Source organism: Brassica napus, chromosome A9, assembly GCF_020379485.1.
Source record: "Brassica napus cultivar Da-Ae chromosome A9, Da-Ae, whole genome shotgun sequence".
Classification (NCBI taxonomy): domain Eukaryota; kingdom Viridiplantae; phylum Streptophyta; class Magnoliopsida; order Brassicales; family Brassicaceae; genus Brassica; species Brassica napus.
The window spans coordinates 42,331,801-42,462,083 of NC_063442.1; the positions used below are offsets into that span (position 1 = coordinate 42,331,801).

Sequence of the window (130,283 nt, forward strand, 5' to 3'; positions counted from 1 at the left end):
CGTTTATCTCCTTCGCAATTTGCACAATTTAATACTACTATAATTGTTTAACCATATGATGGTTTTATATATAAGTAGTCTAATGATTAAGTATATTAGCGATAATAATTAGTCAATATGAATTCAAGCAAAGTATTTCTTTCAAAAATTTCTGTAGCCTAAGGATTTAACATTGAAATCCAAACTACTGGTGGTAAAATCGATAACGCAGCCTTGATAATACATTGAAATCCAAACTACTAGGTGATGCCTAAAACTTCAGAACATATTTTCTGTTTGTAGAGAAGATAATGACAGCGAAAGATGTCATGATTTTTGATTTGAGTATATGAAAACATGCAGAATAATGAAAGAAACATGAAGAATAAGAAGTATTGTTATTATTATGAACTAGTTCAACTAGAACTACTTATATTACATATCCAGTTTAACCAAAGTTATGACTGAATGAATTCTGGAGCTGATGATGAGAACAAACTACATTTATATACGAACTACTACATGATTAATGAATGACAATGTTGACTTACGACATTAATGAATGACAATGTTTGACTTACGACATTTTTCTTAAATGTATAATCTTTTCCATGGATTTACACTTGCTTACTTGCTTAGTTTTTGATATGTTGATGTAGTATGAGACCGATGGTCGTGACGCAAGTGGAAATGTTGGGTGTATTAGGTCCATATGCGACGTTCATATGCAAGTTCTTTCGTTTTCTCCTTATCGCGCATAACCAAAAGTGAAAGTAGAGTAGGTAGGAGAATATACATGCTTGTTATTAAATCTGATTTATCCGTTTGTGCTTTAACGGGTGATAGGGATGTTAAGAGAGGCAAACGAACATCAATGTGGAAAGCTATATATCTCTTATGTCAAGAGTTTGGTGCCAGTAACAGAGACGAGAGGAAAGCTGAAGCTAAATATTAGTATCTAACTTCAGCTTTCCTGTCAACACCTTCTTGTTGTTTTTAGACGAACTTGCTATCTTGGGCATTTAAAAAAAAATGATCAGAAAGTAAACTATGAGATAGCAAAACGAACGATTTAGGGTAATTTACACAATCAAATTTAACAAGACAATAGTAAAAGATATCGAAGTCAACCTTATGAGTCGCTTTACATCTTCAGACGACAAACAATAAGGGTAAACTTACAGTCATGATCTCAAAATCTGATTGATTTTTTTTTATCCCTTTTACATGTCTTTAACTTGGTTACAAATTAGAATAGGAGATCAAAGAACAAATACCAGGATTTGTTTGACTTGAGATCTTGATTCTCATATCTGGAGATCGTCTATGGATAGCTCATTTGCAGACAGGAGCTTCAGTTTCTGTGGGACACAAGAAGATAAATTACTTCAACTGAGAGGTTTATTCATAGTTTAACCAAATCTCCGAATGTGAAGTATGTGTGTAATGCTTACCGTTATGAACTGTGGAGGATCATCGAGGCTTGTGGACCCGAGGATTACTTCTCTTTTGAGTTTCGTGGTTAGTTTGTGACATACTTTTAACTGAAAAAACAAACAAATAGCTCAGTAAGAAGAGAGATCATCATGCATCTTGATTATATGGTTTGCTTATAGTTCCCAACAGTAAGATTGTTTTTTTCTTTAGCCTCTTACCTCTGATCTTGTCGCTCCACCAACAATAAACACAAATATTCGCTGTCCCATCTTTCTGAAATCGCTAGACGCATGTCTCAACACCGAATCACTGCAAGAAGGAAAAATAGTTTAAGATTAGAAGTTTGCTTTTCGCTTTCTGAAATAAGGTGGCAAGAAGTGGATTCTTCAAATGAACAATGAGGGGCGTGTTTTAACTCAAACTCCTGCAAAAAAGCTAAGAAGTTCAGTTTACCTTGAGTATCCATCATCTGAGCCACGAGGTTTAGCCCAAGTTGGTGTGCGTCTTGATCTCATGGACTGAGCAGCTTGACCTTGATTACTACTTGCTGATGAAGAAAGCGAGGTTGATCCGTGGAAACTCGGGCTCGGGTCGTTCATACATGGGTAATCCTCTTTCGGCAATTCTCCTTTGCCAAGCTTCTCTATGAGTTCCTGCAAAATTCCAACAAATGGAACTTTTGTGATGCTAAAAAATCTTTGAGTAATGCTCCATGCGAAGTTCAAGGGCGGTGACGAAGTGCACCTCAACCATGGGGTAAAAACGAGATAGCTGCCATGCTGCTTCCTCTTGGCGCTCTTTCCTGACAGCTCGTTTCTTCTGCAGCCCCATTAACAAAGAATGTTTAGGAAGATTCACACACATTATGGAACATTCAGAGATAAGATGTTACCTTGTGGAGATCAAACTTCAAAGTGAAACCTCCCGGAGTGTTCTTTTTAGCATCGACGGCTGAACCAAGCAATCTCATATTATTCACAGCGCTCATGTCGTCAGAAGGGAGTTTTGCCAGCTAGAAACAAAAGGAATAAAGCCTTAGATGGGGTGGATAGAACCAAACAAAGATCCAAGAAACGTTAATCCCACCAAGTTACCTTCATTAGATTTTGACCTTTTTCCCCTTCGAATTTTTCAGGGTAAATTGTTGCGAGGATCATCAGCAGGCGTAACTTACCTTCACGACTTGCCTCCTGTACAGAAGTTCGAAAATACATATAGGTCAACAGCTCAATATCTCATGGAATATTACAGTACACCAACAACTATTAACTAGATGCAAACCTCTTGAGTACTCAAATATTTTATCACATCTTTCATCCCAGCATCACCAAAGACAAGGTCTTGTTCAAGTTGTCCAAGCTCCCGAAGTCCCTGCTCTCTGATAAGGTTGTTGATTTTTCTAGCAATCTGCAACGATAACAAAAGTTACATGAATTCGACGCTCAGACAAAAAAAAAAAAAAAATAATGAAAAGCCAAAAAAAACGACAAATTTGGATAGCTCTTTAGATACAATATCTGGGTAATGTCAATTACATGATGCACATGTATAGAGTAATTGTGTCTTGTGTCTTGCACCCCTAAAGTTGAACTTTCTAAGAGTTACAGAATACAAACTAGAGGCATATAACATTTGAACTGGAGGTGGATGCAACAAGAAAAGACAAGGGGGCGTTGCTCATAACTAAGGAACTACCTCCACATGGAGAGACAGCTTGTCAATTTGTTCACTGTATTGTGGCAATGCTTGAACCATCTTCTGCAAATCCCTCGTGGAAAATTCACTTCCCTCTCTAAAAATAAGAAACGAAGAAAATTACTAAATAGCAGAGAACAAAGAGAGTACTTCTCCAATCAAATAAAGTATTCACCCTAGATTAACGCTGAGTTATGTCAGAGTATGATCAAACTGAAAAACAAGCAGACATACAGTAAAATCTGGTTCTATCAGTTCAGGGGAAGTGCAATATACGCTGCCAAAGTAAAAGTAATACCCACCTCTTACCATGCTGAAGCTGAGCGGCTTTGTTTTTCGATAAGAAATTGGTCATCTTGTCATGCAATCTTTCACTAGCCTGATGGAAAACGCAGGTCAAAAGGATTCACTTTTTTCCATTATCAACGAGAAATATACCTAGGTATAACACTCACATCTGCTATATGTGCATGTCGAAGCTCTAGCCAAATAGGATCGTGTTCCTCCAAGAGCACATCTTTCTTCTCTGGTTGTCCACCTGACTTGCTTGGAATCTAAAAGCTAAAGGAAATCAAATGGAGTATCCAGGACGAGAGAGCCACCAAAAATACACAATAACTTATACAGCAAAGAGTTGAACTTACCACGTGTACATATTTGTTTCCGTCCATATTCAGTAAATCATGGCACATAGCATCATAAGTCCACTCATGTATAATAGGGGCAATCTAGACATTCAAAACAAGTAAATGCTGCTAATCATATACCAATGTAGAGGAGGAAGCACGAACACCATAAGTAGATGAATGCAATCTTGATTAATAAAATTAACAAATGAAAGACCCATCAAATGCAAAAACAGTACTAAACCTGATCTATGGATCTGTCGAGGATGAGTAGCTCACACGTTTCAGTCTGTGGGAAATTTTCAATCGACTGTTTGTGTTTTGCTAGACAGTTCCAGATTCCAGCTGCTAGCTTCGTGGGAATTAAATCGCGCATAGTTGTCATTGTCGATGCGTCAAGTGACTTTGCAGCGCGGTATCGTACTGTTGGAAATTCCTGTAAAATCCAAAATGATTCAGAAGAGTCATATCCTGAATCCCTGATAATAGTCGTTAATCGTGAGAATAATGTTTAGTACCCGCAGTGAAGCAAAGACTGTGGCAATTCGAGAAGCCATCACATTTAAGCACGCATCGCCCTTTCGAGAAGTTTCCTCATCACCGAAAAGATCCTCTAGAGCTCTCTCATGATCGGTGATGAAACCCTGAATTAATTATTGTTTTTGTCATCTGCGACTCTCTTTCACATTATGAAACATACAACGACAACATGATACCACAGGTTATACCTGGCTATCGATAGCAAAGAACTCCAAGTTCATCTGCAAAAATGAAAATCAATAGTACGTTATCTATATGGATACTATCATAGCTATTTAACGCATACACTAAAGTAATTAAATTGAATAGAAACAATCAGAATACACTAGAAAGTGTGATTTTTCTGCAATATACACCTCTCTCAATGCTCCAATCCGAGGTAATACACTCGAATCTTTTTTTATGTGACCAACCAGCTCCTTGGAAACCGGGGAACTGAAGAAAACAAATGCCCTTCACAGAGAGGAATAAAGAAAAAAAAAATCAGTGTTACAAAGAAACTGTCTTCAGGATATATCTGATAACTAAGAGGGAATCATCTCCTTACTTCTTGTACAATGGTGATTTCCCAGACATGTCTGACAAGAACATGATGACGCTGATGATACACAATCAAAGAGTTATATAAGATGAAATAGCGAATGACACAATTTTGAGCGCAGCTAAGGAACAACAAAAGATAAATTACTTCTCTTTAGTTGGCTGGATGAAGTAAATGGCATCCATTGAAGGTAGAGGTTGTCTTCGTCTAAAAATGTCTTCAACCACTACATAGAAATGATACATCACACTCAATTAAGTTATTCCCCGATAAAGCATCATAACCAAAATTTTCACACAATAAAGCACTTAATTCTCACATGAAACTCCTTCTTGTGTGATATCAGCCATTTTGCAGGCGTAGGACATTATCTTGACAGTAAGTTTGTCCATGATTAGTACCTAAATGCAACAATAAAGGAAAAAAAAAAGAAACTTAGCAGAAAAATAGGTATCAACCTTAAACCCAATAACATTATCTGGCCAGCCCACGGGGAAGGAAGCACACGTAAACATACCTTCCAGGTGGATTTTGAGCTCCCTGTCTTCGCAGATCTAAGCATCTCATACAAGAGTCCTGGGAAATAACGAAGCGCAAAAGATCAGATAAAACCTCACAAAAGCATAGAAGAAAACTATAGCGCCTTAAGAGGAAACAAGCAATGATAACAGCCAAAGCCTGAAGAAAATATAGAGCCAAGGATGCATAACATGTAATAGTAATACACTACCGATAACTCTACAATGTGACTACAATTAAACGAACTCAAAGCCTAGGAATACACCATAACATAATCAATCCTTTCATCGTCTTTATCACAGACATACAAAAGTTTCCTCCTTGAAGTGTCCATAAACATGATTTGGTAAACTACATCAGCATTTTTTTTAGCTCTAGCCACTAGCCTCGTCAAACAACCATGCGGGTCAACAAATCTAAGTAGATCCACAATTTGCTACAACTCGCAGATCCACCACCAGCATAATACCGATTCATAAACCTCGTCTTAATCTAAAATTCTAAGATTTGAGCACAAATCATCATTATAACAAGCAACAGCTTTCCCAATGTTTCAATTCCGCTACAAGTCTTAGCCATTGAACTCGCGTATTCTCTTCGGACAAACCAATTAAAAAAACCTCAAAAAAAAAAAATCTAAACTTTATCGTTCTCATGAAGCGTAGAAACCAGAATCAAAACGAAACGATACGACTAAAATGGATACTCCACATAACCCGGAACCAAAAATAAATCACGTGAATCCAGAAATTAAATCGACAAGTCAATTCGAATCAACGAGAGTCAATACAGATTCAATCCAACAAAAATCAAAATAGAGAGAAAGAGAACTCACGTTCGCGTGTAATCTGCCGGAAATTCTTGTAGTCGGCGGCCTGAGACGACGAATCGGAATCGGAGTACGACATGGCTGCGATCTACAAGCTTCTGACTCCGGTCAATATCTCCGATCGACGAATCGAACAAAAAGGTCGACCAGAGACAAAGAGAGAGAGATTGAAGATCGCGAACGACAAATGACGAGGCGAAGACCGATGAAGAGAAAGCTACCTTTTTTTTATTTTTATAATAACTAAATTAAAATTATTTTTAACTAAATTCTCTGTTTCGAAAACCGCGGTGGCTGGTGAAGATAAAGTTTAGACCGTGTTGACCCGAACCGGCGGTTTGAATCGGTAAATCGAACTTTCGATTTGGACCGGGTCTTTTTGACCAACGTGCCCCTACAATCGCTGCTGCTGTGTTTGACGTGATGAGACCGTTAACCAACGTTTAAATGTTTGTGGACCTCCTAATTACTTCTGTAAATGTTACTTATACGTCAATTGATTTAATTCATTTTCGTGCGAAACTCTATAAAATTTTAATTAAATAATTACGTCAATATTTATTATTTTTGGTAGTTTCACTCTTTTTCAAACACAAGCGTCACCTGTGGCTTCTTTCAGTTTCAGTTTTAGGTAGTTGGGCTAGATTTTAATCATTCCAGGCTCCAATATTTGATTAGTTAACTTTGAGTTTAGGCGTTCAGGTCCAACGAAAAGCATAAGTTATCTATTCCACTCTAATGGGCTCACGCGGTCCCCAAGAACTGTTTATGAGCCCAATGTGTGGATTATCTTAATGATGTACATGAGTCAATAAATGTCTCCAATGGTCGTTTTTTAATAAATGCACTTTGTGACCCAATGGATCACTTTTTGACAAGTTTCAAGCTCATTCACATGAAAACGCACTATTGGAATTATCTATCCACTCTCCTTGTATTATATCTGATCCTTCCGTCTTTAGTTTACTTCATCACATGATACCTTATCTCTAACACAAGAAGACCATTGTGAAAGAAAGAGAAACCAAGCTAATGCCCTTTCACCTTGTAAGCAACATGGTTCTTTCTTTCAGACAGGAAGATGGGCCAGTAAAAGACATGAAAATTGAAAGTAATCAACCATTTGTTTTCTCCAAAAAAAAGTAATAAACCATTTGCCTCTAGTTCTTTTTTTTTTAAAATTATACAGAGGTATCGTGATCCTACAGAAATGATCCAGACTACTCACATATTGTCACGTGTCGGTCCTCTGTCAGTGGCGATACCGAAATGTTAATTCCCCAATTCGAACCCAGGTGGCGATACTCACAGCTGTAAGCCCTTTACCACTAGAGCTAGAAGTTTCGGTTCATTTGCCTCTAGTTCAGCATTGTTTTATGTAAAAAAGTAACACCCAAGGAGATGTTGGAACCAAATTTTATAGAACTTTATGGCTGAGTAAAATGTTGATTTCTGTAATGATTTTTTAAACATTGTCTACCTTATATTATCGTTTCCATCACGCTTGTGTTCCGTTTTTTCAATCAAGATTTTGATAGTCTTACAAGAGAGAGTGAAACTGATAAGATACAAACAAAGATTTTACAGTCTTGCTCAATCTTTCAACCAATGTAACGTTTTTTATATATCATTGGTTGTTGCTGAGATCTAAAACAAGTATGATACAACAGCATCTATGGAGTCTTATGTACAAAGTGATATACAAGAATCCAAATAACACACTTCTCACAACTCATAAAAGTTTACTCTCTAGATACTAAATACATGTTCTTCTCCTGACCTCTGATCAATATGTGTGATCCATCTCCTCTTACTCTTCTCAATCTTCCCCGAGTTCCTAGCCGCCACATGAGCAATCTCAATACCTCCGGTGACCGGAAGAGTCACCGTTCTAACAACTTCCCTCTCTCTCAAAGCCCTTCTCCAGCTAAAACCCGAAGAGCTTCTCGAATACCCGTTTCTACAAACCACAACCGCTCCTCTGCTTCCAAACGCAGCGTTCCTCAACGCACCCGCTGCAAACTCCTTGTTCCGCCAGTCCACGACCAAGAAATCTATCCCTTGTATCTCCTTCATCGCCATCTCGGGCTCTTCGGCGATGATCGTCTTCGGTAAGTTCAAGGGAGATGAAGATTCTTGGATGGCTTGGAGATAAGCTGATTCCGATCTTGCGTTTTGTACGATGCATACGTGTTTCGCGTTTGCGTGTTGGCTCGCGACGTTTAAGCCGATACTCGAGGCTATTGCGTCTCCGTATGACCATGTCTCGACGATTAGCTTCGCGTTCCATCCGGCCGCCATCGCTGATATTAGCTCCGCCGCGTCAGGTGTTTCAAGATTCTCGCACTGGAGATTAGAAAAAAAAACAAAACATAAACGTAAGAGATCGTTAAAAGAGCGAATCAAGAATTCAAGAATGATATATAAGACATAGAACGTACCGATTTAACGGTGTCTAAGTAAGCCTTAGATGCAGTCTCCGGAGACCAAACCAACTTCATTTCTTCTTCTTCTTTGTCTTCTTTCTCTCGTTTCTTGGGATCTTCGTGTTGTTTGTGTTTAGCCTAATGAATGTTACTTTTTATAGAAGACTTTGACGACAAGGAAAGTCTCGTTTCGTCTTTTTATTGGGTGGAGACTTGGCTATGGCCCATGTATTTTAGCTCTAATTTTGAATTTAGCCCCAATATTATTGAATTAATCAAGTACATCCAAAATTAACTGTTTACTTATCCTTAATTGGAATATAAATAACAATAAAATTTCAAAATGAGCCTAGATAATGCATATATGAATAGCTAACTGAGACAGATAGTGTAGTTTTATTCAAAAAAAATCTTTTTAAGGGTGAGATTTAGAAACTGTGTAATATGTGGGGCTGATAGATAATTTTAAAAAGATGATTTGTTTTGTTATTCCCCCTTCTAAAGATAGGGTTGTGTTGTTGACACGATTCCAGGGGAAGATGTATATAGGCTTTAGAGTTGGATTATAACGAGATCTAAACTAACTAGTCTATATTTAGTCCAAAGCGGTTTATCTACTGCTTTTTGTTTGTTAAGTAACTTTCGAATATTTCATTTGGCTTCTATAATATTCTCCAATACTAAATGATATTATGCTAAGTACCATTCTTAGTGAATTGACTTGCTATTGTAAGATTACCTAACTAAAACCATAATCACTTGGCACTTGGTTAGTTTAACAAAATTGGAATGTTCTCCCTTTTAGTATATTGTTTGTGATTGGGTTATTGTGCAGTTGAATGATTCTTTAAGATAATGTCTGTTCTTTGTTAAATATAATAGATAATGTCTCATTGATCGTTGATAAGTAGTGCTGGATACTTTTCATCGAGTGATAATGGAGATTGTCAAAGATAATGCATAACAAGTGAATCACATTTCAAAGTACACTAAAGAAAGATAAAGCATAGAACTCAAACATGTGAGTTTTATTCAAGTGGGAGGAAGGTGCCTTTTAAATCACATGATGATATCATATGCTATATACATTGATGGTGACCAATGCATTTAATCTATTGTCTTTGAGCCCCATGGATCCATTGATGGTGACCAATGCGTTTAACATATTGTCTTTGTGCCCCATAGATCCAAATATGTGGGACAAATATAAGCTTTTTATGATTCCTATGTCACTTTGAAAACGACTCTACAGGCTGTGGTTTAAAGAAATATTAGGTCATGTTTATTCCTTTTTTACACCACTTTCTCAAACTTAATCATTTGTTGTATGGTGGAATTAAATATTTTAAGCAATTGGTTTTCCAATTTAACATTTATTTTCCGTCATCTGATAACATAAAACTAATAAAGGGAAACTTATAAAAACAAAATAGAATACAAACGGCTGTCGTGAAGTATCGACACTAGAGTCAAACGGCTAAACACACGAGATACAATCCAAACAAGGGAAACTTACACAAACACACGAGATACAATCCAAACAAGGGAAACTTACACAAAACTAGACGTTTTATACCGAACAAGTTTTGACGAAACTGCAAAATTGAAGTTGACAACAATGACCACCAAGAAGTAGACACGACACTACTAAGCTCAAAAGATGAACCATACAAGCATACACCCAAGGAAGAAGAAAATATAATGCCAGAGAAATTTGCGGCGAATAACGAGATAAAAATAACGATTAACAACCATTTAAAGAACACCAAACGAGGATGAAAATAACGAGGGAGAAGAAAACCTTATGCTAGAGGAATTAGCCGCGATAAAAAGAACGAACATAACGATTAACAACAATAAAAGAACACCAAACGAGGATCTATCGGGGTAGGCAAAATATTTATAATTTTTTTTATCTGATTCATTATTCATTTCGATATAAACAGAAAAGTCTGAATATCCATAATTTTATGAATCAAACCAAATAGCTAATTACTAATATGCAATATCTGTAAAAAACGAAAAAAGTCACAAATACTAAAAATTTAAATTATCTGATACAGTCCATTATATACATATTATATATATATCCATATATTTAAAAAATATTATATATATAACTGTTTAAATATTATATTTTATATAAGTTTTACAATATATTTATTCAATTAATTTTTATATCAGTTATTATAATTTTTAAAAATAACTAATTCTCATTTTGTAATAAAATATTATTATTTTATATTATTTTGAATTTTTATTTATTTACATGGATCGAAATCGAATCGGATATCCAGAACATTTATGTTGGATGATTAATGATTCGAGAGACTAAAGATATAATTGGGCCAGGCTTACATAAATTAAACGGGCCTTAAATCTTGTAATGCCGTATGGCCCATATCGATGCTTCTTTCGTCTAAAAGCTGAAAACGCCACCACATACACTCCAATCTCAAAGTCGCTGTACAGAAGAAAAAGCAAAGAGCTCATTTTATACACACAGAGAGAACTCCAGACCCGGAATCTAACCCGAAAACCCGGAAAATCGAGAAAAATGGGCAAGGACGGCCTGAGCGACGACCAGGTGTCATCGATGAAGGAGGCCTTCACGCTCTTCGACACCAACGGCGACGGCAAAATCGCGCCGACCGAGCTCGGGATCCTCATGCGATCGCTCGGCGGGAACCCGACCCAAGCCCAGCTGAAATCAATCACCGCCTCCGAAAACCTAACCGCTCCGTTCGATTTCGACCGGTTTTTGGATCTCATGGCGAAGCACCTGAAGACGGAGCCTTTCGATCGCCAGCTCCGCGACGCCTTCAAGGTGCTCGACAAGGAAGGCACTGGGTTCGTGGCAGTGGCGGATCTGAGGCATATCTTGACAAGTATCGGGGAGAAGCTGGAGCCTAACGAGTTTGATGAGTGGATCAAGGAGGTGGATGTGGGGTCCGATGGGAAGATCAAGTATGAGGATTTCATTGCCAGGATGGTTGCTAAGTGAGATCTAATTTGCTTTAAAGTTTGAATTTTTTTTTGAAGTTTGGGTTTGTTGACTTGGGATTAGTACTAACTTTACTTTGTTGTTCCCTTTCTAAAGGAAATGTTGTGTGGTGTTGATTCCTACTTTTTTTTTTTTTTTTTAATTCTAAGAATGTTTAATCTCTCGAAAAGTTTCACTCTTGTGCCTTTTTGTTCACTTTTAGCTCTTTTAATGTCAAAATGTGCCTGGTCTGGATTCATGTGTTGGTCTCTTGCTCCGCATCATATAGAACTTCGAATTTGTTTATAAGATATTGTGTTTCTCTTAAGCTTTTTGGTATCCTTCACATGGTGTGGAAGGCTAACCATGTTGTGCTGTTGGATTTTGCTCTTTAGTAAAATGGATAGCATGGAAGTTCCTTACGCCCTGACATTGTAGTTCTTGTCTTGGCCTTGGTTTTTGACTAGGAGATGCTTGGATTCTTGTTATGGTACTTCTTTTATATAGATGGTAAAACTAAACATTACTTTTAGTCTGGTGCTATCATGCAAGTTTCATAATTTGATTAGATGGATTGCATACTCTGTAAATTCTTGTGAATTTTCACTATTTGAACTGTTCGATTTAAATCTCTGATAATAATGATAATAAACACCACTTGACACATAAGCAACAATGATAGCAACATTAGCATCGTAAACTGCGAAGTGACAATACTTGGATCGCCAGATCAAAACAAATCGGTACTCTGACCGTTGAAAGGAAACGTCCCGCCAAAAAGAGATTTGAAAAAAGGAAACAAGAGGAGAATGAAAATCAGTTTACCTGATGAACTGTGATGGTCTTTGTTCTGTTAATATGCTTTCTTGGTTCGGTTTTGGTTTGTAAGTCTAGATCATTGACTTCGAGTTGGCTAGAGTTGGGGTAAGTTAGGGGGACTGAGTGCAAATTACTTGTCTGATGGGTTGTCTCTATGCAGAATTTTTGGATCGTCTTTCATTTAAGAGTGTAGATTTTTCTTGTGATATAAGTCAGTACCTGAGATCAAGATGACTGCATTTTCTAAGGTTCATGCTCAGCAGTCAATTTTTGATTATTATTACTCTCTCGAAGTTGCTTGCAAAGGCTAATGATAAACTGCAGATTGACTTATGACGGCTACAGACAGCTAGTGTGTATTCAAGATCTCTTAGCTTCAAGGGATATAAAATCAACGGTACAATATCTCTATAAACCCATTAAACACTTTCATGTTTGTTGAAATGATCCGTTCATTGTTGTGCTCTTGACTCTTGTTGTAGATGGTGGGGGAAAACGAAATGAACATGAGCAAACCAACTTCCCCATTTGAACCAGACCAGAGCCATATGGAAAAACATGTATGTTTGGGCAGCTCTTTCGTCAGTTTCACGTTGAGCTATCCACGTTTAGTGCATTTTGGACGTCTTATCAGTGAAGTTGCGTGGGTATATTATGTCATTTATGTGAAACATGGAATAATAGGAAAGAATATGGGATTGCTTCCAGAAACATGTAATAAAATAAGGATCATTTCAGATGGAGGAGACTTGGATACTTTGGTTTCTATGGTGGATAAATAAGGATCTCTGAACTCATTCGCTCATGCAAACATCTTATTCATATCTTTTCTTCCTTTCAAATATTTTTCTGCTTAACTTCTTGTTTTGTTCTGTGAATCTCTCTCGTCTGTGCAGCGATGGGAGGTTGTTTCTCTGTCTCATTGCCATGTGATCAAGTGGTGAATCAAGTCTCCCAATGGTTATGCCTCAAAGAGAGTTACGTTCACAACCTCGCCGAGAATCTAGCGTCACTGGAGAAAGCCATGGGAACTCTCAAGGCTAAGAGAGATGATGTTCAAGGGAGGGTAGACAGAGAAGAGTTTACTGGACATCATCGAAGGCTTGCTCAAGTCCAGGTATGGCTTACGAGTATCCTCACAATGGAAAACCAATATAGTGAGCTTCTTAATACTAGGGACGTTGAGCTTCAAAGGTTGTGTCTCTGTCGATTTTGCTCTAAAAATGTGAAAAAGAGTTATCTTTATGGGAAAAGGGTTATGGTAATGTTGAGGGAGGTAGAGAGTCTTATCCGTCAACAACGAGAATTTGATGCGGTGACTGATGAAACTCCTATAGCGAAGGGTGAAGAGTTGCCTATCCAATCGACAGTGGTAGGTCAGGAAACAATGATTGAAATGGTATGGAACCGCCTGATGGAAGATAGAGTTGGACTTGTTGGTCTGCATGGAATGGGTGGCGTTGGCAAAACCACCCTTCTCATGCAGATCAACAATAGGTTTTCTGAAAGAGGGGGTGGGTTTGATGTTGTGATATGGGTTGTGGTGTCTCAAAATGCAACAGTCCATAAGATTCAAGGGAGCATCGGTGAAAAGCTAGGCCTTGGGGGTAAAGAGTGGGGGGAGAAAAGCGACATGGAGAGAGCCCATGACATCCACAACGTTCTCAGGAGGAAGAAGTTTGTGTTGTTTCTGGATGATATATGGGAGAAAGTGAATTTAAGTACGATTGGAGTCCCATATCCGAGCAAGGTAAATGGAAGCAAAGTAGTATTTACCACTCGCTCTCGAGATGTGTGTGGGCGCATGGGAGTTGATGACCCGATCGAAGTCTGTTGTCTGGACACGGACAAAGCCTGGGATTTGTTCAAAAAGAAAGTCGGAGAACACACACTGGGAAGGCACCCAGACATTCCCGAACTAGCAAAAAAAGTCGCTGGTAAATGCCGTGGCCTACCATTGGCACTTAATGTCATTGGTGAAACCATGGCGAGCAAAAGATCAGTACAAGAGTGGCGTCGAGCAGTTGATGTGTTGACTTCATCTGCGACAGAGTTTTCAGGCGTGGAAGATGAGATTCTTCCGATATTGAAGTATAGCTACGATAGTTTGGATGGCGAGGTGACCAAGTCATGTTTTCTGTATTGCTCTCTGTTTCCTGAAGATTACCTGATTGATAAAGAGAGATTGATAGAGTACTGGATAGGTGAGGGGTTCATTGATGAGAAGGAAGGTAGAGAGATGGCATTGAACCAAGGTTATGATATACTCGGGACCCTTGTCCGTGCATGTTTGTTGTTGGAAGATGACGAGGATGAAAGAGAAGTGAAAATGCATGATGTGGTGCGGGACATGGCCATGTGGATAGCTTCGGATCTAGGAAAGCATAAAGAAAGATGTATCGTACAAGCTCGTGCTGGGTTATGCGAAATACCCAAAGTGAAGAACTGGAAAGATGTAAGAAGAATTTCGTTGATGGGAAATAATATTCAAATCATATCTGAGAGCCCTGACTGTCCTGAACTTACAACCCTCCTCCTTCAAAGAAACCACTCTCTGGAAGAGATATCAGATGGATTCTTTCAGTCTATGCCAAAGCTACTGGTTTTGGATTTATCATATAATGTTCTCAGAGGATTAGGAATGGATATGTGCAATTTGGTTTCCTTGAGATATCTTAACTTGTCATGGACAAAGATATCAGAATTACATTTTGGTTTATACCAGTTGAAAATGCTAACACATCTGAATTTGGAGGAGACGAGGTACCTTGAGCGTTTAGAAGGGATATCAGAATTGTCAAGCTTGAGGACATTGAAACTACGAGATTCCAAAGTGCGGCTAGATACGAGCCTAATGAAGGAGCTGCAGCTCTTACAACATATAGAGTATATAACCGTAAATATCTCGTCAAGTACTTTGGTTGGGGAGACATTGTTCGATGACCCCAGAATGGGAAGATGCATCAAAAAAGTTTGGATTCGCGAGAAAGAGCCAGTAAAAGTAATAGTTTTGCCAGATTTGGATGGTCTCTGTTACATCTCCATAAGGAGTTGTAAAATGTTGGAGGAAATAAAGATAGAGAAGACACCATGGAACAATAGCCTGACAAGTCCATGCTTCTCAAACCTCACTCGAGCAGATATACTATTTTGTAAGGGTCTAAAGGATTTGACGTGGCTGTTGTTCGCTCCAAACCTTACTGTTCTTCAAGTGAATAAAGCAATACAACTAGAGGAGATAATAAGCAAAGAGAAAGCTGAGAGTGTTTTAGAGAATAATATTATTCCTTTCCAGAAACTAGAATTTCTTTACTTGACCGATTTGCCTGAGCTTAAGAGCATCTACTGGAATGCTCTGCCATTTCAACGTCTGAGAGAACTTGACATAGACGGTTGTCCAAAGCTGAGAAAGCTTCCTCTGAATTCGAAAAGCGTCGTCAACGTTGAAGAATTTGTCATATACTGCTGCCATGACAAAGAATGGTTAGAAAGAGTTGAATGGGAGGATGAAGCCACAAGACTCCGTTTCTTACCTTCATGTAACACTCCGGGATTCCAATGATCTGTTGTTCTGTTTCTCTTTTTTTTCTTCTGTAATTGCATACTCTGTTTCACGTAAGCTGTTAATTATGTGGATGTCTTGGATAATTTACTCATTCTCTGTTTCAAACTGTTAATAGTTTTAGTTTGTCCTAAAAAAATCATCATCTATTCCCTTTAACAAAAACAAATATAAGTTACCCCAAGCAAGTTAAGTGTTTTTCTTTTCTTTGCCATATCCGAATCGCCCGATCAAACACATCAGAACCGTTGAAAAGTAACGGTCATAAATTCCCGCACAGAAAAGAAAAACAGATACAAATAAACAGAACAAGAGAGTTCGTCCTATATATTTTTTTCAAAAACAAGAGTTTTTGGATCGGTTTGTCACTGTAGAAAAAAAAAAAAAGATAACTTCCATGGATCCGATTGCTTAGGAGATTGAGTTCGAGATCACTATAGATTGGAGTAAGTTAATGGAACCAAGTGCAGACCATGTGTTTGATTAATTGTCGCTGTGAAAATGTTTTTGAAGCACCTGTGGTCGAGATGACTACTTTTTTCTAAGGTTCATGCTCTTAAATCTTAAGCCAACCATTGTTTAGTCTCGTTATATTGCTTGCAAAGGCTATGAAACATTGCAGACTGACCTTATGAAGGCTACACATAGCGTATTCAAGCTTGGTAACTTAAAAGGGATATAAAATCAACTTACACCTACTCTTATATTTTCAGACTGACCTTATGGAGGGATATAAAATCAACTTAACACTTTTCTTTTCTTACCTAATGAAGGCAGACTCTTATATTTGCTCCGTTTCGTTGAATTGATGTACTTTAGGATCAGGTTCAGGTGATCCACACATGAACTCTGAATTGGTATATTTATCTCCCTTTTATCACTGTCTATTGTGTTTTCTCATACGTAGGGTCAAAGGTTTTCGGGTGAAAAGAGCTTCATGGAGTGAAGGAGCAACACCAACAATATTACTGAGCAATGTTTATTAGGACATATCTCGGGTGATTCTTCTGGTTCATGCTAACCTTAGTCCTTTTTTTCAATCTGTGAGAGAACCCTTTATCTCAATGGAGCAAATATAAGAGTCACTCTCAGATCTCTAAATATACACATCTCTGTTTCAATAATATAAAAACTTGTATATGTTTGTTCCGCTCTGACTTCGTATTATGGAAAAAATGGTTCTGAACTTGAATCATGTATTATAGCCGATAAGATGCTTAACATAATTTTTTTTTGACTAAACGTGAAACTTTTTTCATGAAGAAGATCTGTGCTTTGTTCCTCAGTTATTAATCTTCCAGTGGTTCTGACATTTATAAATGTTTTTGTGCTAAGTACTATATAAGTTGGTTGTTTCCATATTATGTAAGAAACTGGCTAACACTTCTAAAGGAGTAGGCTTAGCTTAATAATCTTGATATCTTTGATGGATACAGTAGCACCTTTGGACTTCTGCAATAATTCTCTTTGCTTTCCCGGAGACAGTATTGATTATTCAACAAACTTATCTTTTTTGCTTGGTCTTAAAGTGTTAAGACAGCAACAACCACAAAACCTTATCTTCTATTTCCTTCCCTTCTAATAATTGTTTAGCTTATGTTTCCTTCTCTATCTCTCTTTGTGTTGTGCATCAATGGGAGGCTGTTTCTCTGTCTCAGTGTCATGTGATCAAGTGGTGAATCAAGTCTTCCAATGTCTATGCCTCAAAGGAAGTTATATCCACAACCTCCCCCAGAATCTACTGACTCTCCAGAAAGCCATGGGAGCTCTCAAGGCGAAGAGAGATGATGTTCAAAGGAAGGTAGAGAGAGAAGAGTTTACTGGACAGCGCCGAAGGCTTGATCAAGTCCAGGTATGGCTTACGAGTATCCTCACAATGCAAAACCAATATAATGAGCTTCTTAATACTAGTGAGCTCGAGCTTGAAAGGTTGTGTCTTTGTCGATTATACTCTAAAAATGTGAAAAAGAGTTATCTTTATGGGAAAAGAGTTACGGGTATGCTGGAGGAAGTTAAGAGTCTTAGTTCTCAGGGAGTATTTATTGAGGTGACTGATGAAACTCCTATAGCGGAGGGTGAAGAGTTGCCTATCCAACCAACCATAGTTGGTCAGCAAACAATGCTCGAAATGGTATGGAACCGTCTGATGGAAGATAGAGTTGGAATTGTTGGTCTGTATGGTATGGGTGGGGTTGGCAAAACCACCCTTCTCACGCAGATCAACAATAGGTTTTCTGAAAGAGGGCATGGGTTCGATGTTGTGATATGGGTTGTGGTGTCTCAAAATGCAACAGTCCATAGGATTCAAGGGAGCATCGGTGAAAAGCTAGGCCTTGGGGGGAAAGAGTGGGACGAGAAAAGTGAGATGAAGAGAGCTCAAGACATCCACAACGTTCTTAGGAAGAAGAAGTTTGTGTTGTTTCTGGATGATATGTGGGAGAAAGTGAATTTAAGTACGATTGGAGTCCCATATCCGAGCAAGGTAAATGGAAGCAAAGTAGCATTTACCACACGCTCTCGAGATGTGTGTGGAGGCATGGAGGTTGATGACCCGATCGAAGTCCGTTGTCTGGACACGGACAAAGCCTGGGATTTGTTCAAAAAGAAAGTCGGGGAAAACACGTTGGGAAGCCACCAAGACATTCCCGAGCTCGCAAGGAAAGTCGCTGGTAAATGTCGTGGCCTACCATTGGCACTTAATGTTATTGGTGGAAGAGTGGCGTCGAGCAGTTGATGTGTTGACTTCATCTGCGACAGAGTTTTCAGGCATGGAAGATAAGATTCTTCCGATATTGAAGTTTAGCTTCGATAGTTTGGATGGTGAGATGACCAAGTCATGTTTTCTGTATTGCTCTCTATTTCCTGAAGATGGCCTTATTGATAAAGAGAGATTGATAGAGTACTGGATAGGTGAGGGGTTTATAGATGAGAAGAAAGGTAGAGAGAGGGCAATGGACCAAGGTTATGGGATACTCGGGACCCTTGTCCGTGCATGTTTGTTGTTGGTTGAGGAAATAAGATACGCAGCCGAAGAATATGTAAAAATGCATGATGTGGTGCGGGAGATGGCCATGTGGATAGCTTCGGATCTAGGAAAGAATAAAGAAAGATGTATCGTACAAGCTCGTGCCGGGATACGTGAAATACCCAAAGTGAAGAACTGGAAAGATGTGAGAAGAATTTCGTTGATGGCAAATGATATTCAAATCATATCTGAGAGCCCTGACTGTCCTCAACTTACAACCCTCATCCTTCGAGAAAACCGCTCTCTGGAAGAGATATCAGATGGATTCTTTCAGTCTATGCCAAAGCTTCTGGTTTTGGATTTATCAGATTGTATTCTCAGTGGATTTCGAATGGATATGTGCAATCTGGTTTCCTTGAGATACCTTAACTTGTCACATACAAGTATATCAGAATTACCTTTTGGTTTAGAACAGTTGGAAATGCTAATACATCTGAATTTGGAGAGTACAAAGTGCCTTGAGAGTTTAGAAGGGATATCAGGATTGTCAAGCTTGAGGACACTGAAGCTACTAGGTTGCGGAGTGCGGCTAGATATGAGCCTCATGAAGGAGCTTCAGCTCTTACAACATATAGAGTATGTAAGCGTAAATATCTCGTCAAGTACTTTGGTTGGGGCGACATTGTTCGATGACCCCAGAATGGGAAGATGCATCCAACGAGTTTGGATTGACGAGAAAGAGCCAGTAAAAGTATTAGTTTTGCCATCTTTGGATGGTCTCTGTGAACTCTTCATATTCAGTTGTGAAATGTTGGAGGAGATAAAGATGGAGAAGACACCATGGAACAAAACCGTGACAAGTCCATGCTTCTCAAACCTCACTCAAGTAATAATAGCGTATTGTCATGGTCTAAAGGATTTGACGTGGCTACTGTTCGCTCCGAACCTTGCTCATCTTCGTGTGACTGACTCAGTGCAACTAGAGGATATAATAAGCAAAGAGAAAGCTGAGAGTGTTTTAGAGAATAATATTATTCCTTTCCAGAAACTAGAAAAGCTTGTCTTGTACGAATTGCCTGAGCTTAAGAGCATCTACTGGAATGCTCTACCTTTTCAACGTCTGAGACATCTCATCATAAGAGGCAACCGTTGTCCGAAGCTGAGAAAGCTTCCTCTGAATTCTGAAAGTGTCTTTGACGTTGAAAAATTGGTCATACGGTGCTTCGATAGAGAGTGGATGGAAAGAGTTGAATGGGAGGACGAAGCCACCAGACTCCGTTTCTTACCTTTATGTACGACCCACATGATGTTTTAAACTATTGTTCTCTTTTTCTTCTTCTTCTTCTTCTTCTTCTTCTTCTGAAATTGCATTTGCCTACTCTGTTTCTTCTACCTCTGTTTCGCTTAAGCTGATGATTATGTCTTTTTTTTTACATTTGATGGTCTCTTCTCGTTTGTCCTAAAATAAAATCATCATTTATTCCCAGCTCTGTCAAAAAGTTGTCCCAAGCAATAATACTATTATTACGTACGATGGTGTTTATGTCTCCGATACTATGGTTTCTGGATTCGTGTTTGGTTTGTGAGTCAATTGTAATAGATACTTCCGTTATGGATCTTTTTGCTTGCAAAGTCTAATGAGAACTCGTGGAACCAAGTGCATACCCACTTGTTTGATGAATTGTCTCTGTGAACAACTTTAGGAGGACCGTCTTTCATTTTCTTTTAGGAAAGTCTACATGTTTCTTCTTCTAAGGCTGGTGCTGTTAAGCCAATCCTTAAAACGAAATAATCAGAGATTTATAGAAAAACTGCAGACTGAGCTTGCTGTGGCTACGGGAATGTGTTGTGATGGTCCGTAGCAAAGTACGGTTGAGTAGAACGAAACAACAAGCAGGTATACATATATATGTTGGCACATCTAGGATATAACATATTAAAGAGAACCCAGGTTAGCCTGATCAAGATATTTAAGCAAAGAGACTTGTCATTTTTCTCTGATGTTGAATTAAGACAAATCATTTTGATTGATTGAAAACTGAACTGAGGACTTGTCGATGAAGTGATTTAGACTGTATAGTATGGCAGATATGTTGCTTGAGCAGGGCTTGTTTGTCAACACTCGCATGGTTTATAATTATTCTACGTACTCCTCTTTGATTTGTTAGTCTCTCCACCAATAAACGTTGGTGGTCACTCTTACGGCTTTAGTCGTTGATTCCTCATCTTCCTTGTAACTTCCTAACCTGTGTGTTTATGCAAATCTTCGAAGTGTATAATATTTTTACTGAGTTAATAATCTGTGTAATATTTTAAGTAGACCTAAGAGACTTGGTTTGTGTTTTAGGTCTCAGCTTGAATATCAGTAACCGGATCGTTATGACTTATTGATAAACTATACAATACAAGACCCCTCAGTTTTCGGAGGCAGCGTTATTCGACAACCTTATTCGTTTATTCCCCCCTCTCTCTCTTTCGGTTGTGAAGCAATCGGAGGCTGTTTCTCTGTCTCAATGTCATGTGATCAAGTGGTGAATCAAGTCTCCCAATGTATATGCCTCAATGGAACTTATATCCACAACCTCGAGAGAATCTAGCAAGACTCACACGAGACAGTGAGGCTCACAAATTATAGCAAGATTGGGATTTAGTGACACACGAGACAGTCTGGTTCCAAAACGTTTTCCAAATTATTACTACTATTTTGAGTTTGATGTCCAAATATTTATATAATAATCTACAAGATATGAACTCCGTTGTCCACATTGTCCAAACGTTGGTAACGTTTTCTTGTACTATGGTAAGCAAAGTGGCATGAATCTCCTACAATGACTCTGTTTTCTTGAGCAACAAGAAAGAGAATGAAGATGGAAACAGAGGCTCTGTTTTTCATTAACGTCGTGTTAAACAATGATATTACAAGATTAATAACTTAGAGGAAAGTTATTTGGGCCCTATTAGAGGAAAGTTATTTGGGCCCTAATATTATAGCGGGCTCTGTATCCTCTACGTAAGTCGTAACCAAAAGAGATGTACCGGGTGACGGTACTCATCGGTGCCGGAGATTCACTCGGTGGGAGGAATCAGAATCTACAACACCTATCTTCGAAGGTACTGCCATTGTTTTTAACATTTGGGTATTCAATTAGCTTCGCGTTTTAGGCTTCACTCCAGCTCAATTCACATTCTTTTTCTTATCCTCTGTTTATTTTTGTGCAGAGATGGGAGGTTGATTCTTCTCTATCAAAGATGGATTAGAGATTACGTGTGTATGTATGTATGGGTGAAGTAGGCAAAAAAGTTCACTCCTTTCAAGCTAATAGATGCTAAGCCTCACTTGAAAGTCCACAAATCTGTAAGATTAAAGTTAAGATTTTTGCCTACTCCTTCCATACCAATACATACACTTAATCCTGAATCCATCTCTCACGAGTAAACTACTTGAGTCTAAACCCTGAATTGGTATGTTTCTCTTCCTTTTATCACAACTTCCTCTTTTAAGTTTGGGTTACTGCTGGATTGGGGTTTTATTAATTAAAATTTAAAATTTTGTTGGCGAGCCATTGTTTAGTTATAGATGAAAGTGACATAGCGACTGTATTTGCGCCTACAATAGTCTTATTCTTGGAATCTTGCTATATTACAGAAAAAAATATGATGCAACCATATGCATAAAGTGACCCTACAAAGCAAGACTTTGACTCGCTTAAACAATTTCCACCAAATTACAAGGTGGAGGAGAGGAGTTAAGATGCTTCCTACCTTTTTCAAGTTTAGTTGCAAGTCATCATGATTCATTTGCATTTGTGAATCTGTCTTTTGTGTATCAAGTGCAAGATGGGTGGTTGTGTCTCTGTCCAACCCCAAGTACCATGCGATCAAGTGCTGAACCATCTCGGTAGCTGCTTCTGCAGGAAACTTAAATACATACAAAACCTCAAGAAGAATCTTGTGGCTTTGGAGACAGCCATGGAAGATCTCAAGGCGGTGCGGTCTGATCTGCTACGGAAGGTGCATGCAGCAGAAGAAGGAGGAGGTCTACAAAGGCTTCATCAAATCAAGGTGTGGCTTGAGAGAGTCGAGTCTATCGAATCCCAATTCAATGGTCTATATAGTACTAGAGATGTTGAACTTAAGAGATTGTGTTTTAATGGTGCTGGCCCCAAGAATTTAAGATTGAACTATCTTTACGGAAAGAGGGTCTTCAAGATGTTGAATATGGTTAAAGACTTGAAATCTAAAGGGTTTTTTGAAGAGGTGGCTAGTCCTGCTGCTAGAGCTGTGGGAGAGGAAAGGCCTTTAACCCCAACGGTCGTTGGTCAAGAAACAATGCTGGAAAAGGCGTGGAACCACCTCATGGATGATGAGACTGGAATAATGGGCCTCTATGGAATGGGCGGAGTAGGGAAAACAACTCTTCTCACACAGATCAACAATAAGTTTGTTGATATGTGTGACACACATGATGGGGTTTTCATAGTCATTTGGGTTGTGGTCTCTGGTGATCTACAACTCCACAAGATACAACACAGGATTGGCAACAAGATAGGATACAAAGGAGTTGAATGGAAGAAGAAAAAGGAAAACCAAAAGGCACTAGACATATTCAACTTCTTAAGCAAGAAGAGATTCGTGTTGCTCTTAGATGACATATGGAGGAAAGTAGATTTAACCGAGATTGGTATCCCTAACCCAACAAGCCAAAACGGATGCAAGATAGTATTCACAACTCGCTCTCTAGGCGTATGTACAAGCATGGGTGTCCATGAACCAATGGAGGTACGATGTTTAAGCACAAACGATGCGTGGGACTTGTTCAAGAAGAAAGTTGGACAAAACACACTTGATATACATCCTGACATTCCCAAGATCGCAAGAAAAGTCGCTGGAGCATGCCGTGGCTTGCCTCTAGCGTTGAATGTAATCGGAGAGACAATGTCATGTAAGAAGACGACACAAGAATGGTACCATGCGGTTGATGTTTTGAAAACGTACGCTGCGGATTTTAGTGACGTGAAGGAGAAGATTCTTCCTATCTTGAAGTATAGCTATGATAATCTTGAAGGTGAAAATGTCAAATCTTGCTTCCTGTATTGCTCTCTCTTTCCTGAAGATGCTCTGATAGACAAAGAGAGGGTTATAGATTATTGGATCTGTGAAGGGTTCATTGATGGGGTTGAGAGTAAAGAAAGAGCTGTGAACCAAGGGTATGAGATACTCGGCACCCTTGTGTGTGCCTCTTTATTACAGGAAGGAGGGAAGTACGACAACAAGTCATACGTGAGAATGCATGATGTGGTTAGAGAGATGGCATTGTGGATAGCATCTGATCTTGAGAAGCAGAAAGGAAGTTACATCGTACGAGCTGGTGTGGGGTTAAACGAAGTACCAAAGGTGCATAACTGGCAACTTGTGACAAGGATGTCACTGGTGAATAACAAGATTAAAGAGATAGATGAGAGTCATCATGAGTGTCCTAACCTTACAACTCTTCTCCTTCAGAACAACCGCTGTCTTGTAACTATATCTGGTGAATTCTTCAGGTCTATGCCAAGACTAGTTGTTTTGGATCTTTCGTGGAACGTTGAACTCAAAGCTTTACCTGAGCAAATATCAGAGCTGGTTTCATTGCGTTATCTTGACTTGTCAGAGTCAAACATTGTGAGATTACCGGTTGGTTTACAAAAGCTGAAAAGACTGATGCATCTGAATCTAGAGTCTATGCTGTGTCTCGAAGGTGTCTCAGGGATATCGAATCTGTCGAGTTTGAAGACGTTGAAGCTACTTAACTTCATAATGTGGCCAACCATGAGCTTACTGGAGGAGCTGGAACGTTTGGAACATTTAGAAGTTCTGACCGTAGAGATCACGTCAAGTTCGGTACTGAAACAGCTCTTGTGCTCTCATAGGTTGGTGAGATGTCTTCAAAAGCTGTCTATTAAGTACATCGAGGAAGAGTCAGTCAGAGTTTTGACATTGCCATCGATACAAGATCTCCGTGAAGTGTTTATAGGAGGGTGTGGGATCAGGGAGATAATGATAGAGAGGAACACAATGTTGACAAGTCCATGCTTACCTCACCTGTCCAAAGTTTTGATCGCTGGTTGCAATGGTCTTAAAGATTTGACGTGGCTATTGTTCGCTCCTAACCTCACTCATCTCAGTGTGTGGAACTCGAGTCAGCTAGAAGAGATTATAAGCCAAGAGGAAGCTGCAGGGGTTGAGATTGTTCCTTTTAGGAAGCTAGAATATCTACACTTGTGGGATTTGCCTGAAGTGATGAGCATCTACTGGAGTCCTTTGCCGTTTCCGTATTTGAGTCTGATTAATGTACAAAACGATTGTCAGAAGCTGAAAAAGCTTCCTTTGGATTCTCAGAGTTGTGTTGCGGGTGAAGAGCTTGTCATAGAGTACGGAGATGAAGAATGGAAAGAGAAGGTTGAATGGGAGGATGAAGCCACTAGACTCCGTTTCGTACCTTCATGCAAGTTGGTTTTGTATGATGTTTGAGCCAGAGATAGCTTCCAAATGTCTTGTATGTCACTCATCCTCTCATTACGTTGACTTTGTTTCACGTTGTCTTTATATTATGTATTGTTCTGTTCATCTATTTCTTATACCACTTTGTGTCCTTAAGTGTTTTAACTGGATTTGTATCTATGACCCTTTTATATTGCCTCCATGTTTTCTGAATTATCATTTGAGATTGGTGCCTAAAATTTTGTGAAGAATATATATATATATAGAGGCTGCTTGTTATTGGTTTTGTGAGGCCTTATTGCTTTCTCTTGGCAGTAATGGGAGGTTGATTCTCAATCTATATGCCATGTGATCAAGTGGTGAATCAAGTCTAGTCTTTTCACCAATGGAGTTATATTCACAACCTTTCTGAGAATCTAGCTGCTCCACAGAAAGTACTCAAGGCAAGGCAAGATGATGTGCAAAGAAGAGTTTACATAGCGTCGCAAAAGGCTCACTCAAGTCCAGGTATGGATTACTAATGTCCTGACTACATAGCGTCGCAAAAGGCTCACTCAAGTCCAGGTATGGATTACTAATGTCCTGACCACCGAGAGTAAAATTATTGATCTGCTCAGCACTAATAACGTTGAGTTTCAAAGTTTTGTCTTTGTGGGTTGCCTTTTCCTTGTAACAGAGTGTCCAGAGCTGAGAAAGCTTCCATTGGATTCTCAAAGAGTAGACAGAACCAGCTCGCTTCCAAGGATCATGAAGATAATGCTTAGCTACATCAGTGTACATATGTTCTCTGTTTTGAATGGTTTTCTTGTAATATAAAGGAATGTTTAAGCAAACTCAAATTTAATCAAGACGAGTTCATTGTCATTGAAACGAATGATGTCAGTAAACGTTCTATATAACAAGAGCTTGCAAAAAAATGACTACAAACTCATAACTGTTGCAAGTTGGATATTAAAGAGTGAAGAAAAAATGAATATGCACAAATGGATATCTGATGTTTCCACTCTTCTGAGACTATTTCATCTGGACGATCTCGGCGCTAATAAGCTTTTGAATCTTGCTCTGAATCACTGGGTTCTTCATTTGCGTCTGTGCTGCACTCGGATTCTCCTCAAGATCAGACATCACCTGTTTAGAGAAAAGAAAGGTTTTACATTGTTAAAGAGGCATACAAATCTGATTCCTCAACCATAGTCAGTTCCTATCACAACAGGATCACAATCTACAAGTTGAAAGTTGAAAGATGAAAGTCTGTTTCTTTACCTGTCTAATCACAGGATCTGTGAGGATGTTTCGGATCTCTGGGTCTTCCATCCCCTTTGCCTACAAAACACAAGTAAAAAAAAGGAAGATCCAAAGTTCACAACCTGATTTTCTTTAACACATACATAGAGAATCGTTAAGAGTCTTAACCTGTCTTTCTTTCAATTCCGCAGGAGTAAGACCACCACGGCTAGCCTTGTTAATTTCTTGTATACAGCTGCAGAATATTTTTAGAACCACATTAGGCAAGCAATAGATAAAGGTTTACATATACATCTGTGTGTGTGTGTATATATACCTTGTAACACCATGGCGCAATTCTTGATTATTAGGATCATGGTTAAGCCCTTCGACGTATGTGTTCATTGCATTGTCATACTCCTTCAAGTAGAACTCAACTTCAGCTTTTCTGATGTATCCTCCAGAGAATTTCGGATCAAGCTCAATACATTTCTCCGCATCTTCTAGTCCATTCGAAATAGCACCAAGCTTATTGTAACAAGCAGCTCGGTTGCTATACGCCTATCATTATTCAAAACAGTCAAAATATGAAATCAAACTGTAGAAACATATGAATAACAAAGTGATTACTTACCTTAGGATCTTCTGGATTCCTTTTTATTGCTTCAGTGTACTGCTTTATCGCATCAGCATACTTCTTCTTCTCAAAGAACTCATCACCTGTATCAAAAAAACACTCTTTATCAGTTTTTGTGGTTCTCTTCTCTCACACACAACACAAGATTACTAGTTCACCTTTCTCACGCTCTTCATCACCGATCTTGGGATCGATAAACTCCCTCCGCTCCCATACTTGCTTTGCTCTCTCAGCCTCCTTCAGCTTATTAAACGCCTCGGCATTAGTACAGTGCACTTTAAGAGCTCTTCGGTAAGCTTCGATGGCAGGTTCATAGTCTTTAGAGCATTTCGCCATCTTGACAAAAGCAGTCCCTTTCCTAGTTAAAACTCTAGCTATCATCTTGTCATCTGATCCAAGCTCTATACCCTTCTCAACCGCCTTGTCACAATCCTCTATACACTCTTTGTACTGAACCAATCAAACCAAACCAAACCATTAATTATTAATTATTACTATACCCCTAACTGACAAAAGATGAAAAAAAGATTAATAATACCTTTTCCATTTGAAGATAAACAGCGGCACGGTTCGTGATGTATGCGATGTCATCGTCATCCATCTCCATGGCTGTAGAGTAATGCTGAATCGCAGCTTCGAAGTCCTTCTTCTTGAACGCAGCGGTCCCAAACTTGTTCGCCGTTTTGGCTCTCTGCTTCATCTCTTGCTTCTTCATCGCCTGAGCATCGACTAATCCTGTTCTCAACGCCTCGTTGCTGGGATCGATCTCGAGACCCTTGGTGTACGCCGCGGCGGCTTCTTGGAACTGTTTTAGCCCCCAGTGAGCGGCTCCGAGGCGGCTGTAGCCTTTGGCCCAGTCAGGTTTGAGTTCGACGGTCTTGATTGCGTCGGAGAGAGCGTCGGCGTAGTTGCGGAGAGAGGCGTAAGCGGCGGAGCGGTTGGAGAAGAGGATGTGGTTGGTTGGGGATAGAGAGATTGCGGAGGTGTAGTGGATTACGGCGGAGGTGAAGTCGCGGGAAGAGAAGGCGGCGTTTCCTTGGGCTTTGGCGGCGTCGTCCACCATGGTTGAGAGAGTTTCTTGTTAGTTTGAGTCTTTGGGAGGGAGAGAGAGAGAAGGACCGTTTGTATGCGAGGGAAGAGTTTGTTACGTGGTTGGTTACTTTTTATCCTCGTCGCGGGCTTTGAAACGACGTCGGTTTTGAAAGATCCGGTTATCTATTAGTTGACCCACGGTTTCTCCCCGGTTTGATTATATAGTTCATTAGGATAACTTCCGTATCAAGTTAGCTTATTCTTTTGTGTGTTTCTTTTTGGATTTTTAACTTTAAAACCCTTTTCGACTAAGTTTGTTTTGGATAAAAACCTACAAAGTAAATATTTAAAGAAAAACTTCAAAACTAACTTTATTTAATAAATTAAACTCTAACATGTCATAATTAATATTACTACTTTTAAATGTATAATTTAAGGGTTTTTATATTAAGTAAACACTAGTTTCTGACCCGCCCTAGAAAGGGCGGGCATTTTTTTGTTTTACTTTATTTTAAAATAAATTAATTTTCTTATTTAATTTTTTTTGTAATGATATTTTTTTTAAATCATATTTGTGTTATTTTTTTAATTATTACTAATAAATACATAAATATAATAAAATTTGAAATTTGTTGCGATATTTTGTATTTGATAATCATTTTGTATGTTTCATAAAATAACCCTAACCCGTAGATAATCTTAATAGTAAAAACATCAAATTGTTGTCATATATAATAACTTTAGTTAACCTTCACCTTTCCATTAAGGCATTAACATTAAACTGTCGCCATATTTAAACAACTTCTTAATGTATATATTTTATCTTTATTTCAAATCATAACTGTTGCCATATATGATAACTTACAGAGAAGTGGATTCCACCTTTTGTGGAAATAAGGTCGAGGATAGTATTAAAAAGCAGTAAGAAATGTAATGAAATATATATTGATTGAAGTACTCTAGCGGGTATATTCAAACAATGCAGTTATCAATAGGTCGATGATAGTGTTATATCATTTATATGCAGTTATAAAATAATTAGTTGGACTACACTTATATCAATAGGTCATGTTCCTGTTTTAATAGAATAGATAATTGAGAAGTTTTACCATTAAAATAAAATTAAAAAATCAAAATTTTATAATATTATTTAAAAATTAATAGCTTAAAAATTCAAAATTAGCATTTTCAAATTTTTTTGAAAATATATGACTTTGATGTGTTCTTAATATCAACATTATATATGTATAAATTAAAATGTAAAAACTATAAAATGTAATAAACATTATATGGAAAATTGCCACAAATACCACATTCATAGTACCACTTTTCATGTTTACACTAATCACTTTTACCCTCACTTTTAATGAAGGGTAAAATACAATTATACCCTTAGGGTTAACTAATCTAGACTTAGGGTTTAGAGTTGAGGGGTGGGGTAGGGTTTTTGGAATGTGAAATTTATGATTCTAATAAATATATAAATACTTAAAAATATATAAAAAAATTTTAAAAAATAGTTTCAAACATAATTTTCGTTTTTCAAAAAGAAATTTGAAAAAAAAAAATTCGAAAAAAAGAATTCAAAAAAAAGTTTTATAAAAAAATTCGAATTTGAAAAAGTATATTTCGAAAAATAAAATAAAAATTAATTTTTTTTTTTTTGTTTTTTATTTAAATAATAATTTATTATATATATAAATAACAAGGACATAAGAGTCTTTTGTCACTTAATGAAGAATGTATTTTTGAAAATGTCTCATTAGTGGTGGTAAAAATGAAAAGTGGTATCATAAAAGTGGTAAACATGTAATTTCTCCATATCTTATCTAATAAAAATGTAATAATAAATCTTTAGATAATTTTTAAAAATGTAAAAAAACAAGAAAATTATCTAAAGATTTACCTGTAATAAAATTACTAAAATATTAAAAATGTAAAAACAATAAAATGTAATAACAATTATATCTTATCGAATAAAAATATAATAATAAATCTTTAGATAATTTTTATTCTATTTTTTGGGTTCTTACATTTTTAATTTATACATATATAATGTTGATGTTATAAACACATCAAACTCATCTACAAAAAAATGCTAATTTTGAAAATTTAAGTTACTAATTTTTAGATAATATTATAAAATTTTAATTTTTTTTTTTGAATTTTAAAGGTAAAATATCCCAACTATGTTTACTTAATGTAGAAACTCCTAAACTAAAGATTTACCAGTCGTAATGGTAATTATGACATGTTAGAGTTTAATTCATTAAATAAAGTTAGTTTGAAGTTTTTTCGTTAAATACTTAGTTTGAGAGTTTTTACCCAAAACAAACTTAGTTGAGGGGGTTTAACAATAAAAATCCTTTCTTTTTCTCTGATCTCGTAAAGGCTTTAAACTAATTTATTTTAAATTGATATGTACGTAAATAGTCTACGAATCTAATTGAGAAGCAACAGAAGTTCTTGATTTTGTTATTGTTGAAATACGAATTCTTGAGATCTTATAATCATTTTATTGGCTGCACGAGTTCAATAAACCATAGTTAAACGTTCGGTTGAAGCTAGATAATGATATGCACAAAGGGGAACCGACTATATATACCAGATAAATTAGAGGGTTAGAGAGATATATTAGAGACGATACGTACGGACCGTGGCGGAGCCAGAAAGTTTTTGTACCGGGGTCAAATTTTTTTTATCTCCAAATACATAATTTATAACCACGGAAAAACTATAAATATACTATATGATCATTCATATCTTAAAACTTGTTTATCATAATTATTTACTACAATTTAAAATAATTTTGATAAAACAAATCATAAAAGTTTTAGAAACTCATTACTGATGCGATATTGTAATATTATTTTTTGATGATTTTCATTGGCTGATATTTTTTTGCCGATTCAGAAACTGATCGGGTCAAATTTTTATTTTTAATGGGGTCAATACAAATTTTCTTAAATAAAAAAAATATTTTTTAAAAAAGTAGTGGGGTCAGCTGACCCCACACCTCCTTCACTGCCTCCGCCCCTGCGTACGGTTTCAAGTTTCAACTCTTCTGTATCATGCCCTTTAAGATGGCGGCATTGGATCAAGAGGCAGGTGATCACGCACCTTCACACGTTGGCAAAACCATCGGTCTTGTCTTGCTATTGAATTCCTTACCGTTTCTCTTTATCGCATGCATATTCTTTTATATCTTCTCTAAATCTCCCATCCGACTGGGATAGTAAAATTTCACCATTTTACTGCGATTTATTAGGACTTACTTTTTCAATTCACTTAACTTTGTGTCGGTGTATCATGTATATACATCATGTAGAAACTTATGTTGTTTTTTCTCTTAACATGAGTCTCCTTTAATTTGTGTTCTTTTCTTTTTCTTATGATGACTGCTATAATTCGTATTATTTGTCCCGAAGAAGACATAAACCAAAATGCAATCATACCTCCCATTTGTATAACATCTCACATTTTTTAAAAAGTATATAAAAGTATATGTAAATGGACAAATATAAATAAAATATAACTTGTAATTATTAGTCACACGGCTTGAGCTGCCGACTGTGAAATCATGAGGGCGGTGTTATATTTGTTTTTGCAAAATGGTTGACCGTTTTTCAGAAAAAGAGAGAGGTTGACTGTTACACATAATGACAAGTCAACCAAGCCTAACCTTGAAAATTTGGGGATTGTAAACGATCTAATAAATATTTCAACAAAAAAATATTTTTTAAATTTAGAAGTTTATTTTTATATAACCTTTAAAAAAAAAAAATTGAGAGTCATATTTTCAATACTTGACTGGCCTATACCCATGATCGGCCATGCAGTCAACTCATATAATAAATATATAAATGATAAAAAAACAAACAATGATATATATATATATATATATCATATGGTTGCTGATGATGTTTTTCTACAAATCAAAACATCCATTCCAAATTATTAAAATTTCTGCTATCTACATCTCATTGGGTTTATTTTATATATTGCAATGAGCAGTGACATTACAATCGAAACTAATTAGGGCTCATTATTTGTTGAGTTCCTTGAGTAAGTATTGGTCCAAATCATCAGTAATTTTCGTATTCAATGATTCATATGCCATGAAAATAAGTAATCGTTTGGTGTATAGTATAACTGTATAATGATTAAAGTTATGCATTTAGATTATTGTTTTAACTTTCATTTAGATTATTGTTATGAATAATAATTAATGATATTACTTTACTATTCCCTCTATTTTAGTTTATTTGTTGTTATAAAGTAAAATTTTCATTTTAAAATAAGTTTAGAATTCCAATACAAATTTTATCAGCAATATTCTCCAATTCATTTTTTATTTGTTGAAATGTGGCCAAATGTATAGTTAATAATGTTTTTATTTTAAAATATGTAAAATTAAATATTTTTTTAATCTATATACATAAACTTAAACGATAATTAAAATGAAACTGAGAAAGTAATTATTATAATTTAATGTGCTATTAACAAAAAAAAAATAGAATTTAATATGCACTTATTAATTACATTTACAAATAGTGGTTGGCCTAGAACTTATTTGTTGAGGCAGAGTATACTTTGAAACTAAAATTCTCATTTAATATCTGACAAAAACAATACTCTTTATGTTTCATAATAAGTGTCATTTTAGGTTTTTTATTTTGTTTTAAAATAAGTGTCATTCTACAATTCTAATGTAATTTTGTACATTAAATCTACTTTTTATCTTTTTGAATAACCAATAATTTTTTTTAAATCATTTTTATATAATTAATCATACAATAAATAGGAACATACTAGTCAATTGTATAAATTTTTTAATGTAAAAAGTGTCAAAATGACACTTATTTAAAAAGAGAGGGAGTAATATTAATAGAGTAGTTCAAGAAAGCATTTTGAGGAATCTGATGAAATTTGATCTCTTGCACATATGCATGCTTTTATACCACATATATATGTATCAATTCTTTCGGAAATTTGGATCACTGGTAACACAATAATCATTACTATTGATAACCACATATGTCACAATGAATTATTGAAATTACTTAGTCCTCATTTTGATATACCATGAGAGATTCAGCGTTGATGCAAGATTTGTTCCTTTTTTAATTTTTGATTCATATTTGATCTGTCTCAGTTCTAGTAAATTAGCTGAATAACTATACCGATTTGGCATCTGGCTAGCGACAGCATAACTATTGGTAACCGTAAGATCTTTTTTTAGATCAAACCAAACATTAATTAAGTAGGATATTGGTAGAATCTTTCACATGTAAGTGATTTCACATGTAATAAGTGTGTTCACATGGGACAAGAAACTGACAAAAGGAACAAACTTTCCCACGTGATTCAATTCTTAGGGCTTCTCGTAATGATTAGGGTTATGGGACAAGTTGTGAAGAAATGTATCTCGTCGAATGGATATATACAACGTGTTCATGCGCAAACTCCCTCCAAACCCTAACACTAAAAGCCTTGGACTTGGACCGCTCAAATAGTTTCAGTTATACAATAACATATAAAAGAGTTCATTTATCAGACCTTATACTTACTTAATGTGTCATGGTAATCATTGTAGGTTATAAGATAATATAGTACTGGTAGGATGTTTTTGCAGGTAACTAAATTTTTAGATTTAATTAAAAAATTCTGCCACCTTGCCCATGCGTATATAGGGTAGTGTAATTAGTTGTCTTGAAGGTTTCTTATACACTCAACTTTTTTTTTAATAAACTTACATGGAATGTTTTTTTTAGCGTGCTATCAGGTCTACAAAATAAAAATAGTAGTGCCAATAGATATTCATATAAATTGTTCTTCTAGAATCCAAAATTACAATAATAGCTTTATTATATATATTCAGAGTGGTAACTTGCAATTTCAGCAGGATCTATGTGAAAATATTATATTGGACATTTTGTGGGTTAATTGTAACGTATAAACTTGGATTCGATCATGGAAATTAGTATTTTAATCTTATTTTAATATTCAACTTATGGTAGGTAGCCCAATGAGAGCTCACCATTCACCTATCCAAACCTAGTTATATTAGTATATATACATTAACTGACCTCAGAAGAAAATAAATTGATGAAATTAAGTTCATTATTTTATGCATTAGTACCGACCATTATATTCTAGTAATCAACCAGTGAACGCGAGACACCTTCGTACTAAAAGTTCACAGAACACACACATTTTTAGTATGTAGAGTGAAAGTGTGGAATTACTTAATATAATTTTATTTCAATATCAAATAGCTAATGGACAAGAGGCGAAGCAGGACCAAAAATAACACTTTTGGATCACGGTCTTTACTTATGCTTCACTTCTATGCTTCGTTTCAACAACACACAAAAGCAAAAAAAAAAAAGGTATGTACATAAACAAATCTTTCCATTTTCCTTTCTGTTACTTTATTTTGTAATTCTTTATTGCAGTTTTATTAACTTAGACACCAAATCTTTTCCCCGAAGTCCCTAACATCAGCCGCATAACCATCCGATATTTGATAAGCTCACCTAAACACAAAATCTACCTATATTCTAAATAGAACTTACCCAATATGTATTTTAAAAATATATCATGTTAGTTGGTTACTTCATTAGTTAAATACTTCAATGATTACACAATGTTGATACAGTTAACAGGGGAAACCATTTTTCATTGTAATTATATTTTCTTAGTTGAATAAAATGTTGGAATGTATATTTATTACAATACTAGAAGAGAATATGTGCGGAGGTTTTTTTTTCTCGGTCGTTGAAACTCGGGAGACATTTTTACATATGTTCATTCCATAATGCGATTTGAATTAAAGAGAATCAAACTTATACAAAGGAAAGACATATAATATGATCATACTAGCGTTATTATTAATTTAAATATCCACGGATAAATGTTAGACATTCTAGAAGGAAAGTATGCAAGAAAAACATGTCTACGAAATTCATAAGTCGCACATTTTTTGTAAGGGGTTTTTGGCATCGTGGTTGGAAATTAAAGTATAACGATATGTTGTGTTCAATCCATACATCGATCGTAAAGTGTGGAGTATACTTATAATTAAGAACTATCTAGGCTCTAAAAATATGAGAATATTACATATATATAAGTTGTTTAACTGAAGCAAGTAACGGTAATTCCATGTCAAATGACTTATAAAACATGGTTAATTACATACTCTACGAATTCTATGTTAACTCAAACTAGCAAAATCCGTTTGTGTTATATGAAACACGTATATCATATTTTAATTACACATAAATATACATGTATATATTGTGTAATTGTTAATTTGACAAGGTAAAACAAAATTAATGAGGGTTTAAGCGAACGGAAAACGGGATGGGACCCACGTGACCAACGCGCCTGCAACAGCAAATCGTGACACTAATGATAGAGGACTCACTCACGCCGGACCAGCAGCCGCCACGTCAGCACATCATTCCGTTTTGTGGGTCCCGTGTTCCACTTAAACCCGCTCAAACTCCTAGCTGTGTTTAATTTAATTTTGTATGGTCAGTCACTGAGTTGCAGTTTTACCCAGGATCCGCTTCGGGTCTAACCCGAGATCAACTAAGCTGACTAGTTTTACAGAATTATCTTAAAACAAATTGCACAATACAAACTCTATAAGACAATTCGTTTTTTTTTTTCAATATTCTCTCCTTTTTCTTTCTTAATAAAAATAATAAGAGATGAAAGTCTTTTAACTATGTTAAAAGATTTTCTGTTTTTATGGGATACAAATGCATGTTGTAAAAAGAACAAAGGATATAATTGCACATCCTTTCTCCCGTTTTGGGTTCATCTTCGTGAAGTCGTGTATTCTATTATTAATAAATGTGCCTATGTCACTTTCCTTTTGAGTGTTATGTAATCCCCAAGATAGAAATCAAATTGATCACCTTTCATTATAAAAATAAATAATATCGTCTGATACATAGTCATATACAACGCGTTTTTCTTTTTCCAGTTGAAAAATAAATACTATGAGAAATTTTATCATGAAATAGAAGACTTGATATTCCATCGATTATAAAGCCACGGTGGTTCTATTATTTGTCATTTAGGTGTTATGATCGGAATTCAGTTATAAGAATATGTGTTATTTGTAAGAAATGTAACTCTACCAAAAATATGTGTTACATTTTTATGTTTAAAATTTAACCATGTGAATGTAATTTCAGGGTCATCAAGACTAGAGTTTCTCATTGAATGCATCCTATCTTGATCAATATTTACATAATATATATACACACATAATCAATGATTTGGCGTATTTGTTGTATACACAAACTTATTAAAACTGGATTGAAAAATGAGTAATCAAGGGTCAAATTTTTGTTTAAAAAAGTTTCAACTTAAGACGGTCGATAATTCTTTAGGCTCATAGTCGATAATTGGTTTAAAATCAACATTCTATCCAAGCAGTTGAACAAAAACGGAAGTGTGTTATGTGTTTTGTGTGCCGCAAGGTTCGATAATTACAGTACCTATCGAAAAGAAAGATATCTGAAAATTTTCTGAATGTATAGATTTTTCGACGAAGATCTTTTCGTAAACCTATACCATCGAACTAGCAATATCTTTTGATTCATAACTATTTGAGTTGCTTTTATTTAGGATTTAAAACTAAACATTCGTTTGGACATAAAAGAAGTCCAAACTATAAAGCGAAGAAAATAAGCTGATAATGTGAGGACAAACAAAAAAGAACCTTAATATTGATGATCAAGCATACACATCAAGAGCTGGTGGGTGGTAATTGATGTTGCCACCTCTCTATCTCTCTCTAAATCTTACTTTACGCCCTTATCCTCCTCTCTCTTCTCCCCCCGAAGCTTTTGCAACAAATAAAGTATCCTCTCTCTTTCTCTCTCTAGATGCAAGAGGACTCAGAGAGAGAAAGTATGATTGATGGGGAAAGAGAGAAAGAAGGTAAAATACAATAGATTATTATTGGTACACGGTTGTCATGTTTTGTTATGTGTCTTGTGTGCGCTCTTCTTCTTTTCTTCATCCATTGATCTTCTTTATTTAACCCTACTCTCTTCTCCTTTTCCCATTCTTTCTATCATTTCTTTTCTCTCTCTCGGGATCTGATATCTCTTTTCAGTAACCTATTTCCGAGGAGCACTGTCAAATCCTGTCCACTCTTCTTTCAGTAATACTTCTCTCTTTGTGCTGGAGTGTTCCAACTTATGATGAGAAGGGCATAAAATAACTAAAAGTATAAAGTTTTGTTAGAAGGTGTTCAAAAGTATCCAGCTGAATCATCTTGAATCTAGAGTTTCTTCAGGTAAAACCCTAACTTTTTTGTCTACTTTAAATTCAATCTCCGATCCTCACCTTCACAGATAATTTTGGGAGTTTTTGTTCTTGTTTTGGTATAAGTTTTTTTCTTTTGAATTCTTAATCATCATAATCATCATCATCATCTTCATCAATCACCTTGACTACCATCATCATATCATCTCATCATACTCAATGTTTGCTGATGTTACAAGCAAAGCAAAATAGCAGCTAAATCTAAAATATTAATTTAAATAAATTTAACAACTAACCAGTTTTCTTTTTTTTTTTTGTGTGAAAAAACCATCATCATCTGAACTTGTTTGGCTTATATATACTTACATGTGATAAAATATCCACGCTGGTGTTATTCAGATGTAGCAATATAATTAAGCAGAAATTTACTTTAAGTAATCCATCTAGTACATATAAATTTGGAATGCATGCATCTACTTATCTCAGCTTAACTATTATCATATGGTAATTGGGAATTCTTCGGCTAATATGTTACTGCTTTTAGTTTTTAATAAAAATTCAATTATAATTCTCTATACCATCAATCTAAATAAAAATGATTTAAATCGTTCTCGAAGAAAGATAGTTTACCATGTGAATGGTCTTCATGTATTATTGATGTAACAAAACTATTTCTTGTAATAAATAAATGTCTGACGGTAGTTCTGTCAGTTATGAATGTAGAATTTCTTCTCTTGTAGACTAAGCATAGACGGTACTGAAGACGCAAAATCATAATCAAAATCATATTATATCTTATTTTCGTAACTAGATTATTTTGTTTTCATTCTTTTTGGTAATTATTAATTTTCTTATAAGCAGATTACTGATCGATCAAGAAGACAAAAAAGATGAATTCGTTTTCCCACGTCCCTCCGGGTTTTAGATTTCACCCAACGGACGAAGAACTTGTAGACTACTACCTGAGAAAAAAAGTTGCATCGAAGAGAATAGAAATTGATTTCATAAAAGACATTGATCTTTACAAGATTGAACCGTGGGATCTTCTAGGTTTGCCAAATCACATTATCTTTTGTAATTTCCTAGTAAATTTTTTTAAACTGATATCATTCCTTGAAAAATAGAGTTGTGCAAAATTGGACATGAAGAGCAAAGTGATTGGTACTTCTTTAGCCATAAAGACAAGAAGTATCCCACAGGGACTCGAACCAATAGAGCAACCAAAGCAGGATTTTGGAAAGCCACAGGAAGAGACAAGGCTATATACTTGAGGCATAGTCTTATTGGTATGAGGAAAACACTTGTGTTCTACATGGGGAGAGCCCCAAATGGACAAAAATCCGACTGGATCATGCACGAATACCGCTTAGAAACCGATGAAAATGGAGCTCCTCAGGTATGAATCAACCCTAAACCATAACTTCTCTTTGCAATTTATGTGAATATTATGTTAAAAAATCTCAATCTATGATCTCCTAAACCCATTTGAGCTAATTCTACTATTTTGGTTGTAGGAAGAAGGATGGGTTGTGTGTAGGGTTTTCAAGAAGAGGTTGCCCGCAGTTATTAGACGAATGGGAGATTATGACTCATCGCCTTCACGTTGGTATGACGAGCAGCTCTCTTTTATGGCCTCTGAGCTCGAGACAAACGGTCCAAGACGGATTGTCCCCAATCATCATCAGCAGCAGCACCACCAGCCTTTTTCATATGGGATCAATGCATCTGCTTACGCTCTCAACAACCCTAACTTGCAATGCAAGCAAGAGCTAGAACTACAATACAGCCACTTGGTACAACATTACCATATTCTTCATGAATCTCCTTTATCATTCCTCCAACTTCCTCTAAGATCCAACTAGATAATATTAATTGCAACTCTCTTTCTTACGGAAGAAGTAACAACGATAATAACTCAAACTCATGTTGCTAACTTGCAGCAGTCAAATCAGGTGCATGAGGAACAAATGAATCAAGGGAATCAGAGTTTCAGCTCTCTATACATGAATAGTGGGAACGGGCAAACGATGGACCAGGTCACGGACTGGAGATCCCTAGATAAATTTGTTGCGTCTCAGCTAAGCAACGAGGAGGCCGCCACAGCTTCTGCTTCTCTACAGAACAATGGCAAAGACACAAGCAACGTGGAGTACCAAATTGATGAAGAAAAAGATCAGAAAAGGGTTTCAGACATGGGAGAAGAATATGTTGCTTCGACTTCTTCGAGTTGTCAGATTGATCTATGGAAGTGAGCACAAAGAGAACCATATCATATAAATGCATATATACTTATATCGATATACGTAAACACGAAGACAAATCAAGTGTAGATGATGATGGTACAGATTTATATTTTCTTTGATTGATTCTTACTACATTATTGAACTTATATGCATATATACGTTGCGTATGTATGCATACTTACTTGTACTCGATACATGATTAACCATATAAACTCTAATCTAAATGTGTATTTTTTTTATATACAATTATCTACAATATTTTTTTATAACTCCAATATTTTTTTATAACTCCTATATTTTTTTAAATTTATTATTCTATTTTTTTTTAAATTGCAAAATGTATATATATACACATATATTTACTCACAAAGAGCTATTTATTTGTTAACTTATGTATATTCTATATCATGAGACTATTTTACCATGTGTTCCATGTTAAAAGATAGTTGGATTCTTCAACAAAATCTCTAATTGCACTTGCATAAAAGTGATCATTATCTCCTTTGTTCAGTGTTTCCATTCACTTTCTTTCCGGTAATTTACAACTCAATACTATAACACAGTAGACGATTAATGTAACACAACATATAAAGAACCAAATGTTATTACAGCTGGCGTTGTAACCACACACATGTTCTTAAAGTTCTTAACAAACTGATACTATGAGGCGTCACAAAGACCTGTCTTCTCATCGCAGAATCCATCACGGCCTAGCAGACGTTGAGGCGGTGCACTGAGTAAAGGAGACGAAGGGGAGCCATATGCATTTCTCCTGCTATTTCCACATCCAAGACTCTTCCTTGTGCTCACTCCAGTCAATGGGTTTGTCCCGTTTGCGTATTTACACAAAGCCTTCGAACACAAAATTTTGAGAACCACTTGTGAAAAGCTCTATTCACCTTATGTTAATGGTAAGCTATGGATGAATGAAACGTTACCTGTTTTTGAAGAAGATCAATCACAGCGTCACTAAAGTCTGCGCCTTCGATCTTGGCACCACCGAGGTCACTACGTGTTAGAACCGAACGTACAAGAATTGCATTTGTCAGATTTGCCTCGTTTAGCACCTAAGATCGCCATAAAAGAATCGTCATGAACCCAAAGGAGAATGCCTCATAATGCACGTATATATATACAGAGTACAAGTGTATGTCATTTACCATCCGGTCCATCAATGTATCACTCAAATCAGCACCTGAAGAATAAAAATGCACACTTTTAAGATAGACATCGTCAAGGACTCAAATGCTTAAACAAGGTTGACCAAATTGATCTAAAAAGAAGACAATGGTGTTCCAAAGATGAAACATCTACTACAATGGATCTAAGCTAAGAATGCAACTTAACTAGGATGCAACACAGACAGCAACTGTTTTGGGATTAAACACTATGTCAAAATGCTGGTGGAGGCAAAGGAACTGATATTCAGAAATTTCTAGTACAAGGGAACATCTGAAGAACTGAATATTATTTGTGGAATCTGTTCTCTTTCTTAAGTCTAATACCATAAATCTCATAGTTACTGCATAGGGAAGGGCTAAGTGATAGCACAGCTAAGAAAGAGAGAGAGAGAGAGAGTACCTGAGAAGTTAGCTTTGTAGGCAACTGCTTTCTCAAGATAGGCGCCATTGAAGGTTGAACCACTGAAGTCAGACTCTCTCATGTCTGCAGAAGTGAAGTTGGCTCTTCTGCAACAATCAGTAAACCAGTGTACACATGGTTCAGAACATAAAAAACAAACTCTTGCTTCTTCCGATTGATGGTTTCTTGAATATTAACAAATTCAAATATTTACCTGAAATTTTCATTGGAGTGAACTGTTTTGCTGCAAAACAAACAACGTTCATCTCAGCCAAATGAAGTTTCTCTAAAAACATTCAGACAAGAACCAATTATGTATGATACCTGAGATCAGCAGAACCGAACTGAGCAGCTGATCCAATCCCAAACTCGCCACGTATATCCGCCTCAAACTTGTTAAGATCTGCCATTGCAGGAAACCCTGAGCTCGACACTATCACAGCCACTGCTAATGCTCCAGATAAAAACCTCTTCCACGTCTTCGGTTCTCCACCGGAGCAACAATCTTCCCTTTTCAAACAACAATCCAACGCCATAAGTTTTTTTAAAAAATCCAAACTTTGCGAAAACAGAGAACCTCAAAGACTCTGTTTGAGTCTCACCTAGAATTTGAAGAATCTCTTTCTGGTCTTGAACGGGAGATTAGCTGTAAACGCCTCAATGGGTATCTTCGAACATGGTAAAGAGAGCTTGAGACGGAAGATGAGGATCGTGTAGTGTCAAGTGACTTCATGGGCAGAGGAGAGAGCGAAGAGAGAGCCATTGTTGAAAGGTTTAAACTTTGCGGAGTAGAAATGGTACATTCAGCTTTATCACACAAGAGATGATCTCGCACGTGTGAAAGAGTTCTATTATCCAATTTGAGTGGACTAAGATGTGTACACGTATGTCACTTGTGTTTCACCAGTTTACTTATACTCTGTTCCGACTTGTGAAACAGAGGAAAAATATGATCTTTTGTGGAGGAACCAAGGCAGAATAACTTATTGTTGTGGTTATATACTGATGTCTGCGTGAACTAATAGAAACCATAACGAAAGCAAACTACTTTAGAATTTGTAATACTCTTCGAGCTTTCCCGGTAAAAAGTCAGGGTCTTTGGGCGCACTGTTCTTGATCTTCTCTTGGAGGTCTAAACTCTTGGGAAGTATAATCTCCGCTCCTAGACCTTGTGTAGAGAAATACCTCTCCAACAATATCTGCAACATAAGAAACACTCGATAAGAACAACCATAGATACTACTCAAGACGGTGTTCTCATTGCCTCACCACAGCAGCGTACGCATCTTCTCTGCTCTGTCTTTCACTCTTGCCAAGTCCCCTGAAATGTTCAAACATCATCAGATTCAAATCATACACACACAGAGTAACCAAGAACAGAACTAACATTACAATCATTCGGTCTGAAGCTTCTGAAGATGTCCCATGCTCATCCAATACATAAACCCTCCAACCTCTGAAACAAAACCCAAAAAGTTCACAACTTTGATCATATATGTGTATGTGTGTGAGTATGCTTCACCTCTCAGCAGCTTGAACCGCAAGCCGTCCGGCGACAGATCGAACTTTATTAGACTGAACCGTCTCTTTCCCGTCAGAAGATCTCGGCAACCCAATTATGAACTCATTAACCTCCTGCAAACACACACTTCCAATCAAAACCACTTCCAACTCTGATAAATTACATAAAAGAGTTTAGAATCATACCTCTTCTTCTGCAATTTCCAACAGTCTAGTCTCGAGCTTCTGCCCTCTCGATTTCAAAACCTAAACACCCAAAATCACATCATCACTTTCACTAAACCTTTTAAGAGATAACGTAAACGCACAGAGATAGAGAGATTCGGAAGTTACCGTGAGAGGACGAAAGGTGTAGCCTTTACTAAGTGCGATTCCTGTCTTCGACAACCCTAAGTCTACGCCGAGACTGAACCCTCCTCTCCAGTTGCTGTCTGTTTTCCGGCGAACGGCGTTAGGGGGAATTTCGTCAGTTGACGTCGCTGCCCTCAACGGTAGAGGATAATTACGTGTTTTAATGGGAGATGGGCGAGGAAGGAGAGAGGTGTTTACGTCTCTTTGGGTTCTGTAAGAGATTGCGACGGAGGGGAGATACTGAAGAGAACGCATTGTAGTGGCAAGAAGACAGAACAGTGACGACTACTTTGACGAAGAGACAACAAAAGCTCTGTTCTCAAACCTTCTGACTGCGTTCAAAGGTTCGTTTCATTTTAATTATATGGCCCAATCAGGCCCAACTACTTCATTTTTATTAACAATTTTCTGCATCTGTATGAATTATAATTTTGGGCCTTGTTTTCGGCCTATAATCCCTTTCCTTTTAATTTTAATATAAAACGTCGTGCAAAAAAAAAGTATGATGAAATCAAATATGAACCTCGAATATAATTAAACAATGGCTAAAATGGTAAAAGAACGGATAAAACAATATTTATTACAAGTAAAATCTACAAAATCGAAATAAATTGCTGGAGGTAATGGGTATATAATCAGGTGCTGGAGAGAGCACGGACAGCTTCCTCAGAGTAAGGGTGAATAAAAGCACTGTTCATTTGCCAGACTTTGAACGACGCCGTAACAGTCGCATCAATGGCATTGTTGAATACAAAAAGCTTAGCTGCTCCGTAGATGGCTTTTGTTGGATATACCCTTGACGTTATGCATGTTCTTCCACCTTGTGCGAATCCTTCTACTATCGAATGATCAACCTATTCAAAAATAGATAAAGTATTTCAGTCCACATTGTATTATGAAATTATATTTCAGAAGTATATATAAATTTATCTTGATTCAGTAAATTTACCAATATTCTCATGGTCAATTTCTCCCCTTTAAGAACCGGTACAGCACTACCATAAATCGGTTTAACGACATCGTTGGCAAAAGTTGACCTGTTACATAAAAATGTTATATTTCATTATTCAATATTGTACTAGTACGGTTAGACATTACTTTATAATAATTTTGAGAAAATAATACCTTGAAGTGTCTGTGCAGAAGAAAGTTTTGAGCTTAGAATCTTTTCCTTTAGCCAAATAGAAGTAAACCGGAGTTTGTTCCGACAAGCTCTTGTCGGCAAGAACCGAGAATCCGAACGGTCCTAAAGCACCACGGACACTGGCGCCTCCGCTCTTCTGGCAGCTAAACTCCTCAGCCTCAGCCACCACTGAAGAATCTCCAAGAATTTTGTCAAGAGACTCTTTCTTGATCTCGAATTCCGCTTCAATGTCTAGCTGAGCTGCAGAATCTACATCGACCGGTACAACTGAACCGGGACCGACTTCCATATCGAATTGCTTGCTGCTTAATCTAAGAGATTTTATTTCTTCCACTGGCCATTGGATCAAGTTCTTTCCTGTCTTTGTGTCGAGAACAACGGTTCTTGGGATACCCTAATCATATTTTAACCAAAATTTTAGCCCTACCTTGAATCACAAGCAAAGCATAGCAAAACAAAACCTAACTTTCGCGGCACGTTGCTTCAAGGAAACAGAACATACCTGAAGAGAAGACCAGCCCTTTTGTACATCAGCAGCTTCACTATCAGATTCACCAATCCAACTCCACAAGATTCTTCGACCCTTGTTTTGGTCATAAAACGTCTTTGAAGCATAGAACTTTCCGTAATCATATCTCAAACTAGCACTCATCCCAACGTCAATAGTAGGATCATCCGGGATCCACGTTCCGTTCGAATCAAAATACGTCCCAACGGCATAATGATCAAACCTGGTGTCGTCCATGCTAGCCTTCACTATGTGCTTCACATTTGGTCCGTTGACCGATGTGTCGAGACCATTGACCGCGGTCTTAGACACTGGATAGAAGTCAACACACTCCCACATCCCCGTGTTTGGAACCTTGTGCAACAATGTGTCGTGTTTCTCGTAAGTCTTGAAGTCGATTGTGTCGTACACTAGTGAGATTCCGGTTTTGTTGATCTTGGAACCGATTGTGATCCGCCATTTTCCATCTGATGTCTTCCATGCAGTCGTTGGGTCACGGAAGTCCTTGGGGAGAATGCCAGGAGGAGGTACTAGAACCGGATTGCCTGAGTACTTGACCCATTTCAATAGGAGTGGGTCGTTGAGGTCCTCAGGGTATGCAAGATTTTGGACCTGAAACATTATATAATTATTATCATTAATACAATCACTAAACCTAATTTACATGTTAGAAAACTAATTTACCAAAATCTGGCTGTATAACTCGTTACCTCTACTATTTGCCTAACAGTTCATAGACACAATCTAGACAACATGTTGGCGTCAAGTATTGTCCCATTTGTAATTTCAAAACATATTAAAATTATCACATGTTCACTGCACTGCACACATAGTTTTATATAAATATCATTGGATTCACCCATTTTTCTTACGGTTGTTTCGTTAAAATAGAATATTACAAAAAAACTTATTAAATTTTATTTTAATTACAGTTTCATGAGCTTTTATATTCTAGAGAAAAGAAGTACTTTTCTAGATTTGATATATAATATAGATAATATAGTGCTATAGCTTAGCTATGGCTATACTGTTTTGAAACTGTTATTTTGATTTTGTTTCAACACTTTAAAATTGAATGTTACGCTAAAATCTTTCGCGTGTGCATACCTGAACGGATTTGTCGGTGGAACCAGTGTACAACATGACGAGAGAGCCATCATCGAGGAATGTGGCTGAGCCTGTCCAGACACCATTGGCATCATACCATTGATCAGCTACCATGGCTATGGGCAAATGGACCCAATGGATTAGGTCCTTAGACACGGCATGACCCCAAACAATATCACCCCATACGGCTGCGTTTGGATTATACTGGTAGAAGAAATGGTACCATCCTTTGTAGAACAATGGACCTGGACAAAATGCAAAAATTATGTTTTATTGGGTGGTCAAAATGAATAGAACTCTGAAATAGTGAGTTTTTTTAAGTAGACGACAAAGTTTAGGTATCAAATCGAAATAGCATAGTTTAGTATACCCCACTGACTTTAATCAATTTGAGATAAGATCCAAACTTTGCATTCACAAGGATTTATCAACCAAAGATAACTTTTATGTGGACAATTACGTAGTATAATTTATTTTTATCCAGAGAGAAAGAGAGAGAGAAAGCAATTTCCAGAGGGCTCGGCGGTCGGCCGGCGCGTGAGCGTCCGTGCCGCCGCCGGAGCTCGTGTTTCTTTCAGATAAAATTACCAGGATCCGGCCTTCTCCTCGTTTCTGCCGGTTCCCGCCTGTCCGATCTCTGGTCTGCCACCAACCGCTTTGGTTCTGGTCCTGGAGTAACGACGCGGTGGCTGTGTAGATGACGCGGAGAAGACCTTAGTTGTTGTCGGAATAATATCTCCGGGAGGCGGAGGCTATCGCAGATCCGTCGCCGCCGGTCTTTTGTCTCCGTGGCGGGGAAACTCCTTCAGGTCCGCCGTCATCGGATCTAGTCTCCGGGGGGTGAAGGCTTCTTCAGCCTTGCGTCGCCGGCTCGTGGCCCTTATTCTTTAGGGTTTTGTTTCTTTCTTTTCTTCGGTCGGGTTTTTTTGTTTGTTTCTGTGGGTTGGTGTGTTCGTCGGAGGAGATGGAAGAGCTCCGGCGGAAAGAATGAGGATGCATGCGATTCCTCTGGCGGGTCCCGGTGGTTAATGTTGATGGAGGAGCTCTCGCTACGGCGATTGAGCCTCTCCGGCTTGAGTGGCCCAAAGTTGGGTGAAAGTAAAGAGGAACGGAGCGATGGAGCTCCGGTTTGGCCGGGTGGTCCGGTGGTTGGATCTCCGGCGCCGACGAGTTGAGATGGTATGGCGCTATCCTTGTGACACGTGTTTCTTCGCGGAGGAGGATCGCGACACGTGTACAAGCGGCCAAAAGTGGGTTTAGTGAGGCGGCAGTATGCCTTTCCGCCTGCTCCCTAGGGTTTTCTCGTGATGGGTCCGTAGGGCTTAGCCCATTAGAAAGTTGGGTGTCCTATTTGTTGTTGGGCTTATGTTATAATATTGTACTGGGTTTGGCCCGTTTCTTTTATAATATTAAATCCCTTTGATGGAAAAAAAAAAGATAACTTTTATGTGGCAACCAGTGATTTGTACAATCTCTTTAGCATGTGGATCTCATGTGAGATATGAAGTGGCAAAATCAGTTTAAACTAAAATATAATAAATTTTTGCTATTGGTTGTGAGGTAACTCTGTTCTGATTTTGTCAGTGAGCCTTTTGGCTATAACGTGAGTTGCGTGATGACGTTATGCGATCCACTACTTCTTGTCCCTCTAATTATTTCTAATAAATTTCATTTTTTGTATTAAGATAATCATACTTTACAGTTACACTAAGAGAAATTCATTTTTACAATATTAAAATAAACAGAAAAGAAAGGAAAGTAAAACTTACCATTAGGATCTGCAGAAAGAAAAGCCCAGATTTGCCATTGAGCAACATCGTATTGGTGGATAAACGGAGGAATAAGAAAACAAAAGAACAAGCAGAAATATTAGAACAAAATTAGAGACTAATTAGCACAAGATCATATTGATGAAATGAAACTATATAATGTTCTCTGAATAAAATTTGATAGATTTGAATGAATTAATTACTGTTGAATAATTTGGAAATTTGAAGATTTTAATATTCTCTCCCATATTATGGAAAAGGAAATAAATATGTGAAAAAAGTAAGAATGAATATTCTTTTGAATGTGTAACAAAAAGAGAAAAGACTTTTCAACCAGATAATTAAAATCAACCAATTAGATTTTTCTCTTTCTCTTAACTAATTTTTAGCATACCGTTCATCCAATTCTGTTCAGGCTGAAAATGAAAGGCCGTTCGTTGCCATGACAACACACTGTTGTTCCAAGCGAACGACACCGTATTCCGCTCACCGGAAAGCTTCCACAACTGATCATTGCTTTTCTCCGATACGCCGGCAAGACGGGCACGTGACGTTGTCGTCGCTGTTTCATCGCTTTCGATTTTAACGTCGTTGGATCTACTAGATCCGTGGTGTGTGGCGATGAGAACGACGTAAAAGGCGATAAACAAAAGCCCAAATGAGACGGCGAGGAGACCTTTAACGGGTCTTTTACGGCGATGGGTTTCCGCGTTAGGGTCGGATCTTGACCCGTCGGATACTAATGGGTCTTCTTCTCTGGCGGAGATTGGCAAGAGAGCATCGGAGCTCGCCATTGTTTTTTTCGTTTTCGAGTTTTTTTTGTTTGTGTTTGAGATTTCGATGCACGAGAAAGTGCAAATGGCTTATATATTTATAATATCGGAAAATAATAAATTAAAATTTAATTGAAGATTTATGTCTTCCTGCTTCGCTGGAAGAAAGAGAATTTTGTACGAATGTCAAAGTAAAAGAGGTAGGTCTGTCTGTAATAATGCCGTGCCTAAATCATTATTGAAACAAATTTTACTTTTCTTTTTCTCTATTTCTATTAAAAGTATTTTTAACCATTATACAATGGATTGACTTACGAAAGTTAAAACTAAAAAAAATCTCAATTTATCTATACTATTATTTTTTTTTTTTTTTTTTTTTATACTATTATTTTCGGCAACGGAATTAAAATTTGACTGAGATATTATCCTTAATAAATAAAATATAGCTTGAAACTAAAGTAAAAGAATATCATACGGAAAACAATTGTGTTCGTTCTTATTTGTGAATTATCCGTTTGGTTGAATGGTATGACTTAGGGGTGGGCACTTTACCCGATATCCGAAGTGGCACCCGAACCCGATCCGAAAAACCCGAACCGAAATCCGAACCGAAGTAGCAAAATACCCGAACGGGTATTGAATAAGGAGAGATTGGATACCCGAACCCGAACGGGTAATACCCGAACCCGAATGGATATCCGAAGATAACCGAACATATGTATAATTAACCTTATATTTCTAGTTTACATCTCTCATTTTATATAAAATATTTATATTGATACTACACATATTTTAAGTTCATATGATATACATATAATTACAGAAAAAATGATTTGCTACTCACTTAAAATGCATGTCAAGTTTTTTATTTCAAAAATTAACAAAAAGTTACAACCAAATTTTTTTTTAAAAAATAACTAAATTAGTGTCTTTTTAGTTTTAAAATGTTATGTCCAAATCTATTAACCATTCAATCTATTAAAAACAAAAAAAATTAGTTAACTTAAAGTTATACTTTTAAATACAAGAAACTTGAGAAATGAAAATTTTAATTTTTTTTTCAAAATCTAAATATCCGAACCCGATCCGAAATAACCGAATCCGAACTAAAAATACCCGAACCCGACCCGAAGTACAGAAATACCCGAACGGGTTCTACACTTCTATACCGAAATACCCGAAAATCCGAAATACCCGACCCGAACCCGAATGGGTACCCGAACGCCCACCCCTAGTATGACTTATGACAATGATGGGTTTTACATTGAATTGTCCACGTACTTCTATAGAAATTCAAAATGCAATGCGAGATGTGTTTACCTCTCGACCAAGGAATACATTTTCATTAGGGAATAAAGTATTTTTTTAATTATTAAATCCATTACATTTTCTGAAATTGGAGATGTTAGTTTCGAAAGTTATGTGTTGGCAAGGTTGACATATCATGAAAATCTATTTGTTACATAAGTTAAATTTGTGTTAATAACTATTACCATAATTTTATAGTAATAATAAACTTTAATTTGTAAAACGTTTGAACTATAACTAAATAACAATACATCGCAATTCATACATCTTATTTTCTAAGTTTTTTTTTTATTTTATTTATTTATTTTAGTGTTCACTAAATTAATATTAAGATTATAAATTTGATAAACAATAATTAATGGAAAATTTTCAATTGAAAAAGTATAACTTTAATGAACACTAAATATGGAAGAGTGGAAAAACTTTTCTTTCATGTTTCTATTTTGTTTCATATTTTTATTTTCAAAATTTCAAGCTTTGATTTTAGTTATAGATTTTATTATTTTATTTGATGGTAAAGACATTTTTACTTTTTTGTTCATTTATTTGAACATGTAATATATTTTTAATAAATGACTGTATTGACAATATGACTCTAAAATTCATATAATATGATCTCAAACAAAATAATTATGTTTTTTGGTATAAAACCGAATAAATCGAAAACCGACGGTATATAAACCGAACCGAATCGAAGTAAATATGGATTTAGAATGGTAGTTATATTTTACTAACCGAAATACCGAAAACCGAAAAAAACCGAACCGAAACCGAACCGATATCCGGATTGAACACCCCTACAAATACAGCATGTATGTTCAGTTCTTTCACAATATAACGGTAATTCCTATTTCCTTTTTCGAAGATTTTTACTTCAGTGTAATATTAACATTATAAACTTCTATTTTCTTTGGTCGGCATTGATATTATATTACCAAAGGCAGTAGTTAATATCGAATTAAGGATAATTTATAGAGACACGAGAAACACGTAAACATGACCGGCCAACTACTAATTTAACTGCTAAACAAAACTCTTTTTCTTCTAAAGACAACAAATAATCTCTAAACATTATTAACTCGATTCAACATAAAACAAAAGTTTAGTGGCTAGTAAGAACAGCTGATTAGTTTTGAACCATTGATTTGATTTGGCCGGTGGAAATATGGGGAAACATAGTCTTAGTTCCATTTGGATAGTTAAGCAATTAAAATATACATTTAACACCACTTGTTAGGTTGGTCAAGCACATGAAATAGTGTATAATACATTGTCTCAATCGCAACAGTGGGCAGTAGGAACCCATGTCCAATAATTGATAAGAAATGAACCAACACCGATTATAAGACGAATAAACAATTATTATAACACGTGAAACCTCTTCAAGCCACATATCAATTGCATGTGGGATTTAAGATTGAAAGCTAACTTATTCCAATATCAATTACAAACTAGTAAGTGTTCAAAAAAATAAAAAATTACAAACTAGTAAGATCTGAAATTTAATTATTTTGTCTCTGTTAACTCTTGTTCCAATCACGATCTCGTTTTCTTCATTTTTATTTTGTTAATAAAATTTTCGTTCTCAAACTATTTTTGTTGAGGTGAACTGAGCAAACAAGAAGACAACCCTAATTTTGCGGTCCAGGCAATAAACTTGAAGCTAACCTTAGTCGACAATTCTATCAAAGGGTATAAAATGCAAACACATCTCAAAGGATTTTAACACTCTTTTACGTTAAAACACCAAATTGGAGAAGACAAGATATTGTATGATTGTTGCAATGTGGGAAAACTAGATCCACATGTAAAAGACCGATAGGTTTTGGCAGACATAACGTGCCATGTCTCCATCTTTGATTTGTTGCTAAACAATAATTCTAGAAAAAATATGAAAAACATAGTCCAAGAAAACTTTGAGAACCTTTAAAATTTCCTTTATATTTTTTTCAAAAGAGTACTAATAATTATCCTTCAATAATTTAGAAGGATATGCAATCAGTCAATCACTCCATTTCACTGAAATTCTTCGACTTTGAATGAATCGCATTGAAGACGAGCTATTCCATTGTTTTTATTCATAATGATACGAACCCACAACAATTTACAATCACACACGTCGTCGAAATAGAAGCACAATCATATTATACTACATAATGAAATTTTACGTTTGTGATTATGTGTAAATTACTAAATTTTAGAATTTGACAATTAAAGAGGTTGATAGAGAAGTGACTAGAGATCAGATAATGTATATGACTGACACGGACAAGTTTATGTTCATCCTCTTGTTTGTCTTCATTCAACTAATTATTTGGTTCACACATAAGTTTATGGATATAGGTGTCACTAAAAAAAAGTCTACATTGATAGCACATTATTATAGCACGTTTTACTGAACTGCTATCGTAGATGATTTAGAAATTTCCGTATTATATAATAGCATTAGATAAACGCTATGATAGAGAAAAACCTAAAATAACACTTAATTAATGCTATTTTAAGAATTACGTGAGCGGGAAGAATAAAATCATCATTTCACCAATACTTAGCGGAAATTTAGATTTAAGCGCCAAAAATATTATTTAAGCGGCTTAATAAAACTACGAAAGACTTATAATAGCATTTTTATAATGCTAAGAAAAGCTATTTGAACCCCTAAACCTTAAACATGGTTTTAAACCCTAAACACAACCCTTAAAACTATAATCTTTTTATATTATAACTTCAAATCTTAAAATTAAACTTAAAATTTAATCTTCTTGATCTAACTATAATTTCCTAACCACATATCCTTAATCTTTAATCAATCTCTATATCCTAAATCATAACTTCAAACATAAATTATACATTCTGTGTAAACATACATACAATACTCTAAATATAAACTTCAAACATAAACTTTACTATACATACAATACTCTAAATATAAACTTCAAAACTAAAATTTGAAAAATTTAACTACAAATCTTAGACCTAATATTCAAATCTAATATTTTCATACTCTGATCCAAAATCTTAAATCATAGTCTTGATATTAATCAAATATTTTCAAACTTAAACATCAATTCTTAAAATAAATATAAACTTATTATGTTCAAAAAAGAAAACTCTAAACTTAAATTATAAACTCGAAAATACAAAATTTTATATAAGATATAACTAAGAAAATTTACTTAGAAAATAAATTATCAAATATTTAAGAACAAAACAAAAATAAAAATAGAAAAAGAAAGACAAAATTTCTGGCCAATCAGATTCAAATACATAGATCACACTCTTAACCATTGGATTAACTTAGATCTAAAGGTAGAGATTTATTCAATTTTATTTTTATTTTTTCTTCTCTCTCTCTCCCTCCCTCTCTCACGACAGATCTCATATCATCTCCTTCTCTGCTTTTTTTTTTCCCGATTCTCTCTTCTTCACTCTAACCTCTCATTCTCATATCTCATATATCTCTTCTCTCTCATCTCTCTCAACGCCTCTCTCCCATCTCTCTCATCTAACCACCACCGTGTCTCCTCCTCGTCTCACCACCACCGCGTCTCCTTCTCGTCTCACCACCACCGCGTCTCCTTCTCGTCTCACCACCACCGCGTCTCCTCCTCGTCTCACCACCACTGTTTTCCCCCTTGTCTCACCACCACCACGATCGACGTCTCTCTCTCTCTCTCTCTCTCTCTATATCTCTCTTCGTATCTGTGTATCTCCTTCTCTCTGTTGCTCTATAACGAATCTGATTTTGTTTTGTTTTCTTTTCTTTTTGGTAATGATTGGTGGAGGAGCCAAGGTTCATGGCGGCTGGAGGAAGCAAGGTTCGTGGTGGCTGGAGGAAGCAAGGTTCATGGCGGCTTGAGTATATAAGTCTCATGGCGGCTGGAGGAATCAAAGTTCAGGGCTGCTGGAAGAGGGACAAGGATATGGAGGAGGCGGCAGGAGTTTTTTCTTTAGGTTTAGGTTTTTTAGGTCTGGTTAAGTGTCCTAAATTGAAGTGGTCTGATTTTATTTTTTAGTTTCTGGTTTAGTTTTGTAAACCAGAATTAATCTGTAAACCAAATTTAATTTATTAATAAAATTTATTTTATTTTCAGTTACAAAATAATTTTCGATTTATTTTATAATTATTTAACTTTTAACTAATTAATAAATATTCAAAATAATTTTTAATTGTTATATTTCTAGTTACAGCATTATATCATTGTCATTATATGTACATCATAACACGAATCAGAAGCTATAGTTAAGTTAATAATATCATATAAGTGTTGCTATCTTATCGGTATATTTCGTATCGTTCAGAAAACGCTATCATAGGAGGGGTACCTATGATGGCTGCCGCATACATAGCATTTATGAATTCGCTATCAAACATCTAATATAGCATATTTCTCGCGCTAATAATGTACATATTTCTTGTAGTGTGTCTAATCCACAAGTTTCAGACCAAAGAACACGACGACGATTAATCTAGTTCAGCTAACTTATAGCCCAAGTCTCACACAAGGAACCGTATTGAGCAAGACACAAGGAAACAAAAAAAGATAAGGAAAATAAAGAGGTTCATTAACATGGAGTTTAGTTCTCTTATTGATTTGACATCCTTAGTAAGATTTTTTTTTTTTTTTTTTTTTTTTGTCAGCAACAAACAAACAGACTCATATAGACTCTGTAAACCAAACTGGAAGCTCCGCACCCATATGGACTACAAACGAGGGTTGTTTCCTTGCACTGCGTGCGAGGCTATCTGCCCTTGAATTTAAAGTCCGTGGAATATGGATAAGCTGTGAGCTGTGGAAACTTCCTTGTAGGATCTTGATATCTTCTAGATAACTTGCAAATGCTGGCCATTCGTCGGGTTCAGAAACCATCTTCACCAACTGAGAACAATCCGTCGCAAATGTAACAGTATATTGTCTGACATCCTTAGTAAGATAAAAACTTCGTTTTAGACATTCGGATGTAGCTAAATCTTCCTAAAGAGCTCTGCAACACGTTTCGCTTGGTTCGCATAACCTTCCACACCAGCTGACAAAAAAGATTAGACAGCGGTTGAGCTAACCAGAAGTGCTCGTTAGGTTTAGTGATCAGAACTAACCTATTTGTTGGTGAAGTTGTAGTGTGCTGCAGTATCAGGAGAAAGTTTCCGAACGGAGTATTTTTCATCATCTGGAATGGCAGGTGAGTCTTTGAGAGATTGAAGTACCTTTAATGGAGCAATGACATAATCAACCCTGAGACTGAGGATAACACTGAAGAGTTAGAATGGAATCAGAATCTTGAATGGTCAAAGCTGGGGAGAGCAGCAGCCATATGCTTGGACTTGTAACCATACTTGTGAATGTAGTTATATGATCATTTAACCAAGGCCAAACTGGGATCTTCTCCGGATTCGGTGTCAGTTTCAATCTCTGTATCTCCTGAATGGTTACGAGCCCAATCCTAAAGAGATTAAAATGTTAACTTTAGCATTACTTGTATCCTCGATCCAGACAAAAACTCAATACAATCTTTCTGACTCTGGTTTAATGATATAGCAGTAACTAAAGTTTCATGAAGTAGAGATGTAACTTGCCTCTCAAAGTCATAGAAAAAAAGACTGTATCAGGAACAATCTCGCTAAAAGCTGATAGATCATCTAGCTCATTGTTCTCACCTAGGGGAAAAAGTAAAGCATCCCAGCAAAAAATATACAGCTCAGGACTTAAAGTAACCCATCTCATCCATGAACAAGGTTACACATACATCAAAAACACAGTTTGTTTCTTAAATTTCACATTTAACAATTATGTATCAACCATAAAACAACAGTGTTCATCTAAGAACTAAAGCAAGCAAGAGCCATTGTATCATCAGTTTTTAGACCAAATTGGGATTCAGTACCAGCTCCTGAGGGATGGCAGAAGCATGAAGACTGAAGTTAATGGAGGGAAGAGAAGCGGAGAATCCGGCGGCTACCTTTTTCAGTCGTCCCTTCTGTGTGGTTCACAGATCACATACATTTGACATACACAAACAGAGAGAAACATATGTACACAGAATGCTACTGAAGAATTAGATAAAGCAAAAAAAGAGAGAGCTAGTACTTGGATCGAAGCAAAGAGAGTTGCAGAAGGAGGAGATGCAATAAAGTGGATTGCGTATTTTCTTTCTCAGCAAACCGTTGACTGAGTTAACAAATCTAGCCGTTGATATTTTCCCATTAAGGTGGCACCCGCCATTTTTATTTATTCGAAAAAAAATGTCAGAAGATAAGACCATCTTCAAGTATCAATGTATCATATATTACAATGAACACACACACTCACACTTCAAAACACAACCACAACGTTTGCAGAAAAAAAGAAGTTTGATACAAATCAACTGACAGAGAGGAAGCAAAAAAAAGAGGAGAGTAACATGTCTGGAACACGTATCTATTTGTCTGATAGTTTTGAAAAGTGCACTATGGAAGAGATGCGGTTTGATGGTTTATAGAAAATCAAGATGCCTCTCTGGGTTGTCTTCCTAAACCAACCAAAGAAAAGGTTTCAGTTTGAAAATAAAATATTTGGAAATGAGATAGTGAAGGGAGAGAGGATATACCATTCTGCGTGAAGGCAGGAAACGGAGTCTCGTGGCTTCGTCCTCCCAATTAACCCTTTCTATCCAATCTGCCGATCTGTATATTATAACAAACCTTTCAACTTCAGCGACGCTTTTGGAACTGAGCGGAAGCTTCCCAAGTTTCGGACATTGTTCTATGTCCATTTCCCTCAGACATGGAAATGGCAGGGGAGTCCCGTAGATGCTCTTCACCTCAGGCAAGTCACTCATCAGTAGAGTTTCTAGTTTTCCGAAAAGAACAACACCTTGTACCTGCATCTCATCAGCTTCCTCTATGCTCACTACTTCTTCTAGTTGCAATAAATTCACCAGAGTTAGATGTATAAGGTTTGGAGCGAACAACAACCACTTCAAATCCTTTACACCACAATCTTTTATAGCCACAGAAGAGAGACTTAAGAAGCAAGAACCTTTGAGGCTACGAAGAATAGTCGGAAAGTTCAAGAATCCGAAAGATTCTTGCCATGTTCCTTTGATAACAACCTTTTCAACGCATCTCCTCCCCATGTGTGAGAAAAACAGTTTCTCCAAAACCAATTTTGACTTGATTTCAATGGTTAGAACTTCTAAATGTTTCAAGAGAACCAACTCCTTGCAGCTTTTGTCAAACCTAAGTTGTTTGCAACCTAGTAACTTTAATGTTCTTAAACTTGACAACTTAGATATTCCATCCATACTCAGAAGATCCCTCATACCCTCTAGGTACAAATGTACTAGCTTTTTCAACTTCCAGAGACCAACAGGTAGTCGCAAGATCATTGTTCTTGACAAATCAAGATATTTTAAGGAGTTTAACTCTGATATTTCCTCCGGCAATCTATTAAGACCCAAGTTCTCAGATAGATCCAAAACAACTAGTTTTGGCATACACTTAAAGAATTCACCTGAGATACTTGCCAATGGCATGTTTTCTTGGAGGAATAGAGTTGTTAGTTTGGAGAAATTGGGACTACCAGATACCTCTTCAATCTTATTAATCATCAGTGACATCTTTTCGACAGCACTCCACTTTTCGACTTTCGGTACCTCACATAACCCAACACCGGCTCGCACGATACACTTTTCTCTGTTTTCTCCAAAATCAGATGATATCCATAGAGACATCTCACGCACCACATCATGCAATTTCACCTTTGATTTGTTGTCTTCTTCCTCCAGCAGCAAACATGAACGGACAAGGGTACCAATTATATCATAACCTTGGTTTACTCTTCTTTCTCTATCTTCTTTTTCACTTATGAATCCCTCGCAAATCCAGTAGTCTATCAACTTCTCTTTTTCTATCAAATAATCTTCAGGAAAAAGAGAGCAATACTGGAAGCATGACTTGATGTGTTCACTCTTCAAGTTGTCATAGCTATACTTTAGAATAGGAAGGATTCGGTCTTCCATGCCAGAAAAGTCTGCAGCATACGAATTCAAAACCTGAACAGCAAGATCCCATTCTTGTATAGTTCTCTTGCATGACATGGTCTCGCCAATGACGTTGAGAGCTAACGGTAGCCCACAACATTTTCTGGTAACTTTCCTTGCTTGTTCAGGAATGCTTGGGTAGCTTTTTAACGTGAGTGGTCCGACTTTTCTCTTGAACAAATCCCACGCTTCATTGTCTGTTAGACATTGGACTTCCATTGGATCATCAACCCCCATGCGGCCACATACTTCCTTGGAACGAGTGGTGAATACTACTTTGCATCCATTTTCCTTTGTCGGAAATGGGACTCCAATTTCTGTTAAATCTATTTTCGTCCAAATGTCATCCAATAACAAGACAAATTTTTTATTCTTCAACTTAGCATGTATATCAGTGACCTTATCTATTTCCTCTTTCATGTCCCACTCCTCTCCGCGAAGGCCTAACTTCTTAGCGATATCATCTTGAATCTTCTCAACGCGTAGATCACTAGACACCACAACCCAAATGACAATCTGGAAACCATCAACTGCCTCACGAAACTTATTGTTTATCTGTGTGAGAAGAGTTGTTTTTCCTACTCCACCCATACCGTAGAGGCCCATAATTGCAGTCTCATCATCCATAAGGTGCTTCCACGCCCTTTCCAGCATCGTTTCTTGACCAAAAATTACTGGCTGTAGAGGCCTTTCCTCCACCACACATCCAGTCACAACAACTTCAGCCGCAACAGCTTTAAAATCTCCATTAGGTTTGAGAAGATCCTCAACCTCTCTCAGCATCATAGAAACCCTTCTCCCATAATGGAAGCTAGATATTAAGTTTTTTGAACAAACACCAGAAAGACACAACCTTTGGAGTTCCATAGTTCTATTATTATTTAGATCATCAAAGTGGTTTTCGATGGTCTCAACACTAGTAAGCCATACCTGGACTTAGCTTAGCCTTCGTTGACCTTTGGCTTCTCTAAATCGGATCCTTGTTAACACATCATCTCGCCTTGCCTTGAGTTCTACCATGGCTTTCTCCAGAGCCACCAAATTCTTCTTAAGATTACGAATAGGATTGCCCTCTCCGCATAAGCAGCTACCAACACTGTCCAGTACTGAATCGCCTGATATTTGGATAGAGAAGCAACTACCCATCCTGCACTTGACTTGACACACAAAGAGAGATCCACAATGCAACCAAGGAAGCTTAGTTTACAATTTGCTAACAAAGAAATATGCTATTGAGTTTGAATTTTGTTTGTCATTCTCGTGAATTCAGTAAACGCCAAGTCGTCTCTCACTTGGTTGAAAAGACGCAATTATTAAGGCCATTCAATAAATATCCACAGAAACACAAGGGACCCAGTTTTTTATTCACCACTTGATCAAATCTCATCAATCACACGGAGATGAGATAGGAAACAACTTGCATCACAGCTCATATAGGGACAAGACACATAAATGCACTCAAAACCCAAAAGCTTATACCTAATTCGAATGAAAAAATCAAGATAGAAACTAAGACAGACTTATAGACACAGAGAACAAATTTTCAATCAACACAAGTTAAATCTGGTTCTTGACAAACCCACTTTGCATTATACGTTTGATAACAAGGCCATTCATTTTTTACGATCCCTTTGCCGGGTATACGATCTCCTTCGCTCGATATTCAGTTCAGTATGATTTTTTGTTTCACGATGAACCCTGCGAAACTGGGTTTAACCCGTAAGCATGGTGCGATTGATGAGCAATGATTACTCAACCAAACCCTCCTATAAGTAGGCCAACACGCCAAATCCACGAAGAAAAAATAACGGTTGGGCCCTAATAAGTATCTTCTGCATGCCCATTTATTTCCTCGTACATTAAAAAACTATCAAAATAAATCAAGTCAAATCAACTCAAAAATGTATAAACAACCTCCTTCAGAAATGTATAAACCAACAAAAAGAAGGAAACGTATTTGCCAAGAGTTCTAATATAAGTCAAAACTTCGTATAAATTTACTCAAAAATAGTTAAATTTGTTTATAATGACGCAAAATTGTATTATTGGAACACATACAAGTCAAAACTGTATTAGTTTTAGTGGGACCATTCGTGATAAAGTGGAAACTGATGCATGAGTGATGAGTGAGCAATCATGCAATGACAAACTACTTTTTTCCTCCGTCTGTAGGCAGAGTTTTATAAATGATCCCCTTATTATTACACATTCCCGAAATCACGCAACATACTATTATCTTTCACATGCAGCCCCATATATACATTCTTTTTAGGCTATGTTATTAGCTTATTGCTCTATACCTTTCACATTCTCGGAACACAACAGCCACAAGACGCACACTTACAAAACACATACGCAAACACCGTCTTCACAACAAAGCTCCAAAGTCGTATCATCAATTTTAGGTTTTCAACATCGGCAAAAGTTCTGCATAACCTGACATAAACTTAACAAAATCATCGTATGCTTCAACGATGAGGTGGTCATCGTCCCAATTATCCCTGTATGTAGCGGACTGTGCATAAATTCTCTTGAAACCGATGTAAAACATTTCTTCTCTCCATTTCTCAATCCGTGGATAGTCACATTGATCCGCAAGCCAATTATCATACTCAAACTGCGACAAGAGTTTCACCAAACGAATGTTTAGTCTCAATCATTTCATTTTATCTAGATAGCACAAAGTAGTGGATAAAAATCTTGTACGTACCTGGGAGTCATCTGGCATCAAATGAGTATATCTTTTGGGAATGCCCGAGGCTTCGAGCTTATCGTAGAAAGCCTTAGTGTCTTCCATCATCTCGTCTTGCGATGGAAGTGATACGCGTCCAGATAAAACCGCGGCAACCCATTTGCTTTGAAGCTCAAACATCGGAAAAGGAGTTATCTAGAAACCATATGTTATAAACCAAATTATGAGATCATATGCAAAAACAACAAAGATATTTATTTTCACATAATAACAAAGAACTGAATAGAAACATTATTATAAGATTATTAACCTGCCATGGTAGGCCGATGAACGAAAGGCCGGGGGCAAGAGCCGGAGGAAATACATGCTTATACAACGGTCCAACACGATTATCGTCCACCGTCACTTCACCTTTCGTGTCAAGAAACGGGAAGTAATACTTGTACCTGACCATAACAAAATCCAAAAGGTCAATGATGTCTTTCGATCTTTAACCTCTCTTATATAATTGAGCTAAAAAGTGTGTCTACCCTGTACAGTGCATAATGGTATCGGCGTAAACCGTCTTTCCATTTTTGAAAACCACTGAACCGTCTTCGCGGGCAGTTTCAATCTGTAATGGACATAACGAGGAATCAGATGATGGTCTTATAGACTAAGGGATCGGCTGGTTTAGTTAAATAGAGTACCGTTGGGTGAAGCCATAGGTTGTCGTAACCGGGAAGCTTCTCGTAGGTCTCTAGTGAAGTTGATCTAGACGAGACATGGACTTCTTTGGCGACTTTGGCTATATCTCTGCATATATCAACGCCACTCGCCGAGCTTCCGATCACTATTACTACCTGCAAGGCGATCCAAGAGCTGAGCGAGGAGTAACATTGATTTGAGGTCACAAGATTCAGTATAGTGATGAGATTCTTGTGCAAGTACCTGATCTTTGAATGGATCAGGAACACGGTAATTGTGGCTATGAATTTGCTTCCCTGGCCATGAATCTATGCCTGGAATAACCAAAGGTATAATTGTTTGAATAGAGTTTCTTCCTCAAAAAATCTCTGTTTTCTATATTGCACAAATAAAAATTCTGCTTTTTTATTCATATTTGACGTAAAAAAAATATTTTTTTACAAAACTATATATTTTAAATTTTACAAAAAATAAAACTAAGCATTTGTAATGAGAATTTAATTGATACATTACTTTTCAGAAATAATTTTCCTCGTTTACTGTAATTTTTTTTTCGTATCTGTAGCCAATACGCATTATGTAAAATATATTTTTGAAATTATCAATAAATGGAAAAACCCCATATAATCCGAAACATATTAAATGATGTAACGTAACATAATTTTGGATGTCGTAAACAAAATAAAGAAGTAAACAAGTGTCAAAACACACAAACTCAAGACACGAGTAAGGTTTGGTTATTTACCAGAGACAAGAGCATGACGTGGCTCAGTATAGTGTCCGTTACAAACCACGACGGCGTCGTATATCTCATCGGCAACAGCGTCGGAGCTTCGTGACTCAACCCTCCACCTCCCGCTATTCTCCTCATCCGCCACCGGCTCCGCCCTAACAACCTCCGTCTCGAACCGTATCATCTCCTCTATATCGAATTCTTTAGCAAAGTCTCGAAGGTAAGCAAGAACCTCACTATGACCCGGATGTCTTCTCGGATCCCTCGACCCGTCGTGCGGTCGGGTCGAAAAAGGGAAGTCGGTGAAACCCATGCACTCTCGGGGGATGTTGGTGCGTAAGGATTTGTAGAGGCTGGAGTGGACTACGGGTCGCGCCGGATCTAGGCTTAGCGGGTCAGGTTCCACTTGAGAGGTGTAAGCCCACACGCCTCCGATTTGGCTCCCGCGCTCTAACACGACTACTGAGTGGCCTTCACGACGTAGCTCACGAGCAGCCACCAGGCCGGCAGCTCCTGCTCCGATCACTGCCACGTGGTGAGAGCCGGTTGGATGATTGCTACCGGGTGCCATGTTTAGGCTATTGTGAAGTGTTGTGATCTAGTAAAAGATGAAGAGTTTGTAATAATAACGAGGAAGAGAAAGGTGATGGTGTGTTTCGATTATAACGATGTGCAAATTTATAGACGAGGAAATAGGTGCCTCTAATGAGGACGTGCCAGTTCAGTGTAGACAATTCTTACATAATCTCTCGTACGAATATTAAATTCAGTTTTATCTTTTAGAAAAAATAGATATTAAATCCAATTAAGTAGGTAGCACTTCAACCATGCATGTCTATAAGAGAATATACACTTTTGTTAAATTATGTATGAGTCATTTTAGCTGATTATTACTATATTTGAAGTTTGAAGTAGTAAGAACTTAACTTATCATGAATTATATCATATTTCGTTACTTAATAATTTATTCTCCCTGCTTTATATGTAGTGTGTTATAGATGAATATTTTGCATTTGAAGATGGTGTCTAAAATAGACAAAAAAAAAAATTCTGATAGAATTGGATTAGCTGATTTTACTCTTTTTATCATCATCGATTGTAGGCTGGCTTGGTATTGTAAATGCTATTAAATAACGTTCTATTAATTTACAAATGGATGTTCTTAATTAGCTAGGAACAGCGCGAATAATCATGAGAGATTGATAGGCAATCACACATGCAGTAACTCAGAATTTCAGTATACTAATAAAAACTTGCAATGATTCATTTTGGGATTTTCACAGGAGACAGTGTACAGAAGCTTTAAATCACTTGAACAAGTGAATGTGCTTTCACAGTACTTTGATTTTAAAAATAAAGAAGTAATAAAAAGCTTTTAAGATTCAATGTAAATAGCTTTTTGGTTACTTCTTTTAAAATGCAAGCAGCCCAATGTATCTACCACCTAACAGTGTCCAGGATCATGTGTACTACTATTCAACATAGCATACCAACAAAGAAACTTTCTATATAAATATCTGTAGTATCAAATAATTGCTATTAGATTCATGAAATAAAATATTCACACCACTATCACTATGCACAACATATTAACCAATATCATTGCATGCAGAAAGGAACTGTTTTTATTCATAAATTAGACAGTATTTTCCGGTTTATATACCCGATTAACGTTTCATTGTCTTTTGAAAACTATATATAATTAGTTTTTTTTTAAACTATATTCCGTTCTCTCATAACATCTTAATTACAAAAACAAATATTAGCATGTATTTTATTATTCGAAAAGAAAATTTCAGTTTTCTGAGTTTGAAAATCCGATTAGATAACTAAAATCCATTTTTATATTTTGTTATGATAAATAATATAAATTTTAACATAAAATATACTGAACTTACTTTTACAGTCTTTTAAGGTTAGACTAGATATATATTATCAAATTAGTAAGAAATATAAGAAGACGGCAAATATGAACCGTTTACGTCATTGTTCTTTGAAAATGATAGACGCCAAATATGAACAAACATCCATCAAGTTGCAAACAAATCCATTACCCAAGTAATTAAGTTTGAATATTTGGAAGCGATGTCTATCTTTTATCTTCCTTTATTGACACTTTCGTCTTTTTCTACAAAACACTAACACCCACCACACTGACCACATCAAGCTTTTCTTGAAATTTCACAAAGATTGATATACCAATTAGCTTACAATATGTAAATTATTGTATACACAAAATATTATGATATTCATAGTCCTAACTCCTCAACTATCTTGATTCTTCCTTTTTAATCCCTAAACCAAAATATTTTTCTGACATTTTGGACTCATATATGGTCGATCCCGAATAAAACACACTTAGTACTAAGAATTGACTAGCCTTTAAATATATCACACTGCCTAACCATCTTCCATATCCAAACCTAATCTCAGACAGACCAAATAGTGATCATATACGTATTTTCAATACTTATCACTTGTCAGATTTCATTTGACAGCCAATCCTAAATGATTATTAAAGCATCGTCAGATATTTTTCGTACAAGCATGAATGGGATTATTAGAAAATCACCCATAAAATAGTGATATATAAATATAATAATGATAATAACCATTTGCTGAAGTGTTTATTTGCTTATTTCAAGTTAGCGTAAATCTTTACGGACATGGGGTGGAGTCAGTCAATGGATGATATCCTTCTATATGGTGACGAGATATCCTTCTATATAGTGACGAGTGACAATCATGTCGAGATAACCTTAACGGCTATTGTTTGTGAAATATAACTATCAAGTTGTAGTCCTCTCCATATATTTACTGGTCAAACGTAATGTGCATGTATGTATATATGTGTATATATATTAATAATTTAAAATCCAGAATTAAATAAATGTATATATTAAGTATATTTAATTATATTCAAACTTATAAACATATTAATAAATACTAAAGTAGATATGTTTCTTAGTTTAATTAAATTCACATATTAACTGCTACGCCTATAAATGAGATATACAATGTCATATGCTAGGAAGCTAATCAATGATAAGCGCTATTATTAAAATACGCAACTTAATTAATTTCTCTTTAATAAAATACCTTTTTGAAAGGATCTTTTATAAAATATTTTCCCTTTCCTTTTTGTTTTTCTTTTCAAGTCTATTTTTTTAACTTATTATACATAGATTGTATCATATCTTGTTAGGTTAATTTCTCAATCGAAAACCAAATTGTGAAGATGAAGCTTCCATGTGAATTGGTGGAAGAGATACTCTACCGTGTTCCTCCTCTATCTCTTCTCCGATGCAAAACCGTTTGCAAACAGTGGAACACACTTTTAAACCACTTGTCTCTCGTCCGTCCTCAACTCCTTATATGGACTGGTCCCAAGATTTATTCGGTAGGCGTCAGTCTCAAAGATGATCCAAAGATAGACATACGCGAGTTACCCGTAGATAATCCTTATTTGAAGAATAATAACAATCCTATACCTTACAACTTCCTTCCTAGCGATGGCTTATTGTTTTGTGTCCCTCGTTGGGGGAATATCAATAGAGTCGTTGTTTGGAACCCGTGGTTAAGACAGACTAGATTGATCGTGCCCCAAGAAAACTGTTTTACGTTTGGTGGTATAGGGTATGATAGTGGTAGACCCGAAAAGGGTTACAAGGTCTTTGGATATCGTTTTCTTGATCGAAAACTAAATAACGGTAAAGTTCAAGTATACCGAAGACTTGCCATCTACAAGTTCGAAACCAATGAGTGGAAGTATATTGATTCAATGAATGAAGATGAGAGCTCCCAAATTGGCATTGGAATCTCGTTTGATAAGAATGTGTCTTTGAATGGAAATTTGTATTGGATTGCTTATAATGTCAAGACTGGTGAGTATCTCATTCGATGTTTTGATTTTTCGAAGGAGACAATTAAACTCTTCTGCGTTCTACCGTGGAAAGATGATTCTTCTGATGTACCAATCCTCTCAGCTTATAGGAGAGATCGGTTTTCAGTGTTGAAACAATTCAATGAAACAAACAAGATCGAGATATGGGTAACAGAAAACAAGATTAGTGGAGATGGAGCTAATGTGGTGTGGATGAAGTTCATGACAGTTTCAATACCTTTTGATAAGGATTTTTGTCCAAGTTACTTTATTGATAATAATACATACGGAAAGAGCCTCGTTATGTGTTGTAAGGATGAAGATAAAAATGCTTGCATATATGTTGTGAAGGGCAATGCGTCCACGAAGATTCCAATAGGTTTTGATGTCTATGAGGTTTGTCAACGTTTCCATGTCCCCAGTTTGATTCCAGTTCCTTGATACACTTCATTTATATGTTATGTGATAAATGATTTTCTTGTAATATGTTAGTTTTTATGTGGAATGGTCTAATTTTTCTAGGGTTTGATTCGGCTTTAAGATTTAGTTTTATTGGGAGCCTATTTGATAAATTAAACGTTCATGGTCAAATATGTGATACAAAATAGATAGTTGGCATTACATATAACTTTTAAAGACTTCGAGATATACTGCATAACTTTAATATATATTCAATTTTACTATTCGACGTGGAGTATTAACATGAAGGGAAGGTAGTTAGTTTGGTTTTTATAAAAAAAAAAGCCAATCTTTGGCTCTTAAAAGTCAGAAGCAAAATAAACAAGTAAAGGACATTGAGACAGGCAGAGACGTGGGTGCAGACAGAAGAAAGAAAGGTGTCGTGCCAGTAACTAAGGTTCTAAATATAGACCGAAGAGACAAAAATGATACCAACCAACAAAAAGTCCCGTAATTATAGAGAAGAAGGGATTATATAAGAAGAAGACGATAACAAAAACACCAACGAGGAACACAGAAAGAGAAACTCATCAAGGTACATGTCTCCTCCATTCATTCTTATGCAACTTTCATCGCTTATGTAAAAATATGCTGGTTCTTCTATTAGATTGGATACAAAAGAAACGCTTGAATATGACGATCATGTGAGGATTATATATGGCCTTTGTTTAGTTTTTGTATTGATTGAGAATGGTGTGCATGTCTTGGTTGTAGATAATGGCAAACATTAGAGTACAAAAAGGTCCAGAATCTCCGAGGACCGAGGTCGGAGAGATAGACACAAGAGCCCCTTTTCAGTCGGTGAAAGCTGCGGTGAGCTTGTTTGGTGAAGTAGTCTCAAGACAAAGAAGTACTCCAAGAAGGTCTCGTCTCTCCTCTGAGGTAACTAATCCAAGAATCACGAACGTGCTGTATCATTATCCTAGAGGCCTTGAATAGCAAGAAACCCATTTTTTAAAAATGTTTCAGAGCGTTTGCGACAAAGAAACACAGCTAATGCTAGCACACAAGCAATTCCTCAAGATCAAACAAAAGCTAGACAACGCTGAGATCACAAGATCACGTGCTCTCTCCGATCTCTCAAACGCTAAGAAGACAATGGAGGAGCTTACCAACAAACTCGAAGCTGTTAACAAGTCTAAGCAAACCGCTATTGACACCAAAGAAACCGTCCAACAGCGAGAAGAACAGCTAGAACACGACAAGTCACACGGCTCTCCTCCTCACCACCACGAGCTTGACGTTGCCAGAGAACAATACCTCTCCACCACCGTTGAACTCGACGCCGCAAAGCAACAGCTCAACAAAATCAGACAGAGCTTTGATTCGGCCATGGACTTGAAAGCCACGGCACTAAACCAAGCCGCTGAAGCGAAACGTGCGCTACAAGTAAACTCTGCCAAGGTCAGCGAACTTTCTAAAGAGATTGGTGATATGAAAGACGCGATTCATCAGCTCAAGCTAGCCGCCACTCAGAATCTTGAAGAGTATGCTAATATCGTTAAGGAGAAAGATGACTTAAGAGAGTGTTACAAGACGGCTGTTGAGGAGGCAGAGAAGAAGCTACTAGTGTTGCGGAAAGAGTATCAGCCTGAGCTCTCAAGGAATCTTGAAGCTAAACTGATTGAGACAACTTCAGAGATTGAGATCTTGAGAGAAGAGATGAAGAAAGCTCATGAATCTGAGATGAACACGGTCAAGATCATTACAAACGAGCTTAACGAAGCTACAATGAAGCTACAAGAAGCTGCTGATGAGGAAGGCTATCTAAGAAGCTTGGTGAATTCCTTAAGGATGGAGCTTGAAGAGATGAGAAGAGAGCGCGAAGAGCTGCAGCAGAGAGAAGCAGAGAGGTTGGAGACTGAGGAAAGGAAGAAGGTGGAAGCTCTCAAGGAAGAGAGCTTGAAACTCGAGGAGATGAAGTCAGAAGCTTTGGTAGCAAGAAACGAAGCTGAAGAGATGAATAGAAAGATAGGGAGCTTGAAGAAAGAAACCGATTCCGCGATGGTAGCTGCGGAGGAAGCTGAGAAGAGACTAGAGCTTGTTATAAGTAAAGTGGAAGAGGCTAAAGCAGCTGAGGAGAAGGTTCGGGAGGAGATGAAGATGATATCTCAGAAGCAAGAGAGCAAGAAACAGGACGAAGAATCGTCCGGTTCGAAGATAAAGATCACAGTGCAGGAGTTTGAGTCTTTGAAACGAGGAGCAGGGGAGACAGAGACAGCGATAGAGAAGAAGTTGGCAGGTATAGCAGCTGAGCTTGAAGAGATGAATACAAGAAAAGCAGAAGCGGATAACAAGCTTGGAGCAAGTCTTAAAGCTATAGAGGAGATGAAGCACGCGACGGACTTGGCTCAGAAGGCAGCGGACTCAGCAGAAGCTGCAAAGAGCGTGGTGGAAAGTGAGTTGAAGAGATGGCGTCAAAAAGAAAATGTACAACATGCTTAGCGTCTTTCTTTGGTTCTGTATAAAAAACATTTGTTTTATTCCAAAATAAAAATTATAAAGGTGAAGTTCAACATCACATGAACAACAACACATAGATAGATCTCAATCATTTAGTAAAGGCATCACCTAAATATCTGAGAGGGAATCACTAATCAGCTTCTGTCTCAAGAAATCTTCATTAAGTAAACAAAATATCAAGGTGTAATCATAAGTTTAAGCGACGTCGTTTTACTTAGTCGACATTAAAAACAAATTAAAATCACGTAAACAACGACACGACACAAAATTTAAATTGAACCGGAATTATTTACCTAACCGGTTTTCTTTGTTCGTTCTCTTATCCGAAAATTTCGAGACCTCGGTCGGACAAATCTATCTCGGTGTGTCCTAAGACTAAGGGTCTGACTGGTTCAAACGCAGCGGTTGCGGTTGCGGCTGCGGGCGTTTGCGGATGCGGGTGGTTGCGGTTTCTAGCGGTTTTAAGAGATTTGTACGACTGGTTCTGCGGTTAGAAATTGGTGCGTTTGCGGGATACTTATGACTGGTTAACTACCAAATACAGCAGCGGTTAAATAATAAATTGACAATATTTACATTTTATATAATTATAAAAATATCAAAAATCATAATATTATAATAAATATTTAAATTATATTTTCAAAGTTATAGTTTTAAATTTTTAAAATTATAGAAAATATTTTTATTTTAAAATTTTATAATATTAATTAAAATATAATAGATATATTTTAGTATTTTTATAATTCCATTTTAAAATTTTTATTTTTATTTTTATTTTTGTATTTATATGGTTTTTTAAAAAAAAAGAAAAAAAAAATTATCCTCCCGCAACCGCCCGCAACCGCAAACGCTAGCTGGAACCAGCTTTTGATTTTAAGAGGTTCGGAGCGGTTTGAAACGATTTGTAGCGGTTTGTATGATTGTTTCGAAACGCTGTCAACCGCTACCAATCGCAAAAGCTGCGTTTGCGGGTGATAGCGGGAAAACCAATCAAGCTCTAAGAGGAGGACGATTCAACTGAAGCAGCGATGATGTTGAGGACACAGAGATGGGAGCATCTTACTACTTTGAGATCGGTTCGTTCCCATTCAATTCAGACAGGTACTCTGAGAAATGCTTACGAGTTCTTCTGCGAACGAGGCTTTTCTAGCGGTCTCACCAGCGATAGAAATCTCTCTTACAAAGAGAAACTGAGAAGTGGGATTGTTGGAATCAAGAAAGATGATGCTGGAGGACTATGTAAGAAAGGGTCGCTGTCTGAAGCGAGACTGTTGCTTAGGAAGATGGAAGAGGATGGGATTGCGCCAGATAGTGGTCCATACAACACTCTCATCAGGGCACATCTCCGAGATGGTGACGTAAGCATTTCAGTTGAACTCATCGAAGAAATGAAGAGGTGTGGCTTCTCTGCAGATGCTTCCACTGTAAAGATGGTTATGGATATGTTATCGGATGGTAGATTGGACAGAAGCTTTCTAGACATGCTTTCTTAAATGCCTCATCCAACTAAGTGCCGGTTAGTGTTTACAAGTTGACTGGGTTTTATTAGTTGAAACAAGTTTTTTTTATGTCTAAGGGCAATGTGGCTTCTCTGGTCTGCCCTTAAGTTACATTATAGGCATTTCTATGCGAAAGGTTTCTTGGCTTAGGAAAGGTTTTGGAAATTTTCTAGATGTTAAACACGACTGAGCAAGCTCTTCTTTAAGCCCTTTCTCACTATGCTCATCTGTATACTTTTGCTGTTTAGGTTTTACTTGTAATGTTATGAACAAATCTGTTATTTCTCTAGTTTGTTTTGGAAATTGTTTTTTCGGTACATGTCTCTGCACTGAAACGAACCTTCATGATCTGCTCTAAATGTCCTTTTCTTGGGTGGACAATAGGATGATGATATATACGGAAAACACTTTCTCAGAACCTGAACCTGTAGAGAATGCTCCATGACTCCAAATTCTCTCGTTCAGTCAAGTCGGTCTCCACTGATCTTATTTTGCAGATCTTTCTCATCAGCTACCCTTTGAATGCTAATTGGTCACGAAGAACTAGCCGAGAAACTTGGATAAGATGCTCCGATATGATTGAAATTTACAACATGAAACATAACAATAGGATTGATGTGATGAGTTAGAAGAAACGGCGTCAAAAAGAAAATGTACAACGTGCTTAGTGCTTTTATTCAATCTGTATAAAACATTGTTTGTTTTATTCCAATATAATAAGTATAACGACAATGAAAATGGTGAAGTTCAACATCACATGAACAACACATAGATATAGATCAATCATTTGGTAAAGGCATCAATCACCCAAATATCTGAGAGGGAATAGCACTGATCAGCTTCTGTCTCAAGAAGTCCTCATAAGCCTCAGCAATGAGATGATCATCATCCCACTTATCACGGAACGTGTCTGCTTGTGTGGCAAGTCTTACATAGCCATCTTCTAATTCCTTGTTTCTCCATTGTTCAACAGGTGGTTCACCAATCTGATCAGCTATCCAGTTGAGGTACTCAGCCTGACCGACGACACCAAGACGATGCGTGTATCTCTTGGGGAACCCGTTAGCATCACGCTTTGCATAGAGGGCGTTGGTGTCCTCCATCATTTTGTCTTCTGAAGGAAGTGTGACACGACCGGACAAAACTGCAGCCACCCACTTGCTTTGAAGCTCAAACAGAGTGAATAGCAATGTCTGATTCAAGGAAAAAAAGTCTGATTAGGCGATGAATGATTAATCCTACAAAGAAGTAGAATGGATGAGCGAGAGACTTAACCATCCATGGTAAACCGATGAAGGAAAGCCCCGGAGCAAGAGCAGGAGGAAAGACATGTTTGTAAAGCGGTCCAACACAGTTATCCTCCACGGTGATATAGCCATTGGTATTGAGAAATGGGAAGTGATATATGTAACCAGTGCAGTGCACAATAGTATCTGCTTGTACAACCTTACCATTCTTGAAAACAATGGAGCCATCTTTGCGTGCGGTTTCTATCTGCAGAAACATATATTGAATCATTAAAGCTTCTAAGATGATCAATGTTCTAAAACTCGTTCCTAAACTAAAAGATTTTTAAAACAATTTTTCAAAAAATCGGTGTAATTGTCCGTCTAATCAATTATTTCATATAAAGCGTCTAACTACCGCCTAGTGAGTTTTTGAACATTGTGAGAATGTTTTTGTTTCATTTTGTTTACCATAGGGTGAAGCCATAGATTGTCGGCCCCGGGAAGCTTCTCATATGTCTCAGACGGTTTCGACCTAGCTGCGATATGGACTTCTTTAGCCACTCCTGTTAAGTCCCTGCTGATATCTGATCCACTCGCAAAGTTTCCTATCACTACCACAACCTTTCAAACATGTCAGGCCAATAAAACAATCAGTAAAGGGCTTATAAGTTATGTAAGAACATACCTGGTCTTTGAATGGATCAGGAACTCTGTAGTTGTGACTATGAAGTTGCTTCCCTGGCCATAGATCTATACCTAAAAACACTCAAAATCATTTCACATAAGTCAAACATGTATTACTTCAAAAGTCAACGAAAGATTTAATACTTTTTAATCAAATACCAGGAATTTGAGCAACACGAGGCTCTGTGTAGTGTCCATTACACACGACCACAGAGTCAAAGATCTCATCTCTGGACACCCCATCGGAGTTTCTTGATCGGATCTTCCACTTCCGACCATCCTGCTCGACACGAACCACTTCTGTCCCGAACCGAACCATCTCCACGAGTTTGAACTCTCTCGCGAAGTCTCGAAGATACGCCAAGACTTCCCTGTGTGTAGGATACCTTCTCGGGTCTCTGGACTCGTCATGTTCTGGTCGGGGCACGAAAGGGAAGTCACTGTAACCCATACACTCTCTAGGGAGATTGGTCCGGAGCGAGTCGTAGACACTAGAGTGGACTACGGTTCGGTTCGGATCGAGACTAAGCGGGTCCGGTTCGCTTTGAGGTGTGTACACCCAGAGACCTCCGACTTCTGTGTTGCGTTCAAAGACGACGACGGAGTGTGATTCCCGACGTAGCTCTCGTGCTGCTACGAGCCCGGCGGCTCCTGCTCCGATCACTGCCACGTGGAGAGAGTTGATTGGGCTGCAAGAGGGTGCCATTTTTGTTGGTTTGGAAATTGTTGGGCTCCAATCGTCTGAGGGGGCAATCATTATATCATAAATGATTATTATTTTTTTAATAATGCATGTTGATGAATGATGACAAAAAAAAGCATTATCTTAAATAATTTTTTCATGTGTGCTATAAACGGGTTGAAAGAATAAAACTGTACTTGATAAAGCAATGGATCTAGTTTCACTGTAAGTCAAATCATTATATACCAAAATGGTAACAAATATCAAAATACTAGTTGGTAAATAAATAATAACATGGTAAATATAAAAAGTTAAAAATAAGTAATCACTACATCAAATGACAAATTAGTCAGTTTTTTACGTCTTCAAAATGAAAATTTCGAAGAAATGCGTTTCCGATAAATTTCCATATATTTCAATAGATTCTGATTTCAAAATGTTTCCTAAAAAACTCAATATTCAATACTAATCAACTAAAACCAAAAACAAAAACCCACATATCAATAAAAACGTATAACTACACTTTTGTAATACTTAAAAAAAACGCAAAATAAGATGGTAACAATTTTTCCGAGTTATACGTACCCCAAACGCGTAACACGGTCGAATCGAGCAAAATGGATCCCATCCAATTCTACAAATTATTATAAAAAAATTTAAGATCGTAACGAGAGAGTATAATAATTTATGATGATTATATAATAATAAATGGTGGGCCCTTAGATGGTAAAAGCTGGAAACTGGGCTACAAAGCCTCCTCTACTGTCTCGAAACTATGTATGGTCTACTGTCTCACACCCATGTTTGGTCCTCTCTCTTTACCTCAACTCATACAGATCTGACCAAAATCTCCTCTTCACGACCAGCTGCAACAAAAACTATATTTTTAATTATTTTTCTCATTTCAGTTTTATTAGTAGTATATACTAGAATAATTCTAGTTTTCTCTCTATATATATATTTTTTAAAATACTGCCATTATCGTCACTTGTCACTAAATGACTAAAACAGACCCCATTGGGTCACAATTAGTAAACAAAGGAAAAAGGAAGGAATCCTAAAATCTTTGTCGATAATAATAATAACCAAACAAAAAAAGTTAAATATAAATCTAAGAAAAAGATACATCCTCTGATGTTGAACACTAACCACTAAAGACCCCTCTCTCTCTCTCTCAGATTTTTTTTTCTCTTTCAGATTTTTGAGAGTCTTCCTCTCTATTATCTCTCTGCCTCCTCATGGTCTAGTTTTTTAAATAATTTTTATAAATACTAGATCTTTGTCCGCGCTACGCGCGGATAGTATTTTGATTTTTTTTCTTCATATTTTTGTACTATTATGTCAATTGTTTAGTTTTATAAAATGTTATGTTTTTACTGTAAGTTAATTTTTTTGAATCTTACCACAACACATTATACACAAAGAGAATATAGTTGGTCTTTATATTCTTATTTGGTGTAATATTGAAAATTTTGATGGTTTGTTTAAATAGTTTTTTTAAATTATATATTTTAGGATTGATTTTCGTGACTATATTCTATAATTGTATAAAAAAATTGTTTGTCCCATATAGACATCCATATAAATATGGACTTCTGATAAATTTGTTCATTGGGATATTTAGTTTCACTTTCAACTTTATTCTTTTTTTTGGCACCCTCATGCTAGCTTATGGGGCTAGCCAACTTGGTGCAAAAGGGTTTACAAAAGCTGATCGAGATACGCGTGATCGGACACTTTTTGCTAGGCTATTCGTACGGAATTTTAAGATCTAGGAATATAAGCAATAAAAAGTTCAGAAAATTCTTTGGATACAACCTTTATTTCGTCGAGCTCCGAGTCCAACGCAGGCTAATCTTCCTTCTTTTGAATGAGTATAACCAGTTGTTCACAGTCGATTGAAAGACCATTTCTCTGTGTCCAAACTTCAGTATCACTTGCATTGTCCATAGTAAACTTTCAGCTGCCGTTTGCAGTGGTGATTTGGTGCGTGTATATCGGCCCTTGCTCCAAACAACATTGGAAAGTCACCATCTATTAACACAAAGCCAAGTCTAGATATTTCTCTTTCATTTATCCAGGTGTCTAGCAGGAGCGTTTCTTTACGGAGGAACAGTTGTGTCCGTTACCTTAACTCCTATATCAATCTCCATAATCTTGTCTATACGTTGAGCTATCCTCCAACACTCTGCTTCAATTTTATTCGCTAAAGGGAAAGACATAATTCCTACGACACTATTAATGATTGTTTTTTTTGCAACACCGATACGGCAAACTTATGTTTTATTTAACAAAACTCTTATTTTAATTTTGTATTAAAGAATCAATCATATTTTATATTATCCATAATTTTAGTAAATTTGCTTATTTGTCATGTTTTATTAGGTTTTAGCTAAATTATTGATTTATTATTTATTTTTAGCTAAGTCACTAATTTATTAATTTAAAAAATACCTTTAATTAGTATTATATATATATATATATTAAAAATGAATTTTATTTTAATAATATGAAATTTCTATTTTATATTAAAATTTAGTTAGTTTTTTTATTTGTCATATTTTATTAGGTTTTAGACTTTTAGATAGGTTATTGATTTATTATTAATTTCTAACTGATTCGCTAATATGTTAATTAAAACAATACCCTTAATGAATTTTATATATAATTAAAAATAAATTTTATTTTAATCATATAAAATTTATATGTTACATTAATATTAAATATTTGATTCTAAAATAATATAATAAAATTATAAAAAAAATTAAAAATAAGATAATTCTTATATATATTTTGTTGCTATCTGAAAATAATATTTTTATTATAAAAGTTAAAAAGATACAAAAAATTATAATTAAATATTATTAAAAAAACATTTATATAAATATATTTTTAAACTATTTCTAAGATATGAGTGTTTAAAAAAATTTAACACGGGATGTTCAGAACACGAAATTATGCTTATGAGAGAGTGGCTCGGGAGTGGGTTAGGAGATGAGTCTAATGGGCTGCGAATTGTTGAATTTTTTTTTAATTGCAAGCCCACTTCGTGATGATCTGGCATATTGGTTGGTCATGAATATTTGTGCACATGTGGATAGGCTTAGGAAGCTAGAATTTAGCTCCTTTTATATAGTAGGATTATGTGATAGTTACAGACACGTTATATATGTGTGTATGTATAATCTATCTATATTGATGGAGACAATAACCATTCGTACCTGACCATTTCTTTTGTGATATTTTTTTATTCTTCTTTCTCCTTTTTTTTCCCGTCTCCCAGATCTGCTTCCTCAATCTTACCATTGGAAAGCTTCAAGCTAATTTTCAGGGTAATTATTTATTTTAAGAAAAAAACAGTTCATCGACTTATTATTTCTTATTTATATAATTATATATATATATATATGAAGCCCCAAGTTGTACTATGCTTTTTGTTCGTCATGAAGTTGGTTGATGCTTTTCCTTTTCCCCTTATAGCTCTCTCTCTAACTGTTGAATCTGGATTTACGAAAACATATGTATGTACTTTGTATATCTATGTTCTTGTGAATAACGAACCAACCTCTGCTATATATATGGTACCTTTTTTTTCTGATCAAAGCATTTATGGAATCTTCTATTATAGGGTTACTACTTATTTGCAGGTTTTTAGATAAATACTTAAATCATATAATTTTGTAAACCCGTATATGGAAGCTTGGTTTTGTTTGCGGTAATTAATATATGCATATTAGGAAGGTTTAGTAGAGGTTTTTAAGTGTAGTTTTTGTGTGTTTTAATTTTGATGCACATTGCTCTTGCTGTTCTACTTCCATGGCCTTTGATCTTGTTCTTGGTTCAAACGATTCAAGTTACAGAATAAATATTCAATGTGTATGCTCTAGTAGCTAATTTTCTTGTTGGTTCTAAATGTATTATATGGTCAATGTTGTTCCTTTGAGCATTTTGATTTAAGGTATTTGATCATCTCATGTTTGCGATCTGCGTCTCCATTGTTCCCATTTGATAGGGACAGGATCAAAGAGTGAGATCGTAGAGGAAGAAAGCCATGTACTTCTTCGGTTTGTCCAAAGAAGAAGTGTTGTCACAGAAACATGTTGTACCGTATAAAGAGACTTTTAACCAGAATCCACTCACTCTGTTTGGGAGACAGGTTAGATTATTCAGATTCTAGTCTAGTCCAAAGTTTTTGACCTTTTTGATGTTTCTTGTTAAGAACCACATTAGAATATATGATCTTGATAAGATTTTATTTCAGGTGTATCCGGTGAATAGCAATAGCTCCAACTCTGTTCATGGGTCTATGAAGATGAAAGATATTGATCTTCGGCTTCCTGCAGATCATTATGCTTATGTAGAGACTAGATTTCATTCAGCGTTTGAAGCTAATAAGGAGAAAGAAGCGCTGGCCACAAAGTGGAGTGGCAAGAGAGACCCAAAAATTGTTATTGATCTTGAAGAGCTTCCCACAACAGAGGATGCAGATTCTGTTAGCTATGTTACTGTGAGAAGTCCTGAAACAGAACCGTCATGCTTAGCTGGTCAGATCAGCTCAAACAGTCTGAAGGTGGTGGGTCAATCTCGTGTAGAAGATGGTAGTGCAGGTTTACTAGATCTTAATACAACCCCGGATGAGTTGGTGTCCGAGCCTCACTTGTGTTTCTTACAAGATCTCAACTGTCCTTACGTCGAAGAGACCGAAACAAGCTGCGAGAAGAGTGGAGTTGATGATGATCCTACGTCACTTAGCTCTCCTAAATGCCAAAATGTCCATGAAAAAGACGGTACAGAGTCTCCAGCTTCAGATACTTCTTGCTGCACCACTGAAAACAACTTAAGAAGAGGTTCACTGGATCCTTCTTGCCGTACCAGGCTTGAGTTTCCTGTCTTACCAGAGAACGAACGTTGTAATGAGGAGGAGAAGGAAGAGTTCTCTGAAGTTATGCTAATGGCAGCTGAATCATTAGTCCACATATCAGCAGTTTCATATCAAAATCAAGACAAACCAGAGAAGGGTAACGTGGAACCAAGATGTTTCTCATGCGATTCATATGAGCTACACACGTTAGGAATAAGCGAAACCAACACGGAAGAAGAGTTCTGCGTGTCATCAAAGGCTATGGATAAGCTTCATAACATCACAAGAGAGGACAACAAAGAGTTTGGACTCAAGCTGAGAAGAGGGAGGAGAATGAAGCACTTTCAGAAGGAGGTACTCCCTAGCTTAACGTCGCTCTCTAGGCACGAGATACGCGAAGACATGAACATCTTGGAAGCGGTTTTTAGATCAAGAGAGTACAAGAAGATGCAGGGGAAAACGAGAGATGTTAAACTTGGAGCAAACCTGAGAAACAAACGTTTAGTGTCACAGAGGTACGTTGGTAAAAGAAGGTGAAAACATGAATGAGTTTTATATATCTTTATGGGTTTCAGATTCTATCTTACAATTGCTTCATTGTGTACTCTTTTAACAGTCTCTTTTTTTGTTTAATTTACGACTGATTATGATACCAGAAAAAAGCTAATGAGCCAATGACATTATGTTTCTTATTCTTGCTCAAAAGGATACTTAAGTAGCTACTGGTCTGTAAATTAACGTTTTAATATGAATAGACTTGAATGTGTTCTTGGAAGTTTGGAATAGTCTGTTGGAATCTTGAAACGTGCAAAATAGTTCGTAATCCAACATTAAACTATGATTTATGGGCCATGGCCCATTTATCTCAGAGGCCTCTAATTTCTTGTAATTACATTTTTGGGTCAAAATTGTAATTACATTTTTAAATTGTAGTTTTAGACTTGTTGCCAAATTTACCTCAGCGTGGATTAGTTAAGTGTTCTAAGAGTATGATTACTGGAGATTCTTAAGGTGGGGTTCTTAACAGAATATAAGAACATGTTTCTTAACTTTTAACTAAAAAGGTTAAGAATCGGCTCTTAAATACGAGTTCTTATATTCCGCTAAGAATCCCACCTTTAAAAACTTCCCAATAACCATGCTCTAACCTGCAATGCCACTTTGTATGTGAACTTTATTTCCTTGATTTTTTTTTTGTATTTTCTGATCAAATTTTTAAAAATTATTATGTTAATTATGTAGGGAACTTTAATCATCTTACTGGACTAAGCACTAACTAGTAAGACACTGAATCTAATATATTGTTTCCTTTGTTATTAGTGTTGAGCAAATAATATTTGTCTCAATAAACAAATTTGAAATTATGTGACTGGGTGGGGGATATTTGAGAAATCATAATAATTATCATTTCATATCTGAACACTAGATTCGAGTTGGGAGACAAACAAACGTGCACAGAGCATTCCTTACTATATTATATCGCAAGCACATAGATAAATTGCAACAAGGTTCCAGATATTTAGCTCTTCTGTGATTATGGAACAAATGCATGATGGGTCTATCTTTTAGGGACATCAAGCCAGTTCGCAAATCAATAATTGGTCGGAAAAAGATAATAATAGCGGAGTTATTTGCTAAACTTCTCAAAACAATAAACTGTAGATTAAACAAAAAAAAAATTCTTGTTGATCTTTTTAGGGGGAGAGACCTAGCTGATATTGAATGTGATTTTCTTTTTTTGCTAATTGAATGTGATTTTCCCCTTAAAAGTATATACATATATAGTTTGTGCTAACAGAAACTTTTAAAAACTTAATTGCTAATATAAAGATTTGTAATTCTTTCATTATAAGATCTTAATTAAAACTAAAATATCGCCACTAATTAGGCGTTCTAATCCAATTATAACCAGCTAGCTCACTCTATGTTGCATATGAAGAAATTAAATTTCCCATGCTGGCAAAGTAATCATTGTAATAGTTAGTAATATACGTCTCCGTATAACACACACTGGCCGTATGTGATTCCAATAATTCCTATCCCATCGTCAGCATAGTTAAAATATCATATAAAATTAACTAGTGTAATGTAAGGGACCATAATAAATGATATTTTGGACTATCTCCCTAATAATTCATGTCACTCAACCAGTAATCACCAAGTTATCAAAAATGACTAGTTGAAAGAATCAGACAACTTGAAATTCAAACAAAAAAGACGTTAATTGCGTTAAATCTTAGAAATTTTACAATTTCTGCTTTTATACATAACCAAATAGGAAAATTTTGACTTTTTCCCATATAGATCGATCCATTATTTGTGGAATCAGAAACAAAAGGTAACTGAGAAAAACATCATAAAATGTTTCACAAAAAAAAACATCATAAAATATACCACCAAATTCAAAATCAAATTCAAACATATCAACATAGACACAATATTCATCATCTCATCAATGACCCATGGGAATGTCTGGCTCGTCTTCCAACTCAATCCCAAGGTCAGCTAGTCTCTTCTCCTTGTAGACGTACCACTTGGAGAAAACAAGGAAAACGAGGAAGTTCAAAGCAACAATTACTGCCACAAGCCAATAGAAATTGTATAGACGGCCCTTGTTGAGATCATCAGCTATCCACGGATGAGCTTTATCAGTGACTTTCTCAACGATGGTTACGAGAACCGAGCTGAAGAAAAACCCTAAAGCCAATGTGCTCAACAATAAACCCGTGCTCATTGTTTTCATACCTTTAGGACACTCTCTCAAGAAAAAATCTAGCTGTCCTGTGTAGATCAACGCCTCGCCGATACCCACAATAAGGTATTGTGGGATGAGTAGAGAAAACCCTAGAGGAAGGGTTTTGACTGTTGGACCGTGGGCATGTGCTGTTCTAAGACGTTTGATCTCGACCAAAGCAGCTACGGCCATACCCATGGCTGCAAGTAAGAGACCCAAACCAATGCGTTGAAGAGGTCTCAGACCGTGGGGGTAGTTGAATAGCTTTTTGCATAAGGGAATCGCGAGACGGTCGTAGACGGCGGTGGTTAGGAGGAGGCCACCGATATAGAATACGGCCATTGCGGCTGGAGGGATCTCAAAGCTCCCAATGTGACGGTCCATGGTCTCGGACTGCGCGACCGATAATGTCGTTAGTTGAGCATGGACAGTCCAAAAGAGGATGCATGTTGCCCAAATTGGTAACATCCGTACAATTTGTTTCACTTCCTCAATATCAGTTACTGTTGATAGTGTCCATTTGTTGTATACGTTTTGGGTCATTGCCATTTCTTGGTCCTTTATCGCTGCTTTGTCCAATGACCTGTGGTATCAAAAATAATACAAGGAATGATTAGAATATAACAGGAAGTGGATTGTTGGGTTAAAAATAGGCCTAACATATATTCTTTTTGAAATATCGCTTAAGCTTTAGCAAGAAAATAAAAAAAAAATAAAAAAATCGCTTAAGCATCGTATCAACATGATGTGAATAATCTGGACTTCTAGAGATAAGATAGTTACGTGGAATCTTTTCAAAGTAGCAAGAAACAGCAATATGCGCCTATATGCAAATTATTTTTAAAAAAAAAAATATTTTAAATAGGGAAAAGGTCTAAAAGGTAATAGATTTTTCTAAAATTTTCAGTAAACTTAGAAATTCTCAAAATAGACAAATTGAATGAAGCAAAGAGCACGCAAAGCACGTGACCATAGGATTCTGAAGCCTAACATGGGGTCTGGCCCGGTCGAGGTGTGTAAAGTAGTGGAGGTCTTACAACACGAAACATGATCGTTCTTGCTACAAGACAAACCAATGTCTCCCTAACTTGTCGTTTCTTTTTTTTTCTTTTTTTTTTCTATTATTCCAAACTAGGAGAAATTCAAAATATCTAGAGATGGTAAAAAGATTCTTCATAAATTTCTAGAATTAAAAGTAATTTGATTCTTTTGGATTCTAGTGTGTTTACCTAGGCATGCATAGGGATTGATGCATAAAAGATACAGTACTTGGTTGGCAAAAACAGAAAAGAAAAAGATACTGTACTTAAGGGGGGAAGAATCACGAGTATATGAGTCCATATGTTTAAGCTTTAAAGCAAGAGAATCTACTGAATACAATAACAATATACTCTGATAAAATGAAACAAATTGAAATATGATGTCACCACAACTTGTGGCTAAAGCTACTCTCTTTTTGTGGTGGACAATTAATTCAACAGAAGGTGTGAAATTTTCTAAGATTGTCCATTTCTATGTAAATAGTAAAGATGGAGAATACTTTTTTTTTTAAAGATGGAGAATACTACTCCACTTGCACATCCCTAATGACTTCTCTTATTTTCTTACCTATATGTATTGAACTTGACGTGCTATCTAACGTAGGTACACACATAGATACAAGTATAAGGGAAAAAAAATGTAATTAGCTGTAAAACTCATGTCATGGACCAGTTTCGTTGTATGGTCGAGTTCTAATATTATTATGATAATATTTATTTCAATAAAAAAAATATTCAATCCCTTTAAACTGGATTCTAATGCCAAGTAGGCATATAATGAAAATATGTGTGGTCCCCTTTTAATTAAAGGACACGACCTTTTGGAGTTATTTCATACCCACACAGCCCCCACTTTTAATTTCACATTCCCGAGTCTATACTATCACGTTCAGTTAACCAACATCTCATTTATTCGACTCTAACCTTTTTAACAAAATAGAAATTGTCAAATTTGAATCTTAAAAATATTTTAACCTTTAGGAATCTTAGGTGGGATTTGCTTCTTTTAGTATTCTGTTTAAAATTTAATGAAATGAGCAGGGTTAATATATTAGATGATATAGGAATCATACCGGAACTGATTGGTATGCGGCAACTTTTGTTTACTCTTCATCGAACCTTCAGCCGCAATAACATCGTCCAAGTCATATAGAAACGACGGGTCCGATGGCAACTCGAGCCGCCTATTCCTCCACGCCGCCACAAGAACCGTCGCAACTTGCGTCATCGGGCTACCAATCAACTTCTTGAACCGGTAGCGATTAGTGCCGGCCAAGAAAATGCTTAGTGAAAGCACGATTGCCAACGCGCAAATGCCATAGCCCCATTTACGTCCAACATCATCTTGTATGTAGACAAGGACCGTCACGGCCATAAGAGAACCGACGTTGATACAAAAGAAGAAACGGTTGAAGAAATATGTCATTTGTGACCGTTCTTTCGGTTCAGTGTCATCGAATTGGTCTGACCCAAAACCGGAGACGCTTGCCTTCACTCCTCCAGTTCCTAGGGCCGTAAGGTATAAGGCTAAGTATAGGACCGTAAGTTGTATTCCACTCGCTTGTACGCAATGAGACGAGGTCGTTGGATCGCATCTTGGTGGTCTCAGTCCCGGTATGATAGTTGAGAGGGTTAAGATCGAAACACCCTAATAGTCAAAGTCATCACATAAAAATTAATTTTTTGGCAAAACTAAACAAAAATAAAGACTTATGTCGTTTACTATTTTGATCGATTATTAAACTAGTCAATAATTACAATTTCTTGATTTTCTTTGCTATAATTTTTGGCAAGGTGAAAGGGACTTGTAAGGTCCTTACTGTGGCTTGGATAGCGGCGAATATAGCAATGGTTAGGTACCTAGATGAAACAAAATTAATTAACTCAATCAACATGAGCTAAAAAGAAAAGATAAAACGTAATGAATTTATTTAACTTTATATACAAACCTTCCAAGAAAAGTGTCCGCTATGAAGCCACCGAGGAGACAGAGCATGAACGAAGTTCCGAGGAAGTTTGTGACGGTGTTAGCCGCCGTTGCATTGCCTAAATGCATAGTTCCCGTCAAATACGTCACTAGGTTAACGCCGATACCTAACGTCGTCAACCGCTCCACCGCCTCAATACCTTCAAGTAATTATTAACAAGAAGTTAGATAGATCCAGGAAAAAATGATGCCCACAAGAAGAAACTCCAACCCATTTAGAATAAACATATAACGTACTAAACGGCCATAACTGTTTCTTTGTTTTTGTCTTTTGCATATATACTGTTGGTAGATTTTGCTCTCCAAACTTTATTGTATGTGATTATACTTACAGAGAATCATGGCGGCGCTGGCCCATCCACCGGTCTTAGAACGATCGGCTGGGCGGCCTTGGAAGTCCCAAGCATCGAGAAGGGTTTGTGTTTTAGTTTCAGGTAGAGACATATCTTGAAGATTGATGGAAGATTTTTTTTTTCAATTTTTCTTAGAACTTCTGTTCTTATGGGGACAGTGGTTTACAAGCAAAGAGAAAAGGCTGTTTTGTTTTAGAGCTTTTGGTTTCTTTGGTGATTTTAAAGGTGTTCATCTTTGGACTCTTGATACCTCTATTTATACTGGGAAACTTCCCGAGTTAAAAAACATTTTTTTATTTAGAGTTTTATGCAAAATTAAAAAAAGTGACACATGTGTGACTCTGATGAGTGTTGTTTGATTGGGGAGACAATTATCATATAAAAATAATAAATAGGTAGAAAGAGAAAACTGAGAGAGCAAAGCCAAATATTACCACTTCCTCCGACTCTATAGGACTCTATGAACTTTTTAAGTTAAAAGTCATTTTGTCACTGAATCAATGGGCATCAGGCGCATCAATTTACTCACCATCATGAGCCATTATTATGTCTCTGACAAAATAGGGCAATAAACATGTAAAAACAAAAACAAAAAACATTATTCGAGTATTATTTATTTTCATAAAATATGTCTTTTATATTCTTTTACCAATTTTTTTTATTTTACGGCTGAGATATGAATAATAATTCAAAATTATTGGTTGAGGCGGTAAAATGCATGTTTATTATGTTATGCTAAATAACATTTTCGTTATTGTTGATTTGCATTATTGTACATTTCTTTTTCGTTTGCTAAATATCTAGCTCTTGTAGGTCCATTTTGTTGTTCAGAGCATGTCTTTAGATAATGCTAGATTTGTTTGTTTCCTCCTTTGAAAATTGTAACATATTCTGATTTTATTGTTTTTCTTTAAAAGAACTGGTGGTAGGTTTTACAAAAGTGAAAACCTAGTTGATATATATATCATTTATTATCATGTTGGTGTATGGATACTATTTTGTTTTTAAATCTTTATTCTGATTTTATATTCCTCAATTGAAATTCATGTGCAATAATTTCACTTTCACAGGTAAACAAACGATTCTAATCCAAAGTAAAACAAAAAAAATGACATGCAAAGAACTTTCAGAAATACTTGCACATTTTCAAATTATACCTTTATCAAGTAGTACTTTAGAATTCCATAAAATCGTATGAAAATCTGTCAAAATATCTTATCGGAAGTTAATAAAAGTTAACTTATGTATTTGATACAACACTGAAACTAAATATTTGTATAATTGTTATTACATAAATGTACCAACTTTTTTTCCTTTGTGTTAATGGGAAAGTCTAGCTTGAGAGTTAATGGCTCAAAATGTATGCTTCTTAAACGCCACTAAAATGAATCATGTTGCAATATTAACTTTTTTAATTATCTAACTTTAAAGTGGAATAAATTAATGTAAAGTGTCTTATAATAATCACGTGTTTATTTTTTATTTTGAGTTTTGCAACTTCAATGGTTCTCTTTCTCTCTTGAGAAAATAAGAGCATAAAACAGAAAAAGAAACAACAGAGAACAACACAATATTTAGAACAAATACAGGAATAAAATAATTAATTTATCTTAAACTTGTGAAGAGAAAGTAAGTTAACTGGTTTTATTGATCAGTCTTCAGGTCTATGTAACATATCCAATACCATTTTTTGAAACACTTCAAGAAAAGTAAGAAACTATATTACAAAGAATAACTAAACATACATTAAGTTATCTTAGTTTCTAAAACTAATAAAATGAACTTTAAACTTTAATATAAAATTCAGACAATTTTATTGTAGATTCTTTGTCGTGAATTATGTCTTCTCAATCTCTGAATCACCGATAAGCGGGCAGATAAATTTTCAAAACCCATAAACAAGCACCTTTTTAGCGTTCATAATTCTTTTTTTTTTTGGACAAAAGCGTTCATAATTCTATATATGTAAATATCCCCAACAGTCCATTAGTTTGTACACATCCAAAGATTGCGGAACAGCGAACAAAGGTGACAAGTGACAATGAAGAGTCCCATCCAAAAAGAAGAGGGAGAACGAGTAATGAACCCAAATTTATTATCTTCTATATTGAACTAAATTTATAAATATATGATCTGGAAAAGAAAAATAAAAAAAAATTAATAAAATAGATTATAATAATATAAAATTTTAAAATGGAAACTAAAGATGTAAATGGATGGATCATAAATTTTGGGCGGAGCTACTTTAACTTATAGGTATATCTCAGGCAGGTCCCAGTTTTTTTTTTGGCACGTGAGAGTTGTGGGACAGCCAGAGATTCTCCCACAGAATTGACTCGGTCATTTCAAGAGGATGAATCCATAACAAAATTAGCACGAACACCCAAAAAATAAATAAACGAAAAACAATATAGTAGTAGTAGTACTAATTTTAGCTTAAGTTTTAGTTAATTAATCTAACTTGTCACGATAAATGATAAAACGTTATTTGTGTAAGCAAAACATAATTTATTTATTCCGGTCTTGTTACCCAGACCACCTCAAATTTGAGCAATAGAATAGTCGTTTGTTGAAGAAAAAAAGTTATTTATTTATAAACTATTAAAGTTAAGATTTATAATTTATATAACATTCTTATAATTCAATCACTACTCAGAAGTGGGATGATTTTTTTCTTATTAATTTTCAAAAATAATCAACCAGCAATATGCAGTGATATTTATTAAAGCATAAATCATTATTCTTCCTAAAATCTCATGTCGGAGAAAAAAACTCAACTTCCCCTCCAAATGAGTCGTTAACCAAGTGACTTTTCAAAGCTGAATACATGATTTGAAGTGATTGATATAATTTGCTACCAACACTTTTGCAGTAACATTGCAATCTCGAGGCAAAGTCAGCCAAGGTACATAATTTTTGTTAGCAAAATATTGTGTTAACTCGATAGATAATTTAAATAAAACTGTAGAGTCTAATGTGTAACATTGACAAACATAATGATCTGATAATAACTATGTGATATTTATATTCTAGCAGGTGACGAATGAAGAAAAAAATATTTAGATTCAATTTTATAAACGGATTGATTGAATCACAAAGCAGAAGAGTATCGAATTAAATATTTGGGTATGAATCCTTCGGAGGATCCCAAAGGCCATGGTTGACTAAACATTGGAATGACAACTTGCTCAATAATAGAATGTTAAACAATATTGTGAATATATATGTTATGAAATTGGTTTCTTCTTATTATAGAGAGGATTATGTTAAAGTTATCGGTTCGGCGTCTTGGATTGATGATTTCATCATTATGAAATTAGTAAACAACGTGTTTAGGAGAAATATGTGACTCGTTTGGATGGTATGGAGGACATCCACTTGTCACAAAATGGTGAAACAATAACTATATTTTTTCTGTCTGACGTCACATTTCAGTTTGGTTTTTATAAATAAAATTAAATCATAACGTTTTGTTTTCATTAAGTATGATTTGTAATTTTTAACCAACAACGTTCCCCCAACCCCGGTTAAATCATTGTAGGCACTTGCAAATACAAAAGAATTTCATAATTTCAAGGGGCAGTTGTGAAAGTGATTTTAACCAAGTTTGCGAAAGGATTATAAGAGATTCTACATTTCAAATATACTGCATATTGATTTTGATTTTTTGACAAGGTCATAAAGTTTTTTTTTTTTTTTTTTGAGAAAGAACAAGGTCATAAAGTTGTTAACAAACTATTACAATGAGAAGTTATGGTTTGCCTTTGCAAACCACAAGCAAAATGACATTAATATCTATATGATCGCTTCTGCGAGATTTTGTTTTTTTAAAAGTGCACAATTTCTTACTGAATGACCTACTTCTATTTACACTTTAGATTTAATTTAATTATTTTTTTGCTTACCGATTTATTTGAATGTAAAATCAAGATAAGTTGAGGAGTCAAAAATATCGTTTTATGAATATAATCATGTTAGTCATATACTCATTCGAACGCGAAGCTCTCAGCAACAAAACACAATTTATCTAGTTAAATTAATCACATTTAGAAATATCGAACTCATTTGTGATTTTAAGATAACAAGATAGTACCAGCTTCGAACTCAAATTTAACAATATTAAAATGATACTCACCCAGTTAAATGAACCGTAGTTGAGTTATTCTATAATCTAGGTGTCTCTAGTCGGACTCAATATTTAAAGCGAAGAAAATAAAAGAAACAACTGTTAACTAGATTAGATGATGACGGATGGGCGGCACAAGCTCTCTCATCATAATAAAAAGTCAAATCCTAAATAACGAAAATTTGATATAATGTTTTTGACTTTGTGGGACAAAACTAAGTTACCCCGCATTATTATTTTTTGGTGTAATTTTATTTTTGTTTTTGGTGAAAGAAAATGTGGTTAATAGTCCATGCAAAGTTGCAAACGAAATTGAGTTTGAGTGAGATAATGCCTACAAAACACTCCTTTACCACTGGATCAACAACATTATTACGAAAACATTTAGTTCATGTTTGAATGCATCTATGAGAACTAGATGTATTACCATTACTAATGGTATATGTATACAAAAGAAGGTTATTGAATTACATGGTGTCAGTTTACATGTGAGAATGTATTGATTAAGGTGTAAGTAGTGACGTAGGATTAATAAGTTTGTTGTGTTTCTTTCTACTCCACAAAGTTTATTGAATTACATGGTGTCTGTTTACATGTTTCAGATTCGAATATTGCAACTGTTTGGAACCTAACGAACACACATTTGTACATGAAAATGTTTTTTGAGAGCCGACGCATTGAAATTACGTTTATATATATACATATTAGTTTAAAATGGATGAAAGAAGAGAAGGAAAGATTACGAATAGATAATGTGATGAGAGGAATCGAAAGTGAAAGATGCCTTACATCACTGCAAAAGGAAATAAAATTAAAAGTACGTCGTACTTTTGGAAACGAACCAAACACTTTATTATTATGGTCTTTTTGATGCTCTCAAAAGACAATTATATTTAATTATATCTGAATTTAATTAGGCAAAGACAATTTAATTGGGGTCGTTTGTATAAACGTTTACAATGCTCATAAACGAAAAAATAAGTTCGTCAACGGTTTTTAGAAATTAAATCTCGATCGAGTAATTAGACAATATATAATATGCACAAGATTTATAATACTTCAACATTTCAGTTTAATTAATGTAATTCAGATTTTAGCATTTTTTCAGATTCATAAATGTAATAGCAGTTTAAATGTCCTAGTTTTAAAATTAAAAATAAAAATGCCATAGTTTGTTTGTTTATTGTCAACATGCCATAGTTTGTTATTCTCATATATTTAGTAAAAAGTGTTGTTTGAACGTATTTTATATGGAATTCAATTGTTTTACAAACATACTTTAATATACCACTGGATAAATATACCCGGTTTAAACTGTAAGTTATTAGCTTAAAATAATGGGGAAAATATGAATTGGGTATGATATATACATTAGAAATCTAGAAGTTAAAACAATACTTTTCATAAAACAAAAATAACTAAAAAATATATATATTTTGTTGACAAGGGGCAAGACGTGTTGGATTTTAGATAGGTTTAAGAAGTAAAGATCATGTTTAACTAACGTTACTCCCTATGTTTCACAATGTAAGTTGTTTTGGCAGAGCCAACTTTTTTAAAAAAGTTGTTTTGGAAGCACAACAATTAAGAAAGTTGTTATATTTCAAAAAGTCAGTGACAAAAAAAAGGTTATATTTCAAAAAGTATTATTTAATATTTAAATTAGATGTAATTCAACTAATAGTAAAAAAATGTATAATTAATTGGTTACACAATATTTAATAATTGTAAAAATTTATCGAAATATAAAAATAATTAATATTTTGGAACAACAGTAGTCTTCTAAAAGGAGAGAAATATGGTTTGTTAATGTCCACATGGTCACATTAATAATATTATTCTAGTATTTTTTACGACAGTAATGATGATGCTGATGAAATAATTTTCTTCACACAATGGAAAATTGAAATTTCCTATAAGGTAAAACCCTGATGGCCTAATCTTGTTAGTTATTAATTTTTAATCTAGTCTATTAAGAGTATGATTGGAAAATATAGAGTAAATGAGAAAAAAAAGGTGAAAAGAATAATAAAAATAAGAGAGAATAAAATAGAGTAAATATACTACTCTTGTTTTTTTTACAACAAAGATATTACTCTTGTTTGAGCCTTTATGTATTTTACTTTCTTCCAAAAATAATTAGGACAAATAGGTAGAATTTTTTTTTACCTGATTGGTAAAATTTAGAGTAAATGATTTTCTTACTCTCTTATTTATTCTAAAAGTGACATACAGTCACAACCTAAATTAGAGTCATATTTTTATTCATATGATAAAAATTATTTAAATTTTATATAGTTTTACTAAAATTGATATATCATATGTCATAACAATAATAACAACATCCCGATTACTCTAACTAACTTGAATCACAACAGAACCAAACCAATTAAATTAAATCTAGACAAAATGATAGTAATTATTTATTTGACTATATATACACGATCAACATTTACATTTTTTCATCTAATTTAGGAGTACCATAATATATTAAGAATTCGATATTTGCTTCAATTGATCTTTGGAACCATATTTAACATAAAATAAGAACATACAATCATTTATATTGATTTGGTAAAACAAAATAAGAAAAAAAATATTAGCCGCGTTTCAATGCGGATTGGATTCTAGTACATATAAGGAAAAGAACTACAGATGCTATGATTTTTTTTTTGGTTTTCTTAATTTTTTAAAAAAATCATAAATATGAGTGAAATTATAAAAATGAACGTGCATTATATTACTCATGTAAATAAAAATAAATCAACATCGATTTTTTTAATTGGACAAGTATATGAGAAAATTAAAGTTAGTATTACATTAGGAAATATGGTAGGGAGTCCAATATTGATGAATAATAATAACAACATTTTAAGAAAAGACCCAAGTAGTGAATGATTTATTGATTTTTACTTGCAGAGGAGTTACTCTATAGATTTAGGTCAGAGATCAATTCTCCAAGCATGTCGAATTATGAATTATCGTAACTATGTTTATTTCACCAAATCTAAACGGTGTAACATTTTGGATCTATTAGAATATTCAGTAAGTATTTTATTTTACGGCTACACTCACATTGTGAAAACTAATCAAGTGTTAGAAGCATGAATTGAAAAGAAAATGGTATTATTACATGAATTGGTAATTAAGCGGAAAAAGAAAACCAGAAGCATGAATTGAAAAGAAAATGGTATTCTTAATCCACTTTACAAACATTCAAGGCATTGTTCCAGTTATAAACAATGATAATGGTCCCATTCTCTTATTGGTGTTATAAAATATATTTTCTGTAATATCGTCGTTCGTAAACATGTGAACCTGTATATATATAACTGTTATGATTATCATTATATCTTGTATTTTGAATAATAGTAGTAGAGAAAGGGTATTAGACTGATATATATTGCATAGTTGTCAATTATACTATCTGATATATGAACGGACAAAATGCTCAACTGAGGGGTTGCTTATAACAAGAGGGTAAGCACCTTAACTGGTACAGAAGATTCTGTATAGGTCGGTGTGGTGGGCGCACGAAGCTAGTTTCGTTATGTATGATTTAGAAAATTTTGTTCGAATCAAACTTGTAATCGAGACTTGAATGCCATTTATCGGGATGTTTTAATAATAGTAAATATTTATTAAAAAAAAGATTCTATATAGGTGTCCAGATATCACCAGGAAATAAGCACCTTAATATTTGGCCAACACATTCACACAAAAGAGATCCTCTTTGAAGTTTTTATTATTTAAATTTTGGAAAACTGAGTGTTACAGATTCTTACCCACTTCAAAACTTATTATTGCCTATGTTGTGAACTTGTGAATCTACATTGCCTTTTTAATACTATATATAGAGAACATGAGCTATTTAGGGAAACTATTGTCTCTCCTTAAGTTTCTTATAACACATCAGCATTAAGAATTACATACGAAAAATTGATATCTAAAACGCGGAAAATTCCAAGATCAACAATCCCTTATTTCTTTTGTTATCAAACTTTTTCGAAATTAAATTACATAAAGGTTCATAATTTATATAGACGAATGCTTATATATGATTTAAACCATACTTTTAACTTATATCAATTGACTACCACATCAGGAAACCAAAACCTTGAAACCGAAGAATTACCCAACTAATATGTCTCCATATAAACCTACCAATATGATTTAGTGGTTGAGAAGCTGCTATTTTGAGCAAGGTCACGATATTTAGCTACTGTTACTTTTTGTTGGTTATTATAGATGCTTAGTTTTACGGTTGGCCAATATACCTTTAAAAGGGTCGTGATTATTTTCAAAATTTGTGAAGTATTTAAATTCTGACCTAGTCTTTTCTGGGAACACTTATTTCTTACAAATCATCTTTAAGATATTTCTTTCTTTCTTTGAAAAAGATTTCTTTAAAATATTGAGGCTAATATATATATTAGTCAAATTCTGTGCGTTAGATGTAACCTATAGCCCACGTAAAAAGGAGACATAAACGATAGCCTATAGCTGGATTTCATGTGTACGAGCTTGCAATGAAGTTTCCACGTCTTGAATTAATACCTTTTTTCTAAAGGCTAATGATGCTAAAACATATATTTGATCGATCTTATTGTCTTGTTTTGTTTCAAGTATATACAAGAGAACTGAAGACACCCATTTGTGAAAAGCCAATAAGAAAATATTAAGTAGCCTATAAAAGTAGGTGGAGACTTGATCAACCCAAAACATAGCCAATTTTATAGGTTTGCTAGAAATATTCAAAAAGACACCTAAATAATGTCAAAAGTATTCATGGAAATTAAAATCAAGTTGTCACTATTTATGTTAGTTTATTTAACGTTTACATTTTTTTAGCTTTCAAAATTACAAAATGGTATCATTTAAATAAACTGAAAACTTTAAGCAAGTGGGTGGTGAATTCATTTTACGCCGACTTAAACTTAGCAACTCTTGTTTTTTGTTATGGAAATACCATTTCATGAAATGAAAATTGAAGTTTAGAAAATGTTAAAAACAAAATGTAGAACTTCTAAGTTTGGTCCACAGCAAAAATAAAATAAAAACATAAAACAAAAACAATCGATACTTTAACCGTTCAGTTTAGAATCGAACATGACTACAAGTAACAATCTTATATATTAAAATAGAAGTCATGACTTCTTTTCATGTGTGATTTTTTTAGTTTGGACCATTCCTATAAAATATCATATTTTACATAAGTTTATTATTATATCTTTTAATATCTTTATCTTTTTATTTGAAATACAAATGAATATATTTAAAATATTCTAACAAAATCTTTTTAAAATCATCTTAAAATCTTTTTAAATTTACTTTCAAAAATTAGTTAGTTTTAATTTAAATTATCATAAAATATAATTAAAATTTTAAATTAAATATAGTTTTGGTTTATAAACAAAAATTTAAATAAAATGAAATTAATTAATTTCACAAATACATTTACTAATAATTTTTAAATATTTTTTTAGAAATAAATATTTATTTTAATTTTATTTTTTTCAAAAAAAATTTCTAATAAAATAAAAATCATGATTTTTTGATGAGTGATATCTTTATTTGGACCATCATTTAAATTTTATATTAAATGTATATCACTAATGATAATATACATAATATTTTTAACTACTTTAATCATAATATCTTTTATCTTTTTTTTTTTTTTTAAAACTAGAATTCTAAAAAATCTCTTGAAAAAGATTATAATAAGATCTTAATTGTCATAAATTTAATATAAATATTTTCAACTAATTTTGTAATTAGTAATGAAATTTTACTAAAAGAATAAAATTATATCCTATTTTATCTTTGTTCCAAAAAAAAAATCCTATTTTATCAATTTTATAATAATATCTATCGTTTTAAAATAAAAATGTTATATTGAATAAATTATGATAAAATTATTTTAAATTGATAAGTTAACATATTTTATTTTCATAAATATAAAATATTTATGCTAAAAATATAACATGTTGGTAGAACGGGTTAATATTAGTAAACTATATAATACATGTATAAAAATTTAACTTATCTTAAACTTTTAAATATACAGTAATTTATTATATAAAATTAATAAACATTAAAAAATTACTAAAAAAATCTAGCGATTTGAATTACGGATCATGATTATAATAAATTAAATACAAAATTGTTTTCATATATGTTGTTTCATGCATTAAAAATTTTAGTTTAGTAATCAAACGCAAATTCAATAAGACAAATATATAATAAACAACATATATATGTGATGATTTTAATTTACAGCATGAAAACTATAAAATTATTATATTTAGCATAATTATACAAACATTTAAATATGTGAGTAACATTAAAATATATAATAATTATGTAAAACAAATATCTATATATATAAATGTGAAAATATATACCCGCACGGTTGTGCGGGTGGAAATCTAGTTTAGTGTTATGATTTGAAATCTTATATATTAAAACAGAAGTCACAACCTTGATTCATGTGTGATTTTTTTAAAAATGGACTTAATGGACCTATTCATAGAAATTCATACTATATTTTAATTAAGACTAATAATAAATAGAATTTTTAAAATATTTTAATCATAATATCTTTTGATATCTTTTCATTTTAAATATAAATATATTTATTTTAAAATTCTAACAAATCTGTTTAAAAAGATTTTTATAAGATCTTAATTTTTGAAATTATATTTAAATATTTTCACTAATTTTGAAATTAGTTTAAAATATTATTATACATTAATATATTCAGTTATATAAAATAAAAAATAAAAAAATCTATGATATTTTATTTATTATATAATCATAATCAATCATATTAAAATAAAATTATTATATTGAGCTAAATATAATAAAATTGTATTAAATTTATATATTTATATATTTTATTTTCGTACTTATAAAATATTTATGTTCAAAAATAAAATCTAATATGTTGGTAAGATGGGTTAACATTATCAAACTATATAATACATGTATAAAAATTAACATGTATTTCTTTAAAGTTAATAATATAAAAATTTTGTAACTACTTTAATCATTATATATTTTCATTTTAAATATAATATATATTTATATATTATATTTTAAAAATTCTAATAAATCTATGTAATATTTAAACAATAACTTAATGTATTTTAAGTTATCGTTTAGAATTGAAAATAAATAAATTATATCCTATTTTATCTACTTTTATAGTCATGATCATGTTAAAATATAATTATTATACTAAAATAAATATGATAAAATTATATTCAATTGATAAATTTATAAATTTTATTTTCATAAATATAAAATATTTATTTAAAATATAATATGATGATAGAACGGCTTAGAATTAACAAACTATATAATACATGTCTAAAAATTAACATATCTTACACTTTTATATATACAATAATAAATTATCTAAAATGAATAAACATAAAAATATTGGTAAAAAAAAATCAAGTTTTGAAATACGGGTCAGAATTTAGCATAAATTAAATACAAAATATTTTTTAAATATTTTTTCTCATGAATATATTAATTTGCTTAATAACTAAATGAAAATACAATAAGATAAATATATAATATAAGAAGTGGCAAATACATAAGGTTTAAACAATTAATTAATTATAACATGTAAATTATAAAATTATTGTATTTGAAATAGTTATATAAATATTTAACTATATGATTAACATTAAAAATATATACCATTTATATTCTAAAACAATAATTTATGTATAGAAAAGTGAAAACAAACACCCGTACGGTTGCACGGGTCAAAATCTAGTACAAACTTGAAAGACATAGACGAGAGATCAAGCCGAGCCAAGCAAACAAAGAAACATTCGAAATTGCGTTCACGAAGAAAACGAAACAAACAAAAAACGATTTCCTCCAACTGCCCGAACATAACTTAGCAGCTTTTTAATCTACATTTTTACATTTGACACTCTCCACAAAATTCAAGCAGAAAGGAGTGTTAGTGAGTTTCTAATGATAAAATTGATAAATACACAACCGAAGCTTCTCACCTCAGAGGATCGCATGCACTCCACTACCATAACTCACTCAAGTTCACTTGGATGATAGCAGTAGAATAAGTGAATAACTAAATCAGAAAATACATTTTGATCAAAATATTGACTTGTGAAATATATATTTCTAACCTACAAACTACATATATAGAGTGAATCAAAGCTTACAAACTTTTCTACATACTTAATATATAATATACCTCTAATTGTTTTTGTAAACTACGTATAATTGTGGAGACCAAAAAAATTATTAATATAAATATATGGGTAATATGGACACCATATGCATTACGTTTTGTTATAATCAAGAAGTATTGAACTTTTACCTTAGTTTGTAAGATTCAACTTTTACACTTTAATAATAATTTCTCTATTCGAGAAAATAATATAGTTAGAAACACTTTAAACGTTAAATATTCGGCAACTATTCTCTCTAGTCTCTTTCATATAATAGCGTTGAAATAGATCAAACTTGTGAGTCAAATTTTCATGGAAATCCCAAGTTTCCGCGTAGCGTAGCTCCATTGGCGCTTCGAGGAGTTATCCAAGAGACACTAGCTAGAAGCTCACATTACATGGACATTTCAACGTTCTACCATTAATTAAAACTTTCCGCAACTGCATAATACTTCAGCGTCGTTGAAATTTTAGATTTTCCACTTCACAATGACGCACAAGAAAATAATTGTCGTCAATGAAACATGAACATGATATGAATACATATACTTATTATTTATTAAATAAACATTGGGATTCATATTTTAGGATATTTTATTGCAGTAATGTGATCTTTAAATGCTACAACTTAAAATCTCGATCGAGTTTTCGCATCTAAGATTTGATTTGCAGTTGCTTTTAAAGAATTTCAACTTGTTTTGATAAGTCTGTCCGCTCTTATTGATGGGCCACATCAATCTAGTTGTTACAGTTATTAACAAATGGGCCCAATATTTATCTTTGTCGAAATCTATCAGATTCTTTTCGGTGATTGAATTTATCAAGGCCGCTACGGCGCTACCCTTAAGTAACCCTTTTTTCCTACGTAAATTTTATTTTACGTAAAATATTCTGTTCACAATTCAGTCTGTAACGAAGGTTTAATTTGTTGTTTCGCAACCGTCGGCAAATATGACGTTCCGCACCCATAGCCTAGTAAACCGCTATTAACGCGAGTCATGCTCAGTTTTTTTTTTTTGAACACCAGTCATGCTCAGTTAATGAATGGAATTAGGCTTTTATAGTAAAAGCAAAACATAGATTTGGTTTAAAGATTGGCCTGATTAATACGGTAAAGTGAGCTGGGCCGAACATTACTTTAAAACTATTCAGTATTTTTTTTGTTGATCAATGCCCTAGTTCTATGGTTTTTTTCATGTATACTACGAATATTTGGTTAGTTAGTGGTATGTTGGAAATTATTATCCTTACTTTTGAATAACTCTTTCAAAACTCCTGGGAACAATCATCTGTGATGATCCATTTATGGTCGGTGTTCTTTTTGGAAATGTCGGATTATGTTTTCATTTTGAAAAACGGAAAGAAATTTGAGGATTTGTATATCACTTCGAAATTTGAGGATTTGTATATTCTCTTTTGACTAATTCGAAGGAGGATTAGGTTGCTGGCATCTTCGTTCAATTCCCAATTTCAAAACGAATTGAAGAGGTCTTGTTGCACTCAAGAATTGTATCATTGCACTCCTCTTGCTGAATGATTAGAAGAATAAAACACACACTCAGTTTCGTTGATTAGATTCTTAGGCGTCATTGTGTTATACATACAGTTAATGTCTTTTTCTTGTGCCAAATTCGCTTTGGTTATTGTAAGAGTAAACGCCACAAAAGGTCATTTACTAAGAATATTTTACGAAAACTTAGTAATGTTAATGAGGGAAATTAAAGAGTAAATGTTTCCATGTAAACGCAAAACGGTTTTAATATTCCATGCCCTGGCTTGGACTTTGTACCTAAGACCAAGTAGGCAAGTAGTAGTTTCTTGCTGACAAAAAAAAAGAAGCTAGACCAAGCATGTAAGCAATATAGCAACCATCAAATTATCCAAACATCTGATTTCATCATAATAAACACAATAAAGATAGAAACTTATGAAATGTTGATAAAATAAAATATTTTAATAAGATAACGAAATGAGACCAAAGGTCATATATAGTTTCTTCCGCTTTACTCCTCGGTCTTCTCGGCGGCTACTTCACCAGCAGCCACAACTCCCTGTGCCTCAGCCTTCTTCTCCTCCTCCACAACCGCCGGAGTTTCAGTCACCTCCTCCTTCTCTTCTGTTTTTGCCTCCTCCACAACGACCGGAGTTTCTGTCTTCTCTTCTTCCTCCTCTACCTTTGGCTCCTCTGGTTTCTTCTCAGTTTCTTCATCTTTTTTCTCTGCCTCATCCACAACCACTTCTTTGCTCGTTTCTTCGACTGGTGCTTCGGATTCTTGTTCAGTTACGGCGGCTGGAGCAGGAGCAGAGGCCACGACTTCTTCCGCCTGTTCGGTAACCACAACTGGCTCCTCCACTGTCTTGGTTGGTACCTCAACGTTCTCTGCTGCTGGAGCAATCACTTGTTCAACCTGGAAGCAAACACACGCTTAGTACTAAAACCATTTTCCTGTTGATAGACATTATACATGATATGTATATAGTTATAAATAACTAGTTTTTAAATCAAATCTAACTAGCTTTAACAAATAATTAAAGATAGAGATAGGAATCTGATTAGTAAAAAATAAAACTGAATAAGTTAAGATCATACCTCAACGTTGGCCATTTCGAAATGACAAAGGTAAAGAGGAAAACTATAAAGAAAATGAGAAGAGAAGTAATATTGTATGTGATGCTTTGGTGAGTGAATATGTTTGCTCGAGGAGAGCTATTTATAGTAGAAGCAATTGCTTTACGAATATTTTTAATATATATGTCAAAAATCATTTATTTTGTCTACAATGTTATTAACGAATCATGATGATGAATATTGCACATGAAAGCATCTTTTCCTTATATAAAAGTGTTTATGTGCTAATTTCCACCTCATGCCACATAGATATTGAACCTCATCATACTCGTCAAGTTGTGAAATGTTTTTATTAGAAAAGTTAAATTGTTATATATTTTCGACTAATTAAGAACTTGAATTATTTTTTTCTTCTTTTTAAGAACTTTAATTAAATTTTCATAAAAAGAAATTCTATTTTACAAACATTATATAAGTATAATATTTTGAGAAGTGTTTGTTTTGCTTCTGCTGTGGCTCAGTAAACGTTACAACAAATCTTTTCGTTTTACTAACGTTAAACTCTCTTTTTTTGTTGAAAAAGCTACTAACGTTAAACTCTTATAAAATTAGACGTTACAAACAACTTCTCATGTTACTGTTCTTAAAGTCTTTTATAAAATGTATCAGTCAAATTTGCTTGATTAATGTCGGCGAGGAAGCTTTAGGGCCCGACTGGCTCAAACGCAGCGGTTGTGGTTGCGGTTACGGGAGTTTGTGGATGCGGACGGTTGCGGTTTCTAGCGGTTTTAAGAGATTTGTACGATTGGTATTGCGGTTTAAAATTGGTGCGTTTACGAGTGACTTATGACTGGTTAGCTACCAAATGCGGTAACAGTCAAATAATAAATTAACAATATTTACATTTAATATAATTATAAAAATATCAAAAATCATAAAATTATAATAAATATAAAATTTATATTTAGAAAGTTATAATTTTAATTTTTGAAAATTTATTGAAATTGTTTTTATTATAAAATTTTATAACATTGATTAAAATATAATAGATATATTTTAATATTTTCATAATTTCAATTTTAAATTTTTTTATTAAATATTTTTACTTTTGTATATATATTGTTTTAAAAAAAAGAAAAAAAATTTACCCTCCCGCAACCGCCCGCAACCGCAAACGCTAGCTGGATCCAGCTTTTGAATTTATGAGATTCGGAGCGGTTTGAAACGGTTTAGAGCGATTTAAGTGATTGTTGCAAACTGCCGACAACCGCTACCAACCGAAAAAGCTGCGTTTACGGGTGGTACCGGGAAAACCAGTCGCCCCCTTAGTGTATTGCTAGCCAATTGATCAATGTTCTCTTCACTTTGTGTGACAATGAACCCTATAATATAAAACCTTGTTTTCGTAAACTATGGATGTTGACTTTTTAGCAGCTCTAGCATGTTTTAATTTTAGTGGAGTCGATGTTGTGGGGACTAAATTGTCCAGTGAAATTTAATTGTGGTCGTTTCGAATTTAAACCAAGCATCGAAACTAAAGATTTTGAATGAACTTGAACAAATATATATAGACAGCATAACGTTAATTCCAAGTTATGTTTGGATTGTTATTAACCCTTTGATTTTCCTCTAACGAATGGTGGAATCTATTCTATTAAAACAGCAGTGTGATCAATTGATAAAAGTAGGATCCAATTATTATTTCAATAATACATACATTTTATATGATAACTGCAACCTTTTTTTTTTAATTTCAGAATGTAACCACCACGTATACACGCCTAATAATCAGGGGCCACAAACCTAATAACTGCATCAATATATCTTAATTTATTGAACATTAAACAACATTTATATAAAGATGCAAATACGTAAGAAATCTTTAAAAATATGTAACTTCTGTTTTTAAAATATGTTTTCTACATAATTGGTTTTTGTCGGAATTTTTTTGTATCTGGCCTTGGGCCTCTATTGATGCATTGTGTATGTGTATGGGCTTTTAAAATTTTCTATTGTTTGAAAATTATTTTGCTTAATTGGATATTATTAACCTACATTATTATTCAAACAATTTCTATAATTTGTTCTATATTATAATAAAACACCTACTTAAGTTTATAAATAAAATGTGGAAAATTAAAACTGTTATCATAAAATTTGGTATATTTAAAATTTGGTATATTTAATTATTTTAATTAATTATAACTTACATCTCACCTAAGAAAAATAGGATTTTTTCAACTAGACATTAATTTATTAAAATTTTAAATATTTTACATAGACATTAAGTTTATCAATTAACAAAGAGCAAGATGTTAAAATAGGGTTTAACGGTTTTAATAGAAATAAACATTCATATAAACTCATTTAGTTTAACGAGATTGAAATAGGTTATTTGATCAAAAATATTTATTAAATGTTATCTATTCTATTAAAACAGCAGCATGACCAATCAATAAAAGTAGGATCCAACTATTTTTTTATTTAAAGAGTCATTATCTATTAAGTAAATAATATAATTGTAACCCACTAACCCCATATTTCTTTTTGTAAACGAACCCACTAATTCTATATTTTAGAATTAGTTTTGCGCTTTAAAGGTAACGTGGTTTCTATTTACATTGGATCACAATTTATAAAACCCAATTTATTTTGTTAAATAGGATTACAAAGAGAAACACAATTACAAAGAAAAGTATAAATATGATAATAAAGAAAAATATAAATATGAAAATTAATTTTTTTTTTAAATGTAAAACAAAAAATATACCCGCCCTTTTAGGGGCGGGTCAGAATCTAGTTAATAGCTTAAAATTGTAGATGAAAGTATATCGAATTTATAGTTCTTTACAGGGGAAAAGGGACAAATGCAAGTTCCTCAATACATATAAATATATATTCAGCTTTAATATTTTAATTTCCACATCTTTGATTATAATTGATAAAATGCCATCTGGAGTACGGAGTGGTGACCATTATGCCTTATCAGTATAGTTTTTAAAGATATTTTATTAGAGATATGAAAATAACCAAATAAGCAGTATATATTATTTCACTAAACAGAGAAAAGGTAAATTAGACTATCAATGTACATACAAGTAATAATTTTTATAAAAGAAAAAAAAAATCAATTCGAAAATAATGACCCAGTTGAATTTTGGTGAAAATGATATTTTGGAGAATAAGAACCCTTGAATCAAATTTAGAGGTCACATTGTTTATGTATTCAAAAATCAAATCATTTTGTTTTTAGACTTACTGTAATAAATTTGATTTTTCCTACAATTTATTTCAATTTTTCTGATTTTAAAATAAACTAATGTGGTATGAAAATTTCCCTGCCATAATTGAACGAGGGTTAAAGACCATGATGTAAACCATTTTGATCATGATTGAGATCGATTATTGTCTGAGAAAGAGAATGCAATATTTACTACTTTTCATTTTCACGATTATTGATCATGTGAACTATTAAAGATTTCCTTTTTTTTTTCTTTTAATAATTATATATCTTTTTACAACTTAATAATCAGAATTAGTGTATCCCTTGATTATAAGGGTTGCTTTTCACGTAATTAGTACCACTACTCTATTTCAAAATCGATACCATAATTTGATTACTGACGACGTGGTTACAAGATCAAGCGGGCCCATGTGAGTGTGAGCCAGGTAGGATTCCTCATGAATACGTACACGACTTCATCTCCTTCTTGGTTTGGGTTAAATAAACCCATTTGAGAGGGCAGCTATAAGCATAAATAGTAAAAACCAAAATAAACGAAACATATAAACAACAAAATACTATCTTTAATAATATTTTCTCTTTAAAATTCTTACATTCTTATATTTAGTGCATTCTTTTGTTTATTTCACCAATTCACCCTTTTATTAATCATTAATAAAAACAGTTTAACATGAAAATATATGAATATATCTTACTATATGTTTGGTTAGCGATATATTTCAACTTTGGATGCTATTGGTCATTGAAATGACATTAAATCAATTTATCTACTATGATTAGGTTTAGAAGGTAAATCTATATTTAGGTTTTAGTTTTGGAAATATGTGAACAAACTTTCAAATATACTTATATACAATCTGTAAAGATAGCCAGCAGAAAAGCTGGTAAAAAGGAGTTGGACGGCTAATATGACCCATTACTGGGTCCCAATTCTTGTATTAATTCTGTCTGAAAAATAACTAAAGGTAGTAACGCATCAATAATGCATAAGGGATGCTGTTACAAATTTGGAAATCTTAGGCAGAGGAATAAAAGAAAAATAGGACATACTTCCTCTGTTCATAAAAAATCCATGTTTTGAATTTTTTTCTTTTTCAAAAAGATGTATGTTCTATGTTTTTTATGAAAAAATTACAAACTTTAAGAAAATTAATTGATTTTATTATATTACTACTGATTAAAAATTGTTGAAAATTTAAAATTACAAAAAAAAAAAATTATTATAGTGATTTAATGTGTTTTCTTAATATGTGTGAAAACACTAAAAAGTCTATATTTTAGAAACGGAGAGAATATATGATATCTCAGAAATAAGCTAACCCGGAAGATCAATGCCGATAGATTAAAGAAACCTACAACCTCTTAACACAATAATGCATCCATCAATATACGTAGAAGTTCCATAAATGTAATTATATGGTCACAAAATGTAATGGTTACATACAGTTTACAAAAAAAATATAATGGCTACAATCTCTTAGCACAATAATGCATCCATCCCTTACTTCTCTACTCTGTATTTAAATAATAGACGATGTAGATCTGAAAAAGTTGAAAATAATTCACTTTTGGTGTCCCAAACCGCATGTCCTGAACATGTGTAACGTTAAATCCGAACAGGCTGAAGGATATATGTCTCAAGAATTATATATATAATATTTTATATACGTTTGATTCTACGCCGTTGATTTAGAAAGAGGATATAAAGCAGACGTTAGAGGATTCATATTGTAGGGCTGGTTTCGAAAGAAGAGAATCTCTTTGTGTCCAAATAGTTGGCACTTGAGGACTTGATGATGATGAACTTTATGTGATTTCTTTTTAAATTAAATTAAGGAAATATTCATAAATGTCATCAATCCAAAAGGGTTCGATTTTGCCTGAAATCAGAAATAGCTTACAAAATTTTGGCTTTACTTTGATATCCAGATGGTGACTAGAGTCTAAAGACAATTTGAGTATCAAACTCGGATGTAGTAGGGACAATAAGCAAAGATTTATATCTGATCATAAATTACTTAGGATGACTAATAAAGATCTAGTGAAGTAATAGTTCTTTTTTTTAACTTTCTTTATTCATCTTTCTTCCCCTCCCAAATGAGACATCGTTTTTGAAAACGCAGTACAAGCAAAAATGACATACATATAGCTAATATGGTTAAGATAGTGAACCCAAATATATCTAAAAAGGCAGATACCGAAAGAAACACTTATGAAGGATGATGAACCAAAATCAAGGAAGATAAAAGAAATCACAATAAACAGTGATTGAAAACTCTTGAACCATGAGTGAAAATAGGTTGAGGAATCGATTGAGCGGCATGGAAGAGAACCGCTGGATCCAAAACAAAAAGCTTTGGTCTTAAAAGAAGCTGGAGCTCTTTGACCAAACTGACAATATCTCTTGAATTCGAAGAATAAATCTTTGTAGCAGCAGAGCAAAGCCAGATGAGGATGTAGTTGAACTCATGAGGAGGGTTAGATTTAGAGATATTAAATTCAGAATTTCAAACTTCAAAAAATAAGAGCATTTGAAAAATAAGTGGTCTGGATCTTCATAATGTGAATCATAGTGGACCAGTGGTGGACCCAGACTCAAATTTAAAGTGGGTCATAAATTAGACTAAAGCTCAATATAAAAAAAAATGAAAAAAGTACTAAATGAGAGTCGAACTCAGTTAAAGGGATGTCATAAGCTGGGTACCCAAACCAAAATTGTTGCAGAATCTTAACATATTTATAACAAAAACACCATAATATATATTAAACAGGTGTCATCTGACCTTCCCCCCCCTCCATTTCACAACGTGGGTCCGCCTTTGCAGTGGACAGCTAGGATAAACATTTAATCCTCTATAATGAAGCTTATCTCGGGTTGGAAGTCTGTCCCGAGCCGTTACCCAGACAATGAAGGAATGTTTTTCGAATGTTGAATAAAAACTATGCCAGACACGTTGAAAATGAACTTGTAAGGACTCTCAAGTGTGGGATGAGGAAAAATCCGAAGGAGTGACAGTAGGTGAGTTCCTCCAAACAAACATGTCATTCTGCAATGAATTAGTGTTTGGTGGTTCAGTAGGCAAGCACTCTCGAAACAACACCAATATTGGTGGTCTCCCCCTAGATAATGTGCATCTTCCACTAAACACCGCGTCTGAAACCATAGAGGAAGCACCACTTCCAATCACCCTAGGTCCATTGGCTCCGGAAATCTGTAATAAATGACCAGATCTGTCCAATTGTCATGTCAAAACAGAGTCGATATCCCATTGTTGACATTACACAGAAGGAAAAGTCGTGCCAAATTGAGAAGTTTCATCAGACGCCTCCGAATCTACAAGCATGTGACCTGAAAATCTGAGGTCCAAAATAATCGGCCCGCAATAATGTGCTAGATATTTGTTTAAAAATGGAAAGTGGGATGAAATATTTAACTTAGAAAAACTATAATTTTTAGGACAGACTAAAAATATGAAAATAACCATGTCCAACTCATATGTATTTAGCAGAAATTTATGTTTAACTGTTTAAATCTATACTATTAAAGTATGATCATATTGTTCTTTTTACCTTAGTATGCCATTTTCTTTACTAACATTGCATGTTTCATTAAGGACAATCGAGTAATATTAATAACACATCTATATTGGGTCATTTTTTCAGATCCAGCCCACATCAAATCTCTTTTGGGCCATTTGGGCCGATTAAGAAATCAGATCCAATTCTCACATTTTTTTTCCTTTGGGCCATTGAGTCCAAGTTCAAATAATTTTTTTTCAACTATTCTTAATTATGATCTTTTTATTTTCTTAATATAATTTAAGCATTCATAAAAAATATTGAATTTTTTCATTGAAAACTATAAATCTTTATTAAAAGTATATAATTTGTTTTATTAAAATATTAACCACATAATAAAATTAATTTATCAGAGTTATATCAACTTAATTCATTAAAAAATAAAATTTAATTCTTTAAATGGTCATTTAAAATGAAATACGATAAATAAAAAGTTTAAGTCTTTTATAAAATAAAATACAAATATATGAAAACATGACATTTACTAAATATTTGTCAATTGAAAAAAAAATAATAATAAATCCGCGCTTCGGATCAAAATCTAGTTTTATATTAAAGTATTTACTTAACTTCGAATGGACTTAAAGTGAAATTTTACAGACCGTTATTGGACTTAAGTGTTGGGGGATTGAGGCCTAATTTTCATGGCCCAATACATTTTCTCGTCCTATATTGCATTTGACGGGAGACACCACATTATCTCCAGTCTCCACCGCGGTTCGCTGGTCTCAGTCATGCAGTATATAGAGATCTACGTCCATGCATGTATATTCAGATGCACGTATGTATGCATAATTAATTATGCTATACCATTTATTTTTAGAAAATAAATCATGTGAACGGGAAGACTACAAACCTTAAATTAAGGATCACCGCATGACCTTTTCTCCGAACTCCATATTTAAACATTCCTCAAACAAAAACACCAAAGCTCTCTCTCATGATCTATCTTTTAGCTCTCTTTATTTTTCTTCGTGTTACCTTCTTCTCATTCTTCTGACCAAAAAAAAATCCTTTAATTAAACTATATTTATTCTTTTGTTTTGTGGGGGAAGACTAAATGGTTGTCTCCGATCCTCATCTGCAGGAAATCATATTGAATCAAATCGAATAGTGGAAATTTTTTAGGAACCAAATTAAATCAGAACAGTATATATCAAGAAAACAAATATGGTTTTGAAAGAGGAGGAGAAGAAAGCTGAAGAAACTTCAGAAGATCAAAAGGGAAAAGGGACGTTAAGCAGAAAGAACAGCCACAGCTCTTTGTGTCCGACAGATGATGACGATGAAGACGAAGACAGGAAGCTTGAGCTTGGTCCCATGATCGCTCTCAAAGAACAGCTCGAGAAAGACAAGGTTTTGATCTCTCATGTCCTGTTTGATTAAATTATAATAACACATAGCATTTTGGCTATGCTACTATGTTAGTCCACAAATGTTACATATTTGGTTTTTTATTCTTTTAATGTTCTTTATCTGACCTACATAATAATAGGTGAATTTTGTTTACAAAACCTAGACGACAGTCTAATCACTTTTTGGTACCATTGAAATAATTGTTTAGGATGATGAAAGCTTGAGGAGATGGAAAGAACAACTTCTAGGCAGTGTGGATATGGAGGACGTTGGAGGTAAACCAATTTGTAGTACCCATTTTAGCTCTATCGTTTAATAACAAATAAATCCGGTTTAAAGAGAATTCCAATTGATTACATTATTGTTTTTTCTTGTGTGCAAATAGTATATATTTTTGTGTATGTATTTGTAATTTAATTGAATAACAAAATATATATACAGAGACTCCGGATCCGGTGGTAAAGATAATGTACTTAACAATTAGGTCACCGGATAGAGAAGACATGGTATTGACGGTACCTGAAGACGGTAACCCGACATCGAAAGGACCATGGTTCACTCTCAAAGAAGGCTCTAAGTACACTCTTGTATTTACTTTCCGTGTGACCAACAACATTGTGTCCGGCCTCCGGTACAGCAACTCAGTTTGGAAGACCGGACTCAAGGGTATTTTTTGTGTCTTTGACGCACTCGTGTACCACACTTAAGTACAACAACATTTTGAAGCTTTTTCGCTAATTTTTCTCTCTTTTGATGAGAACAGTGTATAGTAGAAAGGAGATGCTAGGAACGTTTAGTCCACAGGCGGAACCGTATACCCATGTCATGTTTGAAGAATCGACACCGTCTGGTATGCTTGTTAGAGGCTCCTATTCCGTTAAATCTAAGGTACCAAAATCAAAAAAATCAAAACTTATTTTCATATTGTTAGTTCAACATAACTAAATACCATTTCCAGTTCTGCGGTAACTCATAATCGTATCTTCAACTGTTACTCCGTTTTTTTTAACTTGCTATAATAAATTGGCAAAATGAAACAATTTAGATACATTGGAAAATTATTACTATTTTCCTCTTGATAGCTAGAAGCGATTGTTCCGAAATTAAGAAGACCATCTTCAGTTTGCAAATTATTTTGTCTTATTACTGCTTTTCAGTTCGTAGACGACGACAATAAGTGCTACCTGGAGAACAACTACACCTTCGACATTCGCAAGAATTGGCTGTGATCCTTCACATAAGTTACTGGAAGAAGAAATACATAACATATTAGTATATTATTCATAATTGTTTCATATTTTGTTGTCTATCTTTAATTCAAATTGGTTTTAATTAAATGTTTGTTCATACACATGTTCAAATACTTCATCCTTTCATAAAAAAATGTCATTTTGACATTTTTCACACATATTAAAAAAATGATTGAAATATTTTTAAGTTCTTATTAATCATACATATTCAACCAATAGTATTTTAGATAAATGAAATTATTTATAAAATTAATGTATTTTTAATTAATTAATATTAAGCTGAAAATTGCATTGAAATTTTAAAACGATATTTTTTTTTGTAACAAAAAAAAAATATTAAAACGACATTTAATATGAAAAAGAAAGAGTATACATTTTGACAACCAGAAACATGTTAATAAATGCATATTGATGAAATAAAACATGGAAGAAAGTTGTTGACCAGAAAAAAAAAATCATACTATACTAATACTAGAAGAGAGCATTTAAGGAGATTGTACACTTCAAGAAACAGTGAATGCTTTACTTAAATGCATTTTGGGGCACTGCACTATCGATCTCGTTTGACTCTTGTGAATAAAATCACTAGATACTAACCAAATCAACAGATCTATATTCGTATATCGTGACAAAACCTCTATTTATAAAAACCAATAACATTCTCAAAGATACAAACGTCAACTCTCTCACAAACCAAAACTAACTTTCAGCATGAAGAACACCTACAAGTTCCAAAGCCTCTTTTCTTCTCTCATCTTCCTCCTATTCCTCTTCACACTCCTATCAATTTCGAGAACCAACGCACTCAACTCCCGTGGCGGCTGCCGACATCCGCCGTCGCAAACCAGCTGTAAGACATGCATGGCGGAGCAGATGAACTACGTCTGCCCCAAGTGTGTGCCGGTGCTCCGGTGCATGGCTCGTTGCCTTTGGGGTGGTGTATCTCAGAGGACATGCACTACTACATGCGGCTGCGACACCATGGCCAAGCCCTCGCTTCTGGAATGTAAACGCTGTGTTTCTAGGTGTAAGTGTAGCTGTGCGGATTAGGAACTTAGCGGCTTAATGCTCTCTTTGATGTTGCAATAACATGTTGAATAATGTTGGATCTTTGTTGTTTAACTTTATGTTTTATAATGTTGAATGCTTACCTATATACTATAATTCATATATTACTGATATCCCTACAGCTTCTCCTAAGATAAAGAGTAAAGAGACATATACATGATATCCCTACAGCTTCTCCTAAGATAAACAACTCATAGGATATCTGGATGAGGCTACGCCGAGATAAATAGAACCGAAGTTTTACCATTAGATATTTCAACTTTTTTTTTGTCAACAGATAATTCAACTTAAATTTGAAAATTAGAGATTTTCTTAAAAGGGGTGTATATTTATTGTTATTATTTATACAGGCCAGTTTAATAACAAGAAATACATTATAGGATGGTAACAGATAGAAAAAACTCTGTACTCTCTGTGTTAGGCAAAGAAAAAAGAACAAAATATCCACAAAGAAAAAATGGAAAGACTAACTCGAGTATTAACCACACACAAATTATAGTCTCGTAGCCAAAAGAATGTAATTGTGAGTAGTTAATCATAAGGCAATGCATTTTCTCCTCTCTCTCTCAGTGGTTTGTAACTAGTAGTAAGGAGGGGAAGCATAGGAGACACTTGGAATTGGTGGAAGAGTCGTGTCGGGGTAGGAAGGAGGAGGTGGTGTTGTGTAAGAATGTTCAGGAGCTGGTTCATAACTTGGTGATGCTTGGGGAGGATGACTGTCTTTACATCCCTTTGCTGGCGGCGGAGACTGGCTTGGTGAATAGTAGTACTCAGTTGGTGGTGGAGGACTTGGTGTTTCCCATGGATAGTAAACCGGTGATGGTGGTGGTGGACTTGATGTTTCCCACGGATAGTAAACCGGTGATGGTGGACTTTGTGTTTCCGGTGCATAGTATACTGGTGATGGTGGTGGCGGGCTCGGCGTCACGGGTGCATAGAATACAACAGGCGGTGGCGGAGATGATTCGGGACACGGCGGTGGTGGACTTGGAGGAGGCGGAGATGAGTATACGTAAGGCGGAGGTGGAGGAGATGTGTATACATAAGGCGGTGGAGGAGATGGTGATGCTGGTGGTGGTGGAGAGTATGCTCTGACGGTAGGCGACATCTTGGACGACGGTCGTGGAGGCGAAGTGTAAACGTAAATCGGTGGAGGAAGCATCCGAACAGCGGGAGCCATCTTGAACGTCGGCGGTGGTGGAGAGAAGATGTTGAAACATCCAAACGTACTGCAATCAACAGGACGAGCCAACAGAGATAAACACTCTTTAACCGATCTTTGACTAGCCATACCAGCAATACAGTTCATAGAGCCGTTCACAATGGCCTCGGTTACAGATAACGCTGCGCATATAGGAGCACGACCGGTGAAGAAGTTGGAAGCGTAGGTGAAGTTCTCAAGGTTAGGAAGCTGGCATATACTCGGAGGAATGAGTCCAGAGAAGCCATTATTAGCCACGTGAAGCTCTTCTAAGCTCTTCATGTTGCCGATGCTAGACGGTAACAAACCACGTAGAGTGTTCGAACTGATGTCGAAAACCGTCACGTTCTTGAGGTTTCCTATCTGAGGAGGTAAACAACCGGTTAAGTTATCGTTAGAGAGGATAAGCTCGTTGAGTGTTTTCTCCATTTGACCGATACTTCCCGGTATACATCCTCCGAGATCGTTGTCCGCAAGAACCAGAGCTGAGACCGGAGAGTTCCCCATGTTGTCGGGGATCCCAAACCGAAACCTGTTATGGTTCAAGAAGATAGCGTCGAGCTTTCTGTCGAAGAGCTTTGAAGGGATCATGCCTTCAAAGTCGTTGAAGCGGAGATCCAAGAACTTAAGGGAAGGCAAAGAGAGGACAACGCTAGGGAACTTCCCAACGAATCTGTTGTTGCTAAGATCAAGCTCGTGGAGAAGCTTCATGCGGTTGAACGTGAGGGGGACTTCACCGCAGAAACGGTTTGAGTTCAGGTGGAAGAGAGCGAGATCAGAAAGGAGACCAAGCTCGGCAGGCAAGTAACCAGCCATGTCGGCGTGGTTGAGGTCAATGCCTGCGACGACTCTGGTTTTGGGGTATGAGTTTGGAGAAGGAGCACAGTAGATTCCGTTGTAGGAGCAAACATCTGAGCCGTTCCAGGTGGCTGTGAAGTTGAAAGGGTCGGAGAAGATTGTTTGTTTCCATGATTGGAGAGCAATGTAGGCTTCACGTAGCTTCGGGTTCTCGAACTTGAGTTTCGGGTCTACTTTGATATGATCTCCCAAGTCGCTTTCATCAGCTTTGATCTGTGACAAACAAATGGATGAGAGCAGAAGGAAGAAGACAAGACGAAGAGGAGCGATCAGCATTTCTTTTGGGTCAAGAAACCCACTTTTTACTTATTATTGTGACATCTATTATCTCTATGTGCTTTCATCTTTATAAAACAGTTTAGAAACTCCAAAGTCGTATTATTTCTATCTCTCTAGTTTTCCTTTTGTTACTGGATTTGTCAATTACATGTTTACACGTAGAGGAAACAAAAAGAGTTGACCTTAGCGCAGAGGTGAAACCATCGTCACTGATTTTTCATACTTGGATGCACGTTCCTAGAGATTAGAGTAATCAGCCCAGGGCCGGCCCTGGGCTAAAGCCCGTAAAGCAAGGGCTTTAGGCGCCAGAGCCGGTATATAATTTGGGGGCGCCAAAAAGTTCTAAAATAATGCAGTGGTATAGTGGTTTGTGGAGTTACCTTTCTACCTTCTGATTGTGCGTTCGAAGACCCCTTCTCTTCTTTTTTACCTTTTCTTACTTTTTAATAAAGATACGAAGTACTTTAGTTTATCCCTTTGATATATACACGATCGTTTTATGAGAGCTTTACGTATATAGGTACTTTCGGCTTCCACTTTTACAGTTTAACATACTTGTAGCTGGTGGTGTACTTTGTGTCTTACTTTTGAATTATTGTGACAAAAATGCCCTTTACGAAAAGTCTCGTGACTAGTTGGTAGGTTTCTGGAGTCTTGTGCTTTTATAGTGACAATTGAATTAGTGCAAATTAAATTTGATCCGATGGATGTGTGTTTCGTGGTACATAAGAAGTTTTTTTATTTTGTGTTTAACTGTATAGTAAATTTTTTTTAGTTATGCATATTAACGTAATGTATGGTTGATTTGGGAATGAGTTGTTATGTTATAATAGAAGGTGCAGTTAGTAAGAACATACATTTGTGGTCAAGATCATAGTATAGGTATGATCATTAAAAAATTGTGGTCATTTCATTGAGATTCATAATTTGTTTTTTAATAACTTTTTGCTGACCATTACAATTCAATAATTGTGGTTATGGAGAAATTATTTTATAAGCAAGTATGGTTATAAAATTTGGTTCATTGGCTTATTGATGTGGTTAGGCAAGTGTGGTTATAAGCTTTGGATCTTTTTCTTTTCTTCCAGCTTTCTCACCTCTCGTTTTGAATCTCACCGTCCATTAAACAAAAAAAATCAAAATATAGAGGAAGAAAATCATAAATCCACCATATTTATGATTAAAAGGTATATGGCATCACTATTCTTCGCTTAACCTTTGGTTTCATTATCTTTCATCTCGATATCTACGAGCAAGAAAAAAGTGAAGAATAGAAGGTGACTCAGATCTGACTCAACGACGCGGTGAGAGCGAGCGAACTTCACCTATGAACGTTAAGCTTCCTTGAAATCTAACGCTTCCACCGTCGAAGAAAACTTTGTCATCATCACTTCCAACTGAATCGCCTCTTTAAATATTTTTTTATTTTTTGGATTCTTTTCTCGTAAAATAAAAATTTGTATTGAAGAATAAAAGGAAAAAAAGAGAAAGGTAAAGCTTCACAAAGAGTTGGATCACGATAAAAGTAAGGGAAATAGAAAGATAATTAATTTCAGGGGTAATTTAGACAATAGCACGTACAAAAGTACTTGACATGGGAAAAGTATGCTAAAGTGATATAGAGTAGAGATAAAGTATGTCTAAGTGTAAATTTTTCTCGTTTTATTCATAAAATCTTAGTACGTTTGTTTTTACACTACTTGAGTTTCTTTGTACTAAATATGAGTATAAATTTATAACTATAAATTAAATACTAAAGTATTGTAAAGCCCTTTTTCAGAAAAAAAAACTATTGTACTCTAACCTAATAATATGTGTTTCTTTCTATACTCTTGCGCTATTTCCTTCTGATATTTATGTCCTCATCTATTTTGATGGATTGTTGTTCCATCATGTAAGTTTTATCTTCTGTAATTTTTTTTCTTGTACTTTTTTGTGATTGATATAATTTGATTTAGGAATATTAGACGATAATTTTTTTAAAAATCTAAACAAACACAATTTTATTATAAACTAGATTCTACTTACTGTTTTTTTTCCGAAAAATTAAATACAATTTCACAAGTTGAATGGATGATTGTTATTCAAATATAGGAGTTTTAATCATACATTAATAGTAATTCCAACTTAGTTACATTTTTAAAAGTAAAGCTCATAAAAAAGTAATGATGTTTGAATATATCTCAAACACAATAAATAAAAGAAAATTATAATGGGGCAAATTTTTTTAATGCGCTTTAGGTGCCAATCCGGTCCGGACCGGCACTGAATCAGCCGTCAACCTATAATCATATAAAACACAGTTTTAACTCAAAATGACATGAGTGCACGATCTATGTAAAAGAAGCGGTCAAAGAAAGCCAAACCTGCACGCAAGACCAAATAGGAACAGAACTTGAACGCATGTCTATCAGCATTCCTTAAGATCTTTTAAAGAACGTACCAAGTTAATCCCTATAATTATGAGTTTTTCACCAGTTGGCAAGTCCTCCAAATGTAAGCAACACGCGTACGCTCAAAAACGATATCTTCTTTCCGTTTGTGGTATATTACGAATAGCGTGATACCAAACTCTATGTGTTTCATTCTTAGTGTTTTGAAAGCGACTCCCAAGTACAGGATGATGGTATGAGTTCAGCTAGCTGACACAACATCAAGCAAGGAATATAAAATGATAGAATAAGATGTGCATTCGTCTGATCAACTAAGTCTAGCGAAAATCAAGCTATTTAAGGTTGGAAGTTCCATGGCTAAATACCTCACTTTCAAGGAACGCGTCCAGGGTAGTTAAGTAAGGCGAAGCACATGTTTAAAGTATTTTGCCAGCTCTGTACATTGATCCAAGGTGATGCATAGTCCCTAAAAACAGAACAAACAATGTCCAATTAAGCATGTGGGATTGAAAGAGTATCTCAAATATTCTCGAGAAGATCATTTGAAGGTTGAAACAACAAATCAAACTACAATATCTGCAAAAAAAAAAAAACTTTTTATCCGTGAATATACATAGCTATAACATCCAACGTTGTGAAACTCAACCAAGCTTGAATGCTTGACAAGGTAAAGCAGAGGAACGACGATATAGAGAGCAACCCTGGGACCATTATTACAGTAAAAAGATTACCATGATCAAGTTTCATTGTCATCAATCAAAGATTCCATATGCTATATTAGAAGGCCAGAGACAGTCTCAATCTCAAATTCAAAGCTTATATTAACAGGCAAGCTATCTTATCATCACGTTTAAAATACAATTAAATGGATCACTGTGATCTAATAATCTGCATTAAACCAACCACTGTAGATGGAAATAACTATCCATAATCAAGTAAGATAGTTGATTTGTGGCACTAGGTTCATAACTAATCACTAATTCCACATCTTAATTATCAATCACAGTGTTCAAAAACATTACACTGATACTCCTCCCAAGGACGAAGGATCTAACACTAGCAGCATTATAATCAATAAGCACGAAAAGGGGTTAGTTTACGGACCTTAAGGAACCGGTTGGTGTCTTGGATAATAGAAGATCGCCACGAATTGAATAAATCTCCGATAGCAAGACGCACGTAGGGTTTAAAAAATACCTATTGATCAAAATTTTTACAACAATACTCATATATCAACAAAATCTATTGATAAAAAAATCTTAAACAATACTCATATATCAACAAAAATTATTATTATACTAATTTCTAAATCAGAATCTCAAATCTGCACTATTTATCTACAAAATGACAACTTTATCAAAATAGTAGTTTTTAAAAAGTTTATTTTAAAAAAATACAAGCATTTGATAAAAAATTCTTACACAATACACATATATCAACAAAAATTATTTTTATCCTAATTTCTAAATAATAATCCAAATCTACAATATTTCTCTATAAAAATGGTAACTTTTCAAAAATGGTAGTTTAGAAAAAAATATAATTAAAAAATACAACCTATTGATAAAAAATTCTCAAACTATACTCATATATCAACAAAAAAATCGTATTATCCTAATTTCTAAATCACAAATCCAAATCTACAATTTTTTTCTGTAAAAGTGATAACTTTCCAAAAATAGCAGTTTTAAAAAATTTACTTAAGAAATACAACCAATTAATAAAAAATTCTAAAACAATTCTCATATATATATATATATATCTTCATCACAACCCTAAATCTACAATAATTTTCTACAAAAATGAAAACTTTCTTAAAAAATGAATTTTTAGTATTTTATTTTAAAGATACAACCTATGAATAAAAAAAAAAGAATATTCATCAATCAATAAAAAAACTTGTTTTCCTAATTTCTAAATCACAACCCAAAAGCTACAAAAAAATTCTATAAAGATTAAAACTTTCATAAAATATAAATTTTTAGAATTTTATTTAAAAAATACAATCTATTGATAAGAAAATCTAAAACAATACTCATCTATGAACATTCTGGTTATCCTTATATCTTAATCACAACCCAAAATCTACAATATTTTTCTACAAAAATGAAAGCTTATCTAAAATAGGATTTTTAGTATTTTATTTTTAAAATACAACCTAGGAATCAAAAATTTTAAAAGAATATTCATCAATCAACAACAAAACTTGTTCTCCTAATTTCGAAATCACAACTCCAAATCTACAAAAATAATCTATAAAAATGAAAACTTTGTTAAAATAGAATTTTTCTGAAATTAATTTAATAAATACAACCTATTGAGCAAAAAATACTACAAGAATACTCATCTATAAACAAAAAATTCTTCTTATCCTAATTTCCAAATCTAAAATATTTTTCTTTAATAATGAAAACTTTCCTAAAATAGTTTTTTAAAAAAATTTCTTAAAAAATATAACTTATTGATCAAAAATCTAAAAGAATACTCATCATCAAAAAAAATTCTTATTATCCCTATATCTTAATCACAACCCCAAATCTACAATATTTTTTTTACAAAAATGAAAACTTTACTAAAATAGAATTTTTAGTATTTTATTTTAAAAATACAACCTATGAATCAAAAAAGCTAAAAGAATATTCATGTATCAACAACAAAACTGGCTATAAAAAATCTACAATATTTTTCTATAAAAGTGAAAATTTCACTAAAATAGAATTTTTGAAAATATTATTTAAAAAATACAACCAATTGATTAGAAAATCTATAAAAAAATGCTCGTTTATCAACAAAATTATTGTTATCCATATATCTTTATCACAACCCCAAATATACAATATCTTTCTATAAAATTGAAAACTTTTATAAAATAGAATAATTAGAATTTTATTTTAAAAATACAACCTATGAATCAAAAAATCTAAAAGAATATTCATCTATCAACAAAAAAAACTGGCTATCCTAATGTCTAAATCACAACCTAAAATATACAAAAATTGCTCTATAAAAATGAAAAGTTTCCTAGAATAAAATATTTCTGAAAATAATTTAATAAATACAACCTATTGAGAGAAAAAACTACAAGAATACTCATTTATAAACAAAAAGTCTTCTTATCCTAATTTCTAAATCTAAAACCCCAAATCTACAATGTTTTTCTATATAAATGAAAATTTTCCTAAAATAAAACTTTTTAGAATTTTCTATAAAAATAATACTTATTGATCAAAAATCTAAAAAAATACTCATCATCAACAAAATTTCTTGTTATCCTTATATCTTAATCACAACTCCAAATCTGCAATATTTTTCTACAAAATGAAAACTTTCTTAAAATAGAATTTTTAGTATTTTATTTTAAAGATATAACCCATGGATCAAAAAATTTAAGAGAATATTCATCAATGAACAAAAAAACTTGTTATTCTAATTTTTAAATCACAACCCAAAAGCTACAAAAATTTTCTATAAAAATGAAAACTTTCCTAAAATAGAATTTTTGCGAATTTTATTTAATAAATACAATCTATTGACCAGAAAATCTAAAACAATACTCATTTATCAACCAAAATTCTTCTTATCCTTATATCTTAATCACAACCCCAAATCTACAATATTTTTCTACAAAAATGAAAGCTTTCCTAAAATATAATTTTTAGGAGTTTTATTTTAAAAATGCATGCCATTGATCAAAAAATCTAAGACAATACTCATCTATCAACAAATATCCTTTTTATCCTAATTTCTAATCATAACCCCAAATCCACTAAATTTTTTTATAAAAATGAAAACTGAGCTAAAATAAACTTTTTGGGAATTTTATTTTAAAAAATATAACCTAGTGATCAAAACATCTAAAAGAAACTCATCTATCAATAAAAAATTCTTGTTATCATAATATCTAAATCACAACCCCAAACCTACTATATTTCTTTACAAAAAGGAAAACTTTCCTATAATAGAATTTTTGAGAATTTTATTTTAAAAATACAAGCTATTGATCAAAAAATCTAAGACAATACTCATCTATCAACAAAAGTTCTTGTTATCCTAATTTCTAAACCACAACCCCAAATCCACTATTTTTTTTATAAAAATGAAAATTTTCCTAAAATAGAATTTCTGAGTATTTTATTTAAAAAATATATGCTATTGATCAAAAAATCTAAGACAATACTCATCTATCAACAAAAATTCATATTATCTTAATTTCTAAATCACAACCCCAAATCCACTAAATATTTTTATAAAAATGAAAACTTTCCTAAAATAGAATTTATGAGAATTTTCTTTAAAAATACAATATTTTGAACTGAAAAATCTAAAAATACTCATCGATCAACAATAACTCATGTTATCCTAATTTCTAAATCACAACCCCAAATCTATAATATTTCTCAATAAAAAAGAAAACTTTCCGAAAATAGAATTTTTAGGAATTTTATTAAAAAAATACAAGCTATAGATAAAATAATCGAAGACAATACTCATCTATGAAGAAAAATTAATGTTATCCTAATTTCTAAATCACAACCCCAATTCTACAACATTTCTCTATAAGAATGAAAACTTTCATAAAATAGAAATTCTGAGTATTTAATTTAAAGTATATAAGCTATTGATCAAAAAATCTAAAAGAATACTTATCTATCAACAAAAATTCTTGTTATACTTATATCTTAATCACAACCGCAAATCTACAATATTTTTCTTTAAAATTGAAAATATTCCTAAAATATAATCTTTGTTAATTTTATTTTTAAAAATACAAGTTATTGATCAAAAAATCTAAACGAATACTCATCTATCAACAAAAATTCATGTTATCCTAATCTCTAAATCACAGCCCCAAATCTACAATATTTCTCAATAGAAATTAAAACTTTCCTAAAATAGATTTTTTGGGAATTTTATTTAAAAATACAAGCTATTGATCAAAAAATCTAAAAGAATACTCATCTATCAACAAAAATTCATGTTATCCTAATCTCTAAATCACAGCCCCAAATCTACAATATTTCTCAATAGAAATTAAAACTTTCCTAAAATAGATTTTTTGGGAATTTTATTTTAAAAATACAAGCTATTGATCAAAAAATCTAAACGAATACTCATCTATCAACAAAAATTTATGTTATCCTAATCTCTAAATCACAGCACCAAATCTACAATATTTCTCAATAAAAATTAAAACTTTCGTAAAATAGAATTTTTGGGAATTTTATTTAAAAAATATATGATATTGATCAAAAAATCTAAAAGAATACTCATCTATCAACAAAAATTCATGTTATCCTAATCTCTAAATCACAGCCCCAAATTTACAATATTTCTCTATAAAAATGAATAGTTTCCTAAAATAGAATTTTATGAAATTTTATTAAAAAAATACAAGCTATTGATCAAAAAATCTAAAAGAATACTCATCTATCAATAAAAATTCATGTTATCCTAATCTCTAAATCACAGCCCCAGATCTACAATATTTTTCTATAAAAATGAAAATTTTCCTAAAATAGAATTTTTTTGGGAATTTTATATAAAAAATACAAGCTATTGATCAAAAAATCTCAAAGATTACTCATCTATCAACAAAAATTCATGTTATCTTAATTTCTAAATCACAACCCCAAATCCAATATTTTTTTTATAAAATTGAAAACTTTCCTAAAATAGAAATTCTGAGTATTTTATTTAAAAAATATAAGATATTGATTAGAAAATCTAAAAGAATACTCATCTATCAACAAAAATTCATGTTATCCTAATCTCTAAATCACAGCCCTAAATCTACAACATTTCTCAATAAAATAAAACTTTCCTAAAATAGAATTTATGGGAATTATATTAAAAAATACAAGCTATTGATCAAAAAATCTAAAAGAATACTCATCTATCAACAAAAATTCATGTTATCCTAATTCTAAATCACAGCCCAAAATCTATAATATTCTCAATAAAATTAAAACTTTCCTAAAATAGAATTTTGGGAATTTTATTTAAAAAATACAAGCTATTGATCAAAAAATCTAAAAGAATACTCATCTATCAACAAAAATTCATGTTATCCTAATCTCTAAATCACAGCCCCAAATCTACAATATTTTTCTATAAAAATGAAAACTTTCCTAAAATAGAATTTTTGGAAATTTTTTAAAAAAATATAAGCTATTGATCAAAAAATCTAAAAAAATACTCATCTATCAACAAAAATTCATGTTATCCTAATTCTAAATCACAGCCCCAAATCTACAATATTTTCAATAAAAATGAAAACTTTCCTAAAATAGAATTTTGAGTATTTATTTAAAAAATACAAGCTATTGATCAAAAAATCTAAAAGAATACTCATCTATCAAAAAAATTCATGTTATCTAATCTCTAAATCACAGCCCCAAATCTACAATATTTTCTATAAAAATTAAAACTTTCCTAAAATAGAATTTATGGGAATTATATTTAAAAAATACAAGCTATTGATCAAAAAATCTAAAAGAATACTCATCTATCAAAAAAAATTCATGTTATCCTAATTTCTAAATCACAGCCCCAAATCTACAATATTTTTCAATAAAAATTAAAACTTTCCTAAAATAGAATTTTTGGGAATTTTATTTAAAATACAAGCTATTGATCAAAAATCTAAAAGAATACTCATCTATCAACAAAAATTCATGTTATCCTAATCTCTAAATCACAGCCCCAAATCTACAATATTTTTCTATAAAAATGAAAATTTTCCTAAAATAGAATTTTTGGAAATTTTTTTAAAAAAATATAAGCTATTGATCAAAAAAATCTAAAAAAATACTCATCTATCAACAAAAATTCATGTTATCCTAATTTCTAAATCACAGCCCCAAATCTACAATATTTTCAATAAAAATAAAACTTTCCTAAAATAGAATTTTGGAATTTTATTTAAAAAATACAAGCTATTGATCAAAAAATCTAAAAGAATACTCATCTATCAACAAAAATTCATGTTATCCTAATCTCTAAATCACAGCCCCAAATCTACAATATTTCTCAATAAAATGAAAACTTTCCTAAAATAGAATTTTTTGGGAATTTATTTAAAAAATACAAGCTATTGATCAAAAAATCTAAAAGAATACTCATCTATCAACAAAAATTCATGTTATCCTAATCTCTAAATCACAGCCCCAAATCTACAATATTTTTCTATAAAATTGAAAACTTTCCTAAAATAGATTTTTTGGGATTTTATTTAAAAATACAAGCTATTGATCAAAAAATCTAAAAGAATACTCATCTATCAACAAAATTCATGTTATCCTAATCTCTAAATCACAGCCCCAAATCTACAATATTTTTCAATAAAAATTAAAACTTTCCTAAAATAGAATTTTGGGAATTTTATTTAAAAAATATAAGATATTGATCAAAAAATCTAAAAGAATACTCATCTATCAACAAAAATTCATGTTATCCTAATCTCTAAATCACAGCCCCAAATTTACAATATTTCTCTATAAAAATGAAAAGTTTCCTAAAATAGAATTTTTGAAATTTTATTAAAAAAATACAAGCTATTGATCAAAAAATCTAAAAGAATACTCATCTATCAACAAAAATTCATGTTATCCTAATCTCTAAATCACAGCCCCAAATCTACAATATTTTTCTATAAAAATGAAAACTTTCCTAAAATAGAATTTTTGGGAATTTTATAAAAAAAATACAAGCTATTGATCAAAAAATCTAAAAGAATACTCATCTATCAACAAAAATTCATGTTATCTAATTTCTAAATCACACCCCAAATCCAATATTTTTTTATAAAATTGAAAACTTTCCTAAAATAGAAATTTTTGAGTATTTTATTTAAAAAATATAAGATATTGATCAAAAAATCTAAAAGAATACTCATCTATCAACAAAAATTCATGTTATCCTAATCTCTAAATCACAGCCCCAAATCTACAATATTTTTCTATAAAAATTAAAACTTTCCTAAAATAGAATTTTGGGAATTTTATTTAAAAAATACAAGCTATTGATCAAAAAATCTAAAAGAATACTCATCTATCAACAAAAATTCATGTTATCCTAATTTCTAAATCACAGCCCCAATCTATATATTTTTCTATAAAAATGAAAACTTTCCTAAAATAGAATTTTGGGAATTTTATTTAAAAATACAAGCTATTGATCAAAAAATCTAAAAGAATACTCATCTATCAACAAAAATTCATGTTATCCTAATCTCTAAATCACAGCCCCAAATCTACAATATTTTTCTATAAAAATGAAAATTTTCCTAAAATAGAATTTTTGGAAATTTTTTTTAAAAAATATAAGCTATTGATCAAAAAATCTAAAAAAATACTCATCTATCAACAAAAATTCATGTTATCCTAATTTCTAAATCACAGCCCCAAATCTACAATATTTCTCAATAAAAATTAAAACTTTCCTAAAATAGAAATTCTGAGTATTTTATTTAAAAAATACAAGCTATTGATCAAAAAAATCTAAAAGAATACTCATCTATCAACAAAAAATTCATGTTATCCTAATCTCTAAATCACAGCCCCAAATCTACAATATTTCTCAATAAAAATTAAAACTTTCCTAAAATAGAATTTTTGGGAATTTTATTTAAAAAATACAAGATATTGATCAAAAAATCTAAAAGAATACTCATCTATCAACAAAAATTCATGTTATCCTAATTTCTAAATCACAGCCCCAAATCTACAATATTTCTCAATAAAAATTAAAACTTTCCTAAAATAGAATTTTTGGGAATTTTATTTAAAAAATACAAGCTATTGATCAAAAAATCTAAAAGAATACTCATCTATCAACAAAAATTCATGTTATCCTAATCTCTAAATCACAGCCCAAATCTACAATATTTTCTATAAAATGAAAACTTTCCTAAAATAGAATTTTGGAATTTTTTTAAAAAATACAAGCTATTGATCAAAAATCTAAAAGAATACTCATCTATCAACAAAAATTCATGTTATCCTAATCTCTAAATCACAGCCCCAAATCTACAATATTTTTCTATAAAAATGAAAACTTTCCTAAAATAGAATAATTTTGAGAATTTTATTTAAAAAATACAAGCTATTGATCAAAAAATCTAAAAGAATACTCATCTATCAACAAAAATTCATGTTATCCTAATCTATAAATCACAGCCCCAAATCTACAATATTTTCTATAAAAATGAAAACTTTCCTAAAATAGAATTTTTGGGAATTTTATTTAAAAAATACAAGCTATTGATCAAAAAATCTAAAAGAATACTCATCTATCAACAAAAATTCATGTTATCCTAATTTCTAAATCACAACCCCAAATCTACAATATTTTCTATAAAAATGAAAACTTTCCTAAAATAGAATTTTTGGGAATTTTATTTAAAAAATACAAGCTATTGATCAAAAAATCTAAAAGAATACTCATCTATCAACAAAAATTCATGTTATCCTAATCTCTAAATCACAGCCCCAAATCTACAATATTTTTCTATAAAAATGAAAATTTCCTAAAATAGAATTTTTGGAAATTTTATTAAAAAAAATACAAGCTATTGATGAAAAAATCTAAAAGAATACTCATCTATCAACAAAAATTCATGTTATCCTAATTTAAATCACAGCCCCAAATCTACAATATTTCATATAAAAATGAAAACTTTCCTAAAATAGAATTTTTGGGAATTTTATTTAAAAAATACAGCTATTGATAAAAAAATCTAAAAGAATACTCATCTATCAACAAAAATTCATGTTATCCTAATCTCTAAATCACAGCCCCAAATCTACAATATTTCTCTATAAAAATGAAAACTTTCCTAAAATAGAATTTTTGGGAATTTTATTTTAAAAATACAAGCTATTGATCAAAAAATCTAAAAGAATACTCATCTATCAACAAAAATTCATGTTATCCTAATCTCTAAATCACAGCCCCAAATCTACAATATTTCTCAATAAAATTAAAACTTTCCTAAAATAGAATTTTTGGAATTTTATTAAAAAATACAAGCTATTGATCAAAAAATCTAAAAGAATACTCATCTATCAACAAAAATTCATGTTATCCTAATCTCTAAATCACACCCCAAATCTACAATATTTCTCTATAAAAATGAAAACTTTCCTAAAATAGAATTTTTGGAAATTTATTTAAAAAATACAAGCTATTGATCAAAAAATCTAAAAGAATACTCATCTATCAACAAAAATTCATGTTATCCTAATCTCTAAATCACAGCCCCAAATCTACAATATTTTCTATAAAAATGAAAACTTTCCTAAAATAGAATTTTTGGGAATTTTATTTAAAAAATACAAGCTATTGATCAAAAAATCTAAAGAATACTCATCTATCAACAAAAATTCATGTTATCCTAATTTCTAAATCACAACCCCAAATCCAATATTTTTTCTATAAAATTGAAAACTTTCCTAAAATAGAATTTGGAGATTTATTTAAAAAATACAAGATATTGATCAAAAAATCTAAAAGAATACTCATCTATCAACAAAAATTCATGTTATCCTAATCTCTAAATCACAGCCCCAAATCTACATATTTCTCTATAAAAATGAAAACTTTCCTAAAATAGAATTTTGGGAATTTATTTAAAAATACAAGCTATTGATCAAAAAATCTAAAAGATACTCATCTATCAACAAAAATTCATGTTATCCTAATTTCTAAATCACAGCCCCAAATCTACAATATTTTCTATAAAAATGAAAACTTTCCTAAAATAGAATTTTTGGGAATTTTATTAAAAAATACAAGATATTGATCAAAAAATCTAAAAGAATACTCATCTATCAACAAAAATTCATGTTATCCTAATCTCTAAATCACAGCCCCAAATCTACAATATTTTCTATAAAAATAAAAATTTTCCTAAAAGAGAATATTTGGAAAAAAGAATACTCATCTATCAACAAAAATTCATGTTATCCTAATCACTAAATCACAGCCCCAAATCTACAATATTTCTCAATAAAATGAAAACTTTCCTAAAATAGAATTTTTGGGAATTTATTTAAAAATACAAGCTATTGATCAAAAAATCTAAACGAATACTCATCTATCAACAAAAATTCATGTTATCCTAATCTCTAAATCACAGCCCCAAATCTACAATATTTCTCAATAAAAATTAAAACTTTCCTAAAATAGAAATTTTGGGAATTTTATTTTAAAAATACAAGATATTGATCAAAAAATCTAAAAGAATACTCATCTATCAACAAAAATTCATGTTATCCTAATCTCTAAATCACACCCCAAATCTACAATATTTCTCTATAAAAATGAAAACTTTCCTAAAATAGAATTTTTGGAATTTTATTAAAAAATACAAGCTATTGATCAAAAAATCTAAAAGAATACTCATCTATCAACAAAAATTCATGTTATCCTAATCTCTAAATCACAGCCCCAAATCTACAATATTTTCTATAAAAATGAAAACTTTCCTAAAATAGAATTTTTGGGAATTTTATTTAAAAAATACAAGCTATTGATCAAAAAATCTAAAAGAATACTCATCTATCAACAAAAATTCATGTTATCCTAATTTCTAAATCACAACCCCAAATCCAATATTTTTTTTTATAAAATTGAAAACTTTCCTAAAATAGAAATTCTGAGTATTTTATTTAAAAAAATACAAGATATTGATCAAAAAATCTAAAAGAATACTCATCTATCAACAAAAATTCATGTTATCCTAATCTCTAAATCACAGCCCCAAATCTACAATATTTTTCTATAAAAAATGAAAACTTTCCTAAAATAGAATTTATGGGAATTATTTTTAAAAATACAAGCTATTGATCAAAAAATCTAAAAGAATACTCATCTATCAACAAAAATTCATGTTATCCTAATTTCTAAATCACAGCCCAAAATCTACAATATTTCTCAATAAAATTGAAAACTTTCCTAAAATAGAATTTTGGGAATTTTATTTAAAAAATACAAGCTATTGATCAAAAAATCTAAAAGAATACTCATCTATCAACAAAAATTCATGTTATCCTAATCTCTAAATCACAGCCCCAAATCTACAATATTTTTCTATAAAAATGAAAATTTTCCTAAAATAGAATTTTTGGAAATTTTTTTAAAAAATATAAGCTATTGATCAAAAAATCTATAAAAATACTCATCTATCAACAAAAATTCATGTTATCCTAATTTCTAAATCACAGCCCCAAATCTACAATATTTCTCAATAAAAATTAAAACTTTCCTAAAATAGAAATTCTGAGTATTTTATTTAAAAAATACAAGCTATTGATCAAAAAATCTAAAAGAATACTCATCTATCAGCAAAAATTCATGTTATCCTAATCTAAATCACAGCCCCAAATCTACAATATTTTTCTATAAAAATGAAAACTTTCCTAAAATAGAATTTTGGGAATTTATTTAAAAAATACAAGCTATTGATCAAAAATCTAAAAGAATACTCATCTATCAACAAAAATTCATGTTATCCTAATTCTAAATCACAGCCCCAAATCTACAATATTTCTCTATAAAAATGAAAACTTTCCTAAAATAGAATTTTTGGGAATTTTATTTAAAAAATACAAGCTATTGATCAAAAAATCTAAAAGAATACTCATCTATCAACAAAAATTCATGTTATCCTAATCTCTAAATCACAGCCCCAAATCTACAATATTTTCTATATAAAATGAAAATTTCCTAAAATAGAATTTTTGGAAATTTTTTAAAAAAAATACAAGCTATTGATCAAAAAATCTAAAAGAATACTCATCTATCAACAAAAATTCATGTTATCCTAATCTCTAAATCACAGCCCCAAATCTACAATATTTTTCTATAAAAATGAAAACTTTCCTAAAATAGAATTTTTGGGAATTTATTTAAAAAATACAAGCTATTGATCAAAAAATCTAAAAGAATACTCATCTATCAACAAAAATTCATGTTATCTTAATTTCTAAATCACAACCCCAAATACAATTAATTTTTTTTATAAAAATGAAAACTTTCCTAAAATAGAAATTCTGAGTATTTTATTTAAAAAATACAAGCTATTGATCAAAAAATCTAAAAGAATACTCATCTATCAACAAAAATTCATGTTATCCTAATCTCTAAATCACAGCCCCAAATCTACAATATTTTCTATAAAATGAAAACTTTCCTAAAATAGAATTTTTGGGAATTTTATTTAAAAATACAAGCTATTGATCAAAAAATCTAAAAGAATACTCATCTATCAACAAAAATTCATGTTATCCTAATCTATAAATCACAGCCCAAATCTACAATATTTTTCTATAAAAATGAAAACTTTCCTAAAATAGAATTTGGGAATTTTATTTAAAAAATACAAGCTATTGATCAAAAAATCTAAAAGAATACTCATCTATCAACAAAATTCATATTATCTTAATTTCTAAATCACAACCCCAAATCAACAATTTTTTTTATAAAAATGAAAACTTTCCTAAAATAGAAATTTCGAGTATTTTATTTAAAAAATACAAGATATTGATCAAAAAATCTAAAAGAATACTCATCTATCAACAAAAATTCATGTTATCCTAATCTCTAAATCACAGCCCCAAATTTACAATATTTCTCTATAAAAATGAATAGTTTCCTAAAATAGATTTTTTGGAAATTTTATTAAAAAAAATACAAGCTATTGATGAAAAAATCTAAAAGAATACTCATCTATCAACAAAAATTCATGTTATCCTAATCTCTAAATCACAGCCCCAAATCTACAATATTTTTCTATAAATGAAAAACTTTCCTAAAATAGAATTTTTGGGAATTTATTTTAAAAATACAAGCTATTGATCAAAAAATCTAAAAGAATACTCATCTATCAACAAAAATTCATGTTATCCTAATCTCTAAATCACAGCCCCAAATCTACAATATTTTTCTATAAAAATGAAAATTTTCCTAAAATAGAATTTTGGGAATTTTTTTAAAAAATACAAGCTATTGATCAAAAAATCTAAAAGAATACTCATCTATCAACAAAAATTCATGTTATCCTAATCTCTAAATCACAGCCCCAAATCTACAATATTTTTCTATAAAAATGAAAACTTTCTAAAATAGAAATTTGGGAATTTTATTTAAAAATACAAGCTATTGATCAAAAAATCTAAAAGAATACTCATCTATCAACAAAAATTCATGTTATCCTAATCTCTAAATCACAGCCCCAAATCTACAATATTTTCTATAAAAATTAAAACTTTCCTAAAATAGAATTTTGGGAATTTTATTTAAAAAAATACAAGCTATTGATCAAAAAATCTAAAAGAATACTCATCTATCAACAAAATTCATGTTATCCTAATCTCTAAATCACAGCCCCAAATCTACATATTTTCTATAAAAATGAAAACTTTCCAAAATAGAATATTTAAAAAAAAGAATACTTAATCTATCAACAAAAATTCATGTTATCCTAATCTCTAAATCACAACCCAAATCTACAATATTTTTCTATAAAATGAAAACTTTCCTAAAATAGAATTTTTGGGAATTTTATTTAAAAAATACAAGCTATTGATCAAAAAATCTAAAAGAATACTCATCTATCAACAAAAATTCATGTTATCCTAATCTCTAAATCACAGCCCCAAATCTACAATATTTTCTATAAAAATGAAAACTTTCCTAAAATAGAATTTTTGGGAATTTATTTAAAAAATAAAGATATTGATCAAAAAATCTAAAAGAATACTCATCTATCAACAAAAATTCATGTTATCCTAATCTCTAAATCACACCCAAATCTACAATATTTCTCTATAAAAATGAAAACTTTCCTAAAATAGAATTTTGGGAATTTATTAAAAAATACAAGCTATTGATCAAAAATCTAAAAGAATACTCATCTATCAACAAAAATCATGTTATCCTAATCTCTAAATCACAGCCCCAAATCTACAATATTTTTCTATAAAAATGAAAAACTTTCCTAAAAAATTTTTGGGAATTTTATTTAAAAAATACAAGCTATTGATCAAAAAATCTAAAAGAATACTCATCTATCAACAAAAATTCATGTTATCCTAATCTCTAAATCACAACCCAAATCCAATATTTTTTTAAAAATGAAAACTTTCCTAAAATAGAAATTTTGGGAGTTATTTATTTAAAAAATAAGCTATTGATCAAAAAATCTAAAAGAATACTCATCTATCACAAAAAAATTCATGTTATCCTAATCTCTAAATCACAGCCCCAAATCTACAATATTTTCTATAAAAATGAAAACTTTCCTAAAATAGAATTTTGGGAATTTTATTTAAAAAAATACAAGCTATTGATCAAAAAATCTAAAGAATACTCATCTATCAACAAAAAATTCATGTTATCCTAATCTCTAAATCACAGCCCCAAATCTACAATATTTTCTATAAAAATTAAAACTTCCTAAAATAGAATTTTTGGGAATTTATTTAAAAAATACAAGCTATTGATCAAAAAATCTAAAAGAATACTCATCTATCAACAAAAATTCATGTTATCCTAATCTCTAAATCACAGCCCCAAATCTACAATATTTTTCTATAAAATGAAAAACTTTCCTAAAATAGAATTTTGGGAATTTTTTTAAAAAATACAAGCTATTGATCAAAAATCTAAAAAATACTCATCTATCAACAAAAATTCATGTTATCCTAATCTCTAAATCACAGCCCAATCTACAATATTTCTCATTAAAAAATTAAACTTTCCTAAAATAGAAATTTGAGAATTTTATTTAAAAAATACAAGCTATTGATCAAAAAATCTAAAGAATACTCATCTATCAACAAAAATTCATGTTATCCTAATCTCTAAATCACAGCCCAAATCTACATATTTTTCTATAAAAATGAAAACTTTCCTAAAATAGAATTTTTGGGATTTTATTTAAAAATAAAGCTATTGATCAAAAAATCTAAAAGAATACTCATCTTCAACAAAAATTCATGTTATCCTAATTCTAAATCACAGCCCCAAATCTACAATATTTTTAAAAAAAAATTAAAACTTTCCTAAAATAGAATTTTTGGGAATTTTATTTAAAAAATACAAGCTATTGATCAAAAAATCTAAAAGAATACTCATTATCAACAAAAATTCATGTTATCCTAATCTCTAAATCACAGCCCCAAATCTACAATATTTTCTATAAAAAATGAAAAATTTTACTCAAAATAGAATTTTGGAAATTTTTTAAAAA

General features: G+C 33.4%; 22 protein-coding genes, 2 long non-coding RNA genes and 1 pseudogene across 30 annotated transcripts; 12 read left to right on the forward strand and 13 right to left on the reverse strand.

Moving 5' to 3' along the window:
• Nucleotides 1-1,012: 1,012 nt before the first annotated feature.
• On the reverse strand, nt 1,013-6,428 carry LOC125578599 (SNARE-interacting protein KEULE). Its single transcript, XM_048741801.1, has 21 exons — nt 6,173-6,428; nt 5,336-5,394; nt 5,138-5,219; nt 4,966-5,044; nt 4,825-4,875; nt 4,634-4,730; nt 4,466-4,498; nt 4,256-4,381; nt 3,982-4,173; nt 3,756-3,839; nt 3,567-3,665; nt 3,414-3,490; nt 3,112-3,208; nt 2,698-2,823; nt 2,511-2,606; nt 2,309-2,428; nt 2,161-2,235; nt 1,870-2,069; nt 1,635-1,725; nt 1,434-1,523; nt 1,013-1,340 (listed from the first exon to the last, which is right to left on the reverse strand). The coding sequence occupies exons 1-21, from the start codon at nt 6,243-6,245 to the stop codon at nt 1,287-1,289; spliced, it is 2,001 nt and encodes a 666-aa protein (XP_048597758.1). The 5' UTR covers nt 6,246-6,428; the 3' UTR covers nt 1,013-1,286.
• Nucleotides 6,429-7,704: 1,276 nt separating this feature from the next.
• BNAC08G41310D lies at nt 7,705-8,770 on the reverse strand. Its single transcript, XM_048741802.1, has 2 exons — nt 8,608-8,770; nt 7,705-8,512 (listed from the first exon to the last, which is right to left on the reverse strand). The coding sequence occupies exons 1-2, from the start codon at nt 8,665-8,667 to the stop codon at nt 7,916-7,918; spliced, it is 657 nt and encodes a 218-aa protein (XP_048597759.1). The 5' UTR covers nt 8,668-8,770; the 3' UTR covers nt 7,705-7,915.
• A 2,379-nt stretch (nt 8,771-11,149) lies between these two features.
• On the forward strand, nt 11,150-11,903 carry LOC106401919 (probable calcium-binding protein CML13). Its single transcript, XM_048741803.1, has one exon. The coding sequence runs from the start codon at nt 11,150-11,152 to the stop codon at nt 11,594-11,596; it is 447 nt and encodes a 148-aa protein (XP_048597760.1). The 3' UTR covers nt 11,597-11,903.
• Nucleotides 11,904-12,063: 160 nt separating this feature from the next.
• LOC106398429 (disease resistance protein RFL1-like) lies at nt 12,064-16,071 on the forward strand. Of its 3 annotated transcripts, XM_048741800.1 has the most exons (4): nt 12,064-12,642; nt 12,719-12,791; nt 12,877-12,954; nt 13,291-16,071. In XM_048741800.1, exon 4 carries the CDS (start codon nt 13,293-13,295, stop codon nt 15,954-15,956), a length of 2,664 nt encoding a protein of 887 aa, XP_048597757.1. In that variant the 5' UTR covers nt 12,064-12,642; nt 12,719-12,791; nt 12,877-12,954; nt 13,291-13,292; the 3' UTR covers nt 15,957-16,071. The 3 variants fall into 3 exon arrangements, with proteins under 3 accessions (XP_048597757.1, XP_022547213.2, XP_013694439.2); XM_022691492.2 differs by having other exon boundaries at nt 12,877-16,071; XM_013838985.3 differs by having other exon boundaries at nt 12,064-12,791; nt 12,877-16,071.
• A 1,501-nt stretch (nt 16,072-17,572) lies between these two features.
• On the forward strand, nt 17,573-26,284 carry LOC106401918 (probable disease resistance protein At1g12290). Of its 3 annotated transcripts, none has more exons than XM_048741799.1 (5): nt 17,573-17,808; nt 21,269-22,032; nt 22,214-22,276; nt 22,753-25,456; nt 25,717-26,284. In XM_048741799.1, the coding sequence occupies exons 2-4, from the start codon at nt 21,952-21,954 to the stop codon at nt 25,429-25,431; spliced, it is 2,823 nt and encodes a 940-aa protein (XP_048597756.1). In that variant the 5' UTR covers nt 17,573-17,808; nt 21,269-21,951; the 3' UTR covers nt 25,432-25,456; nt 25,717-26,284. The 3 variants fall into 3 exon arrangements, with proteins under 3 accessions (XP_048597756.1, XP_048597754.1, XP_048597755.1); XM_048741797.1 differs by having other exon boundaries at nt 22,141-22,383; nt 22,568-25,456; nt 25,717-26,279; XM_048741798.1 differs by lacking the exon at nt 25,717-26,284 and having other exon boundaries at nt 22,141-22,383; nt 22,568-25,620.
• LOC106400764 lies at nt 17,590-20,452 on the forward strand (annotated as a pseudogene).
• Nucleotides 26,246-29,378, reverse strand: LOC106401917 (hsp70-Hsp90 organizing protein 1). The gene is made up of 7 exons (XM_013842533.3): nt 27,801-29,378; nt 27,421-27,712; nt 27,260-27,345; nt 26,963-27,186; nt 26,815-26,881; nt 26,665-26,724; nt 26,246-26,529 (listed from the first exon to the last, which is right to left on the reverse strand). Exons 1-7 carry the CDS (start codon nt 28,323-28,325, stop codon nt 26,416-26,418), a joined length of 1,368 nt encoding a protein of 455 aa, XP_013697987.2. The 5' UTR covers nt 28,326-29,378; the 3' UTR covers nt 26,246-26,415.
• A 6,992-nt stretch (nt 29,379-36,370) lies between these two features.
• Nucleotides 36,371-40,069, forward strand: LOC106414969 (NAC domain-containing protein 7-like). 2 transcript variants are annotated; one of them, XM_048741805.1, is made up of 5 exons: nt 36,371-37,616; nt 38,447-38,635; nt 38,710-38,981; nt 39,100-39,378; nt 39,529-40,069. In XM_048741805.1, exons 2-5 carry the CDS (start codon nt 38,476-38,478, stop codon nt 39,835-39,837), a joined length of 1,020 nt encoding a protein of 339 aa, XP_048597762.1. In that variant the 5' UTR covers nt 36,371-37,616; nt 38,447-38,475; the 3' UTR covers nt 39,838-40,069. The 2 variants fall into 2 exon arrangements, with proteins under 2 accessions (XP_048597762.1, XP_048597761.1); XM_048741804.1 differs by having other exon boundaries at nt 36,613-37,616; nt 39,526-40,069.
• Nucleotides 40,070-40,363: 294 nt separating this feature from the next.
• On the reverse strand, nt 40,364-42,414 carry LOC106415018 (thylakoid lumenal protein TL20.3, chloroplastic). The gene is made up of 7 exons (XM_013855617.3): nt 42,012-42,414; nt 41,734-41,919; nt 41,624-41,653; nt 41,410-41,516; nt 40,989-41,023; nt 40,767-40,895; nt 40,364-40,680 (listed from the first exon to the last, which is right to left on the reverse strand). The coding sequence occupies exons 1-7, from the start codon at nt 42,170-42,172 to the stop codon at nt 40,489-40,491; spliced, it is 840 nt and encodes a 279-aa protein (XP_013711071.2). The 5' UTR covers nt 42,173-42,414; the 3' UTR covers nt 40,364-40,488.
• Nucleotides 42,382-43,606, reverse strand: LOC106415019 (putative pre-16S rRNA nuclease). Its single transcript, XM_013855618.3, has 6 exons — nt 43,264-43,606; nt 43,117-43,176; nt 42,932-43,044; nt 42,797-42,865; nt 42,679-42,730; nt 42,382-42,608 (listed from the first exon to the last, which is right to left on the reverse strand). The coding sequence occupies exons 1-6, from the start codon at nt 43,534-43,536 to the stop codon at nt 42,459-42,461; spliced, it is 717 nt and encodes a 238-aa protein (XP_013711072.2). The 5' UTR covers nt 43,537-43,606; the 3' UTR covers nt 42,382-42,458.
• A 183-nt stretch (nt 43,607-43,789) lies between these two features.
• LOC106400960 (acid beta-fructofuranosidase 4, vacuolar) lies at nt 43,790-48,677 on the reverse strand. The gene is made up of 7 exons (XM_013841368.3): nt 48,204-48,677; nt 47,810-47,818; nt 46,041-46,285; nt 44,928-45,545; nt 44,407-44,819; nt 44,231-44,318; nt 43,790-44,135 (listed from the first exon to the last, which is right to left on the reverse strand). Exons 1-7 carry the CDS (start codon nt 48,601-48,603, stop codon nt 43,917-43,919), a joined length of 1,992 nt encoding a protein of 663 aa, XP_013696822.2. The 5' UTR covers nt 48,604-48,677; the 3' UTR covers nt 43,790-43,916.
• A 1,786-nt stretch (nt 48,678-50,463) lies between these two features.
• Nucleotides 50,464-53,983, forward strand: LOC125578600. The gene is made up of 2 exons (XR_007316714.1): nt 50,464-53,550; nt 53,684-53,983. It is a non-coding gene; the product is annotated as an uncharacterized LOC125578600 (long non-coding RNA).
• A 508-nt stretch (nt 53,984-54,491) lies between these two features.
• Nucleotides 54,492-59,236, reverse strand: LOC106413623 (disease resistance protein RPS5). Its single transcript, XM_048741806.1, has 2 exons — nt 56,476-59,236; nt 54,492-56,397 (listed from the first exon to the last, which is right to left on the reverse strand). The coding sequence occupies exons 1-2, from the start codon at nt 58,774-58,776 to the stop codon at nt 56,362-56,364; spliced, it is 2,337 nt and encodes a 778-aa protein (XP_048597763.1). The 5' UTR covers nt 58,777-59,236; the 3' UTR covers nt 54,492-56,361.
• Nucleotides 59,237-60,087: 851 nt separating this feature from the next.
• LOC106401115 (flavin-containing monooxygenase FMO GS-OX-like 2) lies at nt 60,088-62,691 on the reverse strand. Its single transcript, XM_013841554.3, has 7 exons — nt 62,034-62,691; nt 61,532-61,602; nt 61,291-61,443; nt 61,132-61,214; nt 60,912-61,047; nt 60,620-60,796; nt 60,088-60,526 (listed from the first exon to the last, which is right to left on the reverse strand). The coding sequence occupies exons 1-7, from the start codon at nt 62,590-62,592 to the stop codon at nt 60,311-60,313; spliced, it is 1,395 nt and encodes a 464-aa protein (XP_013697008.2). The 5' UTR covers nt 62,593-62,691; the 3' UTR covers nt 60,088-60,310.
• Nucleotides 62,692-64,687: 1,996 nt separating this feature from the next.
• Nucleotides 64,688-66,367, forward strand: LOC106400613 (putative F-box protein At1g12190). Its single transcript, XM_013840968.3, has 2 exons — nt 64,688-64,792; nt 65,227-66,367. Exons 1-2 carry the CDS (start codon nt 64,688-64,690, stop codon nt 66,343-66,345), a joined length of 1,224 nt encoding a protein of 407 aa, XP_013696422.2. The 3' UTR covers nt 66,346-66,367.
• A 413-nt stretch (nt 66,368-66,780) lies between these two features.
• LOC106400413 (WEB family protein At1g12150) lies at nt 66,781-68,939 on the forward strand. The gene is made up of 3 exons (XM_013840775.3): nt 66,781-66,898; nt 67,078-67,245; nt 67,333-68,939. Exons 2-3 carry the CDS (start codon nt 67,081-67,083, stop codon nt 68,806-68,808), a joined length of 1,641 nt encoding a protein of 546 aa, XP_013696229.2. The 5' UTR covers nt 66,781-66,898; nt 67,078-67,080; the 3' UTR covers nt 68,809-68,939.
• A 94-nt stretch (nt 68,940-69,033) lies between these two features.
• On the forward strand, nt 69,034-70,642 carry LOC125578601 (pentatricopeptide repeat-containing protein At1g12300, mitochondrial-like). The gene is made up of 2 exons (XM_048741807.1): nt 69,034-69,206; nt 69,829-70,642. The coding sequence occupies exon 2, from the start codon at nt 69,855-69,857 to the stop codon at nt 70,317-70,319; it is 465 nt and encodes a 154-aa protein (XP_048597764.1). The 5' UTR covers nt 69,034-69,206; nt 69,829-69,854; the 3' UTR covers nt 70,320-70,642.
• Nucleotides 70,643-70,977: 335 nt separating this feature from the next.
• On the reverse strand, nt 70,978-73,033 carry LOC106401463 (flavin-containing monooxygenase FMO GS-OX5-like). Its single transcript, XM_013841986.3, has 5 exons — nt 72,398-73,033; nt 72,240-72,310; nt 72,023-72,175; nt 71,601-71,819; nt 70,978-71,518 (listed from the first exon to the last, which is right to left on the reverse strand). The coding sequence occupies exons 1-5, from the start codon at nt 72,993-72,995 to the stop codon at nt 71,129-71,131; spliced, it is 1,431 nt and encodes a 476-aa protein (XP_013697440.2). The 5' UTR covers nt 72,996-73,033; the 3' UTR covers nt 70,978-71,128.
• Nucleotides 73,034-76,060: 3,027 nt separating this feature from the next.
• Nucleotides 76,061-78,556, forward strand: LOC106397179. 2 transcript variants are annotated; one of them, XM_013837749.3, is made up of 3 exons: nt 76,061-76,252; nt 76,933-77,076; nt 77,182-78,556. In XM_013837749.3, exons 2-3 carry the CDS (start codon nt 76,972-76,974, stop codon nt 78,316-78,318), a joined length of 1,242 nt encoding a protein of 413 aa, XP_013693203.2. In that variant the 5' UTR covers nt 76,061-76,252; nt 76,933-76,971; the 3' UTR covers nt 78,319-78,556. The 2 variants fall into 2 exon arrangements, with proteins under 2 accessions (XP_013693203.2, XP_013693204.2); XM_013837750.3 differs by lacking the exon at nt 76,061-76,252 and adding an exon at nt 76,316-76,441.
• Nucleotides 78,557-79,984: 1,428 nt separating this feature from the next.
• Nucleotides 79,985-84,030, reverse strand: LOC106401302 (protein NRT1/ PTR FAMILY 6.3-like). Its single transcript, NM_001315634.1, is given in 5 exon segments — nt 79,985-81,098; nt 82,629-83,203; nt 83,376-83,415; nt 83,505-83,682; nt 83,875-84,030. Coding segments are annotated over 5 exon segments (1,770 nt in total). The 5' UTR covers nt 83,987-84,030; the 3' UTR covers nt 79,985-80,233.
• Nucleotides 84,031-98,087: 14,057 nt separating this feature from the next.
• On the reverse strand, nt 98,088-98,955 carry LOC106399413 (plasma membrane-associated cation-binding protein 2). Its single transcript, XM_013839897.3, has 2 exons — nt 98,825-98,955; nt 98,088-98,642 (listed from the first exon to the last, which is right to left on the reverse strand). The coding sequence occupies exons 1-2, from the start codon at nt 98,837-98,839 to the stop codon at nt 98,238-98,240; spliced, it is 420 nt and encodes a 139-aa protein (XP_013695351.2). The 5' UTR covers nt 98,840-98,955; the 3' UTR covers nt 98,088-98,237.
• A 7,589-nt stretch (nt 98,956-106,544) lies between these two features.
• Nucleotides 106,545-108,424, forward strand: LOC125575207 (rho GDP-dissociation inhibitor 1-like). Its single transcript, XM_048741808.1, has 5 exons — nt 106,545-106,982; nt 107,191-107,257; nt 107,424-107,648; nt 107,746-107,870; nt 108,140-108,424. Exons 1-5 carry the CDS (start codon nt 106,797-106,799, stop codon nt 108,209-108,211), a joined length of 675 nt encoding a protein of 224 aa, XP_048597765.1. The 5' UTR covers nt 106,545-106,796; the 3' UTR covers nt 108,212-108,424.
• A 372-nt stretch (nt 108,425-108,796) lies between these two features.
• On the forward strand, nt 108,797-109,413 carry LOC106400026. Its single transcript, XM_013840443.3, has one exon. It carries the CDS (start codon nt 108,944-108,946, stop codon nt 109,280-109,282), a length of 339 nt encoding a protein of 112 aa, XP_013695897.1. The 5' UTR covers nt 108,797-108,943; the 3' UTR covers nt 109,283-109,413.
• Nucleotides 109,414-109,453: 40 nt separating this feature from the next.
• On the reverse strand, nt 109,454-111,786 carry LOC125575347 (leucine-rich repeat extensin-like protein 1). Its single transcript, XM_048741809.1, has one exon. The coding sequence runs from the start codon at nt 111,633-111,635 to the stop codon at nt 109,881-109,883; it is 1,755 nt and encodes a 584-aa protein (XP_048597766.1). The 5' UTR covers nt 111,636-111,786; the 3' UTR covers nt 109,454-109,880.
• Nucleotides 111,787-112,795: 1,009 nt separating this feature from the next.
• On the reverse strand, nt 112,796-115,260 carry LOC106399835. Its single transcript, XR_007316715.1, has 2 exons — nt 114,005-115,260; nt 112,796-113,920 (listed from the first exon to the last, which is right to left on the reverse strand). It is a non-coding gene; the product is annotated as an uncharacterized LOC106399835 (long non-coding RNA).
• Nucleotides 115,261-130,283: the final 15,023 nt, after the last annotated feature.

Bases quoted from the DNA above. Each gene is read 5' to 3' on its own strand.
- LOC106401919 (XM_048741803.1), top strand. From the start codon at position 11,150: ATGGGCAAGGACGGCCTGAGCGACGACCAGGTGTCATCGATGAAGGAG.
- LOC106415018 (XM_013855617.3), bottom strand. From the start codon at position 42,172: ATGGCTCTCTCTTCGCTCTCTCCTCTGCCCATGAAGTCACTTGACACT. The intron at 40,896-40,988 runs GTAAATGACATA...TGGCGATCTTAG, and splicing joins ATACATTGATGGACCGGATG to GTGCTAAACGAGGCAAATCT. The intron at 40,681-40,766 runs GTAACGTTTCAT...TTGTGTTCGAAG, and splicing joins TTGATCTTCTTCAAAAACAG to GCTTTGTGTAAATACGCAAA.
- LOC125578601 (XM_048741807.1), top strand. From the start codon at position 69,855: ATGATGTTGAGGACACAGAGATGGGAGCATCTTACTACTTTGAGATCG.
- LOC106401917 (XM_013842533.3), bottom strand. From the start codon at position 28,325: ATGGTGGACGACGCCGCCAAAGCCCAAGGAAACGCCGCCTTCTCTTCC. The intron at 27,713-27,800 runs GTATTATTAATC...TGATTGGTTCAG, and splicing joins TTTATCTTCAAATGGAAAAG to TACAAAGAGTGTATAGAGGA. The intron at 27,187-27,259 runs GTAAGTAATCAC...GAATAATGATAG, and splicing joins GGAATCCAGAAGATCCTAAG to GCGTATAGCAACCGAGCTGC.
- LOC125578599 (XM_048741801.1), bottom strand. From the start codon at position 6,245: ATGTCGTACTCCGATTCCGATTCGTCGTCTCAGGCCGCCGACTACAAG. The intron at 5,045-5,137 runs GTGAGAATTAAG...ATTTCTATGTAG, and splicing joins CACACAAGAAGGAGTTTCAT to TGGTTGAAGACATTTTTAGA. The intron at 4,382-4,465 runs GTATAACCTGTG...TAATTAATTCAG, and splicing joins TCTTTGCTATCGATAGCCAG to GGTTTCATCACCGATCATGA.
- LOC106415019 (XM_013855618.3), bottom strand. From the start codon at position 43,536: ATGCGTTCTCTTCAGTATCTCCCCTCCGTCGCAATCTCTTACAGAACC. The intron at 42,866-42,931 runs GTGAAGCATACT...GTTTTGTTTCAG, and splicing joins GCGGTTCAAGCTGCTGAGAG to AGGTTGGAGGGTTTATGTAT. The intron at 42,609-42,678 runs GTGAGGCAATGA...CTTATGTTGCAG, and splicing joins AAGATGCGTACGCTGCTGTG to ATATTGTTGGAGAGGTATTT.
- LOC106400413 (XM_013840775.3), top strand. From the start codon at position 67,081: ATGGCAAACATTAGAGTACAAAAAGGTCCAGAATCTCCGAGGACCGAG. The intron at 67,246-67,332 runs GTAACTAATCCA...AAAATGTTTCAG, and splicing joins GGTCTCGTCTCTCCTCTGAG to AGCGTTTGCGACAAAGAAAC.
- LOC106397179 (XM_013837749.3), top strand. From the start codon at position 76,972: ATGTACTTCTTCGGTTTGTCCAAAGAAGAAGTGTTGTCACAGAAACAT. The intron at 77,077-77,181 runs GTTAGATTATTC...ATTTTATTTCAG, and splicing joins TCACTCTGTTTGGGAGACAG to GTGTATCCGGTGAATAGCAA.
- LOC106400613 (XM_013840968.3), top strand. From the start codon at position 64,688: ATGGGGTGGAGTCAGTCAATGGATGATATCCTTCTATATGGTGACGAG. The intron at 64,793-65,226 runs GTTTGTGAAATA...ATATCTTGTTAG, and splicing joins AGATAACCTTAACGGCTATT to GTTAATTTCTCAATCGAAAA.
- LOC106401115 (XM_013841554.3), bottom strand. From the start codon at position 62,592: ATGGCACCCGGTAGCAATCATCCAACCGGCTCTCACCACGTGGCAGTG. The intron at 61,444-61,531 runs GTACTTGCACAA...ATCGCCTTGCAG, and splicing joins CTGATCCATTCAAAGATCAG to GTAGTAATAGTGATCGGAAG. The intron at 61,048-61,131 runs GTAGACACACTT...TGTTATGGTCAG, and splicing joins ACCATTATGCACTGTACAGG to GTACAAGTATTACTTCCCGT.
- LOC106401918 (XM_048741799.1), top strand. From the start codon at position 21,952: ATGTACCGGGTGACGGTACTCATCGGTGCCGGAGATTCACTCGGTGGG. The intron at 22,033-22,213 runs GTACTGCCATTG...TGGGTGAAGTAG, and splicing joins TACAACACCTATCTTCGAAG to GCAAAAAAGTTCACTCCTTT. The intron at 22,277-22,752 runs GTAAGATTAAAG...TTGTGTATCAAG, and splicing joins ACTTGAAAGTCCACAAATCT to TGCAAGATGGGTGGTTGTGT.
- LOC106401463 (XM_013841986.3), bottom strand. From the start codon at position 72,995: ATGATTGCCCCCTCAGACGATTGGAGCCCAACAATTTCCAAACCAACA. The intron at 72,176-72,239 runs GTATGTTCTTAC...CATGTTTGAAAG, and splicing joins CTGATCCATTCAAAGACCAG to GTTGTGGTAGTGATAGGAAA. The intron at 71,519-71,600 runs GTTAAGTCTCTC...TCCTTGAATCAG, and splicing joins TCATCGGTTTACCATGGATG to ACATTGCTATTCACTCTGTT.
- LOC106400026 (XM_013840443.3), top strand. From the start codon at position 108,944: ATGAAGAACACCTACAAGTTCCAAAGCCTCTTTTCTTCTCTCATCTTC.
- LOC106413623 (XM_048741806.1), bottom strand. From the start codon at position 58,776: ATGGAACTCCAAAGGTTGTGTCTTTCTGGTGTTTGTTCAAAAAACTTA. The intron at 56,398-56,475 runs GTATATCCTCTC...TGGTTGGTTTAG, and splicing joins TCCTGCCTTCACGCAGAATG to GAAGACAACCCAGAGAGGCA.
- LOC125575347 (XM_048741809.1), bottom strand. From the start codon at position 111,635: ATGCTGATCGCTCCTCTTCGTCTTGTCTTCTTCCTTCTGCTCTCATCC.
- LOC106398429 (XM_013838985.3), top strand. From the start codon at position 13,293: ATGGGAGGTTGTTTCTCTGTCTCATTGCCATGTGATCAAGTGGTGAAT.
- BNAC08G41310D (XM_048741802.1), bottom strand. From the start codon at position 8,667: ATGAAGTTGGTTTGGTCTCCGGAGACTGCATCTAAGGCTTACTTAGAC. The intron at 8,513-8,607 runs GTACGTTCTATG...TCTAATCTCCAG, and splicing joins ACTTAGACACCGTTAAATCG to TGCGAGAATCTTGAAACACC.
- LOC106414969 (XM_048741804.1), top strand. From the start codon at position 38,476: ATGAATTCGTTTTCCCACGTCCCTCCGGGTTTTAGATTTCACCCAACG. The intron at 38,636-38,709 runs GTTTGCCAAATC...CTTGAAAAATAG, and splicing joins TGAACCGTGGGATCTTCTAG to AGTTGTGCAAAATTGGACAT. The intron at 38,982-39,099 runs GTATGAATCAAC...TTTTGGTTGTAG, and splicing joins ATGAAAATGGAGCTCCTCAG to GAAGAAGGATGGGTTGTGTG.
- LOC125575207 (XM_048741808.1), top strand. From the start codon at position 106,797: ATGGTTTTGAAAGAGGAGGAGAAGAAAGCTGAAGAAACTTCAGAAGAT. The intron at 107,258-107,423 runs GTAAACCAATTT...ATATATATACAG, and splicing joins GGATATGGAGGACGTTGGAG to AGACTCCGGATCCGGTGGTA. The intron at 107,871-108,139 runs GTACCAAAATCA...ACTGCTTTTCAG, and splicing joins CCTATTCCGTTAAATCTAAG to TTCGTAGACGACGACAATAA.
- LOC106400960 (XM_013841368.3), bottom strand. From the start codon at position 48,603: ATGGCGAGCTCCGATGCTCTCTTGCCAATCTCCGCCAGAGAAGAAGAC. The intron at 45,546-46,040 runs GTATGCACACGC...ATAATGTTTCAG, and splicing joins CCACCGACAAATCCGTTCAG to GTCCAAAATCTTGCATACCC. The intron at 44,820-44,927 runs GTATGTTCTGTT...AAATATGATTAG, and splicing joins AGGGCTGGTCTTCTCTTCAG to GGTATCCCAAGAACCGTTGT.